The sequence below is a fragment of the Cyanistes caeruleus genome, chromosome 29 (assembly GCF_971803275.1).
Source record: "Cyanistes caeruleus chromosome 29, bCyaCae1.hap1.1, whole genome shotgun sequence".
NCBI classification, from domain to species: Eukaryota; Metazoa; Chordata; class Aves; order Passeriformes; family Paridae; genus Cyanistes; species Cyanistes caeruleus.
In genome coordinates this window covers 57,248-179,143 of record NC_141729.1, presented here as the reverse complement: position 1 = coordinate 179,143, position 121,896 = coordinate 57,248, and the positions used below count along the sequence as shown (strand labels likewise).

Here is a 121,896-nt window from a genome sequence, read left to right as displayed (position 1 = left end):
CCATATTTATCACTTTTTCATTGAAAATTTTTTCATTATTTTTACTATGATAATTCTCTTACCTCAATCACATACTGGGATTCTACCATGTGACACAAATGGCAAACATACTGACAACAGTCACTATCTAGAGTTCACAGGGCAAAGTATTTGGCAAGGGAGAACAAACAAATACTGACAGAGGAACCCTTAGGAAAATTATGACACAAAACTAACAAGGTCATTATGTGCCAATTCCACATACAGAGCTGTCCAACAGAATAGAACCTCCCATAAAGAAGGAAGCACGGAAACAAATTCCTGATTCTCTCTGCAAGGTAGTGCAGCTGTTTCAAGAGACTGAACATGTAGCTGGAGTCCTGCCTTGCTCTAGGTGAAAAATCAATGTTTGGTGAAGTTGCTGAGATTCTCTGTATTTGGGGCAAAAGAATTTTACATTCAAAGCTCAACTTCAGACATCTATTTTTAGGTAAATTATTCTGGCTGACAAGCTGTGAAGATAAAAGATGCTGTAGGCCTCACCTCAGCTGCTGTAAACTTGGTCTCAGTCAATCTGCATTCCTCTATTACTTGCAGAGATCTTGCAGAGATTGGATCTCAGGAAGGAGCTTTTATCCTGAGCTAATTAAGATGGTTCAGTTCTTTTTATTTTTTTCTGAATTATCTCACTGATGAGCTTTCAGAACTGCCGTAACCCTTTAAGATCATTCTCCTTTCAGTTAGCTTCTTTCAGGAGTCACAAATCTAGTCTCCCAGACAGTAGTTTGTTTTGCTGTGGGTTGCATTCAAACTGTTCCCTGCATATTGAGGGCTGGAAGCAGACATTTTGGTTCACCTATCAACAAATTTAGAGCAAACCTGACAGTGTTAAACAGAACAACTCTCCCCATGTCCACAGTATGATACCTGGCCGTGGCACTGCAGCACCTGCAAGGAGCAGCTGTTCACACTGTGCTCTGTGGTACCAAAGGTTCTTGCTCTTCAAGACAGACAGATTTCAAATCTGTTTTGGCTTGGCAACTCTCTCAAAAGGAAAAAAAACCAACAGAAAACCCCAACGACCCCCCCCCCCCTCCCCATTTAGTCATTCTCCAATGGTAGGATTTGATAGGTTGTTGGACAAGATTTAAAAAAGAGGTCATGTTGTTCATGGCGCCCAAGAGTGGTTGTCATCAAGGTAGCCCACACAAACTGAGGCTGGATTGTTATTTTTTAATTAACAACCAGTTAAAAGTACAGCCTATTTGATCAAATAATGTTTTTTATAAACAGCTTGCCTTCTTGAACACAACCATGTGACAGCACATCTGTGGAAAAGACTTTGGAAGGTTCTTGTGGCCACTGGTTCTTTATATGGCTTGGGCGAGTCCTTGGACCACAGGAGGCTGAGGCAGTGGTTCTTTTGTCACGGGGAAACTCTAGCATCCATCACACACGCTGGAACGGTGCTTCCCTCTAGCGTTGTTAGAGCTCTGAGCTTGTGGAGAATGTGCAGCAACACAACGAGATGGCACCCCCAGGATCCAATTGTGCCTTAAAGCTGCAGGGCAAACCTTGCTGGGTAAAATGTCTCCTCCTCCTATTCGAGATTCTCATTACAGATGAAAGAGCAGCTGAAGGGGGTGGGGGAAACTTCAAACACACACTGCCAGTTTTAAAGGACACAAGTCAGAATTACAAACTGAAGCTGATAAAAACCAGGACCACACTTGGTTTTGGCCAGCCTTGGCCAGAGAAAAATTTGAAGGTGGTGATGTCTGGAAAAGCTTCAAGTTTGTTCTTCTTGATTTTTCTCTAATTAGAAATTCTAGATAAAAATTAACATGAGTGAATTAAGGCCCACAGGGAATCACACTCCCAGGACCAAGTATCAGGGACAGCATTCACCACTCAAATGGAAGAAAAAAAATTTACACGCACAACTGACATCCAAAATGGCTCAACATAATTTATTTTTTTATGTTAAAATGTACAGAGTTCTTTTGAAAGTACTTGCTAGAAAGGGGAAAAAAAAGTGATATTACATACAAGGAGAGGAAGGGAGACCATCCAGCCAGGAGCGTATGACATGGAGAATTACAAAGGCATCTAGGCACCCCCTTCCCCTTAGCTTACAAGTCACCATGAACAAAGTACAAAGAGGTTACAAAACAGGAAAAGCAAATATAAACAGACAGGAATAGACTCAGCTTCATTTGTACATGCGGCTTTTAGAGGCATCTGGAGCTCCTATTCACACACTCTAGAGATCTCTTTAAAGAGAATTTTATCTTTCTTAAAATAGTTTTTAATATTCTACAACAAAGATAAAAAATTTTAAAGATGGAATGAAATGAAAAAGCTCTTATTTTTAAAAGGCATCGAAGTCACTAACAGTGAGTTTTTTTAATTTCTTTTAGAAGATTACCCAAGTTATCTTGCTAAAAATACATTTATTTTTTTTTAAACAGAAGTGAAAAAATGGTAGGTACCAATATTACTGCGTTGGATAATTTCTTTTTATATATAGAAAAGAACTTTTTTTTTTTTCTACAATAGTTCTACAGTCACAAAGGTTTGTGGAAAAGGGAGCTGCCCAATTGATAAAAAAACCTATACAAAACCAAACCAAACATAAAGGCAAACAAACTAAATTCATGGCCCTCGTTTCAACAGCTTCTCCTCCTGTCTCAGACCCACCCCCACCCCCAGGAAGCAGCGACACAGCTGAAGATCTAAGAGAGGGCAGCACAGTGCGCTTTCTACATGGGTTATTTGGAAGTGGAATAGTATATACAGAGAAATGGGGTCCTACACAGCCTTGTACATGCTCAAAACTAAACAGAAATAAAAAGTGGAAGTCCTTTGAATTCTGACTTTTATGGTTAGCAGTTACTGAAGGAAAGTCCATTTTAGTGCATCTGAAGAAACCCCAAATTTTAGATTCTTTTGGTTTAAAAACAAAAGGGATTAGATTTATTAATGTGTCTGCATTTCTACTTCATATACAATAAAAAAAAACCTTTACATTAAAGGGTTGTCCCTTTTTGTATTGGGTGACATGCCAGCAGTGTAGCCAAAATTAATGTAAATTGGATTTTGCAGTAATAAACAGCAAAATCCTGCCGCCTAGATCCTGCTAAGGTGTTGGGACGGTTTCACTGCTGTATAAGAGGCCGATTCCCTTCTTTTCCCACACTAGATCAAATGTGTGGCTATTCCTACAAAATGGATATCAAACACAGTAAGAGAATCAGGAAAAACATCATTGACCCCCAGATAAGCGGCACATTCAGCGACTTCCAACCCCAGACCAGGAATGGAAGAGTGACAAGGACACCACAGGGTTCTCATCCCAGTCACCAAATGCACACTTTTTTCTTCCAGCATTTCCCAAGCCAAGAGATTAACTGGAAACAGCTGCTTCTGAGCTCAGTCTGACACAAAGGCTCAGAACCAAAACCCTCAGCATTTCCAAGTACATACTAAAGCAGTTTGGGATCTCAGAGCTGTGGCTGACTCGCAGGTCACCAGAAGAGCCTGTAACCATTTTCTTGTCCTAACAGACCATTACCCACCCTGTCCTCTTCACAACTGCCAAAGGGCTACAGTACAAGTTCTCTCTTGAGATGCTTCCAGCAGTTCAACGACGGAACGTGTGTGCATGCATGCACATGTGTGTTCACGTGCATGACTGAGTGGTGAATGGGATAATTTAAAAGTTACATTATATTTTCAGCATAAAACATACAATTTCAATTAACTCATCTACAAAACATCAATGTGAATGGTTTATTGTTTACACCTAACTCCAAATTTTACTGAGGGTAAGGGAGTCAAGGAAAATTAAAGATTTTTCCTGACTTGCAGAAATAAAGATCTTCATTTATCCTCTGTGTCCCCTTCCAAATCTCCCAATAAGTGCCTCCTGCTAGAAGTAGGAAATGTTAGGTGGGGTTTTCGGGGAAGGGTTGCTATTCTTTGAGATGTCAAACATTTTACATGGCTGCAGCACTAGAAACTGCATACAGAGGGGCACAGGGGAGGGAAAAGGACATATATTGAAAAAAAATTTAGAAAGATGATTTCACGTTACACATAGTCTGTCCACTTTGTCAGCAAAGTAAGGCTCTTTTTAAATTATAAGAAGATTTTGTGCATGTTTCCCCTCTAAAAAACATCTGTAAGTGATTTTAGTTGTAAAATGTTTGACGATTGTGAAGAAAAAAAACCCACAAAAATTAATTAAAAAAAAAAAAAAGACCAGGCTTCCTAAAAATTAAAATAAACCAAAGAAAATCCCTCTAAAGCTACAGCAATATTTTAACTGGAAAAAGGTCCATTTTCTCTGGTTCGTCAGTATAAAAGGTTCCTTTATTTATATTTATTTCAGTTTTTAGGATGCAAGCTGATCTTGCTCATCTTCTCATGTATGGTCCATTAAGAGACTGCTTGGGCACCCCAGCAGCATTCATGTAGCTGTGATGGGAGGGGCCAGTGTACATCATGTTTCCATGAGGATTTGGCTGCATAGGCTGCTGGGTATAGGCCTGGCTCCCCATCATTCCCATCTGCATCTGCATAGGATACTGTGCTGTCTGATTCATGTAGGCAGGGTTACTATGGTAACTGCTGTTCATCATGGGCTGTGTCATTCTGTAGCTGTTCATGGCATTCAGGGTGTTCATATTCATGGAGTTCACGTTGTATGGGGCAGTTGGCATCAGGTTGACTCCCATGTTCATGCCCCGCTGCACAGCCAAGGTCCGAGGCCCAGCCTGCATGGCGACGGCGGGGGGACTGCGGCCATACAGCTGCTGCTGGTGTGCACTTGCTGAGGGCAGGGGGGCTGATTTGGAGCGGATGGAAATGTGCCCCTTGACTGGCATCTGCCCCTGCAGCCTCTGGGTATGGGGAATACCAATATTGGTAGCAGACATATTACATTGAAGCAGAGGTGATGCGAGGTTCATGGTGGTGGATGCCAGGTTTGGAGGGGGTGTCATAGTGGCTTGTGCTTGTGGGGTGCCAGCCAGGGGGTGAGAGGGAGCCAGCTGAGCCAGCCCCGTGTTGGAAAGAGAAACGCTGGTTGCATAGGAAGTCACAGCAGGAGAATGGCTATAAGGCATGGCATGAGGGTCCATAATGGTGTTTGTCAGCTGCTGCAACTTGGCTAAACTGAATGTGGCTGATGGTTGTGAATAGCTCCCAGCACCAAAATCCCCTGGAATCCTCTCATAGATACTTATGTTACCAGTGCTGCCTGATTCTGGTATTTCCATGATCATAGGTGCTGGGGTGAAGCTGTTGTTCATGCTACACTGAGATAATGGAGGCTGCTGCTGGGGTGGAGGTGGGGGCTGTGGCTGCTGGGACTGAGGCTGCTGCTGTTGTGGCTGTGTTGTTGGTTGCTGGTTACTTGGGGGCCTTTCTACTACACAGCTCTGGGGTGACTTGATATTACAATTTGCTGCAGGCTGGACACTGTTTTGCTGCATCATGCTGCAACTGCTGCCAATGTTTGCCATTTGCTGAGTGACAACACAACTGTTCTGAGTGAGGCTGCTAGAAGAAGACAGTCCTCCGTATGAACAGCTGCTCTGGGAAGAGTTATTTCCACAAATGCTGCCTCCCATAGTAGAGTCATAGCTGCTGGGGTTTTCATAATTCTCTGTAGTGCTCTCAATGCTGCCAAGGTCACTGAAGCCACTATCCACCACCTGCTGAGAGTGGTCCGATACTGAAGGCACATCCATCATGGGGCTGGTCTCCATGTTCTGCATAGAGGGTGCGGACAGGGATCCTTGTTCAGGACTTATCTGTGTGTAACTGCTCTCCAGAGCAGGCACATTTGGGCTGCTGACAGACCGCACAGACTGGCTGGGATGGGACTGAACAGAGGATATTGGACTGTTGTGTTCTGAGGCCTGGCAATCTTCAACCATTGATATCTGAGGATCCTCCTCAGTCTGGGTATAACTCTGCAAAGTCTGACAAGCTGCAAGAGTTTCTTCACAGTCCTGGTAAGCTACATCATGCTCATTGCTTTCCTCCTGTGTCAAGGACTGTACTGCTTGAACAGTTTCAAGATCTAGTTCACTATGAGGAATCTCCTCTTCCTTTAATTCAATTAATCCCTCTTTATTACTTTGCTCTTCTTCGTGATCATCTTCAGACCCAGGGACGTGCTCTGAGCCCACTGATGTCTCATTGGAAGCCTGCTCTTCCTCAGAATCTGCCTCTGCTTCATCTTTTTCTTTTGCATCTTCTCTACTGCTTGGAATGCTTGTTTCTAAAAAACATTCTTGCACCTGAGGCTCCTCCTTCACCCCTTCTTTAACAGGCTGTTCCTCCAATTCTTTTTTCTTCAAAGACTCTGGATGACCATCATCTTCATCATCAGCATCATGATCTTCATTTTGATTTGTCACTATTGCAACTTCCTCTTCTTCCTCACGGTCATGGTCAGGTTCATCTAATTCTTGTTGCTCTTCTTCTGATTGCCTCTGCTCTTCTAAAATCCGTGGCTTCTCCTCTACTTCCTCTTCTATCTCAGGCTCTTTTACTTCTGGTACCAGACTGCTGTTGCTGTCTACAGGAGAAACTGCTCTTACTTCACTGCTGGCTATATATTCCTCTTCTCCCTCTCCTACCTCTTCTGCTTCCATGTTTACATCTTCCTCTTTCCTTTCTTCACTGAGAGGCAGGTCTTTCTGCTCAACACATTCTTCTTTATCTGAAATTTTGGCCTTACGCCCTGGTTTTGAATTAGCTACCACTTCATCAACTATGTCATCCTGAACTGAAAGTGGCACCTCTTCCCGGTTCAGTTTAAAACCTGGTTTTCGACCAGGTCTTTTCTTCCAGTGGACTGGTTTTCGACTTTTCCCTTTTGGCCATCCCTTCTTCTTTTTCATCGGTGTGGAAGTATCTGGCTCAAGTGAAGGATCTTTTGCTTCACTATTCCTCAGCATAGATAACGGTTTCAAGGGTCCATTACCTGAAAATACAAATTGAAAGACACTGTTTAAACATTTTTATTTGACCTAAGCATTCACGGAAGCCTTCCCAAGCATGCCCAACATGTTTATCAACTTCAATATTAACTTAGAAATTTATTGGAATTTATTTATTAGCTTAGAAATATTCGTTTAGAAGGATCGAGGTCTGCTCATTAGCAGCATGTTGCACTTTACATTTTCTAATAACATCAATGTTTTCAAGATTTTCCATGTTCAAAGTTCTGAACCTTTAATACACAATTGAAATTAAGCTCTAAGCTATATAATGAAGTCCTGAAAAGACAAATTTTATTTATTCACAAATGAATGTGTTGCAGCATACAGGAACATATGAAGCTGCAATAAAAGCATGTTTCCTTTTAGATCTGTGCATCTGCTTAAGAAAGGAAGTATTTTCACTTTTTTTCATAGCCTTATGCTTTTTAATGCTCATAGAAATACACCACTGCCTGGATTTGGCTAGCAATTTTTTAATTGAAGAAAGCATTAACAGGAATCTGAATTTCTCTTTAATCTTTTATTTGATGAAGCAAGATTTGCATTTCAGTGACTTTCCAAACACTCAAATAGGTTCAGAGCTTATATAGCCAGAAAGGAATGTGATAGCTTACTGAGAACTTACAGAATAGTATAAGGCATTCCCTGAATTAATTTTGGTTTGAACCTGTCAATTAGGACAGTCAGTGCCATTTTATACAACTATAAAAAGCTGAGTTAGTCTTGCCATTTGCTCAGGAAAGCATTTATTTTAAATAATTCCCTCCAATGATAAGCATTCTGAAGAAATTCTGGGTATTAAAAAATGAATAGAGAATTAAAAAATCAGCAACTCCTTATGTCATCCAAAAGTAAGTATTTCTAATGTGCACAAAGAAAAGAAAGGATCTGCCAGTCAGACAGCCTGTTGTTGTACAGGAAGAAAGTAACTTTATTTTCATAATATTTATTAAAGCATTAACACTTAAACCCTTAGAAATAAAACCCACCTCTTAAAAGAGCCCATCACTATTTCTCTTCCCTGACTTCCACATTTCGTATCTACTACAGAGAATTAGATTTACCACATTGTGATAGATTGGCATTTAAGAAAAAATAGGAAACATGTAAGGAAGTTAAGGCTGCTGGAGGCTGATGGGAGTTTTTTTCTCATGGCCAGTAACTGGACATTTCTGAGAATTGACAGTTGTTTTGACCATTGAAAAGTAAGATCAACCTGTGAACACCACCTTAAAACCTAATTCTCCCTCTCTTTGGTTTCCAGGTTTGAAAGGTAACTGAGCTCCAGCTGGCTCCCGTCCCCTATCCAGGCCATGTGGCTCAGGTAGGGGGGCTGGGCTGGGCCTGCTGCAGCTCCCGGCCCGCAGATGGAGCCTGCGGGGCTTCCCCTGGCCCCCAGGCCCGGGCCGGGCTCTGCTGCAGCTCCCGGGAAGCATCCGGGGTGGCTGAAGCTTTTCCCAGGGGTGTCCCCGGCTCTAAGCACAGCTGAGCTGAAACCCAGCATCATGAATACCTGCTGCGGCTTGAGCCAGATTTTAACCCTTTCATTACCCAGATGAGATTTGCAGATTAATCCTTTTTCCAGAGAAAGGGGAAGAGAGAGAGAGAGAGATGGATATTTTGGGGGGAATGGAGTATTTCAAAGTGTGGATCTAAGCAGAAGTAGTTAATTAATAGAGCTGAGCAAATGGTGAAGTAGTTGTGATCCTATGAGATGCTGGAACAGAAAAAAAAAAGTGAGAGCTGTTGAAGATTTGTGGCCCTTAAGAGACAAAGAGAAAGCTTATGTTTCCAGAGATGATTACAGAGACAGATGAAGAGAACTTTTGCCTTTGAATAACACATCCTTAAAATGACACCCCTTGAACTATGGCCCATGAACACACCTCAGAGTGGTGTGAAATGGGAGGGAAGGACTGATGGCAGAGTTTTCCAGGTGGCTGGCATCAGAGAAATAGAAAGCCATGAGAAAATGGTTGTCTTGTGAAGAACTCCATAAATTGACAAAAGAGAACTTCTTTTTCTCCACAAAGACTGATGAAAAGACTATAGCAAAGTTGGAACTGTTTTCACCACCAGGTTTTGTCTCTATGTTGTCAATTAAACAAGGGAATGGTTGGGTGGTTGGGAAAAAGGGTTTCTGGAGGTTTTAGTCTGGCTTCTTATTCTTGTAGTTTTGTTAATAAACTTTCTTTATTCTTTTTAAATTTTAAGCCTGTTTTGCCCTCCTCCTAATTCTTATCTCACAGCAAAAAATGAGTAAGTTTTCTAGTGATTTTTTAGCTAATGCTTTAAAACCACAACATTATTTGGTGCGTTGGCTGGGAAACAAAATTGGTGAATCTAAACTATTATACACATTCACAGTAAAAATTACAAGTAGAACTTAGAAAAGCAAAGTAATACAGCTCAAGCTGTATTACCAAGCTTCATCTTCCCCTACACAACACTACTCAAATTGCTCAGATTTGGTAGACTATAGAGAAACAAACTTGGGTTTTGACACCACAGAACACCTTCTGTCTTCCAGAATGCCTAACCCTTACTAAAAACTGGCCTCAAATCACCACCCTACACAATCCATTCTCACTGCTGTCCTGACAACAGTAAGAACCAATCCAAATTTTCATCAGACATCCATTTAAGAAACTATAATGCTGCATTTCAGAGAAATCTTAAAACATTTTCAATGCACTTTGTCAGCTAGACATTAAGTTCTCAGCAGAAAAATCTGGCCCCCAGTCAGAAAGCCAAGAAAAGGAAAAAAAAAAGAAAAAAAGAAAAAAAGAAAAAAAAATTACAAGCAAGTTTCTGTAGTGATGGGAAAATCTCAAAAAAAATTTCTAAGATTCCTATGAACATTCCTACCTCATAGTTATGATTAGATAGTCTCAATCTGAACCATTTGTTAATTCACAACTCTGCAACACTGCATTCTTGAATTGTCATAAGGCAGTGCTGTCCCTCTCACCCAGCCTAAATTTTTATCAAAATAAAAAGCCAGCTGCTTATGATGAACATGTTTACATAACTGACAGCACACTGTATTTTCTCTAAAAACATTTCAGTTTTAATATGTGTATGCAAAGGCATCTACACTGAAAGCAAAAGCAGTCAACAAATACCCTGTGACATCAGGAGCAGCAATATCCTAAAATAATATGGTTACTACTTTATTGCTTCAGAGGTTCCAACCAATTTGCAGAAGTTCAGGGGAAAAAAATCAACAGAAGTGAGACAGGGGAGCAGAAAGCACTTAATGACAAGTATTTATGAAGTAGGTGAGCCAGAAATCTGTCACTGTAGTATAAAATGAGTGCGAGTTAAAATAGTGTCTTTCCAAGTACCACTTTTGGTACTTTTGATTCCTGGGCACTTAAAGGACTATTTGTAGTCTGCAAAAGATGGTTAAAAATCATTGATTTTATAAAAGAATATATTTTGAGTGGAATCACTAAAGCGGGATTCCACTGCATCTGCACCAGAAAACATTCAGAAGAGCACAAATGAAGAAGACTTAAAATAACTGGTCTAACAGATCTGTCTCCAATTCCAGTCTTATTAATGGTGCTGAAGTATCACAAAAATGTATTTAACAAGTAATCTAATCATAACAGAATTTTAAAAAAACACAGATGTAAGATGACTGCACATGTATTCCCACCAAGCAAACTTAATGCTGTTTCCACATTTGTACTAAATCTCCATAGTTATATGCTGTAGTAAGGATTTAAGGATAACTTATGCTAAATAGATAGTAAACCTGGCTATTATCATATTAATGCTTTTAGTATTAAAGTCCTTTGAAAGAACTGGTAACCACAGCCTAATTGAAAGTCATCAACTCATGAGGCAAAATTTTTTTCTGGTGGGATAATGGCACCATACTTGTTTTTCACACAGTTTTTCATTTTTATTTTGCTGGCTGGCTTGCACTACGTAGCCCATCAAAACAACAGGACATCTAATAGCAATAAAGAAGATTGCTAATGGAGTATCTGAATGACAGCTGCATTTTCTGAATTGTCAGTGGACTCTGAGCAACCAGTCACAATCAAATTTTGCCTTATGAATTGAAGGTTCAGAGAACTTTAAGGAGATCTGAGAAGCTGAGAGGGTGAACATGCAATGTGATGAAGAAGACAATGTCAGAAGAGACAATTTAATATTTCCCTTTGTTATGGAAAACTGGGGGCTTGCCAGTTCATTTCTGTTTTATTTCTGTAAGTGACTCTGCTGTATGGGTCTTTCCACAATCACAGATACCATTTCCATTAGGAAAGCTGAATCAAAAGGATAGCCTGGGATCAGGTCATTGCTAATAAGACAGTTAATATACGCACCACATTTTCATAAAACTAGGGAATGTCTAAGGTTAGTTTGATTGGTAATTTGTGCCTAACCTACATTTCAGCTGGAAGCTACAAGCCAAAGAAAGCAGTTGGTTCTGTAATGAGCTGTTATCACCCAATACAATCTATCAAACTTTCACCAGTGTACCACCATACATACCATTGTCATCAGACTCTTCCTCATCTCTGGACTTCCTCTTAGAAGAGGGTCTATGCCTGAGTGTGTCCGGTTGGGCTAAGTGCCGAAAGTATCCGCTGGATGAAAGTTCACTCTCCTCCTCTTCATCCTCCTCCTCCTCGTCCTCCTCGTCGTCCTCCTCCTCCTCCTCAATTTCAAAAGTAGGCTCCAATCGAGGCATTGGTCGTTCAGAGTCTGAGTCCTCAAATGGTTCATCCAGCACTTCTGTGGTTTCTGAGATTGTTTCAGTGACAACGCTGCTGTTGTGGTGCTTACGCTTGCGGACCCGCCTCTTCCGATGAAGAATTGGTTTCTGAAAGTGGAAGGTGGGAAAAGAGAAGATATTTTAACACATGCAGTAGAAATGAAACACTAGATAAATACAAAACATGAAGAGAAAAGAGCTCCCTTCTAGAATCCAGAATTTACTAGAAAGTGCAATCTGGCACCTGCCACTAGATAGAATTTAAACAGCTGAAGCTAACAGCCTATCCATAACAGCTGGAACTTTAGACACACAACAACAGATGTGAATAAATTAGAATAAGGTGCAAAAGTGATACAGAAGAGAACTTTTTAATGCAGTATCCCATGAGGAAAGCATTTGCTTAGACACATTGATAAAATTCACATCCCCATGGTAAATAATTTCAAAGACTTTACACTCCAATGTCAGTTGTTTAGCAACTGTGTTTTGCAAACTTCTTTCATAAGCAGGACTGTATCTCTATTTTGCATGACTGAGAAAAATTTTAATAACTGCATTAGGAAAAAAAATCAAAAGCACAAGATAGAGGCTAGAATCAAAAAACCCTCAAAACTCCTACCTGTGATTCACCAAAAACCACCAAAGAAGAAGCCAGCAGGAAGTACCCTCCAGAGAGAGTTCTGGAACAATGAACATGTGCTCCCTATACACTTAATACAGACCTCGTGAACTGCTTTTTCCTTCAGAAAGCCCCAACATACTGACAAAACTGACTGGGTAAGATAATCAGAAAGAACAAGAAATAAGACACACACCTTTCGTTTCAATGTAGGCTTGGTGAGAACAGGTGGAGAGTTTGATCGAGGACTCACAGGCTCATCATCTTCCTCTTCACTACTCTCACTAAAACGCCTCAGAAGTGCCCTATCGCTATCACTGTAGCGCCGGGTTAATCTGTCACAGTCCTCTGGGAATCTACATTTTGGTGGCTCTGTGTTCTTTTTCAACTGCCCCCTCCATCTTTCCACACCTTCACTGTGCTGCCGACGGGGAACTGCAGGTTTTTCACCTTTGCCATACTGTCCCTGGGAAGCTGCAGTCTTTTCCTCATCTTCAGCATACCGGCCTCTCGAGGCTGGAGATTTCTCCTCACATGCACCACATCTTCCTTGCAAGGCCACTGACTTCTCCTCACAGTCACTGCAGCGGCCTCGTGAGGCTGCTGATTTTTCCTCACATTCATTGCATCGTCCACTGGGAACTGCTGTTTTTTCCTCAATGGGCAATGCTGGCTCCTTCTCACAAAAGGGCTCATGAAGTTTTTTGCTCTTGCGGTTCCATCGACCTCTTCGTGATGGCTGACTGTTTGCAGGAAGACTATCCAGGGGAAAAATGTGCTTGTTTGGTCGTGCAGAATTGGCTGGAGCAACAATGTCTGGCTTTTTTTCACTCTCTGTTGGTGAGTAAGGCTCTTGCTCTTTCTTCTCCCATGACACAGATTTTACCATCTGATTTAAATAAAAACAAATAGATTTCACACTTCCTATTTCAGCATAAATGTATATCCTGAATTTGATTCCATAAAAGCTTTTGAGCAAAAAGTCAAAAGTTTAGCAAAACTGACTTTTAAAAATCTGGGATTAAATAAAAGATTTGACCTTTAAGAGATTCATGTAGTGCTACTTGCTACTCCTTTCTTCATAGGTGATAATATACCTCACTTAGCTTCCCATCAAGTCACTTCAGTCAGCCATTCAGTGGTGTGCCAGAATGCTACCTTCCCCGTGCTACATTCAAACACAGTATTTGTGCAATTTTCAAGAAAAAAGTGAGAAAAACTTGAAGCTATTTTTCCATTAAAATGCACAATTAGCTTAATTTGAACACAGTAACAGCAGATAATTTGCCTCAGTATTCTACTCAGCGCTCACCACCTGATAAAAGAGTGCAACCCCTTCAACGATTGCTCTCTAGACTACGCCTTGACGCTTTCTCTAGTTTTATTTTCTAATCTGAAACCATAAAGATACATAAACTTGCTATGATTGCATTGCTTTTTATGATTATGACAAATGCGCAAGCTTCGCATTTGAAATTTTGTTAGCACTGCCTCCAAAAGCATTAAGTATAAACTACACATTAAGTGCACATTAAGCATAAAGCCATACAGAAACAAGAGATTCACTCTTACACTGGTCTCTGGATCCTTTTCTTTCTGCTTTTGTTGTTCTTCATTTTCCCCATCCTCTGTCTCCTCTTCCTCATCCTCAGAGACAACTGAGTTGGAAACTATAACAGGTGTCCAACGCAGACATTCTGCATCCACATCAATAGGTCGGACATTAGTTCTAAGCTTTGCCATGTGTTCCTGGATAAGCTTCTCTCGACGAATGATCACAAATCTGAACAGCAATAATACTCTGATCAGTAACAGGTGACCTACTGTACATGTTGCCATGTGAAACAAATATAGTTTGAAAATATATTACTCTCAATCAGTGCTGCCACAAGTAACTTCAGAGAGAACAGAAACTCATTAAAATAGTACAATTTGCATTACCATCTGACTACCAGAAAATGTTAAAATCCTTTCCACTTCTTGTTAATGGTGAAGCCATTATCCTTCCACGGGTAGCATTCAGTTGCAGAGTATCATTTTTGTTATGGACAAGGGGTATGCCATTTGGGGAATGGGCAATACAGGGTGAAAGCTACTGAAGAGAAATAAAAGGACTGCTCAAGAGAAGTTGCAGTCCCACTACCATAGTGAATTTTGTTTAAGGGTTTGAGAGAAATATCACTGGTTTAAGATATACTGTGAGATGAGGACATAAAAGTGTTCAAGTTTTCCAAATAAGTTTCAATTTTAACACAAGCGTAATAGAATACAACCCCACTCATTGAACTGCTATGGTCTGAAACAAAGACTAATTCCCTGTATTTCACCTGACAAGTAGGCTGAGCAAGCATGCTACCTCTATTCTATACCTCCACACTTCATCTTTCCCAGTGATCTGTCCTACTCTTTGAGCATTCCATGTTAATCCACAGATTTTATGGCATTTTTGAAACAGAGAGAAAAGGACAGAAACAACTGTCTGCTCATTGACTGAAAATAAGGAGCAGATCTGCCTCTAGAGAAAGGAAGTTGTTGTTCTTTGCTCTGTTTGTGTATTAGACTGATTTGGCTGAGGGATCCCAAGAAAACACGACCAAGAAACCAACTTGCTCTCACAGCAGTAAATTACTTGAAATTCCACATCTACAGTGCTACGCAGCTGGACATCTGAGCCAGTTTTGGCACTGAATGATTCTTGCACTGCACATGAGTACCACATTATCTGGACACTTAAGTCTTTAGTAAAATCAAGCTTATTAGATGTGACTTGTCTTCAAACACCAGTAAATTTCAATGAAATACATCTGAAGGTATTTGGGATTACAGCGGGACTCCTGTACTCACTGATCACTACGGAAGTCAAGCATTCGTAGGTGATGCAGAGTGGAAGTGATATCTTGAGGGCAGATTCCAGTCAGTTTACTCAATTTCTTGATGCTTAATTGCTTGTCACGTTGATGATAAAGGCACTCCAATATTACACTTTTCCAATAAGCCATGTATGACAGGCGCCCCAGGTCTGACAGGGGCTTCTCTGGTGATCCTGCTTGACCCTCACGCTTTGAAAGCAAATAGCCTAAAGATACACAAGAAAAAAGTTTCAAAATACTAGTTTCTGTTTCCATCCTGACTTCTACTAAGGCCTCATATAATAGCTTATAGTGCTGCCTACAAGATGTGGACAACAGCTCTGAAGGATACTTTGAATTGTTGGGCACATTTTTGCTTGTTTAAACTCCTTTTATTCAGTGATGGAGTATGATATTTCTGAACTCTGCTGCCATCAGACACTGACTGTAGGTAATGCCCTGAGATGGCAGCAGGTGCCTACTTAGAAACTACACCTAGCATGATACACAATTGCAACAGCAATTTTGGAAATGACAAAGGAAAAACATACTCTTAAAACTAATGTTTTGAAAATTCTCTACTGTCAAACTTCAGGAGGATCAAGCTCTATTTGCAGAGATTTCATTAATTTAAGACTGTGATACATTGCACAGGTTCAATAAAGGCCGAGAGGTTATATTCTACTCAGTGAGACAAAGGGGTATGGATGGAAGATGCCAAATGTGCTTTCTCACCGCGCTGTTCTACCCTAACCTGCGTTTGCTGATTTCTCAAGGTACATCCTTGAGTTCTTTGCTTCACCAGTATTTTCAGGAGAACAAAAACTTATCTACAAAAGATATCATTCTGATATAATTCTACCAGGAGTTTTCCTCTGAACATTAACTTCAAAACTTGTATGTCCATAGGGAGGCCTGTATTAAATTGCCCTAGGCATAATAAACAATGTATAGTTACAGGGGAAGTTTCCCATGACATTACTGAGATACATGTATGAATCTCAAAATTACCTGAGTATTCAGAGCTTAAGTGTGTCTGGTGTTATTGCTCTCAAAGTTAAATTTAAATTAAATTAAATTTTAAAAAAATACACTTTTGCTTAAGACACTCATTCACCTAATCAAGCGTCTGAAGATTTCCACAGACCATGCAGTCTTACAGCTGGTTTTCTGTATAAGGAATTATATGCAAAAGACAAGCTTCTGCTAAAATCACTATACTGACATATGCCTTTAGTTTCTACCTTAAGTTGCTTACACGGAAAGTACTGGAATTAAGGGGGAAATGATCAATTTGTCTTTAGAGCTGAAGTTCCAACAAAAAGAGTAAGCGGCGAAGTTCAAATGGTTTTTTGAGTTTTAGAAGCCTTTGTCTTGAGATGTGTTTTGTTTAGAAAAATATCCGCTTCTCCTGTTAAGTCCTTTAAAAAATGAAAAGACAGACTAAAAAAAGTAAAGAAAAAGTTCCTTACTGAAGTCAATTAGGAACCTGCCATAGCCCTTACGCTGGTATTGTGGAAGAATCATTATACAGGAAACATTGTACTTCTGTTGGCAGTGTTTTTCCTGTTGGAAAAAAAAAATCTTATTGAAAAAACAGATCCGTGAGAAATAGTGTAAGTTGCTCTGTATAAGTGCCTAAGTGGTTCTATAGCAAAAAGTGAGATAGGAAGCCACAGTCAAAGTTTCTTAGGAACAATAAAGCCAAGGAAAGACTTCAAAGTGACAATATTAAAACTCTACCATCATTTCAGATAAGAAAAGCAAAAAGAATGAAAACTTGACATAACCTTTTTAGATAGCATACCGTAAAGAACATAAGCTGCAGAGAAGATAAATTCTAAGAATAAATCTGAAGGCAGCTAAATTCATTGCAAAAGACTGAGGTATTCCAATGATTCTTTAAATGTTACAAGCATAATATACCAAAATCCAGTCTCATATATGCTGTTCTGAATACTAAAAAAAAAAAAAAAAAACAAACTTCAAATAAAAACTATTTATAAATAATTGAAATAATTAAGGATGAAAATCTTAAGAAAAGTCCTATCTGAAATCTTGGCCCTGTTCCCTCAAAAAAAATTAAAAGGCTTCAAAATCAGGTGCCAAGTTGCCAAACTTGTTTGGAAAACAATGTATATACTGAACAAAAGGTGAGAAACAGAATTACCAAGCAGTTCTATCTCACAAACAGTACTACCCAATCTCTATCAAGAGCAGAAAGTAATTTGAAGTTTTTTTAAACCACTAGCTGCAGTACAAGTTCCTTAACAAGTATATGCTATTCAGTGTTACAGGAAAGTTTGATTTACTAACTGGTGGTCTCTGAATGTAAAAAATAAATGTAATAAATGCAATAAATAAAACCTGGTTGCAATAGATGTCTATACCTGTATTACATAATTTATTATATGAAATGCAAGAACCTAAATTACAACAATTTAAAGAATACAAAGCAGCACTGCTCATCATACCAAACAATTTGTACCCAAATACTTACCTTGGAAAAGTAGCCAACAAGGTGACAGCCCTTAACATCATTCTGTGTCAGCACATAGAAAAGAAATGGCTCCACATCGTAGTACAGAGTCTTGTGATCCAAGAAGAGTTTAGCTAATAAGCACAAATTCTGGCAGTAGATAGTGCTGACATTGCCATCAACCTTAGAGACATGAGGAAAAGTTCTGTCACTCCATTTGCTATTATGCAAGGACAGGCTTCACCTGAGTATCCCCGTACATTTGAAACACCTTAACGTGAGAAAAGACTTTTCTATAACAGGTAGAATGTCAAAGGACTAAAAACTTTCACAGAATAGAGGCTGTGACCAAGTTACTGTTACATTCAATATATCTTAAGAGAAAACTTAAAATTATTTTTTGTAAAATAAAAACCCCAGATTTTTACAAATTGAATCTTCTGTGTTTTATGGATGGATAATCTATACACAAGGTCAGTTCCTACTAGCTGCTTATGTTGCTCTTCATGCTTGGAAACTCAGGGTTTCAAGAATGCAGATTTTTAGGACCATGAAAAATTTACCACATGATTAGGTGCTGAGGACCCTATTTCAAAGATAAGAGCAAGCAGCTTAATCTTCTAACTTACCTCAAAGACTGATACATTATTTTTTCTGTAAATTTCATTGGCTGGAGGATGAAACCAGCCACATTTTTTCATATGCTGTTGGAGAATAGTTCTGCTTTTCATATATTTTAGACAGAATTCACAAAGGTACAACTTTGGTAGCCTGTAGGTGAAGATAAAGAAAGAACAGAGACTGAAGACAGAGAGAGACTTTTGTATAAATTTCCTCACTCCTGCTGATAGAGAACTTGATGAAAACAAACCCAATGTACACTGACCTTGTGTGCGTGCTAATGAAGACAAAATCACCTTACTTACCACAGTTAAAGTCATGACACTTGTTCTGTAACAAATGCATATTAAAAAAATGCCCTTAATATCCTGCATAATTACATTGACATTATTAAGTTGTGCCAGAAGACCTAGATTAAAATCCTAGGAAAAAAACAGTAACCCCCCCCAGTTTTGCACCAATGGTGATCATCCTAGGATGGATGAGAGAAATAGTTCCTATTCCCTTCTATTCCTCATCACAGACAACATCCCAGCTGTATGTACATACCCTTGAGTGATGGGTACCCATTTACTTTAAAACGGTTTTACATACTAAACTGACATGAACAACTATAATGCAAGTATCCCAAAATTCTTGTGATTTAAAACTATTGATATACTCTAGCTTAGACAGGAATGTCTTTGTACAGCTAGAATAATTCCTCGTGACAGACCACATATTCTTGTTTAATGGCAGAATAAAGAGTTTGACTTGATTTTCTTCCTTTAGCTATAGTCCCTACAAGTCATTCCTCTTTCTGAATCAAGTTCAAAGAGTTTGCACCCTAGACAATTTTCAAAGTTCTTAAGCAAGAGAACAGCGAAGCAACTATATATGCAATGTAGTAGAACAACCTTTCAGACACCAAAATGAAACCACCAGATTTCTATGCCTGCTGGAGTACAGCTTTCCCATAAAAAGAAAGAATCTGACCTCGAGTATTCCTGTGGATATGGGGAGGAGTACCAGGTCTGGATTTCGTACTTGCCAAATTCGATAACGGAAGGGCAGCGGACTTGTGGATCAGGAGGCCCAGTCACCCCTACTTTCTATGCAAGGGGAAAAAACCCAAGTTTTCATGAATTTCCAAGTGAAAGACTTTTAAGATTAAATAAATCAAAACATTTTTATCTACACAGTCTACCCTGCTCAAACTCACTGGGAATTTGGAAGATGCAGATGTTGCTCTCTGACACTAAAAACCAGTACCAGTCACACTTCAAGCAACCATGTGATTCACAAGAAGAAAGAATAAACATTATCATACCATGTATCTCCACTACCATTCACAGTATTGCATGTCACAGTTTTAAATACAAATTAGTAGAAAGTGAAGTTTAATACAATCTTTTTTGAGTCTCATTGTAATGTTCTTTCTTGTTATTTCAATAATGAAGAACAGAAACATAAACTGATCCTGAGGTTAAAAACTAGAATATGCAAATATTTAACATCACACATTAGTGTCTTCCCAGCTCTGAGACTAGATGAACTACTGTGAATGTAGCAGCTACCAAACCAAATGTACCAAACCAAACCAACAAAATATTCAGGATGCGGCTACCTGCTTAACATCACAAGTGCTGAAGAACTAAAGAAAAAAACCTCACATTTATCAGAAGAGGAAAAAAATAGAAGATAGAGTATTTTTAAACTACTTATACAACCTTTATTTCCCCTGTCCCTCTGACAGTAACTGTATATTTTATAGCAACTAAAAATAAGGATACAAAATGCTCCACTTTAAAAGAAAACAAATGCTTTCTTGACTCACAAAGATTTTATCTCAAAAGACTGTCACTCACAGAATTACAGAAATACAAGTATTCCCACTAGCCTTGCATTATAATAAGAACAACCCTGAACTGAAGTTACTAACAAATGAGAACACCTCATGCAGGAGGTCAGCAACTAATGTGAAGAGTACCAGTGAATTACCTATATGCAAATTTACGGTAGCAGAATGAGACAGCTATACCCAGGGCAATGGGCTCCTGTTTGAAAGGTAACATTCCAAGTTTGCATATTGCTAAGCTTCCTGAGTGGGACTGCTGGATCTACCCTAGGCATCCATATTTTGTGGAGTTCTAGATGAAAAGGAACAGCAACCTCTGTTCAGTGTGTACACAGACACAAACAGCAATGCTCAATCCTGTTCCATAAGGAGCTAAAGTATCTAGAAAAAGAATGTTTTAGCTACTCAGAGAGTCTATGTGACCCATGCTGCTAGCAAACCATCCCATATTTTATTGCTTCCACTTTCCACATGTTTTAGCAGCTATTTAACAGTTCTGAGAGGACTAAAGCCACAGGATTTTTGGCCACCTTAACCTCTTACACTCTTATGCTCACTTTTACAATATCCTTCAGCTCTCTTGATGTCAGTTTTCCATTACTCTCAAGCAGCAGAAACCAAGAACATTAGCTTCTGTGACAAACCTGTAGTCTGAAGTCTGTATTTCTTGTTGTTATTTTGTTGTTAGGGTGGTGATTTTAGATTTGTTTAAACTTCTTTTACAGATTTGGTACTTACTGCCAGACACTGAAAGTTTAACTTTACCTGCAGTGCTTGTTCCTGAATATCTCGAAATAACTCCATGTCTTTTTCATTTAAGACATCCTGACTTCCAAAAAAACGCTCCTCAGTTTCTTGTTTTCCATCCCAGCCATCCTGATTGTCTGTAAATGAGACAGAAAATTGTCTTCACCTACATTTACAAGAAAGTATTTGCTTTTAGTGCAGTGACAAACAACATCTGGCTGTATTCACACAGTGTGCCAGGTTTTTTTGATAGGATTTTCTATTCAGATTTGGGACCACAAAAGAAGAACCAGTTCTAGATTTGGGACCATGTAAGTAGTACTGTCCTATGTTTAAGCAGGCCCAAATGTTGCCACCTAGATATTCACAATACCATGAAGGCATAAATGGCTTACCATTAAGTCTATTTTTCACAAACAAGGATCACAACTATTTAAACGCCATATCTGGTAAAACCAAAACCTGGACACCTACATTCATCACCTTAGAAACATCCCTTCAACAAAAACAAACAAACAAATCTAAACAAAAAACCCAACAAAACCCTCTAGACACTTCATCTGATTCCCAAAGCATAAGTCACACTGCTGTTCTTCCAGCACCAGCCAGGTTAATGCAGGTAACTAACTATTCTAAAGCTGCAAACATAGTATTTTATTGTGGAGCATTTCCCACTGACTGCTTAGAAGCAATTCAGAACCATTCACCACAACTGCAAAAATCTGAATACAGAAATTAGATAAAGGTCCACACATAGATAATATCTTAAGCTAGAAAAGCAAAAAAACCAAGGAAAGCAAAATTGCATTCCAAAGGGAAGAGACAGTTTTCAGCAAGAAGATGCCAAGCCACACAAACAGGATCCTCTATGGCTGAGAAAATTAAGAAACAATTGCATGCATCCATAGAATGCAAGCTCACAGGTCTGTCAGACTGGTTTTAGTTATCTGTTTTCCATTTCATACTTCTGCCTTGCTGCTCTTAATTTTCATGAACCACTGCCTCTGTTATTTCTTTCAAATGTGACATTATTTAGCCCATTTCCTAGGCTGTCGGCAAATGCCTCCTTACAAATGGACAATCTACCTCCCTGTAATCATTCAACCCCTCATCACACATTGCCATTATATATAAAGAGGCTAAGGTCTCTAGGATCACTTCCTCTTTGCAGCTTATATTCTACCTCAATGCACCAAAGGTAAGTGCATTCCAGTGTTAACTTTCAGCTCAAAGTTTACAGCCTCTAACAATTCCAGTCACTTCAACATCCTAGCCTTTGAACACTGGCTTGGTATACAGGATACTTGCATTGGCAGGGTGAAAAATCTTTACCTGTGGGCCATTCTGAAGTGCTAGATTTCCTGGTACCCTTTTTCCTGATCCTATACTGCTGAGAATAGTCAACCACTTCTCCTCGAGCTTTTCGTCCATCAGGGGAGGGAGTGAAGAACTTAGTAAGGCCATCTATAAGCCCTTTGGTTTTCTTGTTAAACTTCAAGGTGTTGCTGCCATCTCTGCAGAAGTCCAAGACATCTGTCTGTTCCAGGTATCCTCCTTGTGATGATGCTGACTGGCTGGACAGAGCCATCTTACGCTTCCGACCCCGACCAGGACCAGTGCGAACTTTGCTGAAAGGACCTTTTGATCTAAAGGATGAGAAGGTGAAAGATACGGTCAGAAGATGTGGTAAGGTGGCCTACCATCTTCTCTAACATATTTATCAACCATGCAGAACGTGAGCTGAAGAATTTAATAGTACAGGAGTCATTAAGAGTCTGTATGCCCTAGAGGAGCCAGGATTTAAACATCTCAGTAGAAGTACTGTACTATTGTTCTCTACATTGAACATTATGTCAAATTAATTTGAATATAAACAATAGATTTTCACCAAATTTAACACAACATTAAATTTTAAAATCAGTAATCAGAATGAATACATTGCACAGAAGGCTTCAATTTATGCAATCATTAAACATTTAAACTTGCCATTTGCCATAGTTTTTGTACTGATAGTAAACTGTTGTAAAAATTCCACAGAAAGTTAACACATGAAAGATGCATCTATTAGCTAAGAACCTATACCACTGATGGTCACCTTAGCTGAAACAGTGCTGCTCTCCAAACAAATGCCATCTTCAAGACAGTAAATTTTAAAATTCTGTTGAAATGAAAGTATTCAAAAGGCGTGTGGATGTGACTTGGGGATATGGGTAGTGGTGAACGCAAGGATGATGGCTTAATGGTTGGACTCAATGATCTTACAGATCTTTTCCAACTTAATGATCCTATAATTCTATGAGATAACTGAGTATTCAGCACTTCACAGAAGTGTCCTGGACTGACTGACTGACTGTTTTTAGCGACAGTCTTTTCAGCTACAGAGGACAGAAATAGGCAGCTTTTTCCTAAGAAGACAAACTATACATCTTCACACAATTCTAATATATTTTGCAAGCAAATGATGGAACAAAGGCAAAAAAATGTGAATCAATCATGAAATAATAGTTAAAAAAGACAAAACAGTAGAAGCAGATAGCTAGTTTTCCTTCTGCTCCTCTGAATTATGCTGAGAGTTCTTCTATGTAAAATTATTGTACTGACTGGGAAAAAAATAAAACAAAACCAAAAAACATGTTTAATAGAGACACTCCCTCTATGTTTTTAGAAGCATTAAATTTTGTAAGGTTGTTTTCCAAAACATCCTCTGGTGCTATTGGTTAGAATAAACTGGTGGTTCAACTACTTTTTTTTTAGCTGACCTGATGTCTGAAACGGATGTTCTTGTGACATGCTTCTTCATTGTTTTGTACCCTGAAGAGTCAACTGCTGAATCACAACCAGCACTGTACAGCAATCTTAATTCAAGGAAATTGCTTTGGCTGAAGAGTTATCCAAAGAATTCCTGCCCACCCAAATCCAATTCCCTGACAACTAGCTAGCTGCCCCACAACAACCATGACAAGGCTGCACCAACACAGTCTTCTGTCTCAGCATAACAGAATTCTCCACAAATGCAGAAACATGAGGATGGAAGCAGAAAGGGGCCAAATATTTTCTGGCAGCAGGGTCAGATTAAATATATGTCAAACAATCTCATATGCTTTATTGTGATCACTTAATTTCTTTAAACAACAGAAAGTGTTCTTGGGAAACGCAAAGCAAGGAAATTATGCTGGAAGAAGGAGACATCCAGCAAAAGAGATTACACAAACAGTAAAATTTGTCCATAACTATTAGGAATAGTTAAAAAATAAATAGTAAATTGCTACAAAGAGTAAAAAAATCTTGGCCAAAATAAGCAGTAAGGTTACTTCTAGTCTTTCACAGTCCTTCTCAGAAAATCTGTAATGAACAGCTCCTAATTGTAGAAGAAACCTCTCACAACGTAGACTAGAAATTTCAGAAATACCTACTGTCCTACAGATTCTCACATCTTACTCTTCCTTATAGAGACTTACGTTGTATTTTGATTCTTTAACCTGTTTTTGGGACGTCCTATTGGGTTAGCATAACGTCTTTTTATCTGTGCTGCCTTCTTCTGTAAAAGTTTTCTTCCTTTCTTCCGTGGTCGACATATTTGACATATCCACATACCTGTAAGACACAAGTCCCCATCACTGAATGCAAAAGACATCTATATAGGACAAAAGGGAGAAATACAGTCCACAGGCCTTCTGAGATTAAGGGTAGGAACAGTACCAAAGGCACCGATTATCACATACATGTGTAAAAAAAATTATGCATATGCTTCAACAATAAGAACTCAAGACCTGTTAATATTCCCCAGCCCCCAAAGAGTTCCAAACACAAAGGAAGTCTCCTTAACTAGCAGTACATCATCAGAACACCATAATTTAATGGCCAATTATCCCATTATCTGCTTACGACTATACTACTTCCAACTATCTTATACACAAAAGTTTTCTTCTAACTACCAAGGAAGACTCTTCCATAGATAATCTGCTTTCTGATTGGGAGGAGAAGTTCATTTGTCCAGAATATTCTACTGTCCAAATAGGTATCACTTCAAAAACATAGGACTTATCTCTTTCTTTTGTACAAGGCTATTCAGGCAAATGAAAGCTGATCATCTTAATCTGTAGGGATCACTTCTATTCCTTCAAACCTCAAGAAGTTTTTTTCAAATCCCTTTACAAAGAGTAATGTACAGGAAACAGGAGATAATGAAAAAACCTGGATGTGGAGTTCTGACCCTTCTTTGGTTTCTAATACCTGAAAAGTAATTCCATACAAAAATGAGCTAAATGTAGCTAAAAGAGGACCTATTAAGTGAAAGCACTGCCACTGATCTCTTCCAACACCATCTTAAATTATCCTTTTCACGACAAAGTCCTCACCTTTTGGCATCCTCGTAAGAGGAGGATCACAGCATTCCATGTGAAAGCCACGGTCACAGGAGTCACAAAATAGCATGTTATCCTGTTGAAGACAGATAATCTCTCTTTATATGTGCATCAGCATCAAGCCCTCCATTAATCTGTCACCATTTCAGAGAACAGGTGTATAGTTTTCAACTACGGACAATTTAAGGTATTTCAAAGATCTCAGAAAGACTAGCACACAAAAATAAAAGCTACAGATATTTGCCTCTAAAATAATTTTATTTTATCGTTTAATGCAACATCCACAAAACTGATATCCTCTTCATTCAATCCATTCTCCACTATACTCACAGCATTTTTTCCTTGATCTCTACAGGAACTGCATGTTTTGCATTCAATACACTGCCATCGCAAGGCTTTCACTCGAACTGTCAGCTCTGGAGAGAACTTCAAACAGGACGGATGACCTAGAGAAAAAAGAGAAGATTTTACTGGTAAAATCATCATACTTCTGTTAATGGTCACGGGTAGCTCGTATAGAGACTACTTTATCAATTATGCATTCCCATGCAGAATTTTGGTTATCCAGATACTCCTATTTTTAGGTGCTTCTATTCTTGCCTACTCATAACACAAACCAGTGCCCTAGATAGCAAATGGTAGCCCCACATACAAAAGAACCCAAAGATAATTCTTCGTAACTGAATTGAAAAACATGGTGAAACTGGTTTTCATTGCTACATTTAGAAAAAAATAAACTTCCAGGGGCCAAATGAATTACTTGAGCTAGGTTAACTTAACCGTCCCCTCTCTGGAAGCCTAAGATTCAGCTGAACTGACCATACTGTATGCCACAGAAGCATATTCCTCACATGTGCGTCAGCAGGAGTGACTGCATACTAGACTTCTCTGTCTTAAGTGGCAAGATTCTTAACAGATGTATACTCCTTCTGTGCATGGGGCAGCACCAGGCAGTGTACCAACTTTTCTGTCTCAAGGGAAGGGGATAACACCAGCAGCAGTAAATGGTCACCTACCACTGTTGCCACAGTCAGCACAAGAGATGAGCTCTTCAGGTTTCTTCTCCCGATTTTGCTCTTTTGTACCAAGGCAGAAACTGCAAATTGGAATTGGTTCAGCAACCGGCTGTGAGGAAAACAGACAGTAAGAGCACTGGGTATCTCAAGGGAGCAAACTGTAATACATAAAATGACACAGGCATTTATATATCACATAAACATGATGTAATACACATCATGTTTCAAAGATTTTACCTGGCTCTCACATTGAATACAGCACTAACTGAATAGAAGTTAGTACTTCAAAGTACAAAAACTGTACAACAATTAACCCTATTATGAAAAATTAAAATAAAATATTCCTGCAGAAAATTACGTGAGTATGCTATTTAGCAATCACAGGAAGATAAAAAGGTGTGCTCTCTCTCTGAAAAAGTTATGGGGTGAGTTAGACATTGTGTAGAAAAAAGATGCATTTAAGATGAGGCACAGCACTAGCAAAGTAAGAAATAGGTATGAACTAGCCAACAATACATTTGGACTGGAATAAGCAGGACATTTTTAAATGTAAGGACTGACATTCTACAGCCTCATCAAAGATGCAGCAAGTGCAATACTTGTTTTCTTTTACAGTGGCACTTCATCAACTAATAAGAGTGAAAGGACAGCCTAATTTAACATTAAGTGCTGGATTTCATTATCTAGCAAATTCTTTCTAATCCAATTCTGCATTTAAATCCTGTGATTTATAGTTTCCAGTGCAAAGATTTATACAAAATTTAATTTAAAAATTAAAAAAATATGCTAAAATCACATTTAAAACACTGGAAACGGGAATAATGTTAGATTACATCAAGTTTTGAGAAACATTCTTCGTATAGCTGTATCAAGATACAGTTAGTGATTTTGACCATACCTTTCCAGAATCTATTCCGCAGATACATATGTGCATACTGTTAACAATTGCATGGAAGTATATGCCAGAACTTCAAGCAACTTTACTTTACCTAAGCCAAAGCCAAAGCTGTATCCAGAATAGTTTCTTGCAGGAATCAAGTTTGTTTATATTACTCTAATACAGAAAATGTAAATTTGAAAGCTCTGCCTTTTGTTCAATGTACAGACATGGCACATATAGTACACTTTCAGTCTGAGGTGTGGTCCTTAAAGCACCCACTAGATGAAAACAATCTGAACACCTTGGAAATTTGCTGTTTCAAAATTAAGCCATACAACAGGAACAAAAGCCTGACATTCCTCATTTAGAATACAAGTATTTATATTAACCTTTGGGTAAACCTCAAATGATGCTCAAGTGTAAACTAATATGAAATCACCTGCCTATCAAACTACTTCAGCTTGGAATATGTTCACAGGATTAGTTAATTGAAGGATTGTAGTTTTAGCTCCTTTTGAGAAACACAGAACACAAGGCAACTGTAGATAGTTATGCCAAGCATACAAATCATTAATATCCAAGTGGGAGAGGGAAGCTAGCATCTTCACTACCCACAGGCAGTATCTTTCCTGCCATGGTCACCACAGCAACATTAGCTGAAATCAACTGTGTAGGGATTCCCCATCCTCTTTCAAGAGAGAGACGGGATCTGCTGTACACAAATTGTTCTCTTTTTGTTCATGACTGGACTCTAGGTGCCAGACAACTAGCTGCTTCCATTCAGTATCAGGTTTACTGGGGGGAAAAAACCTTGTGTACGAAGGGTCAGTCAATGCTTTAATTTCCTTGGAATCAAGATTTCAGTAGTTACTTTTACCTTCTGCCTTTTGAAAGGAAAGCTGTAACTTTTCAGGGGAGAAATAAAATTATTTCACACATCCTCTGCAGGAAGTTCATGAACAATTTATTTCATCAGAGTTTCACACACAGTCAACAGCCTAAGACAGTAGTTCTTTTCTGTTCTAGCCAGTATTTGTGCATACCCTGTTCATCCCTACAGTCCTTCAAACTTGGGTGCCCACATGTAAACACTGTCTAGGTTTGGAGGAACCAGATCAAAGATTATCCTTCACAGCTTCAATGTTTCCTTGCACTGTATTTATCACCCCTGGTAAGCTGCAAGCAAACGCTTTACCACATTTTAAAAACCCAAAACATCTACAGTCTGGAGGAAAGTTCTATTAGAATTCAAAGTGTTTTAGAATAATTAATTAAATTGGAACAATTTTTAATGTAGAGATCAGGCTTCTCTTCCAAGGTTTCTGTGTAAGACTGTTATGCTAAGTATGGAGAGATTTCACTGCTGCTGCTGTGTTCAGCAAAGAATATCCTGGCAAGTGAAAAATGCAAGCACACAATGAAAGATTCGTGAAAACGAGACTGGAAGCAGGCAGCTCAGTTTCACACTGCAAATTTTTGGCAGACATTCAACTCCTTCTGCTGTTTTGCTTGCAAGCACATCTATCTGTGTGATGTCACCAGATTCAATGAGGGAGGGAGCCAGAATAAATTGGACTGACAGTGTCTTACAGCCTGCCAGCCTCTCAGCACATGTCGTTACTATACAAGGGGTTCCTAGAAACCAAATGTGCCTTAAAGATTCACAGACTTGTATGCTCTCCTAAAGGCAACTACGGAGAAGTTCCTATGGAAAAAGTGTGTGTGTAGTAATTTTACAATCTCAGTTTTGGCCTACCCATCTGCTTTGTAGTTTTTTTAATTTACAAAAAGTGAGGTTAGGAAACGCCTCAAAACTCACAGTCAAGTCTGCAGGCCACAATGCCACTATGGTCACTTGCCAGTAATGTTAAAGCACTTTACTCTACAGATGTTTTAATACCACCTGGGGCTCACTAGCTACCAGAACTATCTTTGTCCCACCATCTTCCATATGCTTCTGGTAGCCACTGTGGTTGTAATTGAGTGGGTATAGAATTTAAACCAGCATAAAAGAAACACACTAACACCAACTTTTTTTGTTTTGTTTTGCTCTTCAAGAACCACTGAATGTGAGCCTCCTAGAAGCAATGCTAGATGGCTTCTGAGAATTCACACTAGATAATGCTTTTTTTGCGTGTCTGTTTTTAAGCAAGTGACAAATCATTACTCCTCACTTCAAATAGTCCATTTCTCTTGCAAAGGTCTCCCTCAAAAGCTGTAGCTCCTGGCAAGAGCAGATGAACCAGAAAAGACAGAGGGAAAGTATAACCTACCACCACATGGAAAAAATTATTTAAAACATGAGGAAACATGTTTCAGTGTGCACAGCATCACAAAGCCTGCATTTCATGCCTTTTGGATCAGGAGAGGAAAGCTGGAGAGGAAAACTGCTTCAGTTACATGCCTCAATAAAATCAGAACCAATGAATTTCATACTGTCAAAGTAATTTTACAAATCATGTGAGGTTTTTTTCTGTGTGTAGAGAAAACTGCAGAATTTAGGAAATACTATTCAATAATATCAACTTGTAGGAGCAACGGTTAGTAACTAACCCTTCTTCTATGTAAGTTATGAAATCACAACTCTTCATGTTCCCTCCAGACACTATAGTAAAGAAAAAAAAAATGAAGAACCGGAGAGTAAAACCAGAAATCCCTAAAAATACTGTTTTTACTAAAGAAAACTATGCTAAATGTATTTTAATACACCCAAGAAAAGCTATTACCATAACACACAGATGTTTGTCTGTGTAAATGGATATTGTCTCCAATTCACTTGTTGAATCTCACTTGAATGGAAGTAGCATATTTAAATGGCAGAATGATGGGCTAAAACATTAGACTACATTAAAACAAATGTAAGGGAGAAAAGATAAAATAGCATACAGAAGAAAAGAACAAGCATGAAATACATGCCTCTTTTTAAGAGAAACATATAGGATCATTTAATCAGAAAAATTGAAGGACATTTTAAATGTGTGCTGTTGTTTGAGGAAGGACTAACACAACAGATAGAAAATCTGAAATGCTGCTACAAGAGTAGAGTCAAATGCAAAGGCCAATAGCTTGGATATTAGTGAGGTATAGACAGGCTGAATTTTCTGCAGTGTTTACTGATATCTGGAAACCAGCGCAGAAAAGCAATGTGAATAGTATCTGGGGCCGATGTTCAAACTGAAGAAATTATCTTACTGTCAGATATGTGCATGGTAAAAACTTCACAGAATGTCAACTGGAAATGCTTAGTTAGTCAATTGTTAAATAACCTTCCCAGAACTAACAAGTTCTCTAATCAGAGGATTAAAACTATTCAAGATTTGTTAGTCACAATCAGAATCCTTTGCCTTCCTGACTGCAAACTCAGGCCAGTGAGGGGAAAGAGAGGCTCAGATTTCCTTCTCTGTAGTATAAAGAAACTCCCTTCACTTGACACTGATTCAGAAACCTAGCAGTTCAAGTTACTGACATTTTCTTTACCCAAAGTTATATCCTGTGAGCTCTCACCTACACTTTGTCTCAGCTTCATAATTTTCAAGAAAATATAGGATGCTGTCTTGGGAATGACAGATGATTATATTACTCTATTTTAGACCAAAAGGTATTTCTAAGATGTCACAGGCTTCCACAGCTGCAAAAGAAAAACTACAGAATCAAAAGCAAGCTACAATCCTAATTCCTCTCACTGAAAAAAAAAATTGCACTCCACAATACTTAGACTGTCACAAAAAGTAAGAAACTTCAACATTGACTTTGATTTCTAGAAATAGCAAGTTACTTTGGAAATGAGATTTTTGTTAAAACCCAAGTAATGTCTGTGCATAGAGGTAATTATTCTATCTTTAAACACTGTACACTGCTTTACTTCAAGATTAGCAGCATCCCTAAAAGAATGGAAAATACTTCCGTTAGAAAACGGAAAAAAGTATTTAAGAGAATGCAGAGCCCCCATATAAGCATGATACCAGAGAAGACATAAAAGGCACTGTCAATGAGTGTTCCACGCATTTTAAAGATCTCTGCCTGATTCAAGGTTGATACTTGTAGTTTACCCAAAATACCCACACAAGTTCAACTTTGAGACCAAATCCTAATCAGTTTTTGAAACTTTGCCACCTCAAGCACAAAATTGAGAGAACAAAAAACCATTCTACACATAAGTCTTCACTATCAAAATTCACTGTTCGATATTACTTGACAGTAAGATTTAATGAAGTCCCATGTTCTTGACCCATAGTCATTCCATGCTATTTTCTCTCCCTGCACCATCTGCACGGACACAGACCATTATCACATGAGCAGCCTTATACAGCAAGTGTGGCAAAACCCCAAACACATGCAGATGAAACCTTTTCCAAACAGGTCTGTTGCTGACCACACATACAAAGGTATCCTAAATTTGCAAAGCTAGGTGAAGTCAGTCAGAACATTTCATGGTTGTACATTTTGAAGGAAAAAAAACCCAGAACATTGGTGGCAGCACCAAGCAAGTGCATCTACTTGTTCCTGAGATTGCACTAAAGATTTTGCATGCAGCTTAATGATTACCAGCTTCTGAAGTTCAGTCATTGCAATGCTCAGCAGAAGAATTACTTTCTTTCCTTCCATGCACACCTTCAAGGAATTCACTATGAGTCCAGACAAGTTCAGAGATCCAGCACTACAATCAAAACATGCATTACTAAATATCCAGAACTGAGTCTCAAAGACTGAAGAGAAATCTAATGCCTGGGAAAGGCTGGATACTGTTCATGAATTCTAAATTAAGTCAGACCATACACACACTGATCTAAAGGCTGTACCCAACATCAATTTTTCTGGACTTTTAAGATTAGATGGGACAGTTCAGGAGAAATGGGGAGAAATATGTAGAACTACTGACTTCTTTTATAGTTCAGAACACCTTTAGTTTTGACAAAATTTTCATTTTACACACTGATAAGTGGAGATAGAATGGCGACTCAACTTATTGCTAAAGATTCAAAAAAAAAAAAAAAAAAGCAAAGATTCCAGGAAATTAAGTGGTCCAGTCTCATATTTTTAATAGCACTTGTGAAGGTATTTAATTATGTACCATAGTTAAAAGATCCATAATTTGTTCTATTCAATTTTCAAAAATACAGTGAACTAACACAGGTATTGGTAATTAAAGGTTTTAGTAATTCATAGGTCTTCACAGAAACATGTTTGGAAGATTCTGTATTTTCAAACCAGAAGTCATTGCTCATGCGTAGGTCTACAGACTGACTAACTGACCTTCAAAAGTACCCCAAAACAAGCAAATATATTACAAACGGAATTCTGTTTCCTACTCAAGGGTCATTCTTCTTGGACATTCTTCTCCCCCCTTTCTTTTTGTATCTCACTACAAGTCCAGATTTACCTCAATAGCTGTAACAATGGGTAGACTGCCAGATTCCTGAACATTTAAACAAGCAACATTACAACCTCTCATCCAATGCCAGAAGCAGTATTAGTAGCTGCTCCAAGGAAAGATCTTCATACAGTCAGAAAAATATTGGCAAGGAAAGAAAAATTAAGATTTATACACCAAATACAGAAAAAACCTAAACAGATCAATTAGAGGCCAACATGACTTAATCAAAACTCACTAGGATAAATCTAGTTTGAAATCCTTGAACAAGCAAATACCCACCTACTTCACAAAGGCTGAAGGACACAGCAGTCTGTCATAGTGTTTGTTCACCATATTTTGTTGGCTGCATGTTTGGACTTAAGAACATGGAACCTATTTTTCAACTAAAATGGCAGTACATCATTTACTAACTATTGCTTTTCAACTGTTTTTTCCACCATCACTATGACTGAAGATAAAATTGCTGGGAAACTAGGAAAAAAGCAGGGACGGAATGACCTGTCCTCATTCTCTCTGCTGTTTCTTCCCTTCCTACATAACAAAGCTAAAACTGGAATCAAGTTGTTGCTTCTTTATCAACATTCTCCATCATGCACTCTCTTCCCTGTCTGACTAGCCTGTAAAGCTCTGTAGTAAATACAATTATTTTATTAACCTAACTTCAGAGAAATGTCATTCCGTATCTGTCACTAATCTACTGGACAGAAAGGACTGACAACAGGGACCTGACCAGAGTGACATGCTTTCCGTCTAAGTTATCATGACTCTGGACATGGCCAACGCCACTCTTGGTACCATTCAGCCCCATTCCACATTAAATGCATCAGTTCATAGCATCCATTCACAGGTGTCCATGGCAAGAGTATTTACGACCTGCTTAGATTTGCTCAATTACTAAGAGGCTACTTCACCTGTTCACTAATCGAGTGAATAAAGTTCAAAGTAATTTTTTAACATTTGGGTTTCCAGAGTTTCATAGCATACAGATGGAGGCCATCTGTTACCAACCACAGGTTTTTTTTAGACAGAACTACAGACTTCTCTTCCCCAGAACCAGCTGGAAAAGAGTGAATCCTAATCCTCCTCCAACTGGGAGCCTAAGCTTGATTAGCGCCCTTGGAGAAATGGGTGAGGTCTCAATATGTAATTACAGTGCTCTGGTTGCAGACCATTTATGTGCTCCACCCCACACAAATCAATCAAAAAATAACCTCTTTACCAGTAATCGGACAGTTCCTTCATTTAAGACATGGAATTAACAATTACTAACTTTCAACGGGCACAATATAGCAATAGTTACTGTATGCTTAAACCCTTCAAAACAACTATAATGCCCTCAAAGCATACAAACTTTCTGAAAAGATACAAGAAGTTTGGCTTTATGTGAATTTATGAGTACACACTGGGATCTAGAACTAATATTGGCAAGAGGGAAGGCCTGAAGGATGCTGCATATATAATAGCTCACAGTCACAGCCACAAACTGATTGATAAGTACCAACAGAAAACTAAGAAATAGATATGCCATAAGGAACATGCAAGACAGCAGCACAGGCAACCTCCTTTAAATATTACTCCTACTTATCGGCCACAGAAGTTCCTCTCATTTTTTTTTTTCAGGAAGCACTTCCAAAAGTTTGGCTTTATACTCTCACCTGTACTGCAGGATAATACTAAGATATTTACTTAACGGTTGCTGCAGCCATAGCCAGTTTTAACTGACATAAAAGACAGTTTCAAGGACAGTACAAATGAATATCAAACAATACCACCTGTATTTTCCTTCTAATTGAGGAAGAAACAGTCCTACTGTTGTCCTGAGATCAAAATTCAGATGCTCTAGAAACTTCTAACATGCATAGCAATGATTTCCACTCCACTTCTTCAGTTAACTGATATGTTACTGCTGTTTTTTTTTTTAATAATAATGATTTTACAAAGATTCTTTCTGTAGCAAGTGTTAACAAAACAAAAGCAGAGCAAGCTATCTTTAAGGCATCCAGCCTTAAGACCTGCAACTTACTACCACTTAAGTTCCTCATGATGGCATACCAAGAAAGGGCTCTTTGCTCTTAAACAGTATTAAATATTACTGTGTTGCAGTAGTCTCTCAAAGTAATGTAGTAATAATAGCATTGTAGTAATACTATATTAACTATTGAACAGTTGTCCTGGTTTTGGTTGAGATCATGTTAATTCTTCTCCCAGTAGCTGGTATGATGCTGCGTTTTGTAGGATGAGAATACTTTAGATAACTCACTGATGTTTCAGTTGTTGCCAAGTAGGGCTTACAAGTCAAGGACTTTTTAGCTTCTTACCCCACCCACAGTGAGGAGGCTGACAGGCACAGGATGCTGGGACGGGACACAGCCAGGGCAGCTGACCCAGCCTGTCGGAAGAGATATTCTAGACCATATGGTGTCATGCTCAGTACATAAACTGGGGAGAAGCTGTCTGGGGGCCGCTGCTCAGATGTCAAGCCATCAATTGCCAGGTGGGAGGCTGAACTTTTTTTTTCTTTTGTTCATATTACTGCCAAGCCCCTTCTAAGAATCAGGGGAGCCATTATCACAATACTCCCAAAGAATTAAAGAAAAAAAAAAGAAAAGAAAAAATACCTCACCACTCTCGAGAACCCATCAATAAGTCAAGAAAATCACTATAGCACAGTATGTCTTTTGCACCTGCATAAATTGGTTGAGATTTAACAGAAAGTGCTAGAGTGAAGGTCATTGCACTGTCTGTGTGGAGAAACCAACCAATCAAGAACAAACCAAAACCAAAAAATAAACTGTCTTAAAAATCCTGGAGAACAGGAACTTTGAGCCACCACTGACTGACTTGCCAGTCAATTAATGCTGGCAGAACCTAAATGTTTTAACATTGTTATCTTCAAAATTACTTCAGAAACTAGTACAAAACTCTGAGTTACACAGCACAGAGATACTACATGAAGAGCAGAAAACTAGGGTTAAATACAGACACAGAGACGCAAAAACTGAAGAATGTATTGAAATAATCCCTTGTAAAATTTATATTTTTGCAGGGGGACAAAGAACAAATCCCAGACTAAATTCAGTATTTATAGTAGCTCATACTACCATTCACCACTCTGATTAATAACACTTGAAGAAAAGCACAGGGAACAATTAATCTCAAAGAATATCAAGCTACTCCTGAGCTTAGGCACATTACAAGAAGGCTGAATAGGCTATGTTAACAATATGCACAGCCACTAATATCAACTGTTAGCAACATTCTTAATCCAGCCACCTCATGTGCCAGGTTTGTTTATATTCAGTTTTCATAACATTTTACAGCTATACTGATTTCATTATAAATAAAGTTGGAGACTTACATAAGAAACATTTGTAGACAGAACACTGGAATTAATACTTCCTACATTACACCAGCCCACAACACAACACACTGACAAATACTGTGTCCACAGTAAAGCTCCCACAGATATATTAGAACTTCAAAGAAACTTTACTGGTGATAAAGCAGCTATGTAGATTTTATTTTCCTTAGGAAGAAGACTCCTGTAGCAGTTTTAAATCTTCAAATCCTAATAGATCATTAAAGCATCTCTCACCAGAGATTGAAGCTGGCTTCAAAAACCACGAGTTAAGACACACTCAAAGAATTCATCCCTGAACAGGATATTTCTAACAACCAAAAATTTCCCATTCTGCTGAAAAATGTATCTCTTTAGGATAAAAAAGAATAATTTTCATATTCTAGATTTCCTAGAGATAAGTAGTGCAATATATGAATCATTGGCAAATTGATCTTTAATAAACAAAGTAAACAAAGCAAGCTCCTGTTTTACTCTGCATTCACAGTAACAGAAAGAATAAAAAGACACTGACTGGGTATGAATTTCACTCCAACAACTTCATCTTGAGGTTAGAGTGGAGGATTAATGACCTTAGGAATGCAGAAGTATGGCAGAAAGGAAGGGAAGACCACAAAAAATAAGAGAAAGCAACAGAAAAAAAAAATCTCTTTTTATTTATGAAGAACGTATATTTAAAATGGGGGAGAGGGGAGGGGGCAGAGGGTAGAGAAGTCCCTGGGTGCTCTTTCCAGCATCTCCATGATCTCTAGATCATAGAATGGTTTGGGTGGGCAGGGACCTTAAAAATCATCTGGTTCCAACCCCCTGCCATAGGTAGGAACACCTTCCACTAGACCAGGTTTCTTCCTATTTCACAATGAAGACATTCTGTGACAAAAAGTTCCTTGTCCATTATAAAGAAAGCATCTAAGACAGCATTAGGTAGCAACTGCTAATCAGCCCATCACTATGTTACCTGAATTCAAATAGAAAGAAGAAATGTCAGTCAAATAAAAATGCAAAAGTAAGAGATCATCTCAAGTTTGCTTTGCAAATCCACCTCACCTTCAAGAAAGGAGGCTTACTTTCTATGTTTTGCTGACACACCTACAGTAAGCCTGTCACCATACTTCCAGTTCCACTGCACAGAAGTGTTGTAAATTCCCCACAGTAGCTCATCTGCAATTTTCTGGTCTGAAGTAGAATTTACAATCCATTACATTTCCTCTCATGTTTAGAAAATTGGATACTAAATACACATTAATAATTTCTAACATACCAGATTCAAGATCACTGGCCTCAAATTGCAACTCTGTAATGACACGTTCCATTGATCATGAGAAAATGATCACGCAAAAATTGTGTCTTACCTTATCCTTTTCATGGGGAAGGAGACACACTGGAGGGAGACAGGAAAGAGACTCAAAACTCTCCTTCCCATCAGCATTAGTGGTTGCTTTAGTGTTGAGTTGGTACAGAGGTCCATCCTTAAGCAGCCTACCATGGCCAACAGCACGTTTGACAGCTAATCGTAATTGCTGGTGAAAAATGGAGGCAGTGCTACCTCCAAATAATGCAGACACATCTTTCTGACCTTTAAGAAAGCGCTCGATGTTCTTCAAGGATGAGCCACTAGACTCAGCCAAGCCCTCAATTGCCCGTTTAATAAGTTTGTTCCAGTCCACATTTGGTTTACCATCCAGCTTGCCATGGTTCCGAGGCTTCGGAAGTGCTATTCTCCCAGGATTATCAGGATCCTTGTAGGAGTTGAGACCTTTGTTCGAGACTTTCAAAATAGTTCCATCTTTAACACTCAACTCTAACTGTTCCAGAACAGTTTTGCGGTCCAAACCATGAGAAGATGACACTGCATTGCATATCCTCTCCTCTGAAGGTCGCTGTTTTTGCTTCTTTACCTTTTTGATTGCCTCCAAAATCCACTCTGTATACAGCGGGTTGGCGAGTTTTACCATGGTGAATAATTCAGTATATCCATAGAGTCGTTATCCTTTATCCTGATGCTGAACGAGTTTCAAATGATGAGAAAACAGATCCTCGAATGATGGGAACCAGCTAACCATAGCATACACGTTTTCTGTTCTGAATTAATCCTTCTTTCTCAAACATTATTTATCATGACACTGAAGAGAAGAAAACAAAACAATTAGAAACATCTATACTCTTTCCAATAAATCCCGTAACAGCTTCACAGCAAGGTTTCCCATAAAGGTATAAAGATTTCAGCATTATCTCACCTGAGCTGCTCGTCTCACAATCAAAAGACCTCTAACATTAGGCCTGGAAGAAAACAAGAGAGACATTTAAAAAACAAAACAGTTATGAAGAAAAGGGAAAAAAAAGTAGCAGACAATGTTAATTTGTTAAACACATAGAAGAGTTTTAAGCCACTACAGTTCTGAAATACTGAAGTAATACTTCAGGTTTTATCTTCACTATTAATAAAAGCATATCTTAGCACTAAAATTATTCCATACAACCTAGAGAAAAGTGTCCTTTCCATTTTGATCCATTAGTCTATATCAAGATTTTTACCACTGCTAAACGCAAATAAACTAATATTTGGGGTAAAAAGAAAACCACAACAAACATCTTAAAAGAGCAGCAGCTCTCTTAATTTTTACACATGGAAGACACTGCCTGAAACTTCAACAGAAAATAACCGAGACTCTTGAGCAAACAGCAAGAAACTTTCAGTGCACTTTCAGGAGTGTAATCATGGGTTTCCCTTCTGTGAAGAAAGGCTCTGACAGTTGTTCCATAAAGGAAAAAGGTGAAGATAAACAGTTGGAGATTGTAATCAAATGCTCTACTTTTAGAGGCCATCAAAAAAAGAATACAATGCAATTTTCAGTATTGATGAGGCCCACTGAAAACACCTGAGGAAAAAGTAACGGGTGACCATACACAGCATAAAAGGAATACTTATGACACTGCTAATTAACGATGCTGGTGAAAGAGTATGAGGCTCTAATTCAGAGCCTTTCGTTTGTTATCCTTAAAATAGCTTTTTCTAGGTGTGATAACTGTCTGTTGTGCTGAAATTCTACTTCAGGAGTACACTAGTACATTAACCAAGAAGGATCTGTAAAGTGTTTATCACAAAAAATAACGATTTTCTACAAGGGAAGTTTGAGACAAGAGCTAAGCCGACAACACAGTTATCATGTTCTGCTTTCTAGTAAATAATGAAGAATTTATCAATACTCAGAACACATTTGCATACAGACATTAGACTCAATAGCAGAGCTCCACATGGCCAGTACTGGAAAGATTCTGAATGACTGCTTAAACCAGAAAGGATGCAGTGCTTGCCTAGAGCTCTTTTATCCTGCGAACAACAGATGTAAAGGGAAACATAGCCCTCGACACCTGCTCTCCTCGTAGAGATGCGCTCCCGCGGTGCCCCTGCCCGCCTGGATCCCGAGGCCCGAAGGATTCCGTCCCCCCTCCCCAGCCGAGATCCGTGCACAGGGCGTTATGCAACCAGGCCGGGGACACCGGGACAGTCCCAGCGCCGGTGGGTCACTCGCTCGCTCACTCGCTCTCTGCTTGACAAGCGACCCCTGCACCTGCTACCGTTCGTCCCCATCCCTACGCGGCTCGGTCCCGCACACGGCGCCCCAAGGAGCGCACTACCCCAGCACAGAGGCTCGTCGGGAAAAGCAGGGTGCAGGCCGCAACCGCGGCAGACAACCGGGCCCCACGCAACTCTCCGTCCTCCCGGATACAGGCAGCGCAGCCCGGTCAGCTCCTCGCACTGGTACGGCTGGGCCCGCGCCCGCCTCAGCCGCGCTCTCTCGCGCCAGACACTGAACGAAGCTCAGCTCGCCGACCCCCGTCCGCTCCACTCGCCTCACCCGTGCTGTGCCGCGACCGCCACCTCCCCGAGGCGTGGGCCTAGCGAGCACCGCGGGAGCGGACGGCGGGGCCGGGCCTGGCGCAGAGCGGCGGCGGGGCCGGAACAGGCCGCGAGCCTGGAGCGCCCAAGAGGCCTTCTCCTTCCCCAGGCCACGGAGCTCGCCAACCGCCCGTCCCCGACTTCCTCGGCATCAACCACCCGAGCCGGCGCGGCTCCGCCAGCGTTACTTACCGAGGCCCGCGAGCGCCGAGACCCGGGAGGTGAAGGCCGGACGGCAGCGAAGCCCGAAACTGACACGGCGGCCATCTTGGGCCCGGCGCGCTGCGGCGGGGGGCGGGGGGAGTGAGGTGGAACAGCCAGCGGGGGGAGGGGGGTGGCGAGGTGACGGAACAGCGCGGCGGGGTGCAGACGGCCGCCGGGGGGCGTTGTGGAGCCGCAGCTGCGCCACCGCGGGCGGGGGCGGCAGGGACGCGCTTGGAGCCGCCCGAGCGGAGCGGCCGGCGAGTGAGGAAAGCGGCCGGGCCGGGCCGCCCGGGCCGTGCGGCGAGGCGGCGGCGCTCGGTAAAGGCTGACTGGAAGCGTACTTGGGAGGTAGTGGCTGCAGACCTGGGCGTCTCGCTGTGGCTGTGCGGAGCCCCTGCGGTCCGAGAGCGCAGGCTGTGGCTGCTGGAGGCTCCGACCGCCGAGAAACGGGCGGGATGGTAAGAGGGCTGGGGCTGCCGGGCGCGCGCTGGCGATAGATACCCATACCATGAAAAGAAGGAAATTCCTCTCTTTGGCTTGGTTAAGCTTGCCCTTAAAACCGCGACTCTAGGCTTCTTCCGAAGTGATGTGCAGTGCTGGAACAACGATACCATTTAGCTCTGAGAACGGGTACTCTGCCTGTGCCACTTGACATGTGCGCGAATAAGGGCTAGTCTCTCCTTGGCCATCTTTGCCAGGTAATTTCTGTAACTTTCTGACGTATTTTACTGTGTAGAGTAGTGAATAATACACTGTCAAAACATTCGCTGTTCCACATGACAGTACCTTGGGAGCTCTCTAGGTACTTCTGGCTGCGCAGAGCCGGCTGTTCCTCGCAGATATCAGCAGGGGCCCGTTTAAGAGGTCCAGCCTTGGCTTGCTCACACCACAGGTTCTCCTCGGCTCTGCAGAGGTACAGCGTTCCACTGGCATGTGGTGAACCTTGGCAGACGTGAGCAAGGAGCAGACTCAAATTTAAGAGCATTCTCTCTCAGGTTATATTTAATTGAAAGAGTCTCATTTTGTTATGTGTCCTGTGTCGCTTTGTGCTGCATGCATCACCTTTTGTAACCTCTGGCTCAGCTTACTAGTTGTTTACACATCATAGACTTTTTCACCATTGCCTTAAAGTACAACTATGGCATAAAGTTTCTTGTGAGCTTCTGTTTCAAGAAAAGAAAAAAAATCTTAAGAAATGTTCTAGAGACAGAGCTGCTAAAACAAACATGTTTTCTGAATGGCTTTGTTTAGTGTCTTAAGGTGGGAAATTTCTCTTTTGAGCAAGAGGAATTATTTTGATGTTTTAACAGTAAGTTTTTCCGAGTGTAATTTTCTCAGTGAGTTGTTTATTAGTTTAAGCAAATGGAGTTTGCAGTACAGAACAGTGAAATCTAATTGTGTTCCTACAACATGTTGGTCTGTAGACTACTCTGTTTCAACTAAACTAAAAAAGGCCAACTAAAAAATGGCCTGTTTTCATCAACTCTCTCTTGTATTTTCACAGCACAGGCTAACAGTTAAATCATCAGAATTCCTGCATATGGCAGTCTACAGACGGTAAGGAATTGTTTTATTGTAAAGACAGTGATGTTTTGACAGCACCATTTTGTAGCACTGCTCTTTGACCGTGCATAGTTTTCTCTTGAGGTTCACATAATGAAAGTAAAGTACCCTTCAATTGAGCAGTTTTCAGGCTGTCCATAAGTTAACCAGCAAAATTAAATTCTGTTCTGGCAGCATATTCTGTCATGTTTCCCTTTAATTTCCAGTTTCTATAAGCTCCCGAACCGTTGTGCAGACTGTCAGAACAAAGCATGGTCTAATGGTTTGGAAGCAGCTAGGCTTCCCTCAACAACCTTTTCCACTGGTGTGCAGAAATAGTAAGTTACGATATGGATGCTTTTGTATCAGCACCAGTGTTCTTGATGGCTAAGAAAGCTGAAGCAACTGTAGGAAATATAGAGAAGTGACAATATAATAAACTAGATAAAATGAAATTTTTATAATGGGTACAGGCAGTCAGAGGGAAATGGCAGGATTTAAATAATGTAATACAATGTCAAAACTTAATTGCATTTCAGGAGACAAGAAATGCTTTTATTGAAAAGACATCGCCATGTCTGTTGATTTTAAAATCCAGGTTAAAAACAGAACCATTTTGTGTTTGATGGAGAACCAGGTGTATAAATGTTTTATGTTGCCAGTTTAACTATGTTCTGCTGCTTTCTGTCTGTGATACTTATATGACTCCCAATAATACAACCTCCTCATAGACTGATATGATAATCTTTACCCTGCCTTTGTGTTAAAAACAGATTATATTAAAATAATAATTACTGTAAATATAGAAGTGATTAATTAGTTAATTAAATTGATTGACAAATTGATGCCTCTGTTGCTTTTAAAGCTGTGGTTCATCACTGTAATTTAAATTAGACATTTAAAAACGTTATTTGTTGTTTAAAAAAATGCATTTGATACAAAAAATGACCATAAGAGAGAAATTAATATATAGGTCATTTCTCCTTCATTATTGTACTGCTAAAGCAAAAAGCTCATGTAGCCTGTGTAGAATTACCTAATGCTTTAAATAAGGATGTATGCATACATTAGTATTGAAAAGTAGTGTCAGAATAAGTGAACTGACCTGTGCCCCGTTTTTGGGAACAGCTACAATGAATCAATAGAAATAAAAGATACTGAGAGGAATGACAGGTTTGTCTTTACAAACAAGCTATGGGTCTGCTGATAAGATGAAACTATCACTGAAAGGTAACAGAAACAATGGGATAGATTCCACTGAAAGATGAAAGAGACAGTGGGGAAACACCATAGAATTCCACAAGGGTTAAGAATTAAGAAGGGGATTATGCATTGGGGGTGGGGGGGGGTATCCCAGGTATCAGGCGTTCCGGGAAGCCTGTACCTCTCAAGTACCTCAGCCTATGGGGAAAGAGAGAAAGGGATATGCGGCTGGGAAATTAGGATAAAAAGGAGGCTGCGCCCTCCAAAAATTTGAGAGACCCCAGGGGAATGGCCCATGGCCTCTTCCTTTATTCGAACCAAGTAAAAGGACTCCTCTGTCTCCTTTTTGGACATAAACTTCTGGTGTTTGTGGATTAATTTTCCTGACAATACCAGCTCCGAAACTGGGCCTTTGTGCTCTGATATAGCTTGTCACATCTTCCAGACTTGGGGATATCACTACTTTAAAAAGATTTTCCCACAATCCCAGTTGGATGTGAAATCTCAGACCCATCTCTCAGTGCTGGTGCAACAGTCCGACCTTTCTCCCATGAAAGAAAGGCTGTGTGCTCAGACAGCTTATTTAATGGGATACAAAGGACTGCTTTTCCATTGTTTTTGTATATTCCCAGCAGAGTACTAGGAAAATTGTTTGTCACAGCACGTTTTACTCAGAAGTCCAGGGATCTACTATATGAACATGAAACACTAGTTCTAATTATGCAAAGGAATAACTTGCTAGAGAATTTACGTAAATTCGGCATGATAATTGTTTTCACGCCAGCTGGATGTTTTCTGGGGTGTTGCTCCGTGGTTGAACGAACCAGCAAGATAATTAAGTGAAAAACGTTCCCCTAGCTGCTCCTCCCTACAAAAAAACCGGGTTATTTCCTCGTTTCATGGACTATGCTTAGGTTCCCCTCTAGAAAAGGAGCCCTTAAAGGCCGGTTAGGAGCAGGCGGGGTAGCTGCGCCGTGAGCGCACCCCGCCAAACGAGGAGGAACGTGCAGCGGCCTCTATGTGGGACCGGGTCGCGATGGTGCCGCCTAGCGGGGGCACCCCGCGTAGCTCCGGGCCTGAGGACCCCTCGCCGCTGCCTGCCTTGTCAGGTGTGTAACGGGGGGCGGGACAGAGACATGGAACACTGGGACATGTGGTGCGTGGGGCTCTGCCGGGCGCGATCCCGAACCGGCCTGGATCCCCGTCCGGCCGCTGCCGGGATAGTTACGAAGCGTGACTGCGCCGCCTCACCGGGCGCGGGTGTGGGCGCGTCGGCCAATCGCAGCGCTCGCTGCGGAGCCCCGTCCCGAGCAGTGGGAGCGCGCTTGTCCGCGCGCCGGGAGCGCTGTTTGCGGCAGCCATGCTACCCGCGCGAGGGGCGGGGCCAGCGGGGGAAGCGCGGGAGGAGCTTTCGGGGGGCGGGGCCTGTGTGGAGAGCACTTTCGGGGGTTTCGCTCCGGCACAGCCCGGCGCCGCTGCAGCCATGATCCACAGTCTGTTCCTGATCAACGCCTCGGGGGACATCTTCCTGGAGAAGCACTGGAAGAGCGTCGTCAGCCGCTCCGTCTGTGACTACTTCTTTGAGGCACAGGAACGGGCCTCGGAGGCGGAGAACGTGCCGCCGGTGATCCCCACGCCTCACCACTACCTCCTTAGCGTTTACCGCCATAAGATCTTCTTCGTGGCCGTCATCCAGAGTGAGGTGCCGCCGCTCTTCGTTATCGAGTTCCTGCACCGTGTCGTGGACACGTTCCAGGTATGGCCGAGGGGCGTGGGCCCCGGTGGCTGGAGCGAGGGAGCCTCGGCACGGCCGCGCTGCGGGGGAGAACGGGCGGGGGACGCAAAGAGCCCCTCTCGTTTTCAGCTGTTGTTTTTGTTTCCTGACACGTAATTTTCATCCTGCGTTTGGGAGGATGTAGACAGGGCTTGCCGTAGTCGAGGATTTCCTGCGGAGGATTACTATGGATTCGGTATTTACCTGTGCTCACGGGATGAACCTTTCAGCAAATCATTATTTCTGTTCTGCAGCCTTACCTGCTCTGGGAACTGTAAACTAAGACTAAGCTGTCCTTGATCTCACAAGGAGCTTTTGCAGTTCATAGCCACGTGCTTTAACGAACAACTTGCCTGTGCATTTACATCTAGTGATGCTTCTTGGAAGCTTCATGAAGCAGCGAGTTTCAGGAATTGCCCCAGAGTAGCTGTATTCCCTATGTACTATGGTTGACACATCTTCTGATCAGTTTAGGAAAATGGTAAAGATGTCTGTCTTCTGCCTGCCAACAAAAGGATTGTGTTGTCTGGATTTGAAATGTCTTGTGACCAGCATCTTGCCAGCGTACAGGAAATGTGTGTGCTTGGCCAAACAAGTAATATGAGAGCTTTTGCTTCCAGTATGTCAGAACCTGACTGTATTCTGAGTTATGTTTCTCTGACTTTAGAGAGTGGATTGGCCGTTCAGACCAGCAGTGGATCGGGTCAGACCCTTAGGTCTTGTTTTTTATGAGGGTATGAGGCATGAATGTGTTGTCACTGGCTTAGATGTATATTAAAATCTGATATGTCTGGAAAATAGTGTTTGTAATGCAGAACTAGGATTCCTCTACTGTCAGAGTATACGTATACTCATTCTTTATGCAAAATGTCTGACCTCTTTAATCGCCGTAAGTTAACTAGAAGCTCGGGTTTGTGTTTGTGCATGTGCACTTGCTCTCTCCATAAAGATGCTTGAAGTCCACATAGAATAAGACAGAAAGTAAATTAAATGTTCAGCTTTAAAAATTGCTAAATTAGTTGGGACTCCTGATGCAGGAATTTGCCACCTCACTGGAGCAGTGGCCAAGGTGTGCTCAGAGTTGTACATGTCTGTGGGACTGGTGTGTTTGATGTGCTTGTAGTAATACAGGGAGTTTCAGTGCGTTTTTTGCCTCCAAGAAGAGGCTCAAGTTCATCCTGTGTGGGAGAGTACTGGACTGAATGATCACTAAGATTCTCTTTTAGAGATTGTTGAGTAATTCTTTCTTTTGCACAGGATTATTTTGGTGTCTGTTCAGAGGTAATAATCAAGGACAATGTTGTGGTGGTTTATGAGGTGCTGGAGGAGATGCTGGACAATGGCTTTCCATTGGCAACAGAGTCTAATATTCTTAAGGAACTGATAAAGCCTCCTACTATTCTGCGAACAGTCGTCAACACCATCACAGGTACAGGGAAACAAGAAGATAAACAGGGGAGTCCAGGTGGTAATATTCCTGCATAAGTAAATTAGGACATGGGGGAAGAAAAATTGTGGTGTTACATACCATTCGTGCAGTACAGGTGTATTTAGGGAGTCATGTGTTAGTGCTTTGCTTTGTAGTTCCTTCCAATTTCAACACCAGCTGCACTTTGGTTTGCATTTGGTTTTGGTCTGATTTGGGGTTTTTGAACCTAAAAAAGCCAGATTACATTTTCAGTTACAGACATGACATGACTACCAGGATGAGTTAGTTTGCTGTGAGTTTACACATCCCCATGTGTTAAAACTTTCCCATGCATTACTGTAGTATGAGTACAGGGAGTCAGGAAGAGTAATTGCTCTCCTACAAAGAAACAAGTTCTCGGGGATTAATTACAATTAAGCTCTATGAGGCCAAGGATTTGTTCTGCAGTATTGCCTAACTTCTGTGGTTGTTGATTCCCTTTCTTTTTCCAGGAAGCACTAATGTGGGTGACCAGCTTCCCACTGGACAGCTCTCTGTGGTGCCTTGGAGACGTACTGGTGTAAAATATACCAACAATGAGGCCTATTTTGATGTGATTGAGGAGATAGATGCAATCATTGACAAATCGGGTATGGAAGTTGCTCCTGGTTAAGAATAGGATAACTTGTCCTGATGTATGCATCAAGACATGCATGAAGACATGCATGAAGAGAGGTTTTGAAATAGGTGCACCTTCATCCAAATATGGGAAGCTCTGTTCCTATTTTTACTCTGGAATGTTGCTAACTTATATATGCTATCCAGTCAAAAATTTTACAGAGGCACCAAGATTTTCACTAGTCTTTGTTATTGAGGTCTCATAAGCAATTCTATATTGGGAAAATAGAGGATGAGTAAAAATTGTGCATAGCACTTTCCTGTTGTGCTTCTTAGTCATGTTAGAATTAGGAGCTGTTGTCATTGGCCATTAAAATGGACATTGCTGGTGTCTGTGGTTCTTAACTGAATGAATCTTCTAGACGAGTCATTGTGATTGATACAGATGTTGAGCAGGCAACATAATGAGCCACAGCATTTCATTAAGAAAATAGATTTCCTTCCTCTTCACTTATAGTTTTTCCACTTTGGGATTTTTTTGATCAGCTTCACATAACCACCTCTGTTTACTTTATTGTTACAGGTTCCACGATTACTGCTGAAATACAGGGAGTGATTGATGCTTGTGTCAAGCTGACTGGGATGCCAGACCTTACCCTCTCCTTTATGGTAAATCTCAAGGACGTATCTTTACTTAAATATTTTGAAAGGGGTTTCCCAGCCCTGCTGCTAAGATCACAGCCTTGTGATGATGGACCCCAGTACATCAGAATCTGGGTATGCCAGATGAAATGACAAAGAAATGACAATGGGAAGTCATCAGGAACTTCAGCAACTTAGAGCCTAAAAGAGCTTTTTCAGACTAATTTGCTTAAAAGCCCAAGTAATGTGTGCTGTGACTGTTTTTGAGATACAGGAGTGCTTTAAGCAGATATTCTGAAGGGCCACCTCTTTTATGAGTATGCACCAATGCAATTATGTGACATGACTGAGTTTTCTAAAACAGGATTAAAAATATCCTAAAAAAGGATAGAGGTTATTGAGTACTGCTTTCACAAGGATACAACAGTGTCAGACATGTCTGAATGTATACACCTTCAACTGGTCAAGAGTGTGTCAAATGACAGGCCCTTCATGGATAGAGGATTGCTAAGAAGAGGAGGTCTTTTTAAATTGTACTGCCATCACAAACCTTGAAACTTTCTTTTTGTTTCAGAACCCTCGGTTATTGGATGATGTCAGCTTTCACCCATGTGTGCGTTTTAAGCGCTGGGAGTCAGAGAGAATACTCTCCTTCATTCCACCTGATGGAAATTTCCGCTTGCTGTCCTACCATGTCAGTGCTCAGAAGTAGGTGATGACTCTGGTGCTGTGAATTATGAAATTTGTATCCTTCTGGCTAGGAAGAGGATAAAAGTAGGAACTTTTAAAGATGAGGTGGCATATTGAGCCAAGTGAAGTAGAAGTGCATGGTGACTTGCATTTTTCGTTTTTTGAATTACATGTTTTCTCCTTGTTTGGGCAGTGATTCTGTAATTTCTTTCTGGCCAGCCAGCATTTTTCAAAGGCTACTAGCAGATAAACAAACTAGATAGGGAAAGAATTAGACAGTGTAGAGTAATCAAGCTGTTGATTTCATGTGTTTATAAAAACCTTTTAAAATAAAACAAGATAGTTTGGTGCTCCTGTTAGGTTTTTGACATCTCTCTTAATGGAACCACAAGTTCTTGTCCACGTTTACACTCTTTTCTGGAAGCAGCTTGCCAAGTAATATTTACTCGGGGTTACAGCTGCTAAAGAAATTTTGCTAGACCTTTGTCAGATTTATCTCTAGTAGATGAAAAGGAGTGGCAAATGCAACCAAAAGCACAAACGTGCAGTTCAAGTGCTGCTGCATTGCCAGGACCCACTTGCCAGCCTGGTTGCAACATGCAAAAACATTTCTCATTTGCTCAAGCCTCCTGTTTTATTTGAGGTAGTTCCTTGTTCTGATAAAACAGGATACAGCAAGCTTGATTACAAAAAGTGTAATTAAGACTTGAGAATGGAATCCTGACTTTGCTCCTAACTCAAATAAATGAGTGTAGGATTTCCTTCTCTTTTAAGCAAATATGAGGGCAAGAGAATGACAAGGACTTTCTGTTTGTGTCTTTATTCTAGCCTTGTGGCAATTCCTGTCTACGTTAAGCATAACATCAGTTTTCGTGATGGCAGCTCACTGGGACGGTTTGAGATCACAGTGGGGCCAAAGCAGACTATGGGGAAGACTGTAGAGGGAGTGATGGTCACTAGCCAGATGCCAAAAAGTGTCTTAAATATGACCCTTACACCCTCCCAGGGAACACATGTCTTTGATCCGGTTACAAAGGTAAGACGAAAGACCGAAATTAGATAATTTTGTTGGTTTTTTTTTTAAAAAATCTTTCTTACCAATCAGAAAATGAAGCCAGCCTGATCATGCTTACATTAACACTTCCATGAATACTGCTTTGCTGAAGGCAGCATGTTGTGGTGAGATCTTTTTCTGAACAACTGCATACTAGGAGTTTTTTTAATCCCCAGAACAAATACCTTGGTGTCTGAGTGGATTGTAATTCTAGCTACTTGGTGAGTAAAGAAAATCCAAGCACTGGTTTTGTATGATGGGCCATCAGTCTGCTGGATGGCTTACAAACATCTGCATATCTAGTTGTCATTCTCAGTGCTGCATGTTGGGTTTTTTGCAAACACTGAGGGTTGGTTAATGGTTTTGATTTGGCTTGGGATGTTCTGGTTTTGTTGTTTGAACCTGAGGAGTTAACTTTTTTTTTTCCTTATTACAAACTTTAATCTGAGGGGCTTACCCATGTGGCATTTAGCACAAGTAGTGGAAATAAAATTCATAGTAGTCTTTTGGGGAGCCTCATGGAAAAGAGAGGGAGAACAAAGGTTCTGAGGTATCTGCTCCTTAATCTGGTGTCTGGCCAATATGAAAGGCAAGATACTAAGAAAAAGACATTTTTCATAGAGAAATATTTAAAGCTGTCATTGGAAGGGGACGCTTCTTTAGAGGGTGCAGCATTTGAGTTTAACTGGTGCATTTTCTGCTCCTTAAAGTTACTGTCATGGGATGTTGGGAAAATAAACCCCCAGAAACTGCCAAGTCTGAAAGGGAGCGTGAGCCTGCAAGCTGGGACATCGAAACCAGATGAAAATCCCACCATTAACCTGCAGTTTAAAATTCAGCAGCTGGCTATATCTGGTAAGTGACTTTGAGGTAAAGAAGTGGAATGTTCTCTGCTGTGCCAGTGCTCATTCTGTATGTAGCTGAAGTAACTTCACAAACCTTCATGCTCTGAAGTACATTCTACCTGAAACACCTTCTTCAAGCAAAAAAGCTGTCTGCTTTGACTACATATCTATGGATTTGTTCTTGCTGGTGGTCTGTGAAACAATTTGCCTGCATTTCCTTGCATTTTGTGCTTACAGACCTATGAAGAAATTTAGGGTATGGATGTGTTTGTAAAGAATGATTCTAACAATTAGCAGTTGTCAGCTTTTCTCAGTTCTGTCTGCTGCTTGCTAAAACTTTCCCTGTGCTTTCTGCACCACTAGTATGATCTTCTGTCCCTTTATGCCAAAGGCCTGTTAGCTTTGTGGCAGCAGTCAGTCTTATGCTGTGTTTGTTTGCCTCTAGGACTGAAGGTGAATCGCCTGGACATGTATGGGGAGAAGTACAAGCCATTCAAGGGGATAAAATACATGACTAAGGCTGGCAAGTTCCAAGTCCGAACCTAGAGGCTCCTGATAGTGAGGAAGAGCACTTTTCCTGTTCCCCCTGTTCCTTGGCTGATGGATCCCATCCATCTGTTTAGGGTTGCTTTCTTGTCTGTAGTAGCATAAGCAGGAAAGCCAGTGCTCAGAGTGCTGGAAAACAGGGAAAAGTAAGGTTGACCTGATACCACCTCATCTCTACTTGAGTCTGAAGTATTTGGAACAATAGCAGATGGGAGAGTTGCTCAGGTCCCTTACGATTAGTGAGTCAGCTATGTAAGCTTGTATCACCATCATTTTGCTGTCTTAGAGGAAATTCTAGGGATTTATGGCCTTTTGTAGCTCCTCTTCATGTATTTTGTTTGTTTTTTATCCCTTTTTAGATGTACTAAGTTGAATTTCCACAAATTTCAGTATGACGATCCAGCAGCTGCCTTCTTGGATCATTGGCTGTTAGGGTAGAAAACATCTATGTAGTTGTGAAGAACTGTGTAGTTCTTTCCAGCAGGGAGAATACCTGGCTGTTCTGCTTCAAAAGGTCTGGAAGAAGTGGAAGGGTAGATTGTTCCACCCAGGATGGGAAGTTGAGAAGCCTGAGATTGGGAATGTTGCCACAAAGGGAGGAAGTACATTGTTTCTCTAGATATTTCATAAGGCATCCTGGTCATCAAGGATCTTGAGTCTGAATACAAACTTAAAATACATTCAGATCTTGTAACTGATGGGCAGTGGTATCTCCATGTAATTCTGCTTCTCTTATTTCATCAGTGTTTGAAGGTAGAAATTGTCCTAGGTTATTTGGGGAATCAGAAGAGACAGACAGAGGAACTTTGGTGGAGAGAGCATTGATGGAATTAGAAGCTGTGGCTACGTGAAGATAACCACTGTCCTAGTAACCTGTTGGAACCTCTTTTTGCCTCTCCTTTCCTATTGCAAATGAAGGTGATACTGCTGTTTTCCTGCTCATTGATGTCTTTCTTTGAGATAATTGTGACCTGGTACTATTTTAGTGTTCCTCCTGTCCTACCTCACTTCAGTTCCTGTACCAGTCAGGTGCTGTGCAGATGATTCAAACCTACACCAGATTTTTCACTGGGATCATCTCTTCCTCAAAAACTGTTGTTATATTTGCCCATTCCATCCTGTAGTACATCCGTCTGTACAGGAAAAATAGGAAATGAGAGTCACCTGCACTGTTCATATTGTCTGTAACAGGCTCTTTGGCCACTACATGCCAATGTGTTTTCTCTTGGTACCAGAACTTGCACCTAATCTGCTGTACATGTGACCACACACGTACAGCTGTGGGGTCCAGCATGTACAGTTCATGCTTTGTGAACAGAACAAGGTGACTCTAGACAAAGGGTAGCATTCAATCCGCCTTGCATGTGGTGGACGCTTGCAGTGGATGAGTGGCATCTTGCTTGGATTGCAAGTTCCGGTGCAGCTGAAGAATTCCGTAGCAGGTGGCATTCTGCTGAGGTGACATTACTGCTAAGCATGTTCAGTGCAAACAAAACCTTCAACAAGAGCATCAATAAAATTAATTTTTACATGTCATCTGTGTCATTTCAGAGTGGTTTTACAAGTTGAAATAAAGTTGCTATTTGAGGAGGAAGGTAAATTATGCCAATTGGATTGTGTATAATGGGTGCCTTAGGGAGATAAATGTCTTTATGCAGTTGGCATTGTATACCTGGGACTAAGTCGCTGTCTGATAAACTAAAATTAATTGCTTTCTTGGTAATTTTTCTTAGTGTTTCCCAAAAGAAGTGCTGAGCATTTCCTAGAACCTCAAGTGAAAACGCCATTAGGAATGCAGCTGAACCATTTTTGTTTACTGGGTTGGGTAGCATGCTAAGGGCATTGCTTTGATCATGAAGACAAATACCTCATCACTTTCCTGCTCCTCAAATATCGATACTGCTTTTTGGCTTTGTAGCTTTGATTTTTAAAGGGTCTTATATTTACTGCTGAAGTGATTCATGTTACTCGAGATACTGGAAGATTTCTTATACATATAAGGGCATCAGGCCCTTATGACATACCAGTCTGAGATGGCTGCAAGTTCCTATGAAAGATGAAGCAGGGCAGAAAGGAGAAATGGGGAACATCAATGACACAAATTGGACATAAGAAGGACTTCTGGGGGTAAATATGAGGTGCAGCTGTGTACTTCAGTTACAAAAGATGCTGATGTTGATTGGGGTTCTGAAATAACTTGAGTATGACATTATATCAGCTGCAAAGTCAGAGGAAAGCAAGCAGGCAGATGGCAGTTGTTATTCTTATACCTTGTCTCAAGATGGTGCTACTGTGTGCTGGAAGAGGACAAGTAGGGATGAAAACCATGTAAGTGGAAAAGTTGATGTAAAGACAGAAACGATCTCAGGGATTTTTTTATTACGGAGGGATGTAATGGGTAAAGAAACCAGAAAAAGGCAGTTGAATGCACTGAGCTAGGTGGCAGCAACTTCTGAGAAATGAAAGTTAAAGTAAGGCTGGAGAATACTAGATGCTAGCTATTGGACAAGGATTTGGTAAATCTCCCAGATTAAGGGAGAAAATGAAGGATAAAGAAGCATTTGTAAAACTTCGGGGTTGATTCTGGGCCATTCTTTTAGTCAGCTACATAGAAGATGTCTCAAAAGACAGACCAGGATGAAAGGAATGAACAAGTGCAGATGTGGCAGCTAGGGCTTATCCAGCATTCTTTGTCAACTTGGATATTTAATATAATGGTATTTTCCAAGAATTGGTAATAACTGTGAGGTAAAGCTTTTCTCTGCAGCTTACGTTTTTGTAGGTTCTATTTTTCTAAAAGAGATTGTGTCAGGTGTGGTTCAGTTACATTTTATTGGTGGCTGTTAGATCACATTGAGCTCAAATATTGTATTTAGTAGACTGAATTTCAAAACAAAAGTTGCCTTCCTGAGAACTCTAACTTGCATTAGTCTGTGAAATAGTTTAGACTGTTCTACAGGCTGCAGGTATTTGGCAGGCTTGGAATGCCAGTACAGTGAGGCACAAGAGCTCATGGAAGTGGGCCCAGGGGAAATGAAGGGAAATTAATTTGTATTTTTCTCTAGGTTAATAACAAAATAAAACTAGCAACAGCAACAAAAAAAAAAAACAAAAAAAAAACAAAACACACCAAAAACCTAAACTGTGACTCTTCATTAAAAAACATATTTTCTCCTTCTACTGACTGGAATATGAAACTTGTTGCTGAAGCTAACTGGACTGTGACCACTGTTCCTCCGAGGCCATTAGAGAAGATCTCTTTGAGGTCAGTTTCTAAGCCGGTAGCTAGAAACTCACCATTTGTAAAGGTGCCATTTACAAAACAACTTTGAGAAAGTAATGGCCATCTTACCAAATCTCTTCTATACCTACTTAGATTATTTATCTGAGTAGTTGTGCTAGTGGGTTATCAGAGAGCTCCTTAAAAACTGTTAAACATTTTGAGTTTCAACAATGTGTTCAATTTCCCATATGCAACAGACTAGTTTTCTAGCTACTGATTGATGCTAAAACTAAATTCCTTATGTACCCGCAATACAATGTTTTCCTTTTGTTAAAAGGCAGTTACACCTGTTTTTGCTTTACAAAACAATGAGACAAAAGAGAAGCTCTCAGAGAGGCTTCAGTCCTAGGATGTGCATAGGTGGCATTTAGCGTCATGTGGCAGCAGCAGTGCAAGGAAGTAATGCTGATTACTGAGATTCTGGTTCATGATGACTCAGTTGTACCTGTCCTGTCTTCTGTTAAAGGACAAAGGCAGCCTTATGATACCTGATTTGGCCTTTACTTGTGGATGTAAATCTAGCTACCAATACATTCGTCCTTTGTTTTGCTCTGCTGCACAGAAGAGAGAGCTTTTGCTTCATATCCGATGATAATGCATAGAAATTTAATAATCAAAAATATGCATTGATTCTGTGGCAGATCAGGCTGCTGTTCAAATTTTTACCCATTCTATTACCAGGAACAAAACCAAATGAAAGAATAAAATGTCATAATAAGCATGCCATCCTGAATTTGCTCTGAGAGTTTGAGCTTAAACTTGGTTAATTAATTGGTTCCAAACTGCAGAAGCGAGTAGTATATTAATCTGGAAATAAGTAGCCCATGTCTACAGCTTTTGTTCTTTCTATTGAAACCAGCTTAAATTACCAAAGTGACATGGTATAAGGACAGAGCTTAAGGTATTCCAATTGTACAGCAAAGTAAGGAGGGAGGTGAAGTTTTCAGGAAATTAAATTTCCCCTTCAGTTCACACCCATTCCTAAAACAGTGCAGCTGCTAAAGGGATGCATGGTGCCCAGATGTTGTCTCTTGGTTTATTCACTCAGCCAGAATTATTTTTTTTATTGCACTTATGTGATTTGATGCAAGGTGAAAGTTTGGTGATGTTTGGGAAAAGTTTGATTAGCTTCTAATAACCTGTAATAAGGAAAGGAGAGTATTTTGAGAACATGCGCTTCCCATACATTGCAGTTTGCTTCCTTGTTGTGCTAGAAATTATAAGCATCTGGTCAAACAGGAAGCCCTGCCAGCCTGCTTAAAGCACCCAGAAGGAAGCTGTGAGGGCATGGTCACAGGATTGCAAATGGTTCATTTTTCTTTCTCAGAGTTTCATGGTGTCCTGAATCCAGTCAAGATAACGATTCACATTTGTATAAACACCAGGTATGTCTTTGCGGCCACAGCCTATTCCCCAGCTGATGATTCCAATCAGATACATACGATCATCCTTCATACAGACCAGAGGTCCTCCAGAATCGCCCTACAGAGAAATAGCAGATTAGCAACAATCTCTTCATTTGGTTTTGCATTGTTTTTCCCACCCCCATTGGCATTAGGGATGCACTAGTGTTTACAGAAATAGCCTATGTAGTATGCTCACAAAACAAGAGCATATTGCAGTCACTAAAGTGATTTTTACCCAAGTCACTTCTATGTTCCAGACTCCCTCAGTGCTCCTCTCATGGGGAGAGACACAGGAAAATGTAGCACTTAAGTGTCAAACTTTGTATGGTGCTCATTTATGAAATGCAGGTAAAATGTTGAACAAAGAGAGGAAGGCCATTATTAAAGCTCTGAAGATCCAAGGGGTTTTATACTGCTGTGTGTAACAGTAAAGCAACGTTATTAAATAGCTGTTTAAACAGAAAAGATGGGGATTCCTTTTTCCTAATGTTGTAGCTGCTTGTTCTCTGCCATCTTTTAGACTTTCTTCTTCTTTTCTCTACTTTTTAGTAGAGGGGCTCCTTCTACAGAACCTCCTGCTGAGTGTTTTGCACGCTCACATAACAGAAAATACTAGGAAATGCTTGGGTGGATTTTCCTGTTCAGTTTTTTGGTATTTCCTGTATTTGGGATTTTCAGTCTGTGTTGCTCTGGTTTGATTGCTTAAGTGTTCCCTGCCTTCCCCTCCATGAAGGGTAGAGGAAGAGAAATGAAAGAGGAGCCACCAGTTCTGTTCAGTTCATGAAAAGTCTACTAGAACTGCCATGTAGGCAAATGTATAACTTCTTTAAACTATTTTCTGAAGCTTTTTGTTTAGTTAGATCAAAGTACAGAGAAAAGAAAAGAGACAAGGAAAAGAAAAAAAAGGACAACAGAATTTGGTTTACCTTGCAGGCATCATCAAGGTTTCTTGTATCTCCTGCACATAACATATTGTCTGTAACTGTCCGGTTGTCTAGATACTGTGCTGTGCACCGACTGGCTGGGAACAATCTGACATGGCCTTCCTTCAGGTGCTCTGAATAGAATGGAGAAACTGGAAGAAAAATGACAATATAAATACATATATATATATATGTCTGTGTATGTGCATATATATATCTATTTTTTTATTATTATTATTAATTTTTTCCCAGTTTCCATAGTTTAGGGGAGAGTGAACAGAAGTAGCTCTGGCTAAACTAAAATTTCCTTGCAAAAGGGTCTTTTTGTATCTTGGGAGTTCCACTTCGATAATCAGAACAGCTTAAATCTAGTTGAGAAAGAATATTGTTTCTTCAGTATGCTAGAGAGGTTTATGTAGGCTCCAAATTAAACACTGCTGGGTTTTTTGGGTGGATAAGTCATCTTTGCATAGTTATATCAATCAAAATGAAGTAACAGGAAATGTCTATGAAAATGCCTTAACTGTATGAAACAGGATCCTAACTTTTTAATATTAGACTACCACTAACAAAAGTTAGATGCTTTGTCATACATAATACTAACCGGTACACTTACGTTAGAATGGAAGAGATTTGGTTGGTTGATTTGGATATTGGTTTTATATCTATTATATATAAATCTATATATAAATCTATATATATTTATTAGCAGTTTTATAGCTACAATTGCACAAAACTGAAAGTTGGCAGGATTGTTGTTATTCAGTAGAGTTTTGAATTACAGTTGCAGCATCTTTTCCCTCTCATAAACCAGTTTATCCTGTACTTCCTGTAAGCAATGTTGAGGACAATCTTTAAAAGCACTTCAAAAACACTTTATGCCACACTTACATGCGGTGTTTTTAGGTCTGTTCCAAAACCCATATGGGTCCAAACTGTGATTAGGTTTTGTACGATGGATGCTTAACAGTTTCTGTCTTACTAAGTTTACAAGTTAGAGAATTGAATGAAAATGGAAAAGGGAGAAAGTAAAATAAGAGCTGGGGGGAAGGGAGGGGGGGTGTTTTTTTGATTTATATATAGGTGTGCCTGTATATACTTTCAGGCAGCTTTTATTTCTGTTTGTCATAGCTCACTTTAAAAGCAATTTAACTTGCCTTTTAATGTCTATTTGGGATTTATTTTTATTTCTTCAGTTTTTTGTTTTTTGGGGTTTTTTTTTTTGCTAATTGTTACATCCCAGGAGCTGGTGAGGAAAGTTGTTAGTAAGATGCCCTAGGATGTGACCCCTGTTTCAAGAATTGTTCTTCTACACTCTTTTGGTGTTTTATGTACTCCAGTTACATCAGTTACATCATCCTAGTTATGTCATTCCTTGTCCCCACCCAAGAGTTATGTCATCCCTATTCTCCACTCCAGTTCTAGAATGTTTCCTGCTTTTCTTTTCCCTATTGGTTCCCATTCCCCATCACTCCACCCCCAAGACCCTGGTTGGCTGTTATCCCTTGGCTCCACCTTCATACTACCCCTGTGCCCTCAGTCCATTGGCCCTCAGTTCTGATGCTCCGCCCTTCACTGTCTGTGTATAACCTTAGTCCCTCCTTTGTTCTGGGTTTTTTTGTCCCTGGTTCCCTTCTGTGTGAAATCAATGAACTCCACAGGAACACCATACAAAGACCCCCCTCTCGTACTTATCCATTGACCCTCAGACAACATCACGGTGTGTGAGTGCTTGGTGCTCAGAGCTATCCCTTCCCAGCAGAGACACGAAGCTCTCGGGAAGGCGGTGGCTTCGGCAGCTCCTGCTGCGCTGCCACAGCTAATCTCTATAGCCAATGTCTCTTTTAGAATAATGCATCAATCTGCAACTGTATGGTATATCAAGCCTTGACAGAAATGGATTTCTGTCCCAATTACAGTATCTAAATGTACTGAGTACAGCAGGTTTGGCAGCCCTGATTGCAAATCTTATGTCTTTCCTACCTCATTCACTGTGCCTCTTTTTTTTTAGTTTTGTACTGTGGAGAGTATCAAGGAAGTCTCTACAACTGATAGGACTCAGATGAATAACTTAAAGCAAAACTTGGTTTTGAATAACTCCTACTTCAGCATACATTTTGTAGTGCTCATATAAGCCAATATGATACATTACACATTCAGTGATGCTAAAGGCTTGAATTTTTTGAGGGCAGAGGACTCAAGCTCTGGACATGTAGACATGTATCTTGTACTTACATTCTTCATTTTTTCCATAACCAGAGATCTCACATTCAGTCCAGTCAGGCAGCTGCAGCTCTGGCATGGGGAGGCAGGCAGCGCGGACAGTGCTTGTTTCAACAGCACAGTCTTCTGCATCTGAATTCAACTGCAACAGAGCTGAACAAGGAAAAAAGATCCCCACTTCATCAATCACAAACTTGAGCCAACCATGACCTTCAATCATAAAGTCAGGAAAGTTCTTACCAATATCATTGTTGAAATTTTCTGAGTCAAATCTCTGATGCACAGTGTACTTCTTCACTTGAAACTTCTGTTCATTTTCCTCGGGAGTTGCTCGGGATGTCCTACCCAGCACAATCTTCAGCTGATTTGTACTAAAGCTGAAGAACAAGAGAGTCCCTATTCCTGTTAACTAGAGTGGACCCTCCCCTTGAAGATGTGCCGTTGGAAGGTCTGGGGTTTTTTAATTTTAGCTCTATTACTACTTTGTTACCCAGGCAGCTTAACTTCAAAGTGACCTATTTGCCGTCATTTTTGTTCTATATGCTTACAGCCATCAGGGCAAAGCTCCTCTGCCAGCCGCTTGCTGTTCTCAAGTTTCAGATGGTTCTGCATGTGTATTGACAACTTTGTTCTTGAGGTATCTGATACTCTCCTGTGGTACCTTAATGCCATCCTGTTAGTTTGCCCAGTTAAATGCCTCTCTGTAATGTTCAACAGAATTAACTATAATCTTTAGTGCATCATTTAGTGCATTTTTACTGGGATAAAGAGGGGTTTTTCCAAGTCTTTTACCCTTCCAGTAAAGCTATACTGGATGCTTCTCTTTTCCAGACTTTTTTCCCCCAGATAGTACCGAATCCTCAACTTACCCTTCCTCAAAACAGTGAGCAGCTGACAAAACCCAGCAGGAACTGATCAGAATTCCTCCACAGAGGAAGTGCTCTCCAGGCACGCGGTGATACTTCACAAAGATGGCAGCTTGCCACGGGTGAGCTGCAATGTCTGTGTAGGAACCACCTTTAATCCTGTACTGGCGTACTCTGTGCTGCCGTAAGCCACAGGTGGCTGTGGATGAAACCCACAAATAGAATTTTTATTCAGGCACTCTTGCTTCGAGTTAGGGTTAAGAGCCTGCTAGTCACCAGTCCATGGTGAGGCAGGCTGCCACGAACTGTTCAGTATTTGACTCATCCCTGTTTCCTAGGAAACTTGTATTCTGATTTGAAAAATACAGTAAGGAAACCCTTTCCTGTCCTCCATTTCTACAATCTTCCCTTCTGGTAGAGCAAAAGGCACTTCTGTGAGAGTGGAGCTACAGAATCTCTTTCTGCTCCAAAAAGCTCTTTTTTGTTTGTTTGTTTACCTCCAGCTCTTTTTTTACTGGAAGATGCTTGAGTGTAATACAGCTTTTTTTCTCCAGATCTTATTTTAATACAGATGGCATGCAGGACAGTAATGCTTCCAAGAAAGAGAAGAACCAGGAGTGCTGGTGTCCTTACAGCAAGTAGGCACATTGCAATACTCCCATGTGAGCCGATTTCCTTTCAGGACATGGCACCAGGGCTTGCTGTCATTATCAGGATTCCTGCAGCATAGGGAAGAGAAGAGCTATTTGTATTATCAGATCTATAGAGACCTAAAGGTATCAGACTATGCCCTGAGTGTATTCTTTTTGATTTTTCTAGAGATACAGAGGGCCCTAAGGGCCCATGAAATTTGCACTTAAGGAGTCTAATCTTAGAGAAGCATAAATAGGTCAGGTGGAATAAAAATACTATTGGGAGTGAGTTTCATTGCCACCAGTAATTTTGTGTATTTCCTGTGCTTTACTAGTCCATGTAAAAGACTAGAGCCTTGCCTTAAGAGTACTACAAGACAGTTTGAGGGTTTTGTTTTTTTTTTTTAATACTATAACCAACTACATACCTGCAGAAATTGTGACTACCAAGACCCAGCCGGTAAGCATCTCTTCTCCAAGCAGTATATAGCTTGTTGACAAGGATTTGAGAATTCCACTTCAAACAGGTAGCTCCAGAACTGGTAACACTGTGGCTGCCACGGTAATCTGTGCCTCGTCCAGATCTGCAGTTGGTGTTCCTAACTTCAGTAAGAAAGCTGCACATTAAATGTTTGATGCTAACCTGTCAGTTGTTCTTAGGTGTGATTTCTGTCAAGGCATCTATATATTACCTCTATGTGTCTCATTCTCTCAGTGTCATAAATACTAAAAATCTAAATATGATATAACATGAGAGTCTCAACTTTTTAGGCTACAAAAATAGCCCAAGAGAACCCTTATATATGTAGTGAATAATGTAAATTCCAAAGTAATTTCCCTGTCCCCTGCATGTACCTTTTGAACAGGAGGGCACACTGCAGTGCTCCCAGGCATAACTTCCCCCTTTGTAGATATAGCACCAAGGTCTGGAATCCTCATCTGGGTTTCTGAAAGAGTTACAGTAGATATCATTATAAAGCTATTGTCAGTAGTGTCATGTAGGCCATCTAATTTGCTAACAGTCCTGCTCTGCAGTGAAGATGTGGACTGAACCATCAGAAGTTGCTAGAATTCCTATTTTAATTATAAAACTGTGGAGTACATTGAGGTGACGATGAGATGGCCAGTAGCTAGCAGGAGTGTTTGTGCATGCTTGTGCAGTTTAGGTCATGTACAGAAAGCACTGTATTTTTAGTTTTGATCAGGATTTGAAGTTGTAGGAAACTGAATTACAAATGGAGTTTAGGGAGGACTAAGAAGGGGCAAGGGAAAGACTGTGGGGTGAGAGATACTTGCATGATGTAGTCTGCAATAAAGATCCAATCTAGGAAGATCTGAAGTTCAGATATGTCTACAGACATTGCAATTACTGCTCACGGGCTGCACAGTATCTGCACCAGTGCCGAGTGCTCTCTGCTTGATATCAGACTACAACAAGCAGCCATTCTTTTGCTCCAGGCTCTTAGAACAGGCTGATTCCTGTGGCTCTGACCATCCAACCCTAAGTCGTCAGCCCCTCACCTGCAATAGTTGTGATTGCCCAATCCCAGCTCAGCAGCATCCGCTCTTTGGCCGCTGTACATCCAGTCCACCAAGCCATTGCTATTCCAATTTAAACATTCAGTTCCACTCTCCGTCATGTTCCAGGTACCCCTATATGTTACTCCAGTGCCTTTGTAGCATTTAACTTCAGTGTCTGAACAAAAGGGAACAAAATGTAAGGACAGCATCCCAGTTCTTTCACTGCTTATCTGTTCTTTTTAAACTTGGTTTTCAGATCTAGTCTAGTAAGTCAGTGAAAATGGCATGTCAGGCAGACAGTAAACATATATGACAGTCTTCAGTTACAAAATTCATAGTTTTATTAAGGGACACCTAGAACAACCCAGGTGTCCTTAAAGCATTAGCTTTAGAATAAAAAAAGACAACTTATTAGAGAGCTTAGCCTTCAGCAGAAGCTTCTGGGTACCTCATCCTTGTGCACTGCACAGCTAACACCGATAGCATTGTTCACATTACTTGATGTGGTATACTCACCTATTTCACACTGCTTCCCCGAGAAACCTTGGTGGCACTGGCAGATGAAGAGCTGTGGGGAGTAATATGCCTGTGAACATTGGCCCCCATTGTAGCATTTATTTCTAGTGCAGGCTGTGGAATAAGCAAAAGCCAGGAAATACTGTTAGATTTCACAGAAGCAAAAAGCTGGCAATGTATATACATCTCTCATTTTCCTGTCAGTCTCCTCTAGTCTGTTCTGTTTTTCTCTACCTACCTATTGCCATGTGCTTACATGTGCTAAGCACCTATTGCCATGTGCTTACAGCCTTTTTGTGTAGTTCTTCCATTATTTCTTCATTTCATTCTCTCCATATATTCTATTTGGCTTCCTCAGCCCCATGCCCATTCCTACTTAGTAGTGCCCAAGACAGTGTACACTGGTATTTTCATTTCTATCCTCTTCTATTCCCAGACAAATTTTCTGTGAAGTAACTCTGGCCCTGACAGTGGAGTTCTTTAGGATGACTAGATGGAAAATCTCTCACCATTTCCTTTTTTCTTTGTCACACTTACCTCTGACAGGCACAGTGTGGCAGCGACTCTGACCACTGTCGCACCTACAGTATTCTATTCTGCTCCCTGAAAGCCTCAGCCAGGTCCCCCTGGGTTGGTAAATTTCTGCAGATGAATTATCTGTGCAAATGGCTGTAATCAGAGAAAGGAAGTCCTCATTTAGAGATTCAGGGAAAAGACCTGGCTGAGCAAAATGACTCCCTTCTATTTCCAGGAGAAAAGTATCTGTGATGGGAGCATCTGTCTAATGGGTTGCCCTTCTTCCTTCTCAGACCACAACTGTCCCATCTCTCTTGCTGCTATGCTGCTGGATGTACTGTTCCCCTATTGACTGGCCTCTTTTTCTTTTTCTTCTTTTTCAAGAAAAGCAGAGGGAGGGAAAACTTTGTTGTGGATTGTATTAATGGCCTGGTATTTTGTCTTCTGAATCTCTCATCCGCATAACCATGACAAAAAGCTTTCAGGCTCTGTTTCTTCAGCATCATTTGCTTTCCCCTCCCATGTTCATAATGCACGGTTGTAGTTGGCCTGGCTTACCTCTAGATCTGGCTCCACGTTTGAAACGCACGTGTAAGCCCTGTGAGTAAAGAAGGTCAATTATGTGAGTAACTGCTCTCTTAAAAAAGATGAGCGAACAAGTACTTTCAAAGAGTCAGTCCTTTTTTTGAGGTTATGTAAATCAGGGAAGCTTTGAGGAAGTGTCTGCCCTCTTGTCAGACAATGAAAAGTGCCTCTAGTACCTTAGTATGGATTCCTAAGAATTGTAAATAGTTGCCATGGATTATCAGGTGATTACTTGTCATCTGAATGACATGAACTTGGGATGTGCTGTACTCACATTGTGTGTTAAGCCATTATCTGCTCTTGGGGCATTGCAAATGCTAACTAAAGCTTTTCAGCTTTCTGCTGCTTGAAGGAGGTTCAAGCAAATAATTTCCAAGGTAAAGTCAACAAACAGTTACTTTTGCTCACTGACATGCAGTTTCCCCATAAAAGTTTGTAGATTGATTATCTTTAAGTGATATGTCTTCTGCAGCCAATTAAATGAAATATTTTGGATAAAGTTTTATGGAAGAAACCAGTTTAGAAAGGTTCTTCAATTAGGCCACAAGAGAAAGAAGGTCAAAAGAAAGAGGAAGGGTGGGATAGCAATTTTTTGAAAAAGGGAGTAAACGTTTTAGAATTGTATAACATTTACTCAAGCTGTGTGCAGTCTGAGGCTTAAAGTGAGGAGACAAGGGAACCATTGATGTGCACTTTGAAGCGAGAGTAGTGGTGAAGATGATAACCACATGAAAATGAAAGGCTGGTTACAATGGAACTCATTAATAACAGTGAAAGGTAACAGTGAACAGATACGCTGAGAATACCTGGAGAAGACTTTTTTACTTAAATGGAAACCAGCCAGGATAACACATAGCACATCCACAAAAAGAGGTAGACTACTTCGTAACATTTTTTTTCCTCTGATTTCTAGTGAGCTAAGCAGATTCTCCTTCTGCCTCACACAGACAGCTGAAGTCAATGGTAAGGAAGTGCTGCTGAAAATACAGGAAGATGGCAAGAGAATTAGCCTCATACCTGGCACTGGGCAGTCATAATTGCTCCCACCAGCACAAGAAGACATGGGAGTTTGCCTTCCATTCTGAGTGTTTTCCACGTCAGCACCAAATCTCAAATTATCTGTAGGTACAAAAAATATGATGTTGAACAAAGGAAGTGTACAGTGTGAGTGGAGTTCAAGGTGTAACTTTAAATGAAAGTTTTAAATTATGAAAATTTTTTTTATACATTTTCAACCTGTTGCTTCTCAACTGTCTGGTCTAACTGTCCTGGTCTTCCTGGGAAAACTGTCAGGCTGGACTCGTGCAGGTCCAGATATGCTGTTACTTGATAAACTTAGAAACTTGATAAGCTGAAGCACACTCTTTTATGTCTGGAGGAAACTGAAGAGTGTTTCTTGGGGAGTAAGACAGAAATAAATTCCAAGTATTTTTTCCCTAAATTGCAGGATGCCAACAGTACCATGTGTACCATTAGAAAGATGGGCTTGTCTGATGATGCAGTGTAATGGTGATTCGAATGCGCTAATTGAGATTCATATTACTGACACCTACTTAAGAAATCTCTTGCAGAGTCACAGATGTCTGCTGAAGGGTCATTTTGTGGTAACAGTGGTTTAAGAGGATTTCCATTTTTTTTGTATGACTGCTGCTTTAGGTGAGAGTGAAGGCTTATCTCTTGTGTAGAGGATGTATAGGCAAAATGACTTTGCTTGATGATAGGTGAGGACAGTACTGCTATGTCTCATATTTTTAATATTTCTACTGCTTCTCCCCAGCTAAGCTTTTAGCTTTTACTATTATCATATGCTTTCGCTAAAAAGGCAGAGTATGGCAGTTTTGTTCTGATAGTCTCATTTATTTGCTGCAGCATCTTTCTGTATGTCACTTCTTTGCAGTCACAACTATATATTATTCCCTCTAATCCCTTCAGAAGATTTACACTTCAAAGCCCTCCTCAGTCTGCCAGGAAGAGTTTCTACCTTCTCAAAACCAATTTACATAGTCTGACTCCTATATCAGTACTCTTGGAAGAGAACATTCATTGATCCCTAGTGGGAGATTGTGAAGGTATGATGTAGATGTGGTGAAACCCCCCTGCTTTGAACAAGTCCCACACCATTTTCTCTCTTCCTTTTAAAATATAATGCCTCCTATACAAACCAAGAGCTGGGAGTGAGATAAGAGTAGCAGGCACAAGATACAGGGAAGAAGATACAATTTAATTTCCAGTCTCTTGGATTACCCTGAAGTTCCAAGTATTTGAAATAATATTCAGGCACTGTTGCCCACACTATCATCTTTGTATCATCTATGTTATATGTATAAAGCTAACACAATTATTTGAGAAAACTGCTACTTCCAGGAATCATGAGTTCAGACACTGTTTATATAAAGCCAGAGAAGGCATCTGGATAACAGCTGGTGAAATTTGAGTATGATATATGAGTCATAAATTTGGATTCAAGGCTAACATGGAGAAAGACTGTGGGGTTTTTAGTAGTTTTGTTGGTTTTTATGTTTGTTTGGTTCGTTTTCTGTTTGTGTGTTTTAAAGTTTGTTTAAAGCAAAAGGCATGAACAGTCCAGTTTCTGAAGCACAACCAAGAGTACAGCAGGATAATTTAGGATGTGATTTCTCATCATTAGGCTGCAAAAAGAGGGGACTTAAGTTTCAAGACAGACTGAAAAGATTCACAAGAACATCCTCTGAGAACCTTAATTACTCCATGCTTTATTTTTGGGTCACATCTTGATGATAAAATCCTTATAATTTGGAGCATCTCTTAGTGATTTGTATTAGTCTGTAGATTTCACAGTACACTTTTTATATATTTTCAAGCTATTTTTCACGTCTTAGGAAACATTTTGCATTGTATAAAAAACCTTTTTAAAAGCTGTACAAGTTACTTCCAAATAGACATTAGCTTCAATTGAATATGAACTAAATCAGCAGCATTCCCAAAGCTGAAGTGAATAATCTGAACCACTGTCCAGTCACTTGGTTTCTGCTGTAACCCTGTGTTACAGTATCCTTACTCCCTGTGCTGTGGCCAGTTATTACAGCTATGCAGGCTTGTGTTCTGAATGCCACAGTGGCAGTGTTTTAACTTGCTAATTATTGGTATCACTGGTGATCTTTGTTGTTATCTGAAGGCCTGAAGTTCTTACAACTGTAAGAAACAAGATTCTGGTAGCTAAGATGCTTTCAAGGAAAGCTTTGTTCAGTGAAACTACTTAGATCTACTTAGATCTGAGTTGAGCTGGCTTGTTAGAATTTCTGCCTGGGAAGCACAGTAAAGAACTGTTGAGATCTTATTTCTGGGGAACCTGCTAAGATGCCCTAAAAACAAGGCAACACCAGTGAATACACACACACACATACACACACACACACACACACACACATATATATATATATATATATTTTTTTTTTTTTTTTTTTTTTTTGGTGGGAGGACAGGTACATAAAACCACCAGGGAACTGTAGATCATTTTCAGGCAGTACTCAGAAACATCTTTTAAACTTAAAAATGTCTTTTTTATTTTTTCTTTGCCTAGAAGTCTGACATGAGGAGTCTCTATTTAAAAAGCCACCTGCATGGCTTAATCAAGTTTATCTCATATATTCACCTGTACAAGTAGGTTCTAGCCTTACACAGCATGTGTTTATACTGCAAAATGCTGTAGATAGTCTCTCTAAAGTTGTTTTGCATCAGATGCCACATCCTAGCATGTTTAGGCTATCTTAGCTTATAAATGCTCTAGCCTTTCCCCCACTTCTCCCCTTCTCCCTGTGGGATACCTATTCTTCCTCTGAGGGCTACTGTCCCACTGTTCATGGAAAACTGGTAACAGATGTCACCATATGTTTCTTTTTGATTTTGGGAAAGGTACAACTTAGGCCAGTCAATTGAAATGTCTTGAATGATAAGCTCCATCAAATTGAAATCATATGGCTGTTTGAAAAGTATGTTTACAAGGCTCCAAGCATAAACCTGCAAGCAATGGTAGGGGTCTCATAAATAGTGTGTGCCTTCTGATCTCAGCCTATGTTTCCTTTCTGATCAAAAATATTAAACCAACAAGTCAAAGACCTAGATGTAATATTCTGACATTTTGATCCTACGCTTTCAAGTACATTAGGACATAATATGTCCTAATATGTGATATGTCCTAATATCATAATATGTGATACCCTAAATTTGTCTCTTTTTGCTGGAGCATCATCAGCAGGAACATTTAAAATCCCACATATTAACCTATTATTATTAACAGCCTTTCTAAGTAGTAATAATGTTACCATTATCTTACTAATGTGGAATAAGACCTAAGAAAACCTTCTAACTTATCAAGTGTGAACAAAAAGTCATTAATCATAGAATCATTTAGGTTGGAAAAGACCTTTAAGATCATCAAGTCTAACTGTAAAACTAATATTGCCAAATCCACCACTAAACCATGTCTGTAAGTGTGACATCTTTAGATACAAAAATTAAAAGTAGTTCTCTTTCCTCCCAATGACATAATGCATCCATTCCAAAATACATTGTTTCTGAATCTATAGCACTAATAGCTTTCTTGATGATGATAAGCTATCTTGATTTAGTTGAAGCCTTCTGGATAAAGCATTTCTGTATCCCCTTTCTGAACTGAGCAGACCAATAGCAGATTTGAACTATTTCTCTTTAAATATATAACAAGTTTTTGGGGGAAAGAGCAAAAAACACGAAAACAAAAAATAAGATGCTATAGCCTTTGAAGACATTGGAGGAAATTAATTACTCAAAGTCTTGCTTTGTTTATGGAATCATTCTCAGTATTTCCTGTGGTTTTGGCCACCTTTAAGGAGAAGCATATTTAGGGAGAACTAAAGATGACCCACCCTCTTCCTCCTCTGTGTCCCTCCGTTATCATGCTTTGGAACCTGGGGTGAAAGGCATAGTCTGATCTCCTCCAGAAGACCAGACACCTTTCACGCCAGGGAAGATTAGATAAATTCTCCTTTTGCAGCTAGTTCTCTATGTCTCCGTACCTTACCATCAAGATATTTGTCCATATCTCTTCCTTTAAGTTCTTCTGCTAATGTCCTTTGTGCAGGACACTCGTCCTTGCTTAAACGGTCAGAGCCCAAGGCTGTCAGCCCTTTCCCTGGAAAGTTCCATCTTTCTTGAAACAACGGAAAGTTAGCAGCTTTACCCACACTATGAATCTCTTCAAAAGCAGGAAGGCAATAGCTCAGTTAGTTAACTATCATGGTGCTTCAATGGGATTTATTAAATAATAATATTTAATAGTATTTAATGACAGTGCCATTGATGTCGAAAACAGGAAATACCCTTTTTGAAACAGGTGCAGAGTAGTGCCTACCTTTTTGCTTTTTCTCTTCTGTATTCTCTTGATGATTTTCTTTCCAGACCAGTCTCTGTTTGTGTTTCCTGTGTCTCTGCTCTGATCTCTCTGTCCTCCTCGTAGCGCCACTCGAGGGGGTGGAGACTCCCTGGGCCTTGGGGCGTGCTGTCTGCATCCCACCCCTTTCCGAGCATCTAGGGGATGGTCCAGGCAGGCGGATGGCGTCCGCATTGTCGGGGAGGGAGCCTGTGCGGGACGGGAGGGAAGCTGCTTGCTGGCATGCTGCTGGGTTTTAGAGACTGTTTGTTTTGTTCTTTCTCTTTTCGAGTCAGAGAGCAGATTCAGTCTTCAAAACATTTTTCCCCATTGAACACCTTACTGTTCAATGACAGACTAGTATGTGTCCCTTACAATGAACTGTCCTGTCCCATTATGCTTCTAGGAGTGTGAATGAATGCATAGCTGTGTTATTTATAACATAATTAGAAGTCTGCTGTATGTAGACTTAGTCCTAATAATGAGAAACTCCTGTTTCAAGCACAAGTGTGCTGTACTCCTAATTAAGATGTTTGGCAGAGAGGCCCTGACCTGCATGTAGAGCAAAGCATGCCCTGAACAGAGCCATAGGAGAAGAAACAGCCAGGGGAGCTTGCAAGTTAAATGAGAAAAACTTCTAATGAACTTCAGATACAAATAAGGAAAAACATGTTGAGTGCCAGAGTTAAATGTTCACTGATACTATTCATACTAGAAAATGAAGATCTACTCACCAGGATGTGGTCATGAGGTATTCAGTTATCAAAGTGTGGCAGATAAATGTGATGATCAGTTTTAGTGCTGATCTTAGGGCACTGTTATGAAAACAATCAGTAGTGCAATTGTTACAGCAATGAATGTGTCCTACCTACATGGAACTGATTCACTAGCAATCAGGCTCCTGACAGAATTTAGTGTAAGACGTAAGAACCAGTATGTGAGGGACCTCCATTTTCAGGAAGCAGTTGCATGGAGTCCTCATTTGGAAAGCATGGCAATGGTTATTTTGCATGATGGTAAAGATGAAACACTGGGTACTCTGCATATTTAGCTCTTCTCTGCATGGAGATCTATGTCAAGATTATCAAATATATTTCTCCGTGAGTCACGGTGCTGATGATAACATTACTGCCATAAATCTGATTTAAGTGTAGCTGCATTTGACTGCTTTCAAAAAGGACTTCCAGTTGTTGAGATTGAACACTGCTGAGCAAGCAGGGGCTAATTTATTTTATTTTTAAAGATAACAGCCATTTGACTTCTAGATTAAAGATGCTAACTAAAGAATGGCCATTGGGAGAGACTTCAGAAATTATTTCCTGGCTTTTCACAGCTTAAGGACAACTATAACTGTCTACAGAGTGTGATGTCATTCGTAGGGCTTAACATATTTTAGGAAAGCCAGCAATAGAAGTGTCTGCTCTCTCAAGCACCATCTACTGGCTTTTCTTTAAGTTGATCCTCGGGATAATTTCAGCAGAACGAAGTGTAAAATCATGACATCCCACAGCAGGCCCATGTTACCCTGACGAGACCCTCTGTGCCCGGTGACTTTGGCAGGTCCAGCGCAGGCTGGAGTTGTAGCTCTTGGAGTGCTCTTTCCACCCCCGTTCTGTCGTGCGTCTTTGCCGTGGCATTAAAGCACCGCACGCCAGCCAGCCCAGGAGGAAGAAGTATCCACACCCGATGTAATGCCCAGAATAGCGCTTTGACTCGGGCGGTGCGGTGGGAAACGCAAATGGTGCGTTCCGGATTGGCGAATTTTGGAGATGCTGTAGGAAGAAGACTGCAACTCTGCAATTTTACTGACACAGTCCTGGAGCTACAGCTGTGGTACAGTACACTCCTCTCATCACGACCCGATGACTCCACACGGTATCGCGGCCACGACGATGGCGACTCCCCCACTCCTCGCCGGGACGGCCCCGGCCGAGCCGGGCGCCGGCCGCGCGTCCCCTTTAAGGGCGGGCGGGCGCTCACGCCGGAGCCGGAAGCGCAGGTCCCGGGGAGCGGAGCCGGGCCCGCCATGAGCCGCCCGCCCGCGCTGCAGGCGCTGACCTGCGGGCCCTGGGAGATGCGGGAGCGCCTCGGCACCGGCGGTTTCGGTAACGTCATCCGCTGGCACAACAAGGTAGGCCGCGGCCGGGCCCTCGGCGCCCTGGCTCGGGATCCGCGCTCAGCCCAACCCTTGCTGTGTCCACAGGAAACCGGCGAGCAGGTGGCCATCAAGCAGTGCCGGCAGGAGCTGAGCCCGCGCAACCGCGACCGCTGGGCGCTGGAAATACAGATCATGAAGAGGTGAGGCTGAGCGGCGGTGCTGCCGGACCGAGCCCGGTGCCTGCTTGCGGCCGGGCCGGGCGGAGGGGTCGCTGCGCTGTGTGGTGTCCGTGCCTCGGGACGCGTGGCGGAGACGGCCCTGGAGCGCCGATCTGACGGATGCGCTGAGGGAAATGGTGGGAGAAGCTTTCGGCCGCCGGCCGCCAAGGGTTGCCCTTTCGGGAGGTGCCCATTCCACTGCGGCGGCAGATGCGTGGAAAGTCACGCGTAAGAAAACTTCACGTTGTGATGCGTCAGAATCTTGGGTCTCACACTGCCGTCTTCGAGTCGTCTGCCGTGCCCTTAGCGCTACAGTACGGCTACCTAGCCGCTGCTTTGCCTGACTTAACGTCTGTGCTGGGGCAGTCCCGTGGGGTGTCGGATTAACATTTTCGGGTGTAGCGGTCTGATTGTAGTTTGGGTCTTTTCTGGACGGTGGCAACAGACTGCCTTGCACTCCTTTGCAAGGCTTGTTGCTGTACCTTCTAGACAGATCCGTAGCGCGTAGGTGCATTGAAGAAACACAGTCTTGCATGTGAAATGCCAGGAGTTGGAATGAATCTAGATACGTGAAAGATGCAAACCTTTAGAATTCCCTAATTCAGTTTCTAAAAGGATTTGTGACTGTGTAGGACTTTGAGTGGTGACCATGAGCATATGAAACTGTATAGCAGTTGCAGAACATCATGTGTTCTGTCGCCTAATTTTTGTTCCACAGACTGAACCATCCCAATGTGGTGGCTGCCCGTGATGTCCCTGAAGGGATGCAGAAGCTAGCACCAAATGACTTGCCATTGTTGGCCATGGAGTACTGCCAAGGTGGAGACCTCCGAAAGGTGAGGTCCCTAAGGTGGTAGCCAAGGAATGGATCAGCTTCTAATCTGATCCCATGTTTTCCACTGAAGTTTTCCCTTAAAACCTTTGCTTAGATGTCCTGATAGTTCCTAATTCTAGTCATGGCTTCAACAGGTGTTGGTGGCTTTGTCCTTCATACTACATTCGGCTTTTGAAGACTTAAGTGCTTTGTGAAACTACTTGTATTGTTTTGGATGCAAGTGACACTGTGAGGAGTTTGCACATAAAGAATGAGGGCAAATGTAAGGGATGTGCAACAGTATGTGAGTTTGGCCAAGACCACTGTACGGTGGAGGCATCTGCAGGCTGTACCCTTCCTGAAAGTGATTAACTCCTGTTTGTCATAGGAAGAAATAACACATGATAGTTCTAATCCTGAGGCTTTTCTGACCTTTGCTATAATCTGCCCATAGGTAAAACACAGACCTTAGGCCTCAGATTGGAGTTGATACTGTCAGACACAGGGGACATGACAAAGGGATGGAACAAATAGAAGGGTGAGAATGGGATGACAGTGACTTCTTTCATCTGCTCCATTATCCTCCCATGCAATTAAACCAAGGCATGAAGCTGTAATTGCTGCTACCACAGGTCACAGCCCATAGAGTTTTGTGCTTCTGGAGAACTTAATTGCTGTTGCTGAAACTTCTTGCATCTTTGAGAATATGTGGAACTGTGGGCCTCACACAGGATAGAGGAAGGAAAGACTACATTCTGTGTTGCTTACTTGCAGTACCTGAATCAACTGGAGAATTGCTGTGGCTTGCGGGAAGAAGCTATTCTTATCTTGTTATCTGACATTGGTAAGTGGTAGCAGTACCTTCAGTTGTCTGAGCTATGGAGAAACCCTTTTAGTCCTGAATCCACTCTCCAAATATACAGCAGTGACCCTAGTGACTTCATTTTAGACTGACGTTTTATCATCTTGTTCATCTACCAAAAGTGCTGGGAGTCTGGGGAGGTCCTTGCCTACTGGAAGCTAGCCAGCATTACTACAGTTTACAGGAAGGATGTGAGGGAGCACCCAGAGTGAGAATGCAGTTTGTGTCCGGAGTTCTATGATGCTGACTTTACCCCTTACACTTATTGTTTCATTCTATGTTTGACTGTACAAGGTTCAATGTGAAGGCCATGCTTATTACTAGATAGAACTGAATCCTTACTGAGCTTGTGCTAGGTACTGTTACTTATGCTCTTACAACTAGCTTTTTCTGTGTCTCAGCTTCTGCTCTCAGATACCTTCATGAGAACAGGATCATCCACAGAGACTTGAAACCAGAGAACATTGTGCTGCAGCAAGGAGAGCAAAGGGTAAGCAGGAAGCAGTTGTCTCTACCTGCACAGACAACATGGTCCCTCTGCAAGAATACTCAGCTCAGGAAAACACCTGTCTCAGGTTACTGTGTCAGATGAATAATATTCTGTGTGCAGCTGAGATGAGACATTGTAATAGACATCTGTTAACACCTGACATTTTGACTTTCAACTACTAAGGAAAGAACCAGGCTGTACTGATTGACCAAAGATTGCAACAAGCTAGACGCATAACTGCTAAGTGTGCTACAACACCTTAAAATTCATTGTGGTTTTAGGAATCTACAGTAGCCTCCTGTTTCTGCTTCTGTCTCTTCACTGGCACCTTTCCTGTATAAGAGCTTTGAAGAGCTGAACCTTTTCTTTCTGCTGTATGAGGTGCTTTTAACAGGACTTCAGTCTAGCGTTCCTATTCTCTCTTGTGTGTTTCAGTTAATACATAAAATCATTGACCTTGGTTATGCTAAGGAGTTGGATCAGGGTAGCCTATGCACATCCTTTGTTGGAACTCTGCAGTACTTGGTAAGAAAGGAATTCAGCTAGAAGGGCAGCTACTGCTTTCTAGTGGGATAGAATTAACTGTTACCAAGCTTTGGGCTGGGATTAAGTACTTGCGTGGTATGGGGTGCATTTGTGATGCTGAAGCTTGCAAAGGTGACTGCTTTTCTGCTGACATTGGGTTTTCTGCTACCTACATCTGTTATAAATAAGCAGGAGTGCCAGTAATCTATGCTGCTTACTCCAGGAGGGTCTTAAAGTGCATGAGAGGCAGCATTCAGTAATGTCTTTAATCATTTGTACAAATGTTAATGAGATTTTAAGGGATAGAGAAAGCTAAGAGCTGGGTGGCTTTGTCTCATGTATGCAAACTGTATCAGGCTCCAGAGCTGCTGGAACAACAGAAGTATACGGTGACAGTGGATTATTGGAGCTTTGGCACGCTTGCCTTTGAGTGCATTACAGGCTTTCGACCTTTCCTACCCAACTGGCAGCCAGTGCAATGGTGAGTGAGCCGTGGTTGGGTGATGAGTGGGCATTATGTGACCTTCCCTTTTACAGGAAGTAGAAGTGTGGTCCCTTGATTCTGACGATAATATCCCTATGTTCCTTGCCCTTATGGAAACTGACCCCCTTCACAGGAGTTTGACAAACCTGAGCAAGTTCAGCATTCCTGATACTTTCTCTATGGGATAAGGGCTGACTCCTGCAGGGCAGATAACAGAAACCAAAGTGGCATCTGTATTATATCTGTCAAGAGTAGCTTTAAGAGCCTACTAACATGCAGGCTGGGAAAGGCAGGCAATTATTTCACCATTGTACTTGCTTACGTTAGGCATACAAAAGTGCGTCAGAAGAGTGAGCTGGATATTGTTGTTTCAGAAGACCTATCCGGAGAAGTCAAGTTTTCTAGCAGTTTGCCCTGCCCAAACAATCTAAACAGGTGAGTACTAGAAATTGCTGTCCTGAGATAAACTGATTCTTCTGCAAAAAGACCAAGTTTATATTATATGCCTTACTGTGTTAATCTGTGAGTAAACTGAGTGCATGACACAGGCAGTACTATGTCTTGTCACCCCAGGACATACTATTGTTGCTTGTCAGACTTGTGTAGTCTTGGTTTCTGCCTTCTAAACACTGAATTTATGATGGGGAGAGATGGAGTGTTGGAGGGAGAAGGAGGGGGAGTTTTGTCAGTTTACCTACACAGAACAGGTGATATGGTTGCTGCAAATGCACTTTTACGTCTTCTGATCTTCATCTGTTTTTTACTGCTCAGTGTTTTGTCTGGAAGGCTGGAGAAATGGCTGCAACTCATGTTAATGTGGCACCCACGTCAGAGAGGTACAGATCCTATATACGGACCCAATGGGTGTTTCAAAGCTTTGGATGACATTTTGAACTTGAAGGTAAGCAATAGGGTATGTATTACTCTGAAAAATTTTCCAGAGAGCATGTGCCTGTAGCCTATGAGAGGAGAGGCTTGAACCATAGACAGGAGGAAAGAATGAGGCAGAAGCTTGTAGAACTGTCTCCTGGCAGTTAGTGACAGGTGCTTTTCTCTTGCTTCTTTGAGGACAAATACTCCCTGAGCTTGCTGGGAGTAGTGAATAGTTTCTTTGCATGGTTAGTTCCATATTCTGATAGAGGATTCTACAGCTGAAGCCATTTAATTGCCATGTAGCTTCTCTCCTACTTGATGGAGGACAAGAACATTGCTGTAATGTTGGGAAGTAGCTGCAAAGTCTGCAGTCTTCAGTCTGCCAAGTGCTTTGAACAGTTTGTTGGTGGTCATTGTCTCAGTCCCTCAATCTGTGCTCTGCTACATGACCAAAATCTTCAGCCTTTCTCATGCCATGCTACTCTCGTAGTTGCTTCATGTTTTGAACATGGTTACGGGAACTGTGCACACCTACCCTGTGACAGAGGAAGACACTTTGCAGAGTGTGAAGGCCAGGATTCAGTCAGATACGGGAATTCCAGAACAGGACCAGGAACTACTGCAGGAAGCAGGACTTGCATTGTTTTCTCAGAAGTTGGTCACTAAACATACAGCTGATAGCAAGGTGAGTCTGGATACTTCCTTTCTTGCTTTTGAGTGAATCAGAATATACTGCTCTCACTTTGAGATCACACCACTCCCTGCTGTTGTGGCATGCTTTTGTCATGGTAACCTCACAGACCTAACAGCCATTGTAGCACAGGCACCCTGTTGCCTTTGGTCTTCTGTGTTTGGCTGTGGAGGACTGTTCTGTTTATGGTGTCACCAAAGCTTGCTTTTCCTGAGAAGACCTAGTTGGGTCTTCTGTCTCCTCTAGGTGAATGATACCGCAGCTGCAGACACAGAACTTCTCTTCCTCTTTGATAACAAGAAAGTTTCCTATGAGGCTCAGGTGGCATTGCGTCCTCATCCAGAAAGTGTTGACTGCATCCGTAAGGACTTTCTCTGGCATGAACGTGATGGGGGGTGGGGTGGGGCGGGTCTGTGTTGAGAGGGGTGTCAGTGTTCTGTGGTCTGTATCATGCACAAATAGTAGAGAGAACTTTTGCATATTGTGACTGAAGAAGCAGTAAAATGGACTGTCATTCATTCAATTTATCAACATAACTGAAAAAAGGGAATGTTTGATTGTGACATAGTGGGGGAACTGCACAGGGTTATTCAGCTCTAGGCTTCGCAGGTGGTAACGTGCCCTCAAAGGAGCAATATCTTGGTCTGTTTTGTGATAACACAACTTTCCTGCTTCATGTTGATATGTACATTTCCCTTTCCCCCACCTTCTCCATTTTCAGTTCAGGATCCAAAGAAGAATCTCCACTTTTTCCAGTTGCGGAAGGTGTGGGGTCAGATCTGGCACACAATCCGGATGCTGAAAGAGGATTGTAACCGGCTTCAGCAGGGGCAGCGAGCAGCCATGTACGGTGGCAGTTTCTCTAGAATACTTATCTCTGTCTTTGTGCACTGGTGAAAGGGAAGACAGAAATGGGACCCTGTTGGAATGGGGAAGCCCATGATTGGAGCTGTAAGCAATTAATGAAAAGCTGAGAGCCCTTTAGCACAACTACATTTGTCCTCATTGGTATCTCAAGTATCTACTTCGGATGCAAGTGGAAGCCTGGTGAATTTTTAGTTTCGGAGGCTAATCGGACTTTCTTGTCCATACAGGATGAATCTGTTGCGTTACAATAGTACCCTCTCGAAGATGAAGAATTCTATGGCCTCCCTTTCTCAGCAGCTGAAAGCAAAGCTGGACTTCTTTAAAACAAGCATCCAGATCGATCTGGAAAAGTATAAAGAGCAGATTGAATTTGGAATTAGTGAGTATAGCATCTGGCAAACAGGTCTTTTCATGCCTCTTATCTTCACAAAAACACCTACCTCTTTCTCTGTGAACCTGAAAAAGCAAATCACTCTTCTTTGATTCCTGTAGCTTCTGAGAAGCTGCTGTTTGCCTGGAAAGAGATGGAGCAAGCTGTGGAACTTTGTGGGCGGGTATGTTTCTAAATCTAACTGCCTATCATAAAGAAAAAGAGGCTTGTTTTTATTATCTCTCCCCTCCTCCCCCTTTTTCTTCATTGTCCCTTCCTTAAATAGAAACTCCTTGTGTCTGGACTGATTCCAGATTTCACATTACCTTGGTTTGTGTGGCACAATTTTTGTCCATTAGTACATGAAGCTTACTCTGTTGTAAGGCTCAGGGTAAAAAGGGAGATCTTGGGGAAATGCCATTAATGTCTTGGAAGTTGTTTTATCCAAGAGCACCGACCTAATTTCCTTGAATTTAAATGACTCATATTTCTCATTTGTCTTGGCCAAGGCTGCTGTTTGCACCTTGCTGGTGTGTTTCAAACTATGAATGAGAAAGGAAGAACGAATGTGAGTGGTAGTGTCTCTAAGTATGAGAATGGTAGAATGAGAATTCTACCCTGCTTTCAGGAGGATGATGTGGACCAGTTAGTGAAGAGGATGATGGCCCTTCAGACAGACATAGTGGACCTGCAGAGAAGCCCACTAGGTCGTAAACAAGGAGGAACATTGGAGGATTTGTGAGTTGAACTACCTTGAGTTTCAGATGCAGTATTTCTAGCTAAGCTTACTCACCAACGGGACAATGAAAGGGCTGTTTCTTCCACCCAAATTATGGGGGAGTGGGAGGACTTTAACTGAAGATGGTTTTTGACTCATCTGTCATTGGTCTGAAATGGCAGAGAGGTATAGAAAAGATTTGAGTTCTCAAACTATTTGTTCTTAATTTTGGTTCTTTGGGAATCCTTTGTTTTTTCGTGCTTTTTTCATCTAGGGAAGAACAAGCCAGAGAGCTGTACCGAAGACTGAGAGAGAAGCCAAGAGGTAAAAGACACTTTAGCTCAAGGTCAGCTTTATTTGTGTGGATAGTAACTTTGGAGATGTCATAGTTTTTAAAATGAACATTACCTCCCTTCTAGGCCTGCCCAGACATTAGCAGCACATGGACTCTCCTGAACTTGCCTTTTTTTTGAGAGTGGAGTCAGGGAGTCAGTTTCACACCAGGCCAGCCTTCCTGTCTTGGTGCTTTGTAAGCTGTTCTCCAAACTCCTCTGGAGCTTTTCTCTGAGCAGGCTGTTGCCACACGTATATGCTGCCACTTCTGTGTAGGAAGGATGAAAGACATGGCCATTTCTTTGATACAGTCCCAACTCTCCATTTCAAGTTCTTTAAATTTTGAAGAAGGTGGCTAAAAAACAGTGTAATTCATCCCACTCAAACTTGAATATCCTCAATTTTGGATGTCTCAGGATTGAAGCAGTATGGAAATAATCCACTAAGAATCTTCTCACTCTCTCCTATAAATCTACCTTTCTGTGTAATATTGGCTCTCATTCCAGATCAGAGGACAAGCGGTGACAGCCAGGAAATAGTACGACTGCTCCTCCAGGCAATCCAGACCTTTGAAAAAAAAGTTCGAGTCATTTATGCTCAGCTCAGGTGAGCTTTGTAGATTCTATTCAGAGTTGAGAGAAGACATTCTCTCTTCCAGCAAGAGAAGGTTTAAAAATACATAACAGCTAATGAGATCTTGCAGTGTTACAGGAAATAAGTAAATTCAGAAATGTTTTCCGACTGCAGTGGCCCACATGTGATCTGATTAGTTTTTACTTTTTTAATAGTAAAACTGTAGTTTGCAAACAGAAGGCATTGGAATTATTCCCCAGAGTGGAGAAAGTGATGAATCTGATGAGTGAAGATGAGGAAACAGTTGTTAGGCTTCAGGAGAAACGACAGAAAGAACTGTGGAACTTGCTGAAAATTGCTTGTGTAAGTAAAATAAAAACTCCACTTTAACCTGAGAATATGGTTTGTAGCACAGGTTACTGAAATAACAGTAAATTGAGTGTCCTGTGGTTCTTTATTTTGAATTAGTATTAAAGCCAAGTTCCAGTTATTTCACATTCCTAGCTGCTGAAAACTAGTTGAAATAATTGCACTCTGAATATTGTGTTTTCTTCAGAGTAAAGTACGTGGTCCTGTTACTGGCAGCCCAGAGAGCATGAACACATCACGTCTTGGTAGCTCAGGTCAGCTGCTGCTGCAGGTGCCTTCTGGAACATACAATTTATCAGAATCTGTAAGAAAAAGGTGAGGCGAAGTCTGGTGTTCTTCAGCTGCTAATGCTGGCACTACAAAGCTAGACTTCCTGCTTTGTGAAATAATGGCACACAGGGTTTTTCATATTTCACACTTTATGTTCAGCTTGCTTTGTCAGCACTGTTAGTAGTTAAGACTTCCTGGGGCTAGCAGATCTTCCTTTTGAAAAATGGGGAATCCATACATAGCTTCACTTCTCCCTGTCTCAGTAGTAAAGGTGGTTTTTTGGTTTTCTTCCTTTAATCTGAGATGGTTGAGCTCACTTGGAGGTACTCTGCCAGCAAGAATTGTTGAAGCATTGTCTTTTATGGTCATAGCAGCTGAGTTGCATCATTGAGGAGGCTGCTGTAACCAAGCATGTGTAGTTCTGGCTTGCTTAAATGAACTGGGTCGCCACTTGGAATTAAAGACCTTGGTTTGTTTATTTGCATGTTGCCCCCATCCTTAAGTTTATAGGCTATTCTCAGCTTTTTCTCTAGCAACAATGGTTCCTCATAATAAGAACCCAGTCCATCTTGGAATACATTTCCTTTTCCCTGTCCAGTAAATCAGGGGGCTGCCACCAACTTTTCAAGTTGCAGTATGAATTACAAGCCTATGACCTGACTGACTTCAGTGTTCTGCAGCATATCTGCCAGAAATATTTCTTAACAATAGAGGCAGCAGCTCTTTACACTGTCATAGAAATTAATAGTGTAATAATTGTCACTTCCAGTGAGGAGCTATTGCTGGAATCTCGGAAACTTTGTAGCCAACTAGAAAACATGATGCATGACACAATGAAGGATCAAGAGCAGAGTTTCTTGGTAATGTATTCATTGTTCTATAAATGGACGGGGGAAGTGCATGGGTTTGAAGTTGTGCTTGTGCAACTTTGCCACCACTAATACAGCTAACTGAAATCTGCAATTTACTCTTGGACAAGGGGAAGGCAGGAGCTGCAGATAGGAAGCACCTGTTCCCTCATGATCTGCTAACTGACATCCTTTGCTTGCCAAGACTGGGAGACATGTGCTGGGAACTTGTTGTGCTGAACAGTAAAGGATGGGGCAAAGCACTTGACTCTTGTACGAAAATACTGCAAAACTGCATGTAAATTTGGCATGATCAGGTGGCAGTACAGTGGTGGGCACGTATGCTTAATTTAATGATGCAGAATACGAAAAATTGCTATCAAGTGCAAGCAGGTAAAGTGTTTTCCTTGACAGCAGTCATGTGGCTCATCATGAAATTATACTGACCAACTTGTTCACAGTAAATTTTTTAAAACTCTTAGCATGCTTCTCATTTATGCTAGAGAAAACTGAACTGTAAGCTAGTGTTGAACTTGGTTTATTCTTTAGGCTCTAGACTGGAGCTGGCTGCAGTTTCAGGTAGAAGAAACAAACAGTCCAGAACAAACCCAGATGTAAAATCACTTTGGTTGCCTCTGAAGCCATGCTACTTTGGGAAGCCAACTGTGAAAAGCTGCTGCCTCTGAGAAGGGAGTATCAACCGCCTTCTACTGTCACCAACTGCTCTGTTACACCTATGGCCTAGCTTTTAGTGTCCACACTTTTCCACAATGATACATTAGGGAATGCCTGTTCTAACTGCTTGGAAAATGTTCTTAATTGTGCCTTAAGACAGCAGATATTCTGTCCTGATATATCTTTCCCTTAGGCATCACCTGTGGCTGTTTTGCTGCATTTTAGGCTTTCTAATGGACAATGAACAACAACAGTATACCCAGTCACTGGTAGATGTCGCCTTCCTAATGAACTGTGAACTTAATTTCTAAACTTTGCTGATTTGCACTTTTTTTCTTCAAGTGTAATGGTTGTACTTACCTAATACTTGTTTCCTATGTGGGAACGAAATTATCTAAAACATGTAAACTTTTGGTTTGCTCTTTTTGATGCCCTTAATAACATTATAGTGGAAAAAGCTGCTTTCACTGTGCAGGTCTCTAAAACGTGAGAGGTGTAAGAATGTTATCCTAGAAACCACAGGAGAAGGAAATCTTCAGTGTACAGGTATCGTGTAACAAAGCATTGGCAGATTATCTATTAACCATACTTAAAGTTGCATGAAAAGAAAAAAACAAAAAAAAGAACCAAAAAACCAAGCTGGATGGAACCTTGGTGCAAGTCAACACACACCAACCTTCTGTTCTGACCGTGAGCAATTTATTTTATTCTGATGTAACCCCAAATTTCCACTACAGCACAGAGACCTCCTTTTATAAAAGGCTGTGAAGTACAGGACATGCAAAATGCAATACAGTAATGGGGAGAGGTTGAAGTTTCTTCTGTTTTTTTTTGGAACAGATTTAAAATACAGGAAACCGAAATGTGGCACAAACATCACAACTTCCATGCATGCCTTCAGGTGTCTTCCTTTGTTGTGCTGGCACACTCTGGACTTCAACATTGGGTTAAAGTCATTCTTGGGAAGAGCAGAAAGTTCACACTTCTTCAAATTTCAGAGTAATATTAAGGCTGAAATACACTGGGTACACTTTTCCTTCATCTTCCAGAGCACCACCAGTTGTTTTACTTAAAGCTGTGTTAAGCTTCCAGCTCAAATCCCAGCCCAATTTTGTGACCTCCAGCACTGAAATTCTTGCCGTCAATCAAGCCCGAGAGGGTCAGCTTTACACCTACAAAAGCAAGTCATGAGAACCATCATACACTGAGATCCCTGTACAGTGCTCTCCCTCAGGTACTTGACCTCAGTAATGTGGCTTTAGTTGCTACAGGAACTTGTGTACATAGACATCATTTACTTTTCTGAGTCTGTGTAAAGACTTCTAGCTCCTTTGTTCATCTATTCTGTTCTTAAGATGACAGTAAATGAAACCATAGTGTAGTACTTAATACTATCTGCTGCCACCAGTGAGAATTACATACCAGGTCGGAGGGCGTGAGTGTAACCAATTCCAATGAGGCTGGCATTGTTCACTTTAGCCTACAAGAAAAAAAAACAACATGGTATTTATAAACTGTGTTTAAGTATTCATACAGAAGTGTCCCCAGTGCCCTGAGAAGGTGGCTTATGCATGCTAATGCTCTTCAGTTACTTGTAGACCAACCTCTATTAGAAGCATGTTCCTAATCTTTTCTCAGGAGTCTCCAGTTTAAGGAAATGGTGGTCAAATTCTGCTTACACAAAATGCCATGCTGTTCTTCATTGCTTCCTCTATTATGTCTTTATATCCTTTAAATAGCTACTTATTACAGTCCCTCAGAGCCTGTCTTGTTAAAATCCCTCAGAAGTGATTTTCTTTTTTATTCTAATGAACAAGAAATACAGGAATATGCAATCCCCTTTTTGTATTACTGAGCTGTTCACAACACTATTTCTCATCTTTGATTTTGGTTCAATGGTCCATAAATGCTTGCTACTTCGGTTCTTAGTATTAAAACACACGTCAGCTGACTTTCAAGGGTTAACTTACTTTTAGGAGAAGGCTGTAAGCTCAGCTAAACTTACCCCATTGCAACTATAACAGTTTTACATTATGGATTTAAGAATTGACACTGTGTCTTTTCATTACCTTTTAAAATACATTTTGCAGTACACCAGCACAGTATTATTCCAAGCACACTAGTCAGACTATTGCATATGGACAAAATTTTATTTTAGATTTATTTTCCCCCATAATTTCAAAAGAATGATGTGTGAAGTACCAATTTCAAATTTTAAATATGAACCACAACAAAAGCTATAGTTTGCAATCTACCACACTTCCTCAGTAACTAGTTAAAGTGACTGCTTTATAACACAAATTTTCAGTTTTTACGGGAGCTTGAAATACTCATTTCTCTAACAAAATTCTTACCACAATGGAAGTCTTCTCATCCATTTGGTACTTCCCAGCAAAACCAAAACGTGTGTTGTTACTGCCAGCAGTCCATGCAAGATTGACTGATGTCTCTACCTTATTATTAATCTTCTGATAAATAGACCCACCAAACTCAGTGCCATCATTCCTGTTTGTAATAGATGCAAGTGAGTCAAGCCTTGCCTTATTTATAGTAACTCTTTATATTAACCTTTTTCCCAACAATCATTTGATCATTATCTCCTAAAATTAACCAAGAGATCCAATACTTCCTTGAACCCAGGCTCACTACTTCCTAGCTGGAGCTGGCAGACTCCTGCTGCTATTTTTTTCCACAAAACACATTTTGCTTGGAACAAGACTTTCCCACAGCCAGAGACATACAGTTTGAGGTTCTGACATGGAAAAAACAACCCACCCAGATAACCTGGTTACTTGTCTTAAGTAAGCCAGTGTGAAGTAACACATAAAGGAGACTTTGGTTATGGGAATGAGAAGACTGAAAACAATGTTGTTGCATTACAATTGTTTAAATACACCATCTTCCAAGCATCTCAGGCCATTTGAATACCAAGACTAGAGCTATGCAGTGATGGAAACAAACACAATGCTACACATGCCTTTCTCCATCACCTTGGGCATTTCTGAGGGTGAAATTTCCTGTCTGATGGAGAGGGGAAGGTACAGTAGTTTACTTGAAGGCTTTTTTGTCTTGTGCCATAACAGAAATTAAAGCACACAGCTTTTAATTACAGATGACCATAAAGTGCCTTAACATCACCCTCTTAGATATGCAAACCCCAAAATTGCTCAGAAACAAGGTATCAAGATGGCCAAGAGTTAGGAAGTTGTACTGGAAATGAAAACACTGAATATAAATTAACTGGAAACAAATCAGCATCCCCTTTCCTTCACCCACCTTTGACCTAAGGCCATTACTGCTAACTATTCCCTATAGTTCAGCTCCTCTGATAACGTTTTTCTAGGCTCAGGTGGTACTTACACATAAGTATGCAGCTGAAAGTCTCCTGCCTTATATCCCAAGGCAAAATTATTTTGTGAAAGCTTATACTTGGCTGTATCAAAAGCCGTCTGGTAGCCAGCAAGCCAGCCGTCAAAGCCCAACACTGCCCAGCCATAAAGGGTTGGTCCAGAGAGATCAATGTCTACACTGCAGCCTAGATGTATATATTCTCTTTTGTAGGAGGTCTTCAACTTTCCACTCTTCTTCCTGCAGAGAGAAACACACCGTTTTATCCACAGTAGTATACAAGCATGTAATACATGTTGTTTTATTCCAATATGTATGTCTTTAGTTAATGAAACTACTGTAGTTCCTACTCAAAGCTTAACTGCTGCTGAAGAGGGCACAGGGTAAGGACAACGGTGTTACATATATTCACATGGTGTCACGTTTCCCCCTATCACCTCAAACTCTCTAAAATCCTCAAGAAGCAAGAAAGACAAAATTGTTTCTCCTTAATGCTTTAACACGCATCTGGTTTCAGGGGTTTTTTTGTGTAATGTGTTACGGCATCTTCAGTTTCTTTCAGGAGCATCCATAAACCTGCAGCAACAGCTGTCTTTCAATGAATTTTTGTCTATTTGTTCTCTCCACTGTTCCTTCCTTGTGCAGTACTTGCTTTCCTTTCTTCACTGCTGGGTACCAGTCTCCTCTACCAAAAGTAGATTTCTGCATCCTCCAGACAGCATCCACTTAGTCTGCCTTTTTCTGTCCCTCCTGTGATACCTCTTCCTCTCTCCAATGCATGTCTTTGTTGATCTTGCTACCAATTCAAACACAACTACAACAAAACTTCACCACCTCTTTAACTCTTTCCCCAGCTCCCTTTCTCTTCCACTCAAGACACAGCAGAACACTTGTGCTGCCTGTCACTCACACGTAGGCCTGGGGTCTCATTTTTGACTTAGCTTCTAATTCCTCATATCCAAGCAGTATTTCAAACTCAGGATTCTTCTGACAGGCTCTCCCCAACAGTAAATTAGTACCAGTCACTATTGCAGAGCAGTCTCAATCTTTGTGCATTATTCAGACATAAACACCCCTTCATTGCTCTACCAAATTTAACCACATGAGACTTGAGAAAGACAGCTAAGTCCTATTCCACTGCCCATTTTACCTCCTCATTCAACTGTGCAGACATCTGGCCAAAAACATCAGGAAAAAAAAAAAAATAAAAAAAAAAAGTTTACTGAGTTGACAGCCTTAGGACCGTCAACACCATGAAGGAAGACACAGTTGTTTAAGGGGAGAGTGAGAAATCCAGTACCTAACTGCAAAACAACAAATTTGCCACTGGCCAAAAAGCTGAAGAATGCTTTCAAGCAGAACTTGTCCTTCTGAGTTAAGTATTATCCCCTGTCTGCAGAAGATTCTAGTGACTGCAGAATCTTCTCCAATAAATGCTGGGCTTTTACACAATGAACAGAGTCAGTACGTTTAGAAGTTAGTGGAAATTCTAGTATTCCTTAGATAAAGGTAATAGAAAATGTTTACCCTGTGTTTGGTACAAATGTAGTGTCAAGAGCCACCTTCAATCCTGTAGCGAACTGCAAAGAAAACAAATCTGCTCAAAAATCGGTTGAAACATAATTTGTTATAGTCTACTACTACAACTCTACTTCCTGTCTAAAGAGAAAACCAGATAGCATAATGTCTCCCTCATGATTTATAACAACATCTGTAGATGCTGCATGATGAAGGATTAAAATAGGACTTTTTCTTCCCACAATGAAGTCCTTTAACAGCACAAACTTTGAAGGTATGTTTTTACATGCAGGAAGATGACACATCTAGTGCTGACAAGAAAATTATTCACAAAATAACGACAGAAAGAAAACTACTCAGTTCATGTTTGCTTATTCTTTATAGTTCAAAGAGTAGCTCAAACATCTCTCTCATAATTACAGATACTCTGTTAAGACACAGTACTTCTTTACTGGCTGGCCAAAGCACATACCCATCTCATTTTTCCCCTCTAGCTAGATAGCATTTTCCACTTTAAAGCACAGGTAAAAGTACAAGCATGAATGGCCATATGTGGCAGACCACCACAGAACTTTTACTATCTTTGGTATCATTACCTTATACTAGAGGCATTAAGTGAAAAGCATAAACCTGTTAATGTCCAAAAGAAACGTGTTTTGAGAGTGCTGTTGGCTAACAACCCTCTGTAAGCAGTTCCAAGCTGCAAACACTCATCTTTCTCTTCAACCTTGTAAAATATATTCTATCTCAAGGCAGCCGAACTTGAGTTCTTATACATTAAAGCATTTAAAATTATGAGACCCGTCTTTGGCTTCCTTGCCTGACTGCAGCAGTGACAGTTCTACATAATTAGCTTCATTCAACCAGCTAGGTAATTCCACACACCTAGTAACTGCAGTAATTGTACATACTCAAATCATTACCTAGCAGCACATGGCTCTGAGAATGCCAGCACTCCCCACTCCCAGCCTGTGTGTTCTGCAAATAAATGTAACTTCTTCAAATACTCCACATACTTTTGTGCAATTTTCATTCTCCATTGTTTTCTGTTCAACTCAATACTATTTCATACCAGTTGAAGAAACATTTCCAAAGTATCTACTTGGTCTTACCTTATCCTCAACAGAAACTTCTGTTCCCAATGTGTTATCTGTGTTCCACTTCTGGGTGAATGTAAGTCCTTGGTCTTTGACCTTATATTTGGTCTCCAGACTGCCTGAAGCCTTGCCTGTGTCTGTGTTGGAAGAACCGGTTGCAGTGAACTCCTGTCAAGAGCACAGTATCACAGAATCACAAAACAGACTTGAGCTGGAGGGGACCCAGAAGGATCACAGAGTCCAGTTATTTCGTGAATGGCCCATACAGAGATCAAACCCACAAGCTTGGCATTTTTAGCCACCACGCTCTCATCAGCTGATCTAATCACAGGGTCACGAGTTTCAGCACTCTTTAATTACATTCAGCTTTTCCACTTGTCAAGTGCCAGCACTCACACCCTTAGGCCTTTTGACAGAACCCTCAAAATCATCATCCTCCTCTTCCTTATCTCCACCTAAAATAATTTACTTTGTGTCACAAAATGCTACTCGTTCTGGCATCTCTGTTCTGAATATTTCTTTTATTGAGGTGTACTGATAGAGCTTTGGAACTTGCCTAGGCTGGCAGAAGCCCTATTACAAAAAGATCCAACACCCTCATTTACTTTTCATCATGGGATTTGATTACTTCCTCTCCCCCATCTTAACTTTAACCATACTTTTTTCCAGGCTTATCCATCAAAAAATTGTTTTTCTGACTTTCACTGCCAAAGTGGCAGTTATTTCAACATTCCACAATCTGCTCTGTACCTTCACATGACTCCATTCCCAGATATAAAAAGATACTTGCTTGGGATGCAACACAGTATATATTCCCATATTTTTCTTCACAATCTCCTCTAATTCCTTTTATCATCTTAGTAGTACTGGCCCAATTGTGGATGAAAAAGCACCTGTTGCACCTGGAAATCTGCTTCCCCCTTAACAAAAGCAATCCTACACTCAAGTTACATTGTTAGAAGAATAGCAGGAAGAAAAAAAGAGTCTTTTCTCACATTTCTCCAAACACCTCGTTTCTTCATTGTAGTAATTTTTTCCCCTGTTTCAGAAGTGAAAATGTTTTCAGGAGAACTGATGCTTTTCATACAGACTACTGCACCCTAACATTGTGGATTAACATTTTGGTTCCCCCTACCATTTACGATATTGTCATTTAGACTCTTCATATACTATGGTGATGACTTTAGTACCTTCCCCCACAACTTCTCTTTCATTAACTCAGCCAGCAACTCCACTTCAGAAGCTAAGTCACCCTTCATAAGGCACCTTCAAATTGCAGACCTTTTCTCCTTTACAGTATCCGGAAGTAGCCTGACCCCAGCACCTTGACGTCTCTGTCAGGCTGGTCTTTCACCGAGTAGTGTAATGGAACCAACAACTTTGCATTTTGTGTAACATGTATTTTGTAATATGCTATTCAATCAATGCTCCACACATCAGAGCTTCCTCTTATTTAGTGGACTTGAAGTCTCAATATACCTCTCTCCTGGAATAGCTGAAGAGGCAGTCTACTCAGTGTTTCATGCACAGCTAAGTATTAAGCACTGAGTAGGTATACTGCCACAGTAGCAAACTCAAGGTGTATGAGTTAGGTTTTAAGAAGCATCTGAGAACTTCTCTCATTCGTTATCCTCATCTCTCAAATATTTCCCTTGAAGGAAGATAAATAATCTGTCACTACATTTAAAAGTTTTGTCTCTTGAAGTTTAAATACTGAACGATACAGTGATTAAGAGACAGCAAGATCCATTCCCAACATATGCAAGCTTCGGAACCCTGACTTTCCAGATCCTTCTCATTCCAGGATTGTATTCCTGGACATACATTACTTTCACAATTCTGGACTTTGCAGAGCATACAAGGATACAAAGACTGTCTGTAAGTGGTTGAGAAGTGCTAGGGAGCCAGGTCAGATTCCTTACACAGAGTCTGGGGCAGTGAGGGATGCTGCTGGGGCAGGAAGGGACAAGCTGATGCACTACTACAACAGCATAGCAGTTACTGTAACACATCTAGCCAGCTAACAAAAACATGTGACAAAAGTCAGGATGTGTTTAGACTGCCTTAAGACATAATTGCTATACAGCGTTCTAATGTCACTTCCACAAATTTAGTGTAAAGACATCTCAAACCTGCATCAGAATTCAGAAGTAACTTTTGTCTTATCTTAGAACAGGTAATTGATTAAAAAAGCTTGGTTTCTTTCTCAGATTAAGCAAAGGACAGATGGTAAACACTTGTCTCAAATCCAAAGGAAATAAAAAACCCTGCATTGTCATATGATCAAAAGCCAAAGCATTCTGTCAGGCATCAAGAACTCAGTCTGCTTCTGGAAGCAGAAGCCGCAGAGGCAGAAGTCTACAGCTCTCAGTCTTTATCTGTGTAAACCAGAACATCTCACCAAACTATAATTTCTTTATTTTTTTGTAGCTGAAAAATCAAACTCATTCTGGCTCCATGTCACACACCAGTCTGCATCAGCAGTTAAGCAGAGTTTCTGATTGTCTTTTTAGTTTATGGTGCCCAGCATCTACAGGAATGCCACGCACTTAGTAGGCAAAACCACTTGCAATCTATGAAACGGTTCTAATCAACAGACACTGTCATTGCGGCTTTCTACATCTACAGGTATCACTGTTGTTTTTAAAGTTCATGAGAAAAACACCCAAATGTTTGAGTCATAACAATCGGAGGCACTATCAGTATCTGTGTATGAATTAGATCTCATGTTTCATTCCTAACTTCATCTTCATCCCCAAAACTCTATTTTGTTGCAACAGAATCCTCATCAGAAACACACACAAGCTTAAAACCTGAAGCAACAGACAACTGTACCGATACCATATTGATCTTGTTTTCCCTCTTGCTGTTTTTTCAGTGTTCTTGTTGTGGATTGTTGGACAAAGATTGCAAATGGCTTTACATGCATGGATCATGCAGCAGATCTAGAGCTATGGACAGAGTCAAACTGTACAACATGAATAATAACATGCCTAAAAACAATTCAGCAGTTTAAAAATTACTTAGTATGCAGCACAGAAAGCCTTGTCAGACAAAGCAATAAAGAGCCAACATGTCAAAACAGTCACTATTCTTACCAACTGGATAAACATCCAAAGAAAATCGCATGGAAAAGAAAAAGCCCATTTTAGAACTTAATACAGTTGTTCATGTTCCATCACAATCAGAAGACAGCATAATTAACTATTAGCATATTATTTGAGAATCAAAACTTCCAGCCAGGAAAACTGCCTATCAAGAGATGTCAGTAAGTGAAGGCAGCCACAGTATGGAGACCACATAGCTCCTCATGCTCACATGTTCCTGGTGCACAATGGAAGTAATCATCAAAAGCTCAATTAAGACAGAATACAGTAAGACAAAACTAAGGACTTGCACCATTTGCACAATAAGAATGCAAGAAAAGGAGGGAACTCAGGCAAATACAGTTACAAAGTAGGCTGAAAAGCAGCTCGTTTTACCAATCAGAACGGCACTGAGCAGTAAGACTTGCAGAACTCACAGTGAGCGTAAGAAAAATATTATCGAGTAAATAATATATGCCTGTGGTTAAAGATCAAAATTATGACAGCGATTCCTGGTTTTGCCAGCCCTCCTGTGAAATTGCAAGGGAGTTCCACTTCTCCATCATTAAAATGGGGATCACAGAATATTCTTGTTACTTGGAATGTTAAAGCTTACTTAAGCTCTCAAATTCTACATACAGGGTACTGCAGAAGGACTCTTTTCAGTTTTAATTAGATCTTGCAGTTTAAGCACAGTAGAAATGAGTGAAAATGCAGTTAAGTTAAACTCTGGTGCTTATTTGTCCCTTGACCTTTTTGATAAAAGTCCCTCTGGACTAAAAATCCCATGAGAACTAGTAACAGCCAGGAAACTCAACTGCATTCCTAAGCGGAAATGAGAGCTACGTTAAGGTGAAGAAACTCATGTTTGGGATGTGTCAATGGAACAGAGAGGAGAATAACAAGGTACGTGAAAATTTTTGCACACCACAGGAAAAGAAGTACTGCTACATCAGCTACATACTATTGTAGAAATATCTCAGTCAGCTACGAATCTTAAAATGAGAAATGAAAGAGAAGCCACATCTGCTAGCAAGTTAATACTTGTTACCAGTTCAGGAATTTGTCCTTCCACTGCTATGCTGGTGATGTTGAAAGCCCTCAATACTTACCACTCCACTAGAAGACTTGGTCTTCAACTCTAACTTGACCATTCCAAATCCTGAAAATAAAATAGCACACAGGGCCTGTTTCACTGAAAGATGCAAACAAGGCTTATTTCCAACATACCCAAAGTATGCCAGATAGAGTACACTGACCTGAAACAGCCTATTTTCATGTTTAAACACTTGTTGATCATGCTGAGGGTTACAAGGATTATAGATGGATGACTGAAGGAATTTTGACAACTCAGAGTAAGTAGCCTAATAACTTAAAACGGACACCAACTATCAAGTATCTCCACCTTCTGTAGCTACTTGCAGTCTGGGACCCATCAATATGGTTAACCATCTCTTCTGATTTATATAGTTTACATTTTATTTCTGATTACAGGGCAAGAATTTTTTCTTTTCCTCTATCCAAAAAACATATGTTTCAACTTATTTCAATCAGTGCCATATACAAAAGTACTATTGCTTTCTTCCTTTTCTGTTTGCTCTGAATCTAGGGAAATATCTGGCCCTTGCACTAAACAGAAAAGCCTGAAGTAACTGACAATAAATCATAGAACTTGAGTTGATTTTAGCAAAGCCTGAACTCCAGACCACAGTGCATTTTAGTATTATGCAGGATATGGATTTGGGATACAAATGAAATCTTTATTGACAATTTCAAAATCAGATTAAAAAAAAAATCAACACTTTCTGGTAGTTGCCAGAAAAGGGACAAATGCATGGACCGTGAAAATATTTGCACTCCAGCTTAAACAATAGGCTATTCCAATTAACATAAAGATCACGCTTCCTCAGGAACCTGTTTATTGCCACATATGATCTCCTACAGCAATCTATGTTAGTATACCTGATTTAATGACTCTAAATAGAAAAATAAGAAGGTAAATAAAGGGCGCAGCATTTTTCAGACTGTTCTGGAGCGCATATTATTAAGGTCAAACCTGTAACCTGCCCCTCAAACTCTCCGCCAGTGCAGTACTATCATAACGCACATCCAAAGTTCAGAATCAGAAGGCACTAGATGCTCCAGGGCTTTGCTGATTTTCTGCCATAAGGTATTAGAGAATCTCTGAGGTATTCATGTTCTTACAGGCGTTTTCAAGATGCCTAAGGAAAAAAATATGGAAGGTGATCCTCATCTTACTTACCATATCCCTTGTTGAAAACATCCCTGGCAGACTTTCCCAAGTCACAGTATGACGGTGGGACAGCCATTGGATCTGAAACATATGGGAAGCTGTAAAAATCTTAGCTGCAACAGCATAAAATCTAAACTATATCAAAAGCATTAATAAATGTCTATGATTAGTAGTCTCTGAGTACCTCACCAATACAGAACTGTAAGATCTTTGAAGAATGTTCATCAGTCATCATTGCAGCTTTGTCAATTTAATTCAAAGAATTTATAAAAGTCAATCCGTTATACACAGTCGCTGAACCCAGCTATTACATTCAATTACATATGCTGGCCTCACAGTCTTACACTGCAGAAAGAATTCATAGGAGTCTTATTGCTGTTCTAGTAACGAGGAAACATTGCTTTTGTGACAGGACCCATTGTGAAAGGGACGTCAAGTGGGAAACAACATCAACACCTAACAATCCTAAAGGAAAACAGATCTCACTTCCATCTGCACTTGTGATTTCATAGAAAGCTTTTCCAGAGATTTGAAAAATATAAGAGATCTCTGTACACTGTCCAGTAGCCATCAGTGCACTGCATACACAGAGCAGCAAAACCTAAGTTTGCTAATGGGGTACATTTCCTAATACTGTTACAACTACATAAGAGGACAAAGTTCAAAAGGATGGGCATGTAATATTGCAGTGTAGATGATACACTTCATTAGTTATCACAATTTAGGGATTTTGCATCAGAAAGCCCACAGTAAAGAAGTAGGCAAATTCTTTCCCATAGAAAAATTAGTCTTCCTCTTCTAAAATAAATCTGCATAAATGTAAAGGCACACCTGCTCCAGAAGAGAAGAGCTATCAAAGATGCTGCCTTCATTTAATTTTAAGGGCAATTCTTTGCCATTCCTACTGCTGATGCATTTGTTCATATTCTTCTTTGCGATACCCAACACCAGAAATCCCTGATCCCCCATTTGTTTATCCCCCATATTGTTTATATGAAAGACTAATCTTAAAAGTAATGAGGTGAACAAAATGTGTGGAAGTATTTAAGTTATCACTTGTCTTCCACCATTTTAGTCACTTACTGGTGTACTCGGTTTCCCTGTCGCAAATGCAACACTACAGTCCTGCTTTCAGACAGACAGCCGTTCCTAAAATGAAGCACTTGGGCAATGTACACAGCATACTATAGAAACTCTTTGTTCGGTGACTTAATAACTAACCTGCAGTAGATATCTGTCAGTACACAGGCTCAGTGGTTCTTGTGGGTTCCTTCCAATTCAGGATGTTCTATGGTTCTATACATACCTGTGGGTTTAGAGGATCTGGAGCCCATGGAAACATTACAGAACACAATGATAATGGATTTGTAGCTGGCCTCTAAACCACATAACCTGAAAGCTTCATAATAGTTGGTGGTAAACCCCAACATAATCTGGGAGTTAGGACTGACCAATTCAGAGTTTGAAAGACATCCGTCTATTCTAACTTTCAAATTACATTGAGATTTTTACATCAAATGAGAGCTTAAATAATAACCCCTTACTCCAGTTTCTGAAAACATGTCACCCCTCTACATTTTTCACGCTTTGCTTGGCTGCCTCTTAAGCCTTTCTGCCTCCCTGCACAGATGGGTATGGGCTTTAGAGAGACAAATGACAACAGTGCTCAGCAGTCTTCACAGCAGCTTCACTGAAAATACCCGAAGGAGGACCTTACCATCCTGATCAGCGCCTTCTCAACCTAAATCTCACCTTTTTGAGTGACAATCTCTTGTACTTACACCTCATTTTAACAAGGCTACTGAGACATCTTGGAATTGTGAGCCTATTCACTTTCTTTACACTATGCAGCTATATCTTCTGTGTTCTGTGTGTTCAAATGTTAAATTTTATGCAAGCATTTAAACAGTATTAAAAAAAAAGAGATGCTCGAGGTTAGCCCATACCAAAACACATAATTTCTTTGCTAACAAGCAGCTCTACTTGCACAACAGACTCGTCTAGAGGAATCGATCTCAGTTTCACAGCTCTTAACATTAAATTCGAATCAACCAGATGAAATGGCAACAGCCAACGAAACAGTGTGAAGTGAGAAAAGAAACACAAGAATACACGCATGGGTCAGTGGAATAAGTGTAAAAAACCAAACCAACTGAAAAAACAAACAAACAAAAAAAACCCTAAAAAAACCCCCAAATAAACAACAATAACCGAATGGCCGGTTTCATGTTTCATTACGGATGCGGGGCCTTGCCCACAACCACCGCCACGCACCTTTGATGGGGGAGCCGAGGGGCGGCGGCTGCGCGGCCCCAGGAGCGCGAGCACCGCCCCCGCCCCGGCACTGCCCACGTTACGCAACGGGTAACGGAGCGGGCGCGCTCCGCCGCCTCTTCCTCTCCCCGGCGAAGTGCCGGCGCCGTGGGAACACTGGGGCACAGCCGCCCGAAAAGTTTGTGCCTCGCGGCCGAGAAACGGGAGCGTCTGGCAAGACCCCCGGCCACCCGGTCTCAGAGACAGAGCTGGCCCGCGTTCCGGGGCTGCCCTTTCGGCAGCCCGTGGGCCTGCGAACGGGGAATTGCCACCGAAGCGAGCGGCCGACGCCCCCTCGAGCCTCTGGCCCAGCCCCGCCGCGGCAAGGTGACTCAGGGGACGCCCGCCTCGGCTTCGGTGAGGCCCAGAGGGCAGCACCGGGCTCCATCCAGAAAGCGCCGCGGGACCCGATCCCACCCGGCCCGGCACGGCCCTGGCCCCCACCGCGGCCCTGGCGCTACCTGCCGCCCGCGCTGCCTCCGGTACGGCTCTCGGCGCCCCCACCCCCGCATGCGCGGCGCCACCCCTGCGCACGCGCCCCGGCTCCGGCCCTGCCCATCCAGGCCGGCTTCCGCCGCGCGGCCCCGCTCCGCCCCGCGCGCGGTCACGGCCTGGCGGCGTCGCGGGAGCACGCGCAGGAGCGCGCTTTGGCCTTCTCCGGGCTCGGCCGCCGGTACAAAGCTGTGCTTCGGAGGGACGAAGGATTCAGTGCCGAGGTAAGGGGCAGCCCTGCCTCACCCAGCCCGTCGGAGTCTGTATGAGACTCCAGCGAACACACTAAAGGCCCTCTCAAACCCTTCATCTACCTACCTACCTTATTAACAAATCTCCTTAATTCCATGTCAGCCCCGTTTGGAACTTGAGCACAGACAAACCCCTTAAGGCCACTATAGCCCTGAATCAAAGCAAGGAGACAGGCCCACCCCATCTTAAGGTAAGGCTCGGCAACTGGGACAAAACCAAACACCGACAGAATGGTGCAGCCAGTATTGCTGACAAAGCCCAACTGTTACTCTGCACATAAATAAGGGTGTCTATGCACCCAAACAAGACTGCCCCCTTACACAGATTCCCTCTGACAAGGTTCACAGCTATTGCCTCACTTGATTACCAGACATCTTGCAGTCTAGTACAATTCTAGAAGAAAAGCCAGACAACTGAGATACAGGGAGTGGAGAGAGAGAAGGGAAAAAAAAAGACACAATGTATATTTATATAACTCACAAAAAAACAAGCAAGCTCTCTGAAGAAGTTTTTTTTCTTTTTCACATAGAAGAATTCACAGTATTACGGAGAGAGACTGCAAAGCCAACAAATTCCGTGTCAAGGCCGAAGACTGTTGGGGTCAGAGGCACAGGAAATGTGCCCTTATCTGTGATACCTGACTCTGACACCCAAGAAAGAAAATTTCACATAACATCAGGGAGACAGCTGTTAAGTAGAGAAACTGGGAATGTGAGTGAGTAAGTTAAGGGAGTTTTCTTAAGTCACTGGGTGAGAAAGTTAAAGTTTAAGGTTCAAGCTATTTTAGAAAACGAGACAAGATGGAGGACTTTGGGTGTTGTCCCTTTCTCCTTCTTCATCATCTTCTCGGGATTTTTGGGTAATAATAAGTGATTGGATAGAAGATGCCACAGAGTGCAGCACACAGGTGTCGGGTCATTGGGTCACTAAGAAAAATAATTTACTTGGAATTTGTTAATTGGACAAATAGACATAAAAGACCTTGAAAAGGTTCTTCGTTAGCCATTTTGCACCTTTCTTAGTGTATTATAGCTCCTTGTACTCTGTATATATGCAACATAGATAAGAAAAGAATAAACAGCCAAGTCCAAACACGAGAAGACAGCCTCTGTCTCCTTACTCTCAGTCTTGGGGAAAAGAATCCAGTCATCAGTGTCACATCCTGACACAAGACAAAGTTGTTTTCTGGGCAACCTGTTGAGGATGATGGAGAACGCATCAGTGTAATGCTGTGTGCTGCCCAGGAAACATGTAAACATGGCAAACGTATTATGCTTTTTGATCTTCTAAAATTACAGCTAATAAAGTAATAAACCCCGTTACACATTCATGATGGAATAATGATTTTTTTTATTCCTACTGATTACTGAAGAAAACACTAAATATATCAACTATGTATATTTTTACAATGAGGCATCAAAATACTTCACATAGTACCAACTTAACCTCTTTTCATTACATACTACTGCATGCATTAGCGTTGGAGAACATTCCCAGAAAATAATTAAAACTCCTAACAAGAAAAGAAAATAAAATAAATGGATAAGTAAGAGCATCAGCCTATAATCTCCATTACTAAGATTAATCAACTCTCCTTATATAAGGACAAGTTAAAAATGTAGTTGCTCTGCAAGCTTAAGTGAGATGAAAATAAGAAATGGTACGTCTGTTTTATGATTCAGGTCAAGTTAAGTAGTCTAACTATACAAAATCCTCTCTGCCCTCATAGATGCCAATAGCGAACCTAAGCATTAAGAAACCAAGGGAAGTATTATATTGTTCGCAATAGTCAATTTGACTACATACAAAAGTCTCATCTTTTCAAGCTTGCAGTTCTATAATACAGTTGCCTTACTGCTACAAGGTATTCAAATACAGTAGCAGCAATACATTCAATGCTCATGCTCTGTAACACATGGAAGCAACAGTTTACTACTTTGCAAAGTTTTAAGTTAACCAACAGAATTCCTGTCCCAAATATAACTAGTAATGCATTCTTGAAGAGATCTTATCTCACTTCCAAAATACCCATTACCTTTCCCAGCAGTTAAAGGGGAAGATTTGACAGGTTTGCATGTAAAAAAGGGCAGACTGAATCTACAGGAGTGGTAGCAGTGCATAAATTAATCAGGCCAAACTTCACAAGCTGAACAAAACACAGAGCAATCAATACAACATACCTAGTAACAAAATTCACAGGTCACATACAATAGAATGGCCATCTTAGCATATAGCCCATATTGAAAGATTTTAGAAGTACATAAAACAACTCGTCATAAGCTGCAGCACTTAACACAGGTATAAGAAGATACACACAGTAGTTGAAAATGGTACTCTTTAGGAGTACTTCATGATATAGCTTGCTTTTTCATTCTATTATCTGCATGTATGTAAGAGACAAAGAGATGCTGGATGCACCATCCCCAGAAACATTCAAGGTCAGATTGGACTGGGCTCTAAGCAATCTTCTCTAGTCAAAGATGGCTCTGCTCATGGCAGGGGGACTGGACTACACAACATTTAGGGAGTCCTACCAACCCAAATTAATCTGTGATTATGTGAAAATGATTTTCACAACACGTTCTGTTCAAGTGCCGTGGACTTGCTTTAAACATCAGTAATGTGCAATTTTTCAAGTAACATCCAAAGTAAGACTATGCACTTTCACATGTTCTTAAAAAGCTATGAAAACATCTCTCTAGGCTACAAACCTAGACAAGCAGTTAGTTATTCACTCCGATCCTTTGGCTCTCGATATTTCCACTGGATATAGTCAAAGATGTCTTTTTCACACTCTACTGGCAGGGCCTCTCCAGCAACTCCTGCAAGCAAATTACACAGGCTATTTGAAAGGTTGAAAGTTTCTACCATTCAGAAATGCCAAAAGCATTGTAAGATTATGACAAAACTGCTGTAGGTAAAAGACCTAAAAAATCCACCCAGAACAACCTCCCCACCCTCCAAGAAATTCTGATAAGGTTTACATACTGATTCTTATTAGTGTCAAAGGAAATAAGATAATTAATGAACCAAACGTGTACTTGTGCATGGCACAGAAAAAAAATCTTTAAATCAGTAAGACTTTAAGTAGATTAGGAGGCCCAAAGAGGTAACTTTATGCCACAGAGCTGCCCGTATGTAAGTAACCTGCCCCTTCTTTACGTAATGGTGCCCAGTACCAAAAAGGACACTGTGAAAGATTTCATAAACTATAGCATTTATGAGAAGTATTTCCAAAACATCGCAACCAATTGAAGGAGATCACACAAAGTACGTAACTAGAAAGAATACTCTGTGCAAAGACCCAGACTGACCAGTAACACCCAAGCGACGTATTGTATATTCATTGATTGTGAAGCCCATTTCCAGAGCATGAGTTCTCATGTTCTTATTAAATATATCACTTCCTGTGAAATACAGTACACCACAGTAATATTGATCTTTCGGGATAAGCCTAGAATAAAAAGTAGAAGCGAAGACTTAGAATAAATATATAACACAGAAGTAACAAGCCATTTAGAATTCAGTCATTCAGACACTTGTCAGTTTACTTTGTATTTCTGTGTCTACATTCGGCAATTCTGTACATTTAATTTGCCCACAAGCCAGATGCAAGAGTGAAAGAACTGCATGCGAAAGAAAGGTTCAGCGTATCTACCCGTACCCAGAAGTTACTGGTGTTCAGCCACTACCTGCTTATGGTGCTTGCACTCCTGCTGAGAATCAATGTCAAAGCAGGATGATAAAATAGGACACAATTCTGAATCTGAATAGAATATCAGGATTTGAAGCACAGCATTACTGCTAATAACCTGTTGTAGCTACTGGCAGCTGTCCAGTGTCTGCCACACTGCAAAGGCATTAGAAACCTAGTAAATGCCATGTTCTGAACATGGAAGTAGAGATTTGAATGCAAAAATTTATGCAAATGACTACTCGGTAGCAGACAGCTAAACTACGGATTTGGGTTGGGGATTTTGGTGCGTGTACCGGATATCAATTCTCCGATGTGGACAGGCAGTTCCATCTTCTTTATCTGGCAGCTGACAGACACCCTATGAGGCAAGTGAAAGATTCAAATTAAATTAAAACAGATTTGAGAATCATCTTTATCTCCCCAGCCCTAAACAACCTCTAAATAATACTCAGCCATCCTGGAAAGCAAAGTTAAAACCCTGCTGAATTGAATAAATATTTTACTAGAAGAGCCAGATATCAGAATACAGTGAATCACTATTTTACACTGTTATGAGAACTGCTGTTCAGTGTAGCATATGGCTGTTTCTTAAATTCTTACTGCACCAGGAAGGATTATGGGACTCCTCATTTCCTTGTCGTAATTATTATCGGGCATATTTTCAGCATGCAGGTTAAGAAAAGAAAAAAAGCCCTGCACTGTCAGCATGGGATCTAAAAAAATTAATGTTCTTGCAATTCATTACTTTCTTTAGGCATCCCACATAATCCCTATTATATCCTAAGCCTAGTACCTTATCCATTAAATATGTTCTGCAGCAAAACTGACACAAAAGGAGACAAAAGTATATTATGTATTAGACAAAATCAGGTAAACATAGTTCTGAGATCAAAGCTAAATGTTTTCAAGATCCTGAGGACACAATTACAGAAGTGGTCACTGGTGCAACTGACGAAGTGATGTCGTGCTGAGGTTCCAGGAAACATCCAGCAATATAGATGCAACTGACATTATGTGAAGATGGTTATGTCAGCAGAGTTCAGAACTACACAAATGTGGACCTGACTCCTCTGAGCCTGAGAGAATTACAGCCTGTCAGTGGCTGGTCTGCTCCCAGAGGAAAGTGTCTTGGGAGCGTCTCTCACTCAAGAACTATCTTTGTAAACCACTTTCTCAAAACAGTTCTGTACAGCTGTGGTTAGTGTGTTTGTCTCTTGTCCCACCAATGGTGTTCCGTTTACCAATCATGTTAAACATGTAGCGTAAAACCCTATAAAAGGCTGAAAAGTTCAGAAAATAAAGGCCTTTCCCAGCAACTCATTCTGGTGTGCTACATAGAACCCACACTTCTACATCATGTCCAACAGCAACACACAAATATCTGTACATTTTCTAATACTGAAATCTTACCATAAGGTATTCCCTAAGAGATAACTGCAGGAAATTCTTGTGAGGTGCAAGCAAGAGAATTAAAAAAACAAGCATACATCACCCCCCATCCCCAATTCCAGTAGTCCAAGTAATATATCTTGTATTCATCCTAGCTTCTGTCAGGAAAAGTAATCCCCCCACAACACCCTTCACCACCCAAAAAACTCTTACCATGAATTTTGTGTCACCTTTAGACAGCATATCTGTGACAAAGTGGACTTTTTCCAGTTGTTCTACAACCTGATGCAAAAGTTTTGACTAGGAACAATGATAACAAAGAAGAAAAAATTACTTCACAAATAACAAGAATATCTTAACTATTTACTAGATAGAGGCTCCTATAAGTGCAGAACATCATCATTATTATATGTACTGTTCTACATGAAATTTGATCCAAACAGAAAGAAAAGTAACAATAATACTGGAAAAAAGCTAATAAAATTACAGTTGTGTAACATGAAAACAATTTCCACCAATACCCCCACGTGAGATTGCCTTTAGTTGGAAATGACAAATCTAATCCAGCTTTTAAGCAATGAACCTATAGAAGGAACACAAAAAAAAACCCCAAAACCACTGTCATTAATACTACCTTCAGACTTAATCCCAAAAGATTACAAGGGCAGCACAAGTTTCCTATCATCTAAATGATTATGCCTACATAAAAAGATACTCAGTCTACCTTTAATCCAGCTAGCTTTACAGTTCTGCATTATAAAAGCAGATGAAAAGGGGGTGGGGGAGTATGTGTGACAGAAAGAAGAAGGACAGAAGGGTAAAAATAAGCGCATTCACTAGTTCTGCAAGAGAAACACAACATAATACACGGAAGTGAAAAGTACTGTAATAAACATCATGATCCAAGAGAAAAGTTTAACATTACAGTAAATACAAGACCACAGAACAGCTGCAATACAAGTCTGAGACTATATGCAATGTACAGTACTGATCCACAGCATCTGAGAAACACACCTGTTTGGATGATTCAGATGTGAAACTGGGATGGGTTAGGAGAACATCCATATCGCCACTTGACTCTGCACCTAGGCAAGAAAGAAGCGAAGAAAAACCCTTCTGTGTGTGGCGAAGTATACTAATGGTGGTAAACATATGCCTTACCTCTTCCTGTAAACACATTTTTCTAGCAGAAAATGGTTGCTATTGGAAATAATACCAAAACAACAACAAAAAAAACAACTTAAAGTAAAAGAATCTTGTTTTTTCATCAAAAACTTTATATTCCACATAGCTAAGAAAATATCCAAAATTTTCTTGCTGTACTCTATAGCAATGAAGCACAGATGTTGTTAATTCAAAAACAAAGCAAATCACATTACAACAGCCTACTCTTTATGGGGGAAGGGTGGAGAAGCAAGGATTTATGTGGGTGTCTCATCACTGAACTAGCTAGTCAAAACAATATTAACGGGAAAGGCCAGGTTCCAGCACAGACTCTGCCAAGAAGAACAATATACATAGTAACTCGCCTTGTTTACTCTATCCCAAAATAAAGATAACAAGATCACAGACTACCAACCTCGCCTAAAACTGCCACAGACTGTAGCAATATAGTTTGCATCCAGCTTCTTTATCTCTTTCAGCACAATTTCCTATGTAAAAAGGAAACAAGCGTGTTTAGAGGTGTCAGTCATTCACTGGCAATTAGTACCTCACATTCTTAACAAAGCAATTCTTACCTGCATTTGCAGCATTTCTTCCCTTGGGATTCTTTTCTCAAAATCTTCGAAGTATCTGCAAATATAAAAATAGAAGTATCTGAAAGAGTGGCAGGGGCAGCATCTTAAAATTTTAGTCAATTAAATGTTTATCAGAGGTAAGAGTACTAACTTACACTACTGTCACATCACAACAAGCTCCTGAGTCTCATCAAACATCTTAGAAAACATCTTGCAAGGCGACAGTAAAAACTCACAACTGCGAGTCTAACCATGCTCAGAACATGGTTTCAGTATTTCCACTGTATACAAAGAGCTGCTATGAGGTGGGAGTATTGTCATATAACCAATTGCTTAATATTTACATAGCTCTCTGAAAATACAAAAGGCTCCTGACAAATCTCAGCCCTCCAGCAAGCAGGAGGAACAGGTCCCTTGCCCATGGTCAGAGATGATCTATGTCGGAAGAAGCTAAATGGAAGCTCGCAACTCAAATACATCTCCAGATATATTTGGCTTCCACTGTAAAATTCAGATTGTCATAATGTTGCTTGACTGTGGAGAAAAAGAGGGCAAGTGAAATACCATTTTGCTTTATTTCAGCAAGGTTCACTTGCAGCTTCTGACAAACACAGCTACAGCTCTTCCAGAACCACCACAACAGACACTCAACAAGCAGCAGTCAAGCTGATGAATACAGAGGGATAAACACACATTCCGTGCAGCATTCTCAAGTTCAGACATTCAAAGGTCTTACCTCGTTCACAGCACATTAAAAAAAAAGCCTGGGCCACTCCTCTGCAGATTGTGAAGAAACAACACCATAACCTCACTAAAGTGATTCTCCATGAGCTAACTGAGGAAGTCACTTGATATTAACTTCCCTATGAATGCAGACTAAGACCCAGTGAAACAAGAGCTCTAAATAACTGCTGAAAAGCATGGAGAGCATAGGGAGAAGAGAATCTTACTCAGCCTGTGTAACCTGACATTACATCCTGGTGTCTGAAGGAGTCATTAAAAACACCGAGCACTTGTACCCGAGAAAGCTTACTTCAGCCCAATTCGCTGGTGATGGGTCAGCTTGTGTTCAATTTTTCTTAGATCTAGAAAAAAATATCCAAACAAAATAGTTAACTGAGGACTAAAAATCTTACAGTTAGTTTCTACCAATGCAAAGATGACACATGTATAGGATATGTAATGAGAATATAACCTCAAAGGAGGGAATTTCAAACTACATACATAACAGCTGATAGGATAACCACAAATGCACAGAGCACTTCTGATAAAAACTTAACAGACCACCAAAGAGCCAAAATCCTTGTTACCATCCATGTAAACTGCACGTACTTTACTTCGGATATGTATGAAATGCCTTAAGCCTGTGTACTAGCTTTATAATCTTACACACCTTTCTCAAAGCCTAGGGCATGCTACCACAGTACCACCGTAGAAAAGACAGCTTGACAGAAAAAAAGATTACTGGAATGCGAATCGAGGCCCCATATTTACACTTACCTTCTAAAGTCTTAATTCCTTCCTTGACAAACTTCCTAGCAGCAGCAGGACTGCAAAGAGACAAGGAACCTGACATCAGGAACAGTAAGAATCTTACAGCACTGAACAGGACATTCAAATTATTTATAACTGTGTAGGTTTTTATAGGCCAAGACTGAAGCAGCTTGTGACACTTACATCTTTCCAGCATACGCATTTTCAGTTTATGCTTTTGGTCAGCAGAGATCCAAAGGTTGGCCTGCACATTTTTTAGCACTGATAAAACTATATGCTGATGTATAATTGTAAAAAATTAAATAAATCACACCAAACAGGCAATATTGCTTCACACAATAATACCAAATGCATGGTAACACTGCAGCAGTGTTCCGATGGGCTTTTTGTTTGCTTGTTTTTGTTTTGTTGCGTGCTTCAAGGCCCTACTTCTCCTTTTACAAAAACCCCGAGGCCAGAGTCTCACTTCCACTTTTGTCAGACTTTCACAGTTCCATTCTTGACCTGCATCTCTCTCCTTCCCCTCTCAGCTGGCACACAGGAGCGTCCCACTTCCATTCCTGTACCACAAAATCCATAGTTCATGATTCTATATCCTTTTGTCTCATTCGATCCTGTAATTACGACTACAGTGTATCAGTGTAGACATTACATCAAGAGCTCAGGCTCATTCTCTTCATTATGTGCAATCACCCACATACTGGTCCTAAGTCTATCAAATGAACAGGAGAAGAGAAAAAAACCCAACCAAAAAAAGCCCAAGAAACTTTTACCCAATGCCAGTGACTCGTGTCAGGAGATTGATGGAAGCACTTGTATCATCTTGTCGAATCTACAAAAACAAAGCAATGCACCAAATCCTTCTTTACTCCATTTGCAATAAACAAACAAAAAGAAGCCTTGAGAAGACAAAACAGCTTAGTCAGACTCTGGTTTGAATGTTCACTATAAGTCACTGCAAAATAATACCAAGGGTAGTATGGCATATCATAATAATGCCACACATAACTAGCCTGAAAACCGCCCAACTAGCAAACAGCAGGCCTAAAGCATGAAACTCATCAGCCAGTAACAGAATTCTACTTCTGACAGAAGACCTCCACATGCTGATTATGTAAGCTAAAATATTTTCATAACTAGACAGTTTTCTGGCTTTGGCTAAGCCTCTCAATCTTTGATTTCTATTTACCATACACTCTTGTATTCACCACTCCTAAGACTCTCTAGGGACAACAACAGAATTGTGCAAAGCAAGCAGGTCATCGAGAAAAACAACTATTGAGAAACACAAAACAAGAGAAAGAAACCCACCTTTTCCAACTTGCGTAGTTTTCCAGTGGACAAGAACTCATCTATCTTTTCAGCTATTTTAGCACCTACTCCATCCTAAATATTGGGGGGGTGAATACAAACAAGTTAATTTCAATGACTTAAAGTCATTCTGTGTGGGAAGCGAGGAAAACTCCCTACAATTTAGAGTCCAGAAAGAACTATGGGACGCCTAAGACTACAGTAAAATATTGGACCATAAAAGAGCACAAGAATTCAAGGGTACAATATAAACGGCATAAACACTGTAACACAAGGGCTGTATCAAGTTTCCCCGAAGGAGCAAGTTTGAACAAGACTTTGATTCTTACTGCTCAAGATCTCTAAATTAACAAAGGAGTAAGAGAGCAAAGGGGAAAGATATTTTTACAGGCCGAGACTCAGACGGCATGCCCAGTTCCAGCTCTGACACCCCCCACAGTGGCCACACCTTGTCCCCGTCCCCGAACTCCGACTCGGGTACCGGAAAGAGGCGCTGGTAGAAGCGGGGCTGCACCCACGCTTCCCAGGAACCTCCGGCACCTCGTCCCCGCTCCGACTGTCCCAGATTCTCCCGCCGGCCACCCGGGCACGAGCACCTACCAGCTTCTTGGCTTCCGCCCCGCTCTGTATCTTGCTCGGATACCGAGAAATGACCGAGGCCGCTTTCCTGCGGAACAGCCTGGGTCAGCGCCCGAATGGGCCGGGGCCCGGGACGGCGGCGCGGCGGGAGGGAGGCGGTACCTGTACGCGTTGTACTTGTGGATGGCCCGGTTCACGTTGCGCTCGTAGTTGGCCAGCTCTGCAAGAGAACCGCGGTGAGAGCAGCCGTGCCGCGCGGCCCTGCCCACCCACGGAACCGACAGAGCGCCCACACCTACCGGTGAGGAAATCGGTGATGCCCTCGTTGGGGCTCTCCTGGGGAGCTTTCCGCTTGCTCATGGCCGGCACCAGCACCGAGCGCCCGCGGGAGCTTCGGGCAGCGATCGCAGGGAGGCGCTTCCGGCAGTGGCGTCACGGCGCGTCCGGTCTCGGTCCGGGCGGGGCCGCAGATGCCGGAGGAGAGCGGCAGGAAGTCGATGTGCCGTGTTACAGGCCCTCCGCACGGCTTGACGTCATCGTAGCTCCTCTTGCCCGAGTGTCATAGGCTTCGGGTGTCACCACCCGCGCCTCGAATATCCGTATTTGCCGACCTAGCCCCGCCTCACAATCCTCTTTTCACGCAAAGCACACATGTGTCTGCCTCGCATATCCGAGATTTTTGGCCAGTCGGCTTTAGCGGCACTGTTCCAGGCTGTATCCAGGCAGCTGTTGTGTTACAAATGAAATTAGAATTTTGACAACTAGGTCCCTTGAGTTAATAACAGTTCAATTAAAAATGAATAAATTTAGTAAATTGAATAGTAATTTGGTATAAATCAATACAGTTTAGTAAAAGAATACAATTTAGTAAAACTTACAATTTATATATATAATGTGCCAGTAATTAAGTATGATTAAAGCATAAGCAAAACCGACTGGGGTATGGGGAGGGCTTGTTACCCACCTCACGTACAAAACCGACCTGGGTACGGAGGCTTCCCACCCTGACTCACGTACAAAACAAAGCACTTTAAGCTAAACTTATATACTGCGCACTTATACGTACTCATTAATGTTTCCCATAAATTTCCTCCTATTTCCGGCGTTTCCAATTTTACGCCACTATTCTTCACGGCGCGTGCTTCACTCGTTGTTAGGGGGTCTTCAATCTTCTTTCCGTGGTCTTTTGGCAAAGGCTTCTCCTCTTCCTCCTCGTCCTTTGGATAACCTTACAGGTTTGCGCATGAGTACTAAGCGTTGTGTTATGCAAGTCCACCAATCAGTCCCACATTTACTTATCTTTATGCCCAATCCCTAAAGTCGCTTCAACCTTGTCCATCCCAAGGCCACCCTTGTCCCGGGACATCACCCATCATCCAAACTACATCCTGTACCTCAATCCCAACATGCAACATCTGTAAAGGGGTGCATCTGCCCTGTCATTTGATTGCTTCCAATAACTTTAATAATAGTTACAATTTAGGTAGCACAAATCAATTACATTTATTACATGTGGTATAATACCAAAGTAACCCAGTTTCAAAATACTAGACTACCGAGTTCCAAAATACCAAAATAATCCAGTTTTACAATACCAGAATATCATGTTTCAAAATACAGCCACACAATCGGTTTGTAAAACCAACACTTCCTCCTCTTCCTTTTCCCCAGTGATCAATGGGTCAGCTTTCCAGGGCTTTGAGCACTCCCAGTTGCACCCACCCAATGGAAATGGCTTTAGATAATGTTATTTAAGGATAATTTGGAGAAAAAGCATTTCTACACAGGAACTCACACAGATCCCATTGGCTGCCCACCTCTATTCCTCTCAGTGTTAGCGTTCAGGAACACACATAATCACAGATTGATTATATGTAGGTGCTTTATTGAAGCGCGCGGAAACCAGGGATACCAGCAACCCAAATCTAGCTCCATCGTCTTTGTCCAAAATGCACATATTTATACAATTTCAGCTGTAGCAGTAATCACTATAACAACCTTATCAATATTTCTTCATTAATATTGTTTCATTAACTTTATCGATATTGCTTCATGAGAGTTAGCTCATCCTTGTACAAACATGTACGAACCTTATCTCTGGGTGGGTATCTTTGAGACTCCCAAATACCAGTTCCCGTTACCATAAACATTTCAGCTTCCTAGACCATCCCTAATATCAAGCATTATTGTAGCCTACTTCTACATTATTTTAAGAAACATTTTCAGAAACATCTAATCCCATAGTAACGTATTTCCCCCCTTTGAAAGTATTTCACTTTACTATCATAAGTGTAATGCTTTCACTGTATACAGTCCTTTTCTTCTGAGTTTATACCTGATGTTCATCTTTGAATCCACAGTTGTCGTAAACGTTGTTACACTCTGGAGGACTTGGAGATGACAAATGCGGATGTGGATCTCTGTCCCGTGTCAGTGCCTTTATTATCTTCTGGTTCCAGGATACTCTTTTCTTTATCTCTCCTTTCAGAACTGCACAGATTAACCAGATTGCTAAGAACACAATCAGTAGCATTATCAGACTCTCAGTAATAGATTTGATCCATGAGCTTACATTCCATTCTTCTTGCAATATAAATGGTCCCAAGAACCACCAACACCCCTTTCCATCTCCCCCAAATTCTCTCCAAGCCACACAGCTCGGCCACTACCTCCAAAACCCCCTCACAAACTGCCACAGAAGCCCTCCAATCCCTCTCCCTGCACCACAAATGGCCCCAAGAGCCACAAAAGCCTCTCCCAGCTCCCTCAGGATCCCCCAAACCCTGTCCCAGCCCCCCATGGCACAGAGCAGAAGAGGCTGGTGGACAGGAATATCCCCAGCCAGGAACAGCTGCACTTCAGCAGTGATTTGGGCCCTTTGCGGGGCACACCCCAAATGGTGAAAACCCAGGCCAGGGACTGGGACAGACAAACAGAATTCCTGGAGAACAGATGGGCTCAGGTGGACACATTCTGCCAGCACAAGTATGAGATTGCAGCCCCATCTGCCCAGCCTGGGCAACCCCACAATGCCCAATCCTCCCAAAAAATTCTGTGAACCAACCCCAAATTCACCCCCAAATCCTGGTAAAATGGTGCCGCTTTAGATCCCTTTACTTAATTTATTTTTACCCCAGTTCTGGACGTTTCAATGCGATAAAGATGGAAATTATTCAGATAGGAAAACATCTCCAAGATCATCCAGCACCGCTTGATGCCACCAGAAGAAACAATCGGACAGAGCACACAAGATCTTTTTAAGGTGTAAAGCTAAGAAATCAGATCTTAATGAATTTCTAATGTTGATTTGACTACTGATGGATGTTCATGCCCTTGTGTTCATCCAAGTGCCTCCCGGAAACCAGGAGAAAGTGGAGACCACTGGCCAGGTGTCTTCCCAATGTGGGTCACCGGGAATGTGAGCCACCAGGGCTCTGCCCAACATAGGAGATAGAGTTGGAGCAGCGCATGAAGCTCTTCCTGTAGTCAGGGCATTCCCAAGGCTTCCCTTACTGGTGGCTCTGTTGGTGATGGGTCAAGGATGAGCTCCAGGAGAAGCTCTTCCCACACTGGGGACACTCGTAGGGCCTCTCCCCAGTGTGGATGCGCCGGTGGGCGGTGAGGTTGGAGTTGTGCTTGAAGCCCTTCCTGCAGTCAGGGCAGCGGAAGGGCCTCTCATCCGTGTGAATCCGTTCATGTATGAGGAGATCTGAGCTGGTGTGAAACCTCTTCCCACACTCAGGACACTCATAAGGCCGCTCCCCAGTGTGGATCTTCTGGTGGGAGGTCAGGTGGGAGCTCTGGCTGAAGCTCTTCCCACATTCCAAGCACTCATAGGGCCTCTTCCCAGTGTGGATCCTCTGGTGGACAATCAGGCTGGAGCTCTGGATGAAGCTCTTCCCACAATCACCACACTCAAAGGGCCTCTCCCCAGTGTGGATCCTCTGGTGGCGGATCAGGTAGGAGCTCTGCCTGAAGCTCTTCCCACATTCACCACACTCAAAGGGCCTCTCCCCAGTGTGGATCCTCTGGTGGCGGATCAGGTGGGAGCTGTCTCTTAAGCCCTTGCCGCATTCCACACACTCATAGGGCCAATCCCCAGTGTGGATCATCTGGTGGCGGATCAGGTGTGAGCTGTCTCTGAAGCTCTTCCCACACTCAGGACACCCACAGGGCTTCTCCCCGGTGTGGATCATCTGGTGGCGGATCAGGTGGAAGTTCCGCCCGAAGCTCTTCCCACATTCCAAACACTTGTGAGGCTTCTCCCCATCCTGAAGCTGCTCATGGACCACCAGACCGGAGCTCCGGCCACCTTCCCGGCACGGGGTGGGTCTTCCCTCCTCAGAGCACCCCAGGCTGGGGTTGGAGCCCCTCCTCCTGCGGGATCTCCGGGGCTTTTCCTCCCCCTCCGATTCCTGCGCCGTGGAGCCACTCAAACCGGCCTCTTCCACGAGGTTCTGCTGTGGAGATTTGTCCTCCCTGGTCTCCATCTTCAGCTCCTTGTCTGGGGGAGGAAGGACAAGGAGAGGATGGGATGTGCCTCTGTGCCAGAGGGAAAAAGGAAGGAGATACACACCCCCCCCCCACCCCCCCCCCACCCCCAATGCATCCCCGGCAGGACAGTGTCGGCAGCGGGGTCATCCTGCAGCCAGGGCTGTGCTGGACTGGGAGATGGAGCAGGAGAGCCTCATACCGAGAGTGACCGGAATTAGACTGCAAGTGACCGGCATCATACTGGGACAGGCCATAATCATATGGGGGTTATAGTGGGTGTGACTGGACCCTGACTGGGGATTACTGGCAGCTCCCAGGCCCATGCTGGGAGCCAACTGCATATAGACTGGGAGCAACTAGAAATGACAGGTTGCATGCTGGTGACAACTGGCACGTACTGGGAGTGACTGGGACAATACTGGGGGCAACTGAACCATGCCGAGGTAGCTGGGAGTGCCTAGCTATGACTATAAGAATGCTCAGAGCAGCTGGGATACACCGGGAGCATCTGAGACCGTGCAGGTGGTGACTGGGACCACACTGGGTGCAACTGGGAAGGTGCTGGGGGGAACTGGGACTACACTTGGAGCAACTAGGGGCAGGTGTGAGTGACTGGGGCCCTGCTGGGAGATACTGACATCATACTGGGAGTGACTGTGACTAAACTAGGGGCAGTATGCTGGGAGAACTGGAAGCACACTGGACAAAAGTTGAAGCAACTGGGAGCCACTGGGACCGTGCTGCGAGAAAATTGCATCATAATAGGGAATGACTGGGAGTGACTGGGCTCATGCTGGCAGGACCAGAGCTCCTTACAGGGGGCAAGGGGAAGTCATCAGCATCGTACCGGGACTGACTGGGCTCATACAGGGTGTGCAGAGGAGGAAACTGGAACGCCCACAGAGGGAGCACCTGGGCTCATCCTGTGGCAGCGACTGCCAGCACCGGGAACCCCGAACCCCTTTCCCGGCCATTCCGCCCCTCCAGCCCCAGCACCCCCCGCCGGGATCCCGGGAATCCCAGGGGTCCCCCCGCTCTCGGGATCCCCGCTTTGGGGCTCTGCTCTCTCTGGGGTCCCGCTCAGGGAAGCCGCGGATCTCCCGGGGCTCCCCAGAACCGCTCTCCCCACGTGGCGCCGCAGAGCTCGGGGGGCCCGGCCCAGGAAGCCCAACCCCCACCGCGGGGGGACCCGCATCCCCCCGGCCCCGCCACCGGGACCCCCCAAAAACGCCTCCCGGGGTCCCCCGATCTCCCCCCGAGGGGCATCTGCGGCTCGGCTGCGGAGCCCTGCGATCTCCACATATCTCCCTCCAAAAGCCCCAAACCCAGGGACCCCCGGAGTATTTGGGGCGAGCTCCCCCTTCCCGGACACCTGCGGGATGGCGGGCGATGATTCCGGGGCGGCTGCGAGTTCAGGCGACACCGGAGCCGTGCGGATCCCTCCTCTCCTCTTTTCCTCCGTGTTCCTATTGCCGCTCCGCCTCTTCCTTCCTTCATCCTCCTCCTCCTCGGTTCCCGAAGTCCTCGCGGCCCTCGGGAGCAGCGAGGATGGAGCCGGGACAGGTCGGGATGGGCGGCGCGGGGATCTCGGCTGCTCCCACCCGCTGGGGGCGGGGGAACCCAGCCCGGGGAAAAGGAGAGGGAAACTGGGAAAAGTGGGGGTTGCAGGTCCAAACTGGGGCCCCTGCCGGGTCCCGAGTGGAGCTTTCAACTTTCCCCTTTTACCTTGTCACACCCTCTCCTGAGCCCCAGAAAAGGGAGGCGTATTTCGAAAAACAGGGGTTTAAACTGAGGGACGAAGCTTCCTTTTCCATAATTGCCCGTGTTCAAACTGAAGAGAAATCCGCTTCCCCTGCAATTTTGACGGTCTCAATTGGAGGTAAGTCTACCTTTTCCGTGCTGTTAGGGGTATTAAATCATAGGGAATCCCCATTTTCCATTATTTTCCACTTTAAGTGGAAGGGCAAACCCTTGATGATGCTTATTTATAGGTCTGAATTAAGGGAAAAATTCCTCCTTTTCCCTTACTGGAGAGATTGATAGTGAGGAAAACCACTCTTTCCCCAATATTTTTAGGGGGTTAAATTAAAGAGGAGAAACCCTTTATTTGCCACTGTATCGGTTTAAGTGGAGTTAATTGGTTTAAGAAAAACCCTATTTGCTTATTTTAAAGGGTTCAGTTGAAGGAAGTTCTGCCTCTTTCAGCATTTTAAGGGTTTAAAGCTGCATTTCAGGGCACTTCTATCCATGCCTTGGCACTAAATATTTCCAACAGGAGCGAGCCCTGTTCATACATAATGCTAATGCCACCCGGAAGTCTATTATTTTTCTTATTTTCATTTATAGTTCAGAGAGCCCTGATTAGAGGTCCCAATGAGAGTTACACCATTCATGTCACTAGTATTCGTCTCCACCCTAATCAATCACATGGGGAGTGCTACTTAGTAATCACTAAGGAATAATTATGCAAGTCCACAAACTATCCAACTTATCTAGCTACACTGCCAAAACACAAAGTTTTGCTTCTTATTGGCTTTTTGCTCCATTGCTCTAAATAGTTGTAGCAAAAAAAGAAAACGCTGACCTTTTCCTGAAGAGTTTTCTTCTGCATGGAACCCCTTACTCACCTCAAATTTAAGTCAGAGGGGCAAAATAGCTGCAGCTCCTCTGAGGGCTTTTATACCTGGTGGGATTTGCCACCTCCCTTTTCCCGGGCATCGTGGGGAAAAGAGGCAGGCTCAGTCAGGGGTATATTAAGCCCCGGGTGTGCTAAGGGTCATTATTCACTCTTGGGGAATCTGCTGGGGATAAAGAGCTGTTCTCTAATTTCAGTGAAGAGAATCTTTTGGCTTACTGAAGCCTGCTCTCAGCAGGTACTTTTTGGGTACCTAAAGCAGCAGAGGCTTTGAAGACAGCTTGAAGAAAATAGTATTAAACACAGGGAGTGTATTTAAGTTCATGATTTTGGATTGCAGGTTTCAGGGTCATAAGGTGCTTTTGTAATGACTTTTCTTCTTGGGTTTTTTAGGATGATTGCAACGCCCTCAGGTTTTAGATCAAGTAGGATACTTCAGATTCTCTCAGCAGATCCATCATGTCACAAAAGGAATCAGCCCCCGTGGCAGCTTTCCCCAGCACCCAATCACTCTCCTGCATGGATTTGCATCAGAGAGGTAAGTCAAGGGCTGTCACCCTGAAAACTCAGCTTCTGAGCTTGCTAACATAGTTTTCTAAGGACTTTCCCAGGACAGTAACTGTAAACATAGATATGTGTACATTCTTTCTGTTACACGTCTTGTGATGGGCATCTTTCATGGCCAGTGCAGTGAGAAAATGTTATCCTGACCATCCAATCCGTAGCTGTGGTCAGGAGCCTATAAATCCTGGGGGGAAAAATAAACTCTCTCTTATTTTCACCACACCTCGACCTGTGCCCGTGTGGTCTATTCATCTTCAGTGGTAACAAAGGGCTGTGATTGCAGAGGGGATCAAAGCAGGGCAGTGGGTTAGGACACACAGCAGTTAGGGGTTTTGAGTCAGCTATGGGGAGGGGGAGGTTCAAGAAGCAGCCCCTTAGGTCACACTGAGGGAAAGCCTCACTTTGGCTCACAATGTTGAGGTATGCAGGGCAGAGCAGTCCCAGGGTGTGTTGTGTCACTTGTCTGTTGTGCCTTCTGTGCCTGCTATCCATCTTGTGTTGTATGTCTCTTGCCTTAGCCCTTCTAGGGGCTTATCGGAAACCTCAGTGTCATTCTTAGCATCTCCCCATTCCTTGGCCCAGTGCCAACACCATCAAACCTTTGATTCGAGAGCGCAGACACGCATTGGAATGGCCTTTCTCTTTAGAAGCGTGACTCGGGTGTCTTCTTAGGTCTCGTTCTCAGCTGCATCGACAGCTATATGCAGCAATGTTTCTTTACAGTGGATAAGGACTTGTACCGATTCAAAGGCAGGCAGAGGATTCCAGCCACAGGATTCTCAGGCATCTATCTCTGCGGTTCTTGGAAAAAGTTCTTCCATTAGCATCTTTGTCCTCCAGGGTTGTCAGAGCTCGGCAGGCTCGCCTTGGGTCCCTCCTCGGTCATCTCGTTCAGCATTCTCTCGGTCCTCGTGAGGACTCATTTGTCTCAGAGAGATCTCTCCCTGTTATGCCCCTTCATCTTCTGTCTCACGTGTCACGGGTGTCTGGATTTGGTTGGTAGCTGCTCTGCTCTGCTGCCTAGCCAGGTTGTAGGTGTTTAAGGACAAGTCCTGGGTGCTTGTAATTGGAAATTTGTAATACGAGCTGTAGTTGGAGTCCAGGTGGTATTCTTATGTTGACACAAGTTGTCTGGAGCTGTGAAGTTACCCTGCAGCACTTTGATGTTTATCTTTCTTTCAAATGCAGACAGATTAAACCCGGCAGAGCGCCCCATCCCAGATGAGGAGGTTCCCCTGAGGTCAGTCAAGGTTTTTCTTTGCAGCAGAGATGCAAATGGTCACCGTGTTACAGCTCTGTTCTTTATTTTTAGGAAGTAAAGCTGGATAGCAGCAGTCAAGTTGAAGCAGGCAAGGTGAGCATTGACAGGTAGGTGGATGCAATTGTTCTTGCTGGGGTCTCAGTTTCTGGTGTAACTGTAATCTCTTGTTGTTTTATTTTAGGTGGTCTACTTGCAAGATGTCCCAGCCCAGGATGCCGGAGGACAGGTCGGTCAAGCTCTAAGTGTGTTCTGCTGTTTAAGTCCCTGGTTTGCTGATAATCTTTTGTATTCCAAGATCGAATAAAAGAACCACATCACGAATCCCACCTTGTGTGGGTGGGAGAAAAGAGTGCTTTTTTTCCTTTCTGTCTTTGCAGGTGTTGCTGCTGCCCTGAGCATGCCAAGGAGCAGAGATGAGCAGGTGCGTTGGCATTTACGTGGGGTGATTCATTGCCCAGAGGTATGCAGTACTACGCTAAGCACGTACCTTTTGATTTTGCTGGTATCCTCCGGGCAGTCTCTGGAGTCCAATGAATATCTGAGGTGAGTCGGGGCAGTGGTGCGACAGCATCCCGGGCATTATTCTTTGGCAGGGCAACAGTCACATTTGCTGTTTCGTTGTCTTAGGTTCCGCAAAGAAAGGCGGAGCTGAAGTTTGTAACTGGCCGCACCGAAGCTGGCACGGGGGACATCTCATCATCCACATCCCATCGAGGATGGGTTGTGTCTGATTGTCTTCCAAAAGATAAGTGTCACGTCTGGAGGTTGGGAGCAGGGGTAAAGCCTTTATAATCACTGGAGGCAATTCAAAGTTAGCTTAGAGGACAGGGCTGTAGTGAGATGGGTCTCGCTGAAGCCAAGGGCCAGAGCCTTTGCCAGGCAGGGCAGTTCCAATCCCTCTCCTCATTCTCACGAGTTTTGCGTCCTTGGCCCTCTCAGCCTCTCAACATTATCGTGGATTTCTTTCATCTGAGGAGCTGGCCTTTGCGTCTGCAGCTATTGCCACGGTCACTGGCAGACATCTCCTGTGCTGCCTTGTATTTGTTTGCCCTGTATTGTACTGTATTGTATCATCCTGCTTGTATCTGCTTGCCCTGTATTGTATCGTATTGTATTGTGCTGCATTGTATTTGCTTGCCTTGTATCATGTTGTATTGTGCTGCTATGTATTTACTTGCCCTGTATTCTATCATGTTGTATTGTGGTGCCCTGTATTTGCTTGCCCTCTATTGTATGGGCTTGGAGCTGCCCTGCCCTGGCACATAGTCACAATTAAGTAGAACAGTTAAAAAATGTTAAAGTTCCTCTTTTCTATGAGGTTTTGTGTAGAAAATACGTGTGCCTAGAGCGGAGGTGAGTCCTAGCTACCATACAATCCTTCGATGACCACTTTGTGTTGTCTTACAGTTCTCTGATGCCTATTTTCTGGGTCTCTACCATTCGATGTTGAGAAGCAGCAGTCAAGAGGTATGTCGGGGTATCTTGTTCAGCAGTGTTTCAAATAAGGGTCATTGTGTAAATATGAGTCTCTTGCTTTCTGTGAGACTGTGTGTGTCTGTCTGTGAGTTGGTCTGTCTGGGTCCGCTTGTGTGTGACTGTGAGTGTATGGGTTAACTGGTTCTAATATTGTGTATATGATTTTTGCATTTCAGGACTTCAAAGTCACTTTTAAATTTAGAATAAAAAATCCCCAGCTGGGGGTGGGGGGGGTGTCTCCCCCAGCTGGGTTTTTTTTCCCTCGGTCCTGGCCAGTCTGCGAGGCGACAGTCATCGCCAAAGTTTGGGCTCGGACCGGCCCCGGACCGGGGTTTTTGTCAGGCAGGAGGATTTTTTGTCCGGCTCCCGGGAACCACGTTCCCGAGGACTGCCGACAGCAGGGTTATAATGGAGAGGCTGAGAGGAGAGTGAAGGTGAGTTTGTGTGCAAGCTGAAGCCGCTTCTGTGGCGAATAAGTATTGTGTGTTCTGTGTGTTCCTTCTGTTTGGGATTGCAGTAATACTAAACAAGCATGTAATCAACTTTTCAGCAATGCAGAAATGGTTATATTGTGTTAATATATATTTAGCTTGTATTGTTCTGTATTTGCATTTGCTGCTGTGTTTCTCTGTATTACTCTGTCTGTGAATTAGGAGTTTCTCAGTGTGTACATGGATTATATTGTATAGCATTCATATCTGTGTTTGCATTGGTATCCAGTTTCCATGTGTTTTGCTGAAGTGTAAATAAAAAATTCATTCAATAAAGTTGAATAAACCCTAAAAAAGATGATCCCCCTGCAACCACTGCCAACCCCCCCACCCCCAGTGTTTTCTGGTATGGTTTAGCCATTATTTTCATTCTGTTTCTTGCTTTTCTTCTCACTTTACTTTTCAGTCTCTTTCTAACTTAATTTATGCCTGTCACTTTCTCTAACTCTGTGTCACTGTTGCTTGCTACATTTTTTTGTCTCTTTTCTCTCCAAGTTTAACTCTTTCTTTTCTTTCAGTTAGAGAGAAAAGAAATAAACTACTTTTCACTCCAACTATATTTCTTTTCACTCCAACTCTACTTCCTTTCCCTCTACCTCTGAGTTAGACAGAAAGGAAATAGAGTTGATTTCTTTCTACTGTAACTCAGAGTTACAGTGAACAGAAATTGCCTCTGCTTCCTTTCCCTCTAACACCTGGAGGAGGAGAGGTGTCCTCATCCATAGCAAGGAAAGCCTGGTGGCCCCCGTGTGTCAGGTGCAGACAATGAGCTGTCCAGGGAATGAGCAACAAGTTCCTTCTGCTTCTCTCCCTGCCCTCGCTCTTGTGGTGGCAACAGCACAAACTGAACTGTGAGGATGATGAGGGCTCAGGGAAGCCCCAGGTGTGAGCAGTGATGATGAGGAGGGAGCGGATCCTGCCTGGGGATGTTTTAGGGGGAGGGTTTCCCTCAGCTCACTTAGGTATGGAGCAGCTGGAGGAGAGGGGTTTATGGTGGGCTCCCAGAGGTGTCTCATGGAATGATGTTGGGAGCATCTTGTAGGGTCTGGGGGATCACCTGGATGCACTTGGATGCGGAGCATTGCTTAAAGGAGATGTCGAGGGACAAACCTTTGTGCCAAGAAACAGCAGATGAGCCAGTGTGGATTTGCAAGGGGGGACTTTTCTTCTTCCCCCTTTTGATTTCATTTTGGCATTCTCTTCCCCGGTCCCCTCAGAAAAAAAAATAGGGTCTATCAGGATAAAGGAGATAAAATTGAGGGAAGAAACTGCTCCTCCATTATTGTCTGTGTTTAAACTGAGGGGAGTCCCCTTTCACCTGTGATTTTGAGGGTACAGATAGGAGGAAAACCTGCCTTTTTTCCGAGTGGTAGGTATATCAGTTGACAGGGAATCCCTTTGGTCGATTTTAATTGGAAGGGGAAAAATATTGATGCCGTATAATGGGTTTGATTTGAGGGTACCTCCATCATTGTCATCATCCTGCGGTTTAAACTGAGGATGAAGCCCTGTTGTCTGCCCTTTATAAGGGTTTGGATTGTGGTAAAAATCCCCCTTTTCCAGTCATTTAAACGATTTAATTTGAGGAAAATCCCTCCTTTTCTGCTGTTGTAGGAGATTACATTGAAGGGTGGAGCGCACACTTATCAGCGGCTTGACATCGGGCTGTGCCGCCGCATTGGAGGGCGCTTCTGCCCCCTGGCACCAAACGTCTCGCACGGGAGCGCTCCTGGCATTCCCCGGGGAATTGCTGAGGGGCAACGGGAATTTGGCAGCCCCCGGGGAGCGGCAGAGCCGTGCGGAGGCGGGGCGGGCTGTGCCGGGCCGGCAGGCGGGAGCGGCGGAGCTGTGTCGGTCCCGGCTGCTCTGTCCGCTCCGGGCGGAGTACTGCAGCTGTGCTCCCAGCCGGGCGGGGCCGAGTCGAGCGGAACCGGGTCGAGCCGGGCCGAGCCGAAGCGGGCCGGGCCGAGGCGAGCCGAAGTGGCCGGGCGGGCCGAGCCGAAGCGGGCCAAAGTGGGCCGAGGCGAGCCGAAGCGGGCCGGGCGGGCCAGGCCCAGCCGAGCCGAAGCGGGGCGGGCCGTGCAGAACCGTGCCGAGCCGAGCCGTTCCTCTGTCCTCTTTGCCACCACTCCCTCTTTCTGCCTCTGGCCTGTGCCTGGGGTTTCGGGGAGGGATTTCTGGGACCTGTCCCCCTTTCTTTTTGCAGCAGAGCTCCTTTTTCGGAGGGGTCTATACCTGGACAGAGTTCCAATAAAGCAAGGTGCTGCTGTCCAGGGCAGTTGGAGTTGTTCTCTGCCTTCTTTGGGGGTGAGGAGCAAAGGCTGGGGGTGGAGACTGGGGTGCTCCCGTGTCCCTTGGGGCACGCCAAGGTCCCCGCCAGAGGGAGGGACACGCTGCGCTGGAGGAGCAAGGTGAGCGGGGAATGGGGAGGGCTCGTGCTGGGTACCCTTGCCCAGAGGGGACCCCGAGCTGCCAGGAAATTCCCTGGGACGGCTGGATGCAGAATACAAAAACCTGTGGACTTGTTCTGGTTTTTACGGTAGGTATTGGCAAGGGACAGGAATTGATCTTTGGAATATGATTTTTGGCCCATAGTTGTTTATGAATTGTGTAAGCCATTATATAATCAAGTATATAATTGAGATGTGTCTAGTAGATCTATTACGGTTATACTGTGTGTGTGTATATGTGACGACTTCATTATCATACCATTTCACTGAACAGTGACGTTCATTGGAGTGAAATCTGATTACTACCCAAAAACCCCTAGGAGAAGAACATGAAGAAGAAAGAAGGACAAGAGACAACACCCTAAATCCTCCATTTTGTCTCTTGTTCTCTAAACTACTTTTTCACCCAGTGATTTAAAAAACTTTCTAATCTACACACACTTTTCCTATCTAACTTTAGCATTTGTTTTCATGTATCACCATGAAAACCTGCTCATGAATTTCATCTTATATGAAAGTGTTTCCTTGAATCCTAGAACTAAATATTAGAAACAAGGGCACACAGTCTGTATCTCAGACTCCAACATCTGCCCCTCTTTTTTTTAAAAAAAAAAACAATAAAAAAAAAATCAACCCAAATCTTTTCTTGGATTACTTTTCAAGAAGGGTTATTTTTCCTTCACTCATGTTTTAACAAATGAGGCTTTACAATATTAATTTTCCCACTCTTTCACTTGAAACCCAAAGTCCATTATTCTTGCAATGGGATGTGGGATCTAAGCTGTTCAGCTGTCAACTGTGGTCTCGATACGGTTCACATCTGCGTGCTCGCTCTTCTGCTCTTTGGCCTGTCTGCTTGTCTCTGCAGCTGATGAGTTTCCGTGTTCTTCGCTAGAAAGTTACTTCTGCTTTGAACCTGTGAATACACAAATATACACTTTCTTCCAAATTATTAATTGAAATGAATTTTTAATCTTCTTGCTTCTGACCCTTTGACTAGAGCCAAAGAACTCTCTCTCAACTTTGCTTGAGTACTGTTAGAACAATACCTGATAATTGATGGAATTGGCTTTGTAACAGACTTATTTAAAAAGGACTGTTCAGGAATTATTTGTAATAGCTATAAGATCTTTACACTTTTTCCAAAAATTTAAGATATATAAGGTTTTTATACTTCTGAGGCATAGCCTTGGTTCCCCCCCCGCCCTTTTTTTGTAATTAAGTAAGGTATTTGGTTTTTTTGTTATGACAATGAAAAACTATCAAATTAAAACACTTGCACATGTATACACATATAGGAAATAACACTTTTACAGAAATCAAAAACTTATTAAGAAGATGTATAATTAATATTATGTGATGTTTAAATAATCTGTAATATAAATTGCTAAATATACTAAACATATACTCTCATCCCAGAGTCTGCCACAGCTGATAAATCAATGGAAGATGGGAAAATCATGTCCGTATAACAATTTTCCAAGCCCACTGTAAAATCTAGCTGCTCTATTAATTCACTAATTGTCAAGTTAAATTGACCTGAATATTGTTTTGATGCAGAAAACTTCTGGGTTTATTGGTAAATTCTCTATCCAGGTAAAATCAAGGCTTGCCCAGAGCCTTAGGCCTCATCTGGAAAGATGCCACTTAAGTAATTTTCAAAGCAAGGGGTTTAAAAATAGTAGCTATAAGATGCTTAAAACACTGTAAACTTTTAAAAGGCATTTGTACAAAACAAATGATCAGATGTCTTAGGTAATTGACTAATTTAACCATTCAGCAGTTAATTTAATCTGAAGCTTCTTTCATAACACTTAACTTTCAACTATGACACATTTTCTTAGAATCCTGGAAACTAAAATAATAAAGTTACATTGAATTAGGCAAATGCAAATCTTCTTAAACAAGGAAAAGAGTAAAAACTAACACAAAAAAAACCTCTGTATAGAAGCAGCTGCATAACTTATTTACCAAGATGCATCTGTAGTTAGAAAACAAAAAAAATCTCAAATGACACATGTCTAAAAGGTAATTACACAAAGATATATCAAAATATGTATAAAGCTGGTTGTAAATACAACGATACGTTATAAATAATGCTCATCATAGAAATTTATAAATTTACATTATACAATGAATATGTCATCAGTAAGTGTTTGAAAAAATAAAGATAATATTTTTAAAACATTTACGTCTTAGTGACTAAAAAAGAATTAAAGTGAAAAACTTTTAAATTTTTTGTAAATTACAATCGCTATTTTTCGTGCAACTTATAGAAAACCAAAACTGCAGAGTGTTGAAAGACCCCCGAGCTGTTCACCAGTCTTCACAGAAGTAATTGTGAATGCCGTTTATTTCTATTATTAACACACCTTTTATAGGGTCTACAGGGTTTGCGGGCAGAGCAAGTTACTATTGGCTAACACACACAGGTTTACATTCTTATCCTTGTACACAAGGATATTGTTTTGCTTTACTCTCTCTTCTGCAGGCAAGTTTCAAGGATTTTAGCCCTTAATATCACGTCTTATTTCAAAGGCTGGTTTGTGCATACAGGCCTTTACTAATATATAAAATATAGCAACAATTCCCCCTTTCTCTTTTTGCACAAACCAGGCTTTGGATAAGATATCATACCACTTAGACTGTCATCCCAATTAACATTATAAGTAAAGTCCGTCCCCCTTCTAGCACAAGTGACCTCAACCATCCGGTGTTGCCCCAGCTGGCGAACCAGCTTCCAGTGGGGTCACTATCTTCTTTCAGGGCATGTAACACATTCTGTAGCTGTTGCAGTTGCCCATGGATGGAAGCTGAATGATCAGTAAGATCCAAGCAGCACATGCCTTCAAACTCCCCACAACCACGTCCCTGTGCCAAGAGCAAAAGGTCCATTGCAGCTCGATTTCATAATACTGCATGACGTACACTACTCACATCGGCTGAAAGCTCACTTAACATTGTGGATGTTAAGTTCAATCCTTCCTTAGTCCAGCACGTGAGCCTTTTTAGGGTGGCTAAACTTTCATTCATTCAGGCTTCGCTTTGACTGTTTGATGTTCTTCATTTTGCTAGCTATATTCAACAACTGGTGTTAGCTTGGGTGGAACAAGGTTATGTTTCCCAAGATAACAGGGTCTTCTATGTGGACTAGCAGGAATCCCATTCCATGCCCTATCCCCACAGATTAGGAACATGGAACTAGGTAATCGCTTTGGTAATTGTCCTGTGAGATTGCACCACGAACAAAGGCTTTACTTTCTATGGTAGTAACGAGATCAGCTATAGGGTTGACTGCAGCTCAGGGCTACGTTACTTTGTTAGAATGACTTTTTGTCGGGGTTCAAACATTATCCATCCACCTGAGGTATTGGTGGAACTTAACAAATCTAATTCTTCTGAGGGTTGTAACGTTGAGAACTTTGGTAATTTTTTGCTTGCCAACAGGCTTCAGGTTGTCTTAATGTGAAGCCAACAGTGCAATTGCACTCTTGCAACATTGCCAATCAATTCAGTCGAGTTTCATTACTGATTAAATCTTTAAATGCTGGAGGATCCCATTCAGGGACTCCTATGAGACAGGTGCGAAAGGATCTCCAGGTGTGGCTAGGCTTAGACACATTGACCTTTGGCCAGTTCAATGTGCCAGTGACCCACATGTTCTGCCTCTTTTGGATGTTAGTTAGCAGACAGTTGGTCAGGACTATACACAAC

The 121,896-nt window shown here is 41.8% G+C and overlaps 7 protein-coding genes and 3 long non-coding RNA genes across 21 annotated transcripts; 5 read left to right on the top strand and 5 right to left on the bottom strand.

Moving 5' to 3' along the window:
• Nucleotides 1-1,928: 1,928 nt before the first annotated feature.
• On the bottom strand, nucleotides 1,929-40,437 carry KAT6A (lysine acetyltransferase 6A). Of its 2 annotated transcripts, none has more exons than XM_086865376.1 (18): nucleotides 39,974-40,437; nucleotides 38,118-38,160; nucleotides 37,233-38,003; nucleotides 26,269-26,377; nucleotides 25,583-25,698; nucleotides 25,247-25,328; nucleotides 24,347-24,482; nucleotides 22,221-22,534; nucleotides 20,907-21,025; nucleotides 19,280-19,395; nucleotides 18,313-18,454; nucleotides 17,705-17,866; nucleotides 16,677-16,770; nucleotides 15,200-15,431; nucleotides 13,928-14,138; nucleotides 12,552-13,244; nucleotides 11,511-11,841; nucleotides 1,929-6,979 (listed from the first exon to the last, which is right to left on the bottom strand). In XM_086865376.1, exons 3-18 carry the CDS (start codon nucleotides 37,833-37,835, stop codon nucleotides 4,398-4,400), a joined length of 6,042 nt encoding a protein of 2,013 aa, XP_086721502.1. In that variant the 5' UTR covers nucleotides 37,836-38,003; nucleotides 38,118-38,160; nucleotides 39,974-40,437; the 3' UTR covers nucleotides 1,929-4,397. The 2 variants fall into 2 exon arrangements, with proteins under 2 accessions (XP_086721502.1, XP_023796575.1); XM_023940807.2 differs by lacking the exon at nucleotides 39,974-40,437 and adding an exon at nucleotides 39,741-39,925.
• Nucleotides 40,233-42,695, top strand: LOC147648894 (uncharacterized). The gene is made up of 4 exons (XR_015279742.1): nucleotides 40,233-40,443; nucleotides 40,557-40,683; nucleotides 41,490-41,542; nucleotides 42,067-42,695. It is a non-coding gene; the product is annotated as an uncharacterized LOC147648894 (long non-coding RNA).
• A 231-nt stretch (nucleotides 42,696-42,926) lies between these two features.
• Nucleotides 42,927-51,843, top strand: AP3M2 (adaptor related protein complex 3 subunit mu 2). Its single transcript, XM_023940810.2, has 8 exons — nucleotides 42,927-44,486; nucleotides 45,762-45,933; nucleotides 46,425-46,562; nucleotides 47,114-47,199; nucleotides 47,747-47,880; nucleotides 48,691-48,898; nucleotides 49,627-49,771; nucleotides 50,207-51,843. Exons 1-8 carry the CDS (start codon nucleotides 44,091-44,093, stop codon nucleotides 50,305-50,307), a joined length of 1,380 nt encoding a protein of 459 aa, XP_023796578.2. The 5' UTR covers nucleotides 42,927-44,090; the 3' UTR covers nucleotides 50,308-51,843.
• Nucleotides 51,844-53,120: 1,277 nt separating this feature from the next.
• Nucleotides 53,121-68,268, bottom strand: PLAT (plasminogen activator, tissue type). Of its 2 annotated transcripts, XM_023940808.2 has the most exons (14): nucleotides 68,147-68,268; nucleotides 63,796-63,897; nucleotides 62,752-62,791; nucleotides 62,215-62,346; nucleotides 61,678-61,791; nucleotides 61,162-61,336; nucleotides 60,496-60,587; nucleotides 60,069-60,243; nucleotides 59,642-59,727; nucleotides 59,012-59,207; nucleotides 58,383-58,519; nucleotides 58,155-58,295; nucleotides 55,923-56,071; nucleotides 53,121-55,072 (listed from the first exon to the last, which is right to left on the bottom strand). In XM_023940808.2, the coding sequence occupies exons 2-14, from the start codon at nucleotides 63,856-63,858 to the stop codon at nucleotides 54,914-54,916; spliced, it is 1,659 nt and encodes a 552-aa protein (XP_023796576.1). In that variant the 5' UTR covers nucleotides 63,859-63,897; nucleotides 68,147-68,268; the 3' UTR covers nucleotides 53,121-54,913. The 2 variants fall into 2 exon arrangements, with proteins under 2 accessions (XP_023796576.1, XP_023796577.1); XM_023940809.2 differs by lacking the exon at nucleotides 62,215-62,346 and having other exon boundaries at nucleotides 68,147-68,256.
• Nucleotides 68,269-69,902: 1,634 nt separating this feature from the next.
• IKBKB (inhibitor of nuclear factor kappa B kinase subunit beta) lies at nucleotides 69,903-80,699 on the top strand. The gene is made up of 21 exons (XM_086865377.1): nucleotides 69,903-70,295; nucleotides 70,368-70,462; nucleotides 71,199-71,316; nucleotides 72,069-72,138; nucleotides 72,558-72,646; nucleotides 73,082-73,171; nucleotides 73,528-73,652; nucleotides 73,983-74,090; nucleotides 74,427-74,556; nucleotides 75,019-75,213; nucleotides 75,466-75,580; nucleotides 75,941-76,064; nucleotides 76,314-76,465; nucleotides 76,579-76,640; nucleotides 77,085-77,194; nucleotides 77,449-77,498; nucleotides 78,014-78,113; nucleotides 78,296-78,443; nucleotides 78,637-78,764; nucleotides 79,489-79,579; nucleotides 80,117-80,699. The coding sequence occupies exons 1-21, from the start codon at nucleotides 69,903-69,905 to the stop codon at nucleotides 80,183-80,185; spliced, it is 2,562 nt and encodes an 853-aa protein (XP_086721503.1). The 3' UTR covers nucleotides 80,186-80,699.
• Nucleotides 80,700-80,924: 225 nt separating this feature from the next.
• VDAC3 (voltage dependent anion channel 3) lies at nucleotides 80,925-94,389 on the bottom strand. 10 transcript variants are annotated; one of them, XM_086865383.1, is made up of 10 exons: nucleotides 93,820-94,389; nucleotides 92,767-92,868; nucleotides 91,555-91,626; nucleotides 90,404-90,453; nucleotides 86,221-86,373; nucleotides 85,118-85,170; nucleotides 83,603-83,830; nucleotides 82,597-82,747; nucleotides 81,665-81,722; nucleotides 80,925-81,414 (listed from the first exon to the last, which is right to left on the bottom strand). In XM_086865383.1, exons 3-10 carry the CDS (start codon nucleotides 91,619-91,621, stop codon nucleotides 81,323-81,325), a joined length of 852 nt encoding a protein of 283 aa, XP_086721509.1. In that variant the 5' UTR covers nucleotides 91,622-91,626; nucleotides 92,767-92,868; nucleotides 93,820-94,389; the 3' UTR covers nucleotides 80,925-81,322. The 10 variants fall into 10 exon arrangements, with proteins under 10 accessions (XP_086721509.1, XP_086721511.1, XP_086721512.1 ...); XM_086865385.1 differs by having other exon boundaries at nucleotides 92,767-92,851; XM_086865386.1 differs by having other exon boundaries at nucleotides 92,767-92,841.
• A 76-nt stretch (nucleotides 94,390-94,465) lies between these two features.
• Nucleotides 94,466-95,271, top strand: LOC111938871 (uncharacterized). The gene is made up of 3 exons (XR_002869112.2): nucleotides 94,466-94,574; nucleotides 94,705-94,792; nucleotides 95,132-95,271. It is a non-coding gene; the product is annotated as an uncharacterized LOC111938871 (long non-coding RNA).
• On the bottom strand, nucleotides 95,099-111,954 carry POLB (DNA polymerase beta). The gene is made up of 20 exons (XM_023940817.2): nucleotides 111,933-111,954; nucleotides 110,678-110,951; nucleotides 107,944-109,315; nucleotides 107,147-107,301; nucleotides 105,878-106,039; nucleotides 105,111-105,537; nucleotides 104,974-105,031; nucleotides 104,833-104,899; nucleotides 104,233-104,307; nucleotides 103,695-103,753; nucleotides 102,928-102,977; nucleotides 102,461-102,512; nucleotides 101,428-101,482; nucleotides 101,268-101,340; nucleotides 100,703-100,773; nucleotides 99,902-99,988; nucleotides 98,593-98,657; nucleotides 97,917-98,056; nucleotides 97,314-97,424; nucleotides 95,099-95,796 (listed from the first exon to the last, which is right to left on the bottom strand). The coding sequence occupies exons 6-19, from the start codon at nucleotides 105,169-105,171 to the stop codon at nucleotides 97,330-97,332; spliced, it is 1,008 nt and encodes a 335-aa protein (XP_023796585.1). The 5' UTR covers nucleotides 105,172-105,537; nucleotides 105,878-106,039; nucleotides 107,147-107,301; nucleotides 107,944-109,315; nucleotides 110,678-110,951; nucleotides 111,933-111,954; the 3' UTR covers nucleotides 95,099-95,796; nucleotides 97,314-97,329.
• LOC111938870 (uncharacterized) lies at nucleotides 106,676-109,301 on the bottom strand. Its single transcript, XM_086865378.1, has one exon. The coding sequence runs from the start codon at nucleotides 109,299-109,301 to the stop codon at nucleotides 108,321-108,323; it is 981 nt and encodes a 326-aa protein (XP_086721504.1). The 3' UTR covers nucleotides 106,676-108,320.
• On the top strand, nucleotides 110,914-116,028 carry LOC147648893 (uncharacterized). Its single transcript, XR_015279744.1, has 7 exons — nucleotides 110,914-111,184; nucleotides 112,334-112,478; nucleotides 113,693-113,744; nucleotides 113,817-113,858; nucleotides 113,947-113,991; nucleotides 114,143-114,308; nucleotides 114,393-116,028. It is a non-coding gene; the product is annotated as an uncharacterized LOC147648893 (long non-coding RNA).
• The last annotated feature ends 5,868 nt before the right edge of the window (nucleotides 116,029-121,896 follow it).

What these genes read in the sequence shown, in the direction of transcription:
- KAT6A (XM_086865376.1), bottom strand. Translation starts at nt 37,835, where the DNA reads ATGGTAAAACTCGCCAACCCGCTGTATACAGAGTGGATTTTGGAGGCA. An exon ending in TTCCCCATGAAAAGGATAAG is followed by an intron (nt 26,378 to 37,232) that starts GTAAGACACAAT and finishes TTTTCCTCACAG; the next exon opens with CCGGTTGCTGAACCAATTCC. An exon ending in AGCCTACATTGAAACGAAAG is followed by an intron (nt 11,842 to 12,551) that starts GTGTGTGTCTTA and finishes TTCCACTTTCAG; the next exon opens with AAACCAATTCTTCATCGGAA.
- AP3M2 (XM_023940810.2), top strand. Translation starts at nt 44,091, where the DNA reads ATGCTACCCGCGCGAGGGGCGGGGCCAGCGGGGGAAGCGCGGGAGGAG. An exon ending in GTGTCGTGGACACGTTCCAG is followed by an intron (nt 44,487 to 45,761) that starts GTATGGCCGAGG and finishes TCTTTTGCACAG; the next exon opens with GATTATTTTGGTGTCTGTTC. An exon ending in AGTCGTCAACACCATCACAG is followed by an intron (nt 45,934 to 46,424) that starts GTACAGGGAAAC and finishes TTCTTTTTCCAG; the next exon opens with GAAGCACTAATGTGGGTGAC.
- PLAT (XM_023940808.2), bottom strand. Translation starts at nt 63,858, where the DNA reads ATGGAAGGCAAACTCCCATGTCTTCTTGTGCTGGTGGGAGCAATTATG. An exon ending in GGCAATCACAACTATTGCAG is followed by an intron (nt 60,588 to 61,161) that starts GTGAGGGGCTGA and finishes TAACTCTTTCAG; the next exon opens with AAACCCAGATGAGGATTCCA. An exon ending in GGTAGTCACAATTTCTGCAG is followed by an intron (nt 59,728 to 60,068) that starts GTATGTAGTTGG and finishes CCTATGCTGCAG; the next exon opens with GAATCCTGATAATGACAGCA.
- IKBKB (XM_086865377.1), top strand. Translation starts at nt 69,903, where the DNA reads ATGGTGCGTTCCGGATTGGCGAATTTTGGAGATGCTGTAGGAAGAAGA. An exon ending in ATGACATTTTGAACTTGAAG is followed by an intron (nt 74,557 to 75,018) that starts GTAAGCAATAGG and finishes CTACTCTCGTAG; the next exon opens with TTGCTTCATGTTTTGAACAT. An exon ending in CAGGGGCAGCGAGCAGCCAT is followed by an intron (nt 76,065 to 76,313) that starts GTACGGTGGCAG and finishes TTGTCCATACAG; the next exon opens with GATGAATCTGTTGCGTTACA.
- VDAC3 (XM_086865383.1), bottom strand. Translation starts at nt 91,621, where the DNA reads ATGGCTGTCCCACCGTCATACTGTGACTTGGGAAAGTCTGCCAGGGAT. An exon ending in AAGTTTCTGTTGAGGATAAG is followed by an intron (nt 85,171 to 86,220) that starts GTAAGACCAAGT and finishes TTTTCTTTGCAG; the next exon opens with TTCGCTACAGGATTGAAGGT. An exon ending in ACATTTGTACCAAACACAGG is followed by an intron (nt 83,831 to 85,117) that starts GTAAACATTTTC and finishes TTCTCTCTGCAG; the next exon opens with GAAGAAGAGTGGAAAGTTGA.
- POLB (XM_023940817.2), bottom strand. Translation starts at nt 105,171, where the DNA reads ATGAGCAAGCGGAAAGCTCCCCAGGAGAGCCCCAACGAGGGCATCACC. An exon ending in AAGGTGACACAAAATTCATG is followed by an intron (nt 98,658 to 99,901) that starts GTAAGAGTTTTT and finishes CTTGCCTCATAG; the next exon opens with GGTGTCTGTCAGCTGCCAGA. An exon ending in CATCGGAGAATTGATATCCG is followed by an intron (nt 98,057 to 98,592) that starts GTACACGCACCA and finishes TTTTTATTCTAG; the next exon opens with GCTTATCCCGAAAGATCAAT.
- LOC111938870 (XM_086865378.1), bottom strand. Translation starts at nt 109,301, where the DNA reads ATGGAGACCAGGGAGGACAAATCTCCACAGCAGAACCTCGTGGAAGAG.